Here is a 124,787-nt window from a genome sequence, read left to right on the forward strand (position 1 = left end):
CAAAAAGAGAAATTACTTGGAGGAATCACATTACCTGACTTCAAATAATACTACAGAGATATAGTAACCAAAACAACCTGGTACTGGCATAAAAAAAGACAAATTGATCAGTGGAATAAAATAGAGAATCCAGAAATCAATTAATATATTCATAGTGAACTCATTTTTGACAATGGTGCCAAGAAGATACATTGGGGAAGGGAGAGTCTCTTCAATAAATAGTACTGGGAAACCTTGATATTCAAATGCAGAAACAAAAAACTAGATCCCTATGTCTCACCGCATATCAAAATCAAATCAAAATATATTAAAGACTTAAATCTAGAACCTCAAACTATGAAATGACTAGAAGAAAACATTGGGGAAATTCTCCAGGACACTGGACTAGGAAAAGATTTCTTGAGTATACCCCACAAGAACAAGCAACCCAAGCAAAAAGACAAATAAAATCACACCAAGTTAAATAGCTTCTGCACAGCAAAGGTAACAAACAACAATGTGAAGAGAAAATCCACAGAATGGGAGAAAGTATTTGCAAACTACCTATTTGACAGGGGATTAGTAACCAGAATATGTAAGGAGCTCAAACTTATTTTTTCTATAGAAAAAATTCAATAATCCAGTTTTAGAAATGCGCTAAAGATCTGAATAGATATTTCTCAAAAGAAGACATACAAATGGCAAACAGACATATAAATAGATGTTCAACAACACTAATCTCCAGAGAAGTGTAAATCAAAACTACAATGAGACATTTTTCTACCCCAGTTAAAATGGCTTTTAAAATGATAATTTAAAATGTACAATTTAAAATAAGGATATAATTGGATTGGTTGTAACACAAAGGATAAAGGCATGAGGTGATGGACACCCCATTTACCCTGATGTGATGACTCAATGAATGCTTGAATCAAAATATTTCATGTAACCCATAAATATATATACCTATTAAGTACCCATAAAAATTAAAAATTAATTTTTTAAATGTAGCAAACTAAAAGTATGTATACATTGCCAAAATTTATTTCATCAGCAAAAGAATAATTGTTGTTGATAAAAGCACATTGAAAAAACAGGAATTCATGATGATTCATTAAAGAGAAAAATACAAAGAATATTCTATTTGAAAATGGAATAGAATTTATGACTTTTTAAATCTTGTTATTCCTGCCCATACTTGATTGAGTGTAGAATGCCAAAATTAACTTAATGTTAAATTAGAAGGTAAAGATACATTTTTCACCTAAGTGTAAATGCTAGTTTAATGACCCATGTGTTGTGACTTGAAGTAAGAAAATCACAACTCAAGTCTCACATGGGTACAATTTCAAATATCTGTTAGAGTTGGATAACCATAGTATCTAAGAAAATTCAAGATTCCATCAAGTTTAAGGTTCACATAAAAAAGGTAAAGTTACATTTAAGATTCCATCATTCAGTTTATTTTACTAGAAGAAAAAATATATTTTAATATTTAAGTACAAAACTCAACAAAATTATCAATTTTCATTTAGCATAAATGTGATTTGAAGATAAACAAATAGTGGCTGATAAAATTTAAATCCAGAGATGTGTTCTGCATGAAACACATCATATATATATTTTTTGCCAAAAGACTACATTTTTTGATATTTTGTATACATAGATAAATTTGACTAGGTGATTTACAATCTTCTAACTCCAACTTGATTTTTAATTAAATAATTTATATTGTTTTAAATTAAAATCTACTAAGCTATTGTGATGGTTAATATTAGTGTCAACTTGATTGGATTAAAGGATGCAAAATATTGTTCCTGGGTGTGTCTGTGAGGGTGGTGCCAAAGGAGATTAACATTTGAATCAGTGGACTGGGAGAGGCAGACCCACCCTCCACATGGGTGGTCACCACCTAATCAACTGCCTGTATGGTTAGAATAAGCTGACTTGCTGAGTCTTCCAGCCTTCATCTTTTTCCTGTGCTGGATGTTTCCTGCCCTCAAACATTATACTCCAAGTTCTTCAGCTTTTGGATTCTTGAGTGGTTTGCGAGGGTCTCACCAACCTTTGACCACAGATGGAAGGCTGCACTGTTGGCTTTCCTACTTTTGAAGTGTTGGGATTTGAACTAATTTACCACTTGCTTCCTTGCTCCTCAACTTGCAGATGGCCTATCGTGGGACTTTACATTGTGACCCTGTAAGTCAGTTATCCTTAATAAACTCCCTTTTATATATACATATATGCTATTAATTCTGTTTCTCTAGAGACTAATAGCTGTATACATACTAATACAGTCCTTGACTAATACAGATATTAAAATAACTTTGCATCATTGTATTTATTAATTTTTTAGATTTATCATAGTATTCAGTCTTCTGGATAGTGTTATTTTTTAAGCAAGAAATTCAAATCCATGAAAGTGATATTTAGAAAAGGAGTTTAAAATGCTTTAAGATGTGTAATTTTATAAATTAAACATTTTCACAGAATTTTTTAAATAATTGTTAAAATGTGTTATAATTATTAAAAGAAATTAGTATTTACAGGATAAACTTCAAATCAAGGAAGAAATCCTTAGGTGTCAACAGTACTGTAGAAGTTCCAATCTAGACTGAAAATGAGTACTCTGTGATAGCTGCAACAGATAGATCGAATAGCAACTTTTTCTAAAGTCATAAAATCCTTGGAGATATTGTGCAACTGTGGTTATGGCCTTTAAAAACTTCTGAACGCATACTTTTCAGAAGGATTCCTATTTAATTTGCTATTCTTAATACTTGTTTTTGGTATAAAGACATGCATTCTCCACCAATCCACCTTCTTCCTGCCAATAACCCCTCTCTCACTGTGGTAATGGGTAGTAATTATCCTCTGCTTCTCAGAGCCAATCTTCATCTATCATTCTAGCATGTGTTCTTACAACTTTTAAAAGATGACTAGCTACACTGATAATAGAATACAATTTATTATCACTCATAGTAAACGTTTAACTCTAAAAGGAGGATTGATATTTACCTTACTCAGCCTTACTGGTTCAGAAGCATGAACAGATCCTGCATGAACAGATCCTGCATCAACAGCTCCTTGTGTTACAACATGTTTCTTTCTATGGTTCTCTTTGTCAAGAGAGACACTTGAACAGAGATATGACATTAGTTGTTCAGAGAAACCCTTGGCTTATTCAAGTTGGAAGGTTAATTCCCTTTTAAATCCCACATAAAAGAACGTTTCTAACATTCAGGTCCTAAGAAGATTGGGAGTTGGGTCACTGCTCTATGTGTCTTTCCATCCACATTTTTATTCCTTTTTGAATGTGAAATAATAGTAAATGATATAATCCTAATTTGACTCTATCATCTTTATTTACGTACCATTGAGCATGGGCAACAGGACAAATGAGTCAGACACAATTCAGAATTTTCTGCTTTGAGTACTTGGATGATGGATGTTGCTATTAACTGGACATCTTTTTTTTTTTCAACTTGTAAAATACTCTTAATTTGGTGTGATTTGAGGTGGATTTTACAATCAATTACATTGAGTGAGACACTTACTAAGCACAATGTGGGCCCAAGCTACACATAGACTTTATTACTTGGTTGGTTAAACCTAAACAAATAGATTTATAATGGTTTGTGGACAATTCCCATGCAATAGCTATATTATTAAATCCAAAGCATTATTAAAAGTTAATTATATTTAAAATTATTGAGATTTAACAATGATGTAATCTATGGAGAAGATATTTATCTTCTCCTGTTTGTACTATAATTACCAAACCTAACTGGACATCTTTAGAAGTTGAATTAAAGAAATTAGTTTAAAATATACTGGGTTGAATAGTCAATGCCTTTATCAATATGAACATAGATAATAAAACTAAACTCACTAAATTGTGAATACTAAATTGATAAATTTGTGAATGGATGTCAAAGTATTTGTATTCAATAAATGCATGTTTTCTTTTGTATTAGTCTGTTCTTATATTTCTATGGAGAACTACCTGAGACTGGGTAATTTATAAAGAAAAAAGATTTAACTGACTTAGTTCTGCAGGTTGTACAGGAAGCATGGCTGGGGAAGACTCAGGAAACTTACCATCATGGCAGAAGGCAAAGGGGAAGAAGGCACATCTACATGGCAGGAGCAGGAGGAAGAGAGAGCAAGGGGGAAGGTGCCACACATTTCTAAACAACCAGGTTTAGTGAGAACTCACTCACCATCCAGAGAACAGCAAGGGAGAAATCCACCCCTATGATCCAATCACCTCCCAACAGGCTCCTCCTCCAATGCTGGGGATTACAATACAACATGACATTTTGGCAGGAACACAGACCCAAACCATATCATCCCATTTATTCTTCTTTCTCTACATCACTCTTCTCTTTGTTTTTCCATGTTTTTCCTTCTCATTCTACTTGTCCATTCCCAATGTATCCCATCTCTTTCCTCTCCTTTTGCTTCAATCTTTTCAACTTCCTCACTTTCTTCTAACAAAAAAATAATTGTATCGCTTCTCGGCCTTTTGGATAAGATCAAGTGTAAAAATAATTGTAATTATAGCTCTCAAAAAAGTTAGAGCCTAAAACATATATTTGTTAGCGTATTTTATGACCTGATAAGTTTAAGATCAAGTTTTCTTGACCAAGATGTCAAGTTTGTTAAGGGCAGAATCCCCAAGTCACAGATTTCAGAAAAGCATGATTGTGAATCCTGGTTTTGCAATTAACTAGCTGCATCAAATTGTGCATATTATTAACTTAGTCCAGTCTCAATTTCCTCATCTGCCAATTAGAGTTTCTACCTCACAAAATTATTGTGAATATTAAGTTTTAAAAATAAATATAGCATTCTCATCATAGGACTAGCTTTTAATAAGTATTCAACATGTTGTTTTTAGTATCATTTTCATGATAACTGAAACTATATTAGTGAAGGGGAAAACCCAGTAGGAATGTTGAAGAGGTGAGCACTCCAGTCAACATAAATATTTTAGATCACTCTGATTAACATAAATACTTACATACAATCATATTAACACAAATATTTAAGTGGCATAAAGTCAGACATAACCAGGTCTATGCATGTTTATGTCTTTCCACAAGACCAGACTTTTATTGATGTTTATTTAATCATAAAAGCCATGAGCTACGTGGCATTCTCAAGGAGGCAATTCTCAACACTACCTGTTCACTCAGTAGTCACAGCCCTGGGCACACAAGCACAAGCCAATCCACAAGTCAGTCAATTTTGCAAATCATACATACTAGTAGGATACTAAATTGATACATAAATGTTATATATCAAGATTTCCACATCAATCAGAGTAACATCTAATAACAAGAGAAAAGGGATAGGGAAATAAGTTAATAAACCATTTCAAAGAAAGCAACATGGACAAGGAGTGTCCTAGGCTGACCTAGATGGTCATCAACATCTTGCAAGAAAGACTTCTTGATTTGAGCAGAGCCTTCAGTGGCAGATGCCTGATGCTGACCACAAGTGACAGCTGGATCATCTCTATTGAGACAGCTGTGTTGAACTGGTGAAGTCCTGCTCTTTTCATAGTTTTTGAGTCTTGTGAGAACTGATTGTAAATGGTATATCTGGTTAAACAAATATTGAATATTAACTAAGATTAAGTGATTATAAAAGCATTTTTATTTAGCTGATGCAAATAAAAATTGGAATACATTTTCAGCCTTAGAAGTAATTTTACAATTGCACAGTTTGATTTTGCTACTGAATTTGAAATAGGAAAAACAAAGTGTTTAAAATCTGATGATTTAAAGAGTACATTCAAAATATGCAGACAAGATTCATTATCTACCTACCCCAAAGTGCAATATCTTTTACTATTTGACATGACGTTAGAACCCTAAATTTCCATAAAATAACTTATTGGCCCAATTAAATTGGGTACTCATTTTGACAGAGCTTTGCTTTTGAAGCTATAGTTGATGATAGACTTTATTCTGTGAAAAGTCTACTCAGTTTTGTTTACAAAAAGAAAGCTTGTTCTCTCTTTTGTCTTATTTGCAGACTGAAAAACTATTGGATTAAAAAAGAAAATATTCACATTTCTACTTTTCATCAAGAGGTAAAGGATTCATCTTTTCTTCTAGGGGTTGTCATGATGGAAAGAACAATTATGGAATAAAGAGTTCTATGAAATATTAAATATTATGAAAACCTGATGTTTATATGAGTCAAAGCATCACTTTCAATTCTATGGTGTAGCATTGTATTAAATGTGTACAACTAGCCATATGAGTTATCATATGGAAATCATGTTTCATATAATTTAATAATTTCCACACTTCCATTTTAAATAAGTGAATTCCTTTAGTTATTACCTCGAGTGATAGAATTTTAAAAAATTAAGGATTCCATTTTTTTCCTCTCTTAGTTTATAATCGTGGCTAACATAGAACTTTTAAGAGACTTAAGCTAAATTTAAAAAGGCACAAATATCAATCTTCTGTTAGATAGAAAGCTGTACAATTTTCAGATCACTATCTTACAGTATCAAACATACATAGTCATATTTTAGTATATACCACAAACATTTGGATATTAATTATAGATATTTATGTGAATATGTAATTCTCAGTGTCTTCCATATCCTCTGTGCTGCCAGATAACCCATTTAGGTCTATCAGTGAAAGAAAAACATAAGTTGTAAATATTGGCACAGATTTTTTTTTTTTACAAACAAATTCTTTTTTCACTTGAAATGTAAATGGAATGTTAGGGTGATTTCTTAATATTCAGTAACTTTGGATTTTTATTATGTATATACTCACAATGTGCAATACTGCACAAAACACAGAGCATCCTTTATATTGTGACAAATCTCAGTGTCATTTTATATAAAAACATCTTCTATTTAGTTGTATTCGTGCATCTACAGTATGACAAACCAAAGTTTTGGCAAGAAACAATTACCAAAAAAAAAAAAAAAAGGATGATCATTGTAACATGAAATCACAAATCACATTCTTTTTATTTTGTCTCCAAGTTTTCTCTTCAATCTTTCTTCTGACAGTCTAGGCAGAAATGCTTTTGACAAAAGGCTCTTATTCATAGTAACTCAGCTGACACCAATTTTTTTTTTATAGAACACTGTTTTCAAATACATAAGTAACAGATATTCATCTCCTGATGACTATGTTGCTATGATAAATTCATTGTGTGTCTTAATTTTCCAACCTCAACCACTAGCATAGATAAAGCAAATTAGGTATCAGCATTTACCAATAATGTTATAAGAACACAAATTAACTGTATTGATGAGCATCATAATAAATTTTACTCTAAGGATTTTTACACCTAAATATGAATGTTATTATGGTCCAACAATACTTCTTGTATTTAATGGACATAATTTATCCCTGTAAATCTGGGCAGCAAATCACTGCATAATTAAACAGTTTGGCAATCACTAGAAAGATTTCAGATTCTTTGGCAGCAGATGCCAAGACAAAACATGAGGTATGAGATGTTTGTTGAGAATCAACATTATGAAAAAAAGGAAAGGAAAAAAGATTGCTCAGAGACAGAATGTGAACAGACATGTAGGCCCTCCAAGGCCTCGACCAACCCAGTGGTAAACTCTGGAGTGAGTATTGCCCCTGAGTGTTCCATGCTGGGTAAAATGTACAGGCCATTGTGTAACTGCCTTGCTCAATCACCTGATGCAGACTGCCCTGGTCAGAGTGTGAATTCCAGGGAAGTGTTCTCTGTAGCTAGGACCCTAAAGGAAATAATAGCTGGAAGCTGGCTGCTGGCTGAATTGCCCTCAACTGAGGGCTGACCAGGAAGTCCTGGGTGGCTCATGTCTGGTCTATTCCTAGTTTGCTGAACATTTTTTTAAAAATGTGTGTTGTAGTTTGTCAAATGCTTTTTCTATATACATCAAAATGCCCATTTAATATATTTTTCTCAACCTCTTAATGTAGTGAATTACATTAATTTCTGTATTTTGAAACAACCTGCATTCCAACTTGATTATTTGTGTCATTCTTTATGTATTGCTGGATTTTGTTAATTTTTTTTAAGAAATGTTGTCTCTATATATCCATAAATGATACTGCTTTTACTTCCATTATATTTGTAATATCCTTTTCAGGTTTTGACATAATGATTATGGTGGCATAAAACAATTTCTAGATCTAATTTTTAATATATATCTTTCCCCTTAAACCAAGTAGACTTTAGTTTGAGATACTTGGGGTGCCAGCGGCATGGTCTGAACTTTCTCCTCTTTCTTACCAGAGCCCAACTCCAAGGTTAGGGTAAATAAGGGAGCCAGAGATATTATATAATTTGTTTTCTCTCAATAGTGGTCTTGATATATTTGGTGCATATGATTTCCTTGAATTTTTTAGTTTCAGACCAACAAGCTCCTTAAATGCTCTAACATTCTAAAATGCTGAAGACATTTTAGAGATGGGCAATTCTGTGTCCTCGGATCCATTTCTTACATCTGTGCTCCACGTCAGGCCACAGGAATTGTTCGTTTTTCTGTAACAAGGTTTCAGGAAACAAATGTTCTATTCTTAATCCATGTACGAGGCATACTCTACTATGCAGCCATTCCTCAGTGTTCATGGATTGATTCCAGGACCTTTCTGTCCCACGTACCAAAATTCACAAATGCTCAAGTCCCTTATACAAAATGCTGTAATATTTGCATACAGCCTACACACATCCTCCTGTATACTTTAAAACATCTCTAGGTTATTTATAACACATACTACAGTACAAGCGATATGTAAATAGTTGTTATACTGTATTGCTTAGGAAATAATGACAAGAAATATAGTATGTGTATGATCAGTATGGACACAACGATTCATTTTTTAATGAATATTTTTTATCTGTAGCTGGTCAAATCCATGAACGTGAAACTCACAGATACTGAGGACCAATAGTACATTATTTTTTAATCTCTCTGCTTCAGGTTACAACTTGTGTCTATGTTCACTTATGTTTTCTAAATCTCCTCACACTTTGCACTCTGTTTAATTGGCAGAATTATGTGGAATAAGAGCAGTAATTCTCAACTGAAAGCAACTTTGCCTTCTATGGGAGACTTGGCAATGCCTAGAGGCATATTTGGTATATGACTAGGGGAAGAATGGCTCTATGGTATCTAGTGGGTAATGCCAGGGATGCTGCTCAACATTACAAACTCTAAGAGTTTTTCTCCTAATCTGTACAATGCACAGCCCTCCACAACACTTTCCAGTCAAAATGTCAACAGCGCAAGGGTTAAGAAACTTTGACACAGAGCTTCAAGAGTTCACTAAAACTCCAAATGTAGAGCAAGATTATATTCTTCTCTTGGTACACCAACTTTAGACCTTTATGAGAGCTATTTTGAAACCCTCGATTTGTTCCATAGAAGAGGGACGACTTTCACTCTACCCTATAGAGTAGAGGGAGAGAACAAACTCTTTTCTCTTAGTACCACATTCTTTTTATTTTTTAATTTAATTTAATTTAATTTAATTAATTTATTTATTTATTTATTTTTGAGACGGAGTCTCACTCTGTCGCCCAGGCTGGAGTGCAGTGGCGCAATCTCAGCTCACTGCAAGCTCCGCCTCCCGTGTTCACGCCATTCTCCTGCCTCAGCCTCCAGAGTAGCTGGGACTACAGGCACCCGCCACCACGCCCGGCTAATTTTTTTGTATTTTTAGTAGAGACGGGGTTTCACCGTGTTAGCCAGGATGGTCTCGATCTCCTGACATCGTGATCTGCCTGTCTCGGCTTCCGAAAGTGTTGGGATTACAGGCGTGAGCCACCACACCCGGCCTTAGTACCACATTCTTTTTTTTTTTTTTTTTTTTTTTTTTGAGACAGAGTCTCGCTCTGTCGCCCAGGCTGGAGTGCAGTGGCGCGATCTCAGCACACTGCAAGCTCTGCCTCCTGGGTTCACGCCATTCTCCTGCCTCAGCCTCCCTAGTAGCTGGGACTACAGGCGTCCACCACCATGCCCGGCTAATTTTTTGTATTTTTAGTAGAGATGGGGTTTCACCGTGTTAGCCAGGATGGTTTCGATCTCCTGACCTCGTGATCCGCCCGCCTCAGCCTCCCAAAGTGCTGGGATTACAGGCGTGAGCCACCGCGCCCGGCAGTACCACATTCTTAACAAGACTCCCAAACTCCAACTATTTCCACTCTTTATATTTCATGTGGGTGTTGGATTACTTTGAGGGAAACAATAAAAACGGCACTGTAAACATGCTTATGCATTTGTTTTTTTTTTGTCTGCCATTAAAAGATGTTGTTAAGTTAGTGTGCTCTGCCTTTGGATGAGCTGAGGAGTCCCCAAAGTGTACATTATTTTTATTTTTTCAGCTTTATATCCTAGTGGCAAGTTATGGAGAAGAGAAAAATTCTTAATTAGTGTGTGTTACAATAATAAGTTGCAGTTTACTAAATATTTTCATGTTATTTTTTCATGAAATCGTCACAGAAATATTGTATATTAGTGTCATCACGAATATTATTTTGTTACTTAAACTGAGGAATCATTGATGCCGTTGTTATTAATAATGTTCTCTTCGAAGACTAGAAGTGATTTTTTTTTTTTCAGTGTTAAGTGCTTCTATATAAGAGGGCATGTATGATTTATTTGGAAAATTTAGGCTCCTAGGAGTCTTGCTGTAAAGCAGTAGTATACGATATTTTCTATTTCAGTTGCTTCCCCAAGAGTCTTATAAATTCCATTATCTGATCATTCAGCCATATGGACAAATCAATTTCCTCCCAGAGATGTGGAATTTGAGGGAAAAATAAAAAAGAACAAATATGCCCTCTTCATTCAGTGATCACCTTGAAAGTGGGTGGGAAGAATATCTCACATTCATTACTAAGCAGTTGCCATGGACAGTAAAATCTTTTCTTATGTGAACGACTGACACAAAATAGTATTTGAAAAGTTTCATTTCAAAGTGTTGCCAGAACTGAGGATAAGAATAGAAATAACGAATGCTAAATCTCAATATTGCATTAAAAGTTAGAAATGTAAATGATTAACAGTAAGGTAAAATTTTATACTGATTTTATGTTCATAATATAACAAATGGAAGAAGAGGTTGGGATCTTTAGGTATGATATGGATTTTGATATGGCTAGAATATAGCCTCTTTAGAAAGCAAAAAAAATCTTTTTTTTTAAGTGGCATATAGCACAAGAATTTTAAGAACAGTGATATCATTATTTTATGTTTTGATAAACTTTACTATTTAGAAGAGTTTCAGATTTACACAAGGACTCTTAAGGTAATACACAGTTTCCTCATTCATTTTCCCCTATTGTTAATATCTTATGTTAGTGTGGTAATTTGTTACAACTAATGAGTCAGTATTCATACATTATTAATATTAACTGAAGTTATTTTATCTAATTTTGACATAATACTTTTTTCTGATCCAGAATACCACTCAGAATATACTACAATTTAGATGACACATCTCCTTACACTTCTCTTGGCTGTGGCAGTTTCTAAGAGTTGTCTTTTTTTTTTTATGATTTGACAGTTTCGAAGTATACTGGTCAGGTATTTTGTAGAATGTCCCTCAATTGGGACTGGTCTGGTGTTTTCCCCAGGATTACTCTGGGGTTATGCATTTGGGAGAAGAAAACCACAGGGGTTAGGTGTCATTTTAATTATACCATATCAAGATTATATGCTATCAACATGACAACACTGTTGATAATGTTGACCTTCTATATGTGGCTGTGGTAGTTCTTGTCAGAGCTCCCTATTTTTACACTTGCCATTTTACAAATGACTTCTTTCCATCATTGTGTGTGTGTGTGTGTATGTGTGTTTTAATACTGTCTTCTTTTCTGGTAGTATAAAATGCTCCATATTCATGTTCATATTCATCTTAAATATGCCACAGCCTAGAATCCCTGTATGTCTAAGGAGCCTTAATTTATTTTGTTGAAGAATGACATTGGAAACCATGATCTGAATGCTAGGAGTGTCTGTTACTACTGAAATATATTTCTTCTAGGCCATTGCAACTGACAGAATGAGAAAATATCTGTGTGTGTATTGACAGCTGTGTATATACATATCCTTAAATATTTCTGTGTTATCTATATCTATAGTAAGCTAAGCATACTGATGTTTCCACATTTAATTCATTACCTCATGGATTATTCTGGTCTTCTATTTTTTTGTAACCTACCACTTCAGCATGAAAAATCTGTCTATTTCCTCTGCCATTCATTTATTAATTATTCAATACCAGTATATGTGTACTGTGGTTTCAGAATTGTTAAACTGTGCTTCACAGAAATAATTTTATCCACTCAATTACAGTGCTTGTGTACAATTCCTTTTGCCTTTAGTCATATATTCTATTAATTTTTAAACATACTTAACTTAATAAGCATATTTTTTCTCCACCCACTTCAGTTAGGTATTTTCACATATTTCTAATTCAGTTGGATTCTTTTATCCCATTCTTTATTCCATGCTAGGATTCTGCAATGTTCAAGATCATATTTTAAAATTTGCATGCAATATTTAATCTTTGTCCTGTAAAGTTCTACAAGATTTGACAAATTCATAGACTTAAGTATCTATAAATTCATAGACTTAAGTATCTTATAAATTCCATTATCTGATCATTCAGCCATATGGTCAAATCAATTTCCTCCCAGAGATGTGGAATTAAGATATTACACACAATAAATCCACCATCCTAAAAATATTCTATCTTCTCCACCTATTCAAACCCTTCCTATAAAAGAGAACACTGACAATTATTCATCTGCTAACTGTCTCTGTATTTTCCATTTCTAGAATATCAAATAACTAGAATAATAAAGTAGTTTGCTTTTTCAGATTTACTTCTTTCTGTTAGCAGTATGCATCTATGACCCATTTTTAGTATGATTTGATAACACTCATTTTTACTGCAGAATAGTATTCTGTTGTAGAGATATACCAAAGTTGATCTATTTATCTATTGAAATAAATATTAATTACTTCCAGTCTTTAGTGATTATGAATACAGCTATTATTAGCAGAGTAAACATATGTGCAGACATAAGTTTTTTAATCACTTGGGCAGATACCTAGAAGTGTGATTGCTGAATAGTTTAATGAATCTATGTTTAGTACTTTAGTGCCTAGTTTAGGTGGATTTTACATGAACAGTTCAACAATTTATTAATAGTGAATATGCCTATCTTCATCTATGTGCCAGAAATGCAAACATCCTCTACCTGCACATAGTTTCCTTAGCACATGATACATTCAATAATTTACTATTAGGATCAAAATTGATCATCTTAATACTTATGCCTTCTTTATAGAAAAGACCCGTTGTTTGATATAAAGGAAGATTATTTGTTTCTTGTTCCTCACTGGCCTTTCCTAATTTTAGAAACCAATCCACCATTAATTGTTTGTCTTTGCTTTGTAATATGGTTTGGCTGTGTTCCCACCCAAATCTCATCTTGAATTGTAGTTCCCGTAATCCTCACATGTCGTGGAAGGGACCAGGTGAAGACAAGTGAATCATGGGGGCAGTTTCCTCTGTGCTGTTCTCATGGTAGTGAGTTAGTTCTCATGAGATCTGATGATTTGGGGGGCTTCCCCCTTCCCTGGGCACTCATTCTTCTTGCTGCTGCCATGTGAAGAAGGATGTGTTTGCTTTCCCTTCCACCATGATTGCAAGTTTCCTGAGGCTTCCCTAGCCATGCTGAACTGTGAGTCAATTAAACCTCTTTCCTTTATAAAAAAAGATGTAACCAGTGTTGGGTACATCTTTATTAGCAGTGTGAGAATGGACTAATATAATTTGTTTAGTATTTTTGTACTCCTCTCTGTCTTTCGAACCTACTGGCTCAGTACCCACTTTCCCTTGTCAAATTTCATGCAAAAGACTTCTTCTAAACTATATTAGTTAAAAAAAAAAGTTCTCTTTCTCTCTTATTTTATCTTTCTCTTCCTCTCTCTTTCACACACACTTGAAGCAATGGGGCAGTGTAAATTGGCCTTGTTTCTCTCTTACCTTGTGTTAGCATATCTCGGTAGAGAAACTGAGTTTACACCCCAATACAGAGGTAAGGCAGCAATAATGTGTGAGTCAGAAGTCTGTTTTTACCCAAAAACTGTTTGTGGGGCTAAGGAAAGACTTGACTTATGTCCCATCCATGTGTAATGATGCTGTATGTTTCAGTGCTCCCCTTTTGCTGGGGTGGTGCTGTCAGGTCATGATGAGAGGTAAACATCCACTCACAACTAGACCTGTATGCTACACCCAAGTAAGGTGACTGCTTGCTAAAATGAAAGGTTAAATAGCATTGGTGCCCCGAGGAGAGGGAAAGGGGTAAGTGTTGAAAATAAATATAGGACAAAAAAATTTCCCGAATTTGGCAAAATGCTTAAACCTATAGTTTTAAGAACCTGAGCAAATCACAAACAGGATAAACCAAAATAAATCTGTCAAGTCATATCACATCGAAGAGTACTATAGGAGTACTGTAACATAATATTAAACTGTCCAGAAAACAGAAGTCAATTATTATATCAAAAAACAGGAAAATTACACAACTTGAATTAAAAAAATGACAGAAAATAACAATGAGATGACTCAGATATAGAAATTATTCAAAAATGATATTAACTCCATCCATGTCTCTTCAAAGGACATGATCTCATTCTTTTTTATGGCTGCATAGTATTCTACGGTGAATATGTGCCACATTTTCTTTATCCAGTCAGTCTATCATTGATGGATATTTTGGTTGATTCCATGTCTTTGCTATTGTGAATAGTGCTACAGTGAACATATGTGTGCATATGTCTTTTAACAGAATAATTTATATTACTTTGGGTATATACCCAGTAAAGGAATTGCTGGGTCAAATGGTATTTCTGTTTTTAGGTTTTTGAGGAATCACCACACTGTCTTCCACAATGGCTAAACTAATTCACACTCCTACCAAAAGTGTATAAGTTTACCTTTTTCTTCACAACCTCATCAGCGTTTTTTTTTGTTTTTTTTTGGAGTTTTTAATAATAGCCATTCTGACTGATGTGAGATGAATATTTCATTGTGGTTTTGATTTGGATTTTTCTAATGGCCAGTGATGTTGAGCCATTATCCTTAGCAAACTAACACAGGAATCGAAAACCAAATACCACATGTTCTCACTTGTAAGTGGGAGCCAAATGATGAGAACATATGGACACATAGAGTGGAACACACACTGGGATCTTTTGGAGGGCGGAGGGTAGGAGGAGTGAGAGGATCAAGAAAACCAACAAATAGGTACTAACCTTAATACCTGCATGATAAAATAATCTATAATATAAACCCCCATGACACAAGTTTACATACGTAACAAACTTGTCCTTGTACCCCAGAAATTAAAATAAAAGAAAAAAAATTCTAAGGTACCACTGATAAAGAACGATTACAAATATTAATGAAGCAAAAAAAGTAGAAAAGTCAGCAAAAGAAAAAATACGTAGAGAAAGCCTAATTATAGAACTAAAAATACAATTACCAAAATGAAAACGGCACTAAGTAGCTCAATGATTGGAGATGACAGAAGAAAGAATCGGTGACTTTGAAGACAATTGAATAAAAATTACCCAATCTGACAACACAGAGAAAATAGACAGTTACAAAATGAACAGAATCTTCCTGTACCAATAGGACAAAAAGCAACATCTAGCTTGCAAAGCATTGGTGCCCCAGAGAAGGAAAGGAGTGAGTGCCGAAAATAAACATAGGACAGAACATTTCCTAAATTTGGCAAAAGGCTTAAACCTATAGTTTTAAGAAGCTGAGAAAATCACAAGCAGGATAAACCAAAATAAGTCTCTGTCAAGAGACATCATAACAAACCTCTGAAAATTAGAGACAAATATGTGTGTGTATTTGTGTGTGTGTATAGTCTTAATATGCATATTAAGACTAGAGAGAAGACATGCATTATCTAAAACAGAATGTCAATTTGAATAACAGAAGATTTCTCATATGTAACCATGGATGCTAGAAGCAGCATATTTTTCAAGTGCTGAAAGAAAAGAACCTCAATTTTAAATCTATATCCAGTGAATATATCCTTTAGGAATAAAGATGGAAGAAAGATAGTCTCTGACAAGAAACAATAAGTGAATTTATTGCTAGCAGACTAAATCTTAAAGAATGGCTAAAGTAAATTTTTTTAAAACATAAATAAAAATGACAGGAGAGTAGAGTCTGGAAATTCAGAAAGAAAGGAAAAACAACATAATGGGTAAAGTTAAATATAATGTACTTGCATTCTCTTATCAGGTAAAAATTCATATCATATCACTGAAGAAAATATTATAACATCTGATATGGTGCTCAACATATTTAGAGGAAGGCAAGAAAAGATAAACAGGAATGAGCGAGGGAACAACAGAAAAAAAACAAATGAAATGTCAGATTAAGTCTTAACATTTGAATAATTACCTTAATATAGTCTAAATATACCAATTAAAAAACAGATATTTACAAATTGGATGCAAAAACATGAGTCACGTATATGCTATGAACAAGAAGTTCACTTCAAAATAACATACAAGTAGTTTAAAAGTAAAAATGACTGAAAAAGAAAACCAAACTCTAATTAACACAAAATCAGGGGTGGCTAGATTTTTGATGGAATTAATTTTAGAGAACAGAAAATTACTAGAGATAAAGAGGGATATTATATCTATTGATAAAAGAAGGGATAAGAATCCTGAAAGTGTATGTACCAACACTCAGAATGTTATTATACATGAAAACTATTTGATAATGCTGGAAAGATAAAAAATAGACAAACACAGAATTAGAGTTAACACTTAATTTCAGAAACTGATAGAGCTATTAAAAAGAAAATTAACATGAAAACAGATCTGAATAGCACAATCAACCAACAGCTTATAATTGGCATATATAGAACACCACACATTTCTTTTTCAAGTGTCCAAGGAGAATTCACCAAGATAGATAATACTCCGGGACATGAAATATACTTCAACAAATTTAAAAAATCTAAAATCATACTGTGTTTTCTCTGATTTTATCGTTGTCAAACTAAAAACTTAAATAACAGAGAGATGATGGGGGAAATCTCTAAATACTTAGAAATTAACACATTTCTCAATAATCTATGGGTTCAAGAGAAAGTCTTAGAAATTAGAATAATTTGGAACTGAATCAAAATCAAAACCACATGTAAAAATATTTGGTTTTCTGGAAAAGTCATACGAAGAGTAAAGTTTATAGCCCTAAAAGCTTACATTGAAAGTAAAGAGAAGTTTTAAGTAAATAAAGTTTCAACACCAAGAAATTTAAAAAATAAGAGCAAAATAAACCAAAAGTGTCTATATTCAGAGACATTGGCCAGCAGTTTTCCTCTTTTGTTGTGCCCTTGCCTGATTTAAGTATCAGGGTGATACTGGATTTGCAGACTATATAAGGGAGAGATTCATATTTGAATTTTTGAAACAGTTTCATTAATACTGATACCAGCATTTCTATGTATGTCTGGAAAATTTCAGCTATGAATCTGTCCGCTTCTTTGCTTTTGTGTTGGAAGATTTTTTATTACTAATTTGATTTAATTACTTATTATTCATCTGATCAGGATTTCTATTTCTTCCTGGTTCAATCTTCAGAGGTTATATACTTCCAGGAATTTATCCAGGTCCCCTAGGTTTTCTAGTTTGTGTGCACATATGTATTCACAGCAGTCTCTCATGATCTTTTGTATTTCTGTGGTATCAGTGGTAACATTATCTTTGTCATTTCTGATTAGCTTATTAAAATCTTTTTCTTTTGGTTAATCTTGCTAGCAGTCTGGCAATTTTGTTTATCCTTTCAAAGAATCAACTTTTAATCTCATTGACCCTTTGTGTCGTTTTTTCCCTGGTCTCAAACTCATTTAGTTCTGTTCTGATCTTTTTTTTCTGCTAGATTGGGGTTTGGTTTGTTTTTATTTCTCTCATACCTTGAAGTGTGACATTAATTTCTTCATTTGAAAAATTATCTGTCCTTTTGATGTAGGCATTTATGCTATAAACTTTCCTTGCAGTAAAATTCTTAACATAATCCTAGCATACCAAATCTAACAGCACATCAGAAAGATAATTCCAATGATAAAGTGGGCTTTATTTCAGGGATGCAAGGTTGTTCTAACATATGTAAATCAATAAATATGATTTATTCTATAAACAGAACTAAGTGCAAAACCAAAAGATAATCACAATAGATGCAAAAAGGTTGTTTTTTTTTTTAATAAACTCCAATATCCATTTACGGTAAAAACTCTCAACAAACTAGTCATTAAAGGAACATATTACAAAATAATAAGAGCCATATGTAACAACCCCATAGGCAACATCATACTGAATGGTAAAAAGTTAAAAACATTTCCCTTAAGAACTGGAATAAGATAAAGATGCTCACTCTCACCATGCCTACACAACATAGTACTACAAGCCATAGCCACAGCGACCAGGCAAGAGAGAGAAATAAAAGACACCCAAATTGTAAAAGAAGTCAAATGATCTCTGCTCACTGATTAGATGACTGTGTATCCAGAAAACCTTAAGAACTCCCGCAAAGGCTTCTAGACTTGATACATGACTTTAGTAAAGTCTCAGGATACAAAAATTAATGTACAAAAATAGTTAGCATTTCTATACACCAATAACATACGAGCTGAGAGCAAAATCAATAACTCAATCTCATTTGCAATAGACACACTCAGGCCGGGCAAGGTGGCTCATGCCTGTAATCCCAGCAATTTGGGAGGCTGAGTCGGGTGGATCACGAGTTCAAGAGATCGAGACCATCCTGGTCAACATGGTGAAACCCCATCTCTACTAAAAACACAAAAATTAGCTGGGCGAGGTGGCACGCTCCTGTAGTCCCAGCTACTTGGGAGGCTGAGGCAGAAGAATTATTTGAACCCAGGAGGCAGAGGTTACGGTGAGCCGAGATTGCGCCACTGCACTCCAGCCTGGCAACAGGGTGAGACTGTCTCAAAACAAAACAAAGCAAAACACAAATAAAATAGCTAGGCATACATTTAACCAAGGAGGTGAATGATCTCTACAAAGAAAATTATAAAATACTGAAGAAAGACTGTAGAACATAAAAAAAATGAAAAAAAAACATCCCATGCTAATGGATTGGAAGAATCAATATGATTAAAATAACCATATTGCCCAAAGCATTCTATAGATTCAGTGCAACTCCTCTGCTTTTAAATGTCTGGATTGTACAGGTAGTTTGGGGACTTCATTTATTTTGATTAGTTTAGCTTTATCCTGAAATGGTTATTGGTCCATGTCTATGATAAGGTAAAAGAAAATTAGAATCCTAAGAAAGAAAATAGCAAACCACTGATTCCATTCCGATTATCTTTGTGGCTTGTGTTAGCATTGATTGTTTCTTGCCATGCTATTGTATGTTCCTGGGACTCCGCTGCAACCACGAAATAAATAGTGGACAGAATTAGGATAATCTGATTCTGGAAGCCAGATACTTTGATTGGTGGCTTGTCATACTATTATAAATAAGCAATTTGCCAAACTCTTTTAGTTACAGATTAGAAATATACAATGATCAAAAAGAGAATAGAAATAGGGCTGGTACCTGTGGATAAAATAAAACTAGCAGAGTGTGAATCATTTAACATTATTTCTGAAATTATTTATAATTATACAATTCAGTATGCTAACAATGCAATGCCCATCAAATCACCCATGCCATTTTTCACAGAATCAGAAAAAAAAAAATGCTAACATTCATATGGAACCAAAAAGAGCCTGAATAGCCAAAGTAATTCTAAGAAAAAAGAACAGAGCCAGAGGCATCACATTGTCTGACTTCAGATTATAATAAAAAGCGATAGTAACTAATACAGCATGATATTGGTACAAAAATAGACAGATAGAACAATGGAACAGAACAGAGAACCCAGAAATAAAGCCATATACCTATAACCAACTGACATTTGACAAAGTTGACAAAAATAATGGAAAAGAATACCATATTTAATAAATGATTTTGGGAAAATTGGCTAGCTATATGAAGAAGAATGAAGTTTGTCTGCTATCTCTTACCACAGTAAAAATTAACTGAAGATGGGTTAAACACCTAAACATGAGGCCTGAAACTATAAAACTCCTGGAAGAAAACCTAAGAAAAATTATTTGGACATTGGCTTAGGCAAACAATGTATAATGAAAAACCCAAAAGCAAATGCAATGAAACCAAAACTAGACAAACGGTATGTAATTAAACTTAAAAGCTTCTATGCAGCACAAGAAATTGTTAACAGGGTAAACAGACAACCTACAGATTGGGAGAAAATATTTGCCAATTATGCTTCTGACAAATGACTGATATACAGAATATATTAAAAAACTCAAACAACTCAAGAAATAGCAACCCCATGAAAAACTGAGAAAAGCATATGAACAGACATTTCTCAAAGGAAGAAATACAAATGGCCAACAACATACTTTAAAATACTCAACATCACTAATCACTAGAGAAATGCAAATTAATTCACACTGAGATATCACTTTACACCAGACTGAATGGCTATTATTTAAAAGTCAAAAAACAACAGATGTTGGCATGGAGACAAAGAAAAAAATGCTTATACACCGTTGGTGTAAATATAAATTAGTTCAATCCCTATGCTGAACTCCTATTCAGCCCAGTAGAATCACTACTTACCCAAAGTAAAAGAAAGCATTATATAAAAAAGACATCTGTACTCATATGTTTGTCGCAGCACTATTCACAATAGCAAAGCCATGGAACCAACCTGTGTCCATCAGTGGTTGATTGGATAAAGAAAATGTGGTATACATATACACCATAGAATATTTTGTAGCCATATAAAAGAATGAAATCATGTCCTTTGCAGTAACATGGATGGAGCTGGAAGCTGTTATATAACTAAGTAAATTAACTCACGAGCAGAAAATCAAATCAAATGTCACATATTCTCACTTATGAATGAGAGCTAAACGATGGATGCACATGGACATAAAGATGGAAACAAAACACACTGGGGACTCCAAAAGTGGGGATAGAGGGAAGGGGTGAAGTTTGAAAGATTACATATTAGATACATTGTTCCATATTGGAGTGACAGCTACACTAGTAGTCCAGTCCTCACCATTAAACAATGTATGAATCTAACAAACATGCACATGTACCCCGGAAATCTAAAATAAAATTAAAATAAATAAATAAACCAGTAACAAACAACATGAAGAATATGTTAAATATAGGAGCAGAAGTATATAAAATTGAAAATAAAAATAATATAGAAAATCAACAAAACAAAATGTGACTCTTCAAAAAATTGCAGTAAACTTCATGAAATTCTGCAAGAATAAGAGCCATCTATGACAAACCTATAGACAACATCATACTGAATGGACAAAGTTGGAACAATTCCCCTCGAGAACTGGGATAAGATAAGGATGCTCAATCTCACCATTTTTATTCAATGTAGTACTGGAAGTCCTAGCCAGAGCAACCAGGTAAGAGAAATAAATAAAAGACAGGCAAATATGAAAAGAAGCCACTCTTTTTACTGATGATATGATTATATATCTAGAACATTCTAAAGACTCTGTCAAAAGGTTCCTAGAATTGATAAGTGACTTTAGTAAAGTTTCAGGATACAAAATCAATGCATGAAAATCAGTAGCATTCCTACACATCAACAATGTCCAGGCTGAGAGTGCAATAAGGAACAGAATCCTACTTATAATGCTACAAAGAAAATGCAATACCTAAGAATACAGCTAACCAAAAGGTGAAAAATCTCTATAAGGAGAACTATAAAACACTGCTGAAAGAAATTAGAGACCATACAAATAAATGGAAAAACATTTCGTGGTCACTGTATTAGTCCGTTCTCATGCTACTGATGAAGACATACCTGAGACTGGATAATTTATAAAGGAAAGAGCTTTCATTGACTCACAGTTCTGCAGGGCTGAGGAGGCTTCAGGAAACAGAATCATGGCAGAAGGGGAAGCAAACACATCCTTCTTCACATGGCAGCTGCAAGAAGTGCAGAGCAAAGTGAAAGAAAAGCCCCTTATAAAACCATCAGATCTCCTGAGAACTCACTTGCTATTACAAGAACAGGATAGAGGTAACTGCCCCGATGATTCAATTACCCTCTACTGGGTCCCTCTAATGACATGTGGGGATTATGGAAACTACAGTTCAGGATGAGATTTGGGTGGGGGCACAGCCAAACCATATCAGTCATGGATTAGAAGAATTAATATTGTTGCCAAAATAGCCATACTGCCCAAAGCAATTTATAGATTTAGTGCTATTCCTATCAATCTACCAATGTGATTCTTCACAGAATTAGAAAAAAAAAACTATTCTAAAATTCATATGGAACCAAAAGAGAGCCCAAATAGCCAAAGCAATCCTACATAAAAAGAATAAAGCCAAAAAGGCATCACACTACCCAACTTCAGACTATACTATAAAGCCACAGTAACCAAAACAGTTTGGCACTGATACAAAAACAGACCCATAAACCAATGGAACAGAATAGAAAACTGAGAAACAAAGACACACAACTATAACTATTTGATCTTTGACAAAGCTGACAAAAACAAGCAATGGGGAAAAGGCTTCCTATTCAATGAATAGTGCTAGGATAACTGGCCATATGTAGAAGATTGAAGCTAGGATCAATCAATTGAAGCTAGGATTAATTTTCATATATGATAAAAGAATCCCTACCTTTCACTGTATACAAAAATTATCTCAAAATTGATTAAATATTTCAGTGTAAGAACTCAAACTATAAAAATCCTTGAAGACAACCTAGGAAATGCTATTCTTGACATTGGCCTTGGCAAAGAATTTTTGACTGTCTCCAAAAGCAATTGCAGCAAAAAAAAAAAAAAAAAAAATTGACAAGCAAGACCTAAATAAACTAAAGAGATTCTGCGCAGTAAAAGAAACAATCAACAAGGCAGACAACTTACAGAATGGGAGAAGATATTTGCAAACTATGCATCAGACAAAGGCCTAATCTCTAGAATCTATAGGGAACTTAAACAAATCAACAAGAAAACAAATCCTATTGAAACATGAAAAAAAAGGGCATGAACAGACACTTCTCAAAAGAAGACAAAGAGGTGACCAACAAACATGAAAAAAATTGCTTAGTATCACTAATCATCAGAGAAATGAAAATCAGAAGCATAATGATATAATACCTCACACTAGACAGAATGGCTATTACTAAAAAGTCAAAAAACGACAGGTGCTGGCAATGCTGCAGAGAAAAGGGAATGCTTATCCATTGTTGGTGGGAATGTAAATTAGTTCAGCAACTGTGGAAAGCAGTCTGGTGATTTGTCAAAGAACTTAAAATAGAGCTATCATTTGACCCAGCAATCCCATTACTGTGTATATACCCAAGAGAAAATAAATAATTCTACCAAAAAGACTCAAGCACTTTTCTGTTAATTACTGCACTCTTCACAATAGGAAAGACATTGCATCAACCTAAGTGCCTATCAATGCCAAATTGGATAAAAAAATGTGGCATATATACACCACGGAATAATATGCAGTCATAATAAAGAACAAAATTATGCCCTTTGCAGCAACATGGATGAAGCTAGAGGCCATAATCCTAAGCAAATTGATGGAAAAACAGAAACCCCAAAATCACATGTCCTCACTTATAAGTGGGAGCTAAGCACTGAGCACACATGAACATAAATATGGGAATAATAGATACTGTGCACTACTGGAGGGTGGAGGAGTGGGAAAAGTTAAAAACCTGCCTATTGGGTACTATGCTCACTATCAGCGTGATGGGACCCATACTCCAAACCTCTGCATCATACAATATTCCCATGTAACAAATCTGCCAGATGTATCCTCTGTATCTAAAATAAAAGCTGAAATTTAAAATAAAGCTGGTGATAATAAAAATAAGGGATTACTACAGATCCTGCAGCCATTAGAAAGATAATGCGAGTAACCTTACATTTATATATTTCACAAAATAGAAGAAAAAGCCCAATTTCTCTAAAATCACAAACTGGCAAAACTAAACCAAGATGAAGCAGATCATATTAATATCCTTATAGCTATTAAAAATGGAAATCATAATTTTAAATATCCTCAAAAAAAACTCTCCATGTCCAGACAATTTCATCTGAGAATTCCATCAAACACTTAAAGAATTAACACATTCTCTTACACAATTTTTTCTAAAAAATTATATTTCTAAAAAATTTCTAAAAATTATGATTATAAAAATATAAATATACATTATAATAATATAAACATAAAAATATAAACATAAATTCTAAAACAGCAATTTCTAAAAAATTATATTTCTTATCAGTGTATCAAAAGAATTACACACTATATCTAAATGGAATTTATTTCAGGTATGCAAGACTTGTTCAACATTTGAAAATTCATCAATGTGATCCATCATTATCAACAAGGTAACAAAGAAAAATCATGTAACATATAACTTTCCATAGCATAGATACAGAGACAGCATTTGACAAAATTCAACCTTACATAAAACAAAAGCTGTTAGCAAATTATGAAAAGTTATCTAAGACAGATAATGGGTATCTATAAAAAACTTCCTGCTAATGTTATACATAATAGTGAAAGAAAATGTTTTTCTTCTAAGACCAGGAAAAAGGTAAAGACATCCACTCTTGCCACTCTTATTCAACATAGTATTGGGAGTTCTAGTTACTATAATGAGTAAAGTCAAAGATATAAAAGACAAACAGATGAGAAAGGAAGAAATCAAGCTGTCTTTAAATGGAGATGACATGATGTTGACATAGAAAATTATAAATAATTTACAAAATAAAAACAGAATTTCTACAAGAGTTCAACAAGGTAACAGAATCAACAAATAAAAATCATTCACAATTTTATACATGAAAGTTGAATATAGAAACATGGATTCAAAATGCAGTACCATTTACATTCACACCAAACAAAATAAAATGTCTTGGTATATGTTTAACAAAACATGTATAAGCCTATATGCTGAAAATGTCAAAATAATTATGAAAGGAAGAAAAGGAGCCTTGAATAAAAGAATTGCATTGAAAGATTTTTTTTGCATCTATTGGTATGATCAAGTGGTTTTTGTTTAAATTCTGTTTATGTAGTGAATCACATTTACTGATTTTTGTATGTTTAACCAACCTTGAATCGCAGGAATAAAGCCAATGCGATTATGGTAAATTAGGTTACTTTTTGATGTGCCGCTGGATTCAGTTTGCTATACACTGTATTTTGCTAAAGATTTTTGCATCTATGTTCATCAGAGATATAAAAACTGTCAACAATCTATACACTGAAGGAACGCAACTGAAAATAATAAGAGTCATCTATGACACACCCATAGCCAACATCATATGGAACAGGCAAAAGCTGAAAGCATTCCCCTTGAGAACAAGAACAAGACAAGGATGCCCACTCTCACCACTCCCTACTCAACATTATTATTGTAAACTCTATGTACAACAATCAGACAAGAGAAATAAATAAAAGGCATGCAAATAAGAAAAGAAGATGTCAAATTATCTCTCTTCACTGATATAATTCTACACCTAAAATATCCTAAAGATGACATAAATAAATAGAAAAACATTCTATGGTTATAGATTAGTAGAATCAATATGATTAAATGGTCATATTGCCCAAACAATCTACAAACTCAATGCTATCGCAATCAAACTACCAACATCATTTTTCAGAAAACTAGAAGAAACTATTCTAAAATTTGTATGGAACCAAAACAGAACCTGAATAGCCAAATCAGTTCTAAGCAAAAAGAGGAAAGCCAGCAACATCACATTACCTGACTTCAAACTGCACTACAAGGCTACAAGGTACACAAAACAGCATGATACTGGTACAAAAATACACACATACAGCAATAAAACAGAATAGAGAACTCAGATAAAGGGGCACACCTATAATCATCTGACCTACAAACTTGACTAAAATAGCAGTGGGAAAAGAAATTCCTGTTCAATAAATAGTGCTGGGATAACTGGTTAGCCATATGCAGAAAAATGAAACTACACCCCCACTTTTCACCATATGCAAAAATTAACACAAGATTCATTGAAGCCTTGTAAGACCTAAAACTGTAAAAATTACAGAAGAAAACCTCAGAAATACCATTCTGTACATTAACCTTGGCAAATAATTTAGTCCTCAAAAGCAATTGTGACAAAAACAAAAATTGACAAATGGGACCTAATTAAACTAAAGAGCTGCTGGACAGCAAAAGAAGCTATGAACATAGTAAACAGACAATCTACAGAATGGGAACTAAAACAAATTTACAAGATAAAAAACAAGTCCGAACTAGAAATACCATGTGACCTAGCCATCCCATTACTGGGTATATACCCAAAGGACTATAAATCATGCTGCTATAAAGACACATGCACACGTATGTTTATTGCGGCACTATTCACAATAGCAAAGACTTGGAACCAACCCAAATGTCCAACAATGATAGACTGGATTAAGAAAATGGGGCACATATACACCATGGAATACTATGCAGCCATAAAAAATGATGAGTTCATGTCCTTTGTAGGGACATGGATGAAATTGGAAATCATCATTCTCAGTAAACTATCGCAAGGACAAAAAACCAAACACCGCATGTTCTCACTCATAGGTGGGAATTGAACAATGAGAACACATGGACACAGGAAGGGGAACATCACATTCTGGGGACTGTTATGGGGTGGGGGGAGGGGGGAGGGATAGCGTTGGGAGATATACCTAATGCTAAATGATGAGTTAATGGGTGCAGCACACCAGCATGGCACATGTATACATATGTAACAAACCTGCACATTGTGCACATGTACCCTAAAACTTAAAGTATAATAAAAAAAAAAGTGGGCAAAGGACATGAGCAAACACTTTTCAAAAGAAGACGTACAAGTGGCCAACAAATATATGAAAAAAATGCTCAATATCACTAATCATTAGAGAAATGCAAATCAAAAGCATAATGGGATACCATCTCACACTAGTCAGAATGGCTACTATTAAAAAGTAAAAAAATAATTGATGTTGAGGAGGTCACTGAGAAAAGGAAATGGTTACACTATGTTGGTGGGATTGTAAATTAGTTCAGCCACTGCAGAAAGCAGTTTGGAGATTTCTCAAAGAACTTTAGACAAAACTACTATTTGACCAGCAATCCCATTATTGGGTATATACTCAAAAGAATATAAATTGTTCTACCAAAGAGACACATGCAGTCGTATATTCACTGCAGCACTATTCACAATAGCAAAGACACGGAATCAATCTACATGCCCATCAACGGTGGAATGAATAATGAAAATGTGGTACATACACACCATGGAATACCAATACTACCATAAACAAAGAATAAAATCATGTTCTTTGTAGCAGCATGGGCTCAGCTTCAGGCCATCTTCCTAGGTGAACTAAGGTAGGAATAGAAAAACCAAATACCACATATTCTCCCTTTAAGTGAGAGCTAACCATTGGGTACTCATGGAAATAAAAATGGCAATAATAGACACTGGGGACTAATAGATGGGAAAGAGAAGGATAAGAGTGAGAGTTGAAAAGCTACCTATTGGGTATTATGCTTGCTACCTGGGCGACAAGATCATTCATACTCCAAACTTCAGCATCATGCAGTATATCCATGTAAGAAACCTGTACATGTTCTTCTGAACTTAAAAATTGAAATTTTTAAAATGTAAATAAAAATAAATAAAGGATAGACATACAATGTTAAAGGACTGGAAGATTCAACATAGTACATATGTCAACTTAAAAAAAATTGATTTATAGGATTACTCTAAATCCAATCAAATCCCAGCAAGGATTTTGTAGATAATAGATAAGTTTATCTTAAATTTATTTGAAGAAGTCACAGGACATATTATATCTAAAATAGTACTGAAAAGCAAGAATGAAAAGGGAGAAACTACCCTTTCAGATAATAATGTTTCGTACTATATAATAACTCTAATCAAGGCAGTATGGTGTTAATGAAGATCAATAGAACAGAATGGAGAACCCACATGCAAATAACACAAATTTGCCCAGTTGAGTTTTGACAAAGACGCAGATGCAATTTAATGGGGGAAAGATAGGCTTTTCAACAAATGATATGGAAAGACCTGAACATCACACCTTGTACAAAAAACAAAATGAATCACAGAATTAAATTAAAATATAAAAATATAAAATTTTAGGGAAAAAACACATGGGAAAATCTAGGACTTTAGGATGCAGGAATAGAAAAAATGTTTTAGACTTAGTGTTGAAAGCATCATCTATATAATAAGAACATAATAAATTTTATGCAACTAAAGTAAATACCTTTGCTATGCAAATGACCCAGTAAAGAAAATGAAAAATAGTCTATAGTCTCAGAGAAATTACATGCAAACTACATACCTGAAAAAGACCTTGTAACTAGAGTATACAACAAATTCTCAAAATTCAACAGGAAGAACTAAAAATAATTTACTTAGAAATTAGGAAAATTAAATTCATAGACATTTCATTAAAAAGGATATTCAGGTGGAAAATTAGGGAAATTTTTCAACATCACTAACTAGTAGAGAAATGCAAATTAAAACCACAATATTACTGCATACCTAGCAGAATGGCAAAAATAAAAACAATAGTGGTAACACAAAACACTTGTCAGGAAGAAGATAAACACAGATCACTTCTATATTGTTGGTGAATTTGTAAAATAATATAGTTATTCTAGAAATAATTTAGCAATTTCTTAAAAAATAAACCTACACTTACCATATGAATAAGAATTTTATTTTGGTCATTTATCACAGAGAAATTAAACAATGTTTACACAAAAACGTGAACATGAATGTTCGTAGCAGTTTTGTTTAAAATTGCTTAAAACCAGATATCCCAAATATTCTTTAACAGATAATGGTTAACCAAACTGTGATATCTTCATACCACAGAAATATTCAGCTATAAAAGTAAATAAACTATTGACATGCAATAACTTAAATAGATCATAAGGAAATATGATGAATTCTAAAAGCTAATTCCTAAAGGTTAAATAGGTTGGTGCACCAACCTAATACATATAGGTCCATTTCTATAATATTCTTTAAATAGCAAAATTATAATGATTAATATTTGCTTAGGTCATGAGCAGTGGCTCATGCCTGTAATCCCAGCATTTTGGGAAGCCGAGGCAGGTGGATCACCTGAGGTGAGGAGTTCAAGACCAGCCTGATTAACCTGGCGAAACCCTGTCTCTGCTAAAAATACAAAAATTAGCCAGGCATGGTGGCACACGCCAGTATTCCCAGCTACTCAGGAGGCTGAGGCAGGAGAATCACTTGAACCCGGGAGGGCCAAGATCGCGCCACTGCACTCCAGCCTGAGCAACAGAGCAAGTCTGCGTCTAAAAAAAAAAAAGAAAAAAAAGAAAAAATATATAGCTCTCGGGAATTAAGATGAAGACTAGAGAGGAATGTTAGTGTAAAGCCATAGCTGAAAAGAGTCTTGTGGTCATGTTTCTATATATTGGTTATGGCAATGGTTACACTTAATCTACACATGTGATAAAATTGCATAGAACCACACACACACACACACAATTGCATGTAAAACTAGTAAAATCTGAATAAGCTCTGTAGATGGTTTTGACGCTTTTTCTCTGTTTTTGAAATTTTACTATCATTATGTAAATTTCTACTATTTTGGTGAACTAGGTGAAGGGGTTGCATGGGACCTCTCCGTACTTTTTTTTTTTTTTGCAATTTCTTTTGAGTCTATATAATTATTTCAAAATAAAAAGTTAACAAGAACAATGGAATGTTCTGGCTATCCTTCCTTGAGCAATACTCTTTGAATACTCCTACAATGGTAAGAAACTTTAAATTTCAGAAAGGTTAAGAAAATGACCCTTAATAAATAATTCGAGAATGGTATATTGCCATCAACTACACTAATCTGAATATGCCATCTGCTATAAACATGTATATTTATAGTTGTATTGGTTTTTCTCATCAATTTTTCTTCTTAATCCTCTGTTACAAAGGTTTCTTTATATTGAGGCAGTTCTCCATTTTTCAATATGTATTTTTTGCTTTTATACTTTTTTTGCTAATTCCTTTCCTGAAGTATCTACCCAAAATAAAAATCAACTTCTCAGGCTGACAGATCACTGTGTCTCTTCTCAGAACATATAATAAGAAATGAGCCTGAAAATTTCTTGGTATAATTAAACTGATTATTTATTATAAGACAATTTAAACTGCTCATTTTCATGAGTTCTGACAAAGACACTGTCACACACATCAAAATAATCCATATGCACTTGTATTTAAATTTGATTTTGTATATTTTAGATAATTTAAAAGCTAGTTTTGAATTAGTTTATTGATTATGATCCTTTGAACATGACAGCATGACTATATATGACTATATAGTGAAAGACAGGGTTTTTTTAAAAAATCGTTCGTATTGTCTGATGTTGCAGATGATGTTTGGGCACTTATTATTGTCTCTGAGTTAGAAACAGGCTTTTTAAAAGTCAAAAGACAGACTTATTAGCATTACATCTGAATCTAGTATTAAAATTTTTCTAAGAGAAAAACAAAGTGGTCAATCATATGGATGTTTTGTATAAATAACTAACCATCAAAATGTTTATAAATGTTTGGTTTAATACTTTAGTCTTCAATTTGTATTTGAAACCAAATGCCAGTTTAAGAACTAGCCAATTCCATATGGAAATAAGAAGCAATATCTCTGTTCAAGATAAATTTCATAAAATTATCTGATTCTGAAAAAACTGGAGATTATTTCTTTTGTGACTTTTTTCAAGAAAATGTTATGTGTCTTCTTGGTATTGCTTAATTCTTTCTCTCTCTCTCTCTCTGTGTCTGTGTGTGTTTATTGTATTATTTTTCATAAACAGAGTGGTCAAGGCTAACGGTAGAGTTTCTTTTATCAGTCAAGACTTTTCTTTTTTTCAAAATGAGTCCCTAGAATAGGTTTAAAAAAAGAAACCTAAATAAAGAGAAACTTGTCATTTTTTGATACATATTTCAAGATGTTGACCACAAAGCAAGTGTTGTCCTTTGTGACTTTTGTAGGCAAAAGCCAAATCTATTGTGATATTTCTCATGTATGTCCTGTTATTTTAAAATTAATCATAATAACACTAAGAAATATAGCTGATGTCCCCTTTTAAATACAAATTACAATGCTTTGTTTAAATCATAGTATCTCCACTAATAGTAGTTCAATTAGAAATTTTAGTTGCTTAAGTATTTTCTTCATCCTGGGGGAAAAAGTCATTACTTTATATAATTTGTAAAAAGTAAATACTCTTATATCTTCATTTCAGAGTAACTTCCATCTTGGTTGTAGTGATATGTAGATTTTGTAGATTTGTTTGTAGATTTTGTAGATTTGTATGTAGATTATTTTTATCTATAATTCATGTACACTCATTGTCATGTACATAATTACAATTGGTAGTAAATTGTATGTATGCACAAAGTGTACACTGCTTGAACAAGGGAGTACCGTATATCACCACTTAAATCAGGCTTAAGATCCATCCATCTTGTCAACATACTATGGTTTCTGAGTATTCAAGTTTTTTCCATCCAACAGACAGTCTACATTTAGTATAGATTGGCTATTTGCCCTCTTTGGTTATACATTTAACTGCTCCAGCCTCCAAGATGGCCTCCAATAGTTACCACCTCCTGGTATCTATGCTCTTGTGTATCACTTCTCTACATTGCAGCACGTTGGTTTTGTGACTAATAAATATGGCAGATGTGATGGTAAATAACCCTTGATGGTAGGTCATTAAATTCATCGTCTCTTATATGTTGTTTCCTTCCTCCTAGAATATTGTGTGGAAATCCACCTGCCATGCTATGAGAACACACAAGCAGCCCTTATGGATAAATTGTAGTGGTGAGGAAAGCAGCCTTTCTGAAGACATCCAGCAAGGAACAGAGACCTTCTGCCAACAGCCATCTTGGAATTGGATCCTCCAATTTCTATCAAGCCCCCAGATGATGATAGACCTGGCCAACCAGTTAATGAGTCCTTAGGAAGATTTCAACCCCAACTATTTAATACTTGACTAAACTAAGTTAAACCATCCCCAGATTCCTGACATATGTAAAAACTGGGAGAAATTAAATAAATAAATATTAATGTTGTTTTAAGGCACCAAGTTTTAGGATAATGAATTAATAACAAAAAGGTGACAAATGCAGATTTTGGTATGAGAAGTGTTACCATGAGGAGAGGGAACCAAAACTTGAGTGTCCTTAAAACCAGATATTGGGAACAATCTAGAAACATGTTCAGGAAAGTGTTACTAAAATCTTAAAGACTGTTGAAAAAACTGTAGAATCACGGAGGATTTTGAGGAGGCTATGAGAAAGGGCTTAAAGAGAAGCAAGACAAATCATTTTGGAAGCTGGGAGAAAGATAATACCTCCCTTTAGTGGTTAAAAGTTTATCAGCTCTGCAGCCTGTGCTAATGTGGGGAATGGGAAAATGTGCCTGATGAACTTGGCTATATAGCTATGGAGAATTTCACAAAGGATGTTGAAGGTATCAACTGTCTTCTTGATGCTTATATTAAAATTCCAGAGAAAGAGATAAGTCCATGAAAGTACTTAACAAAAATAAGCTGGGTTTATGGTTTTGAAGATTCTCAGCCTCTCCAGATAGCTAAATTAAGATATTAAGAAATTACTTCCAGGCAAACATTAAATCCACAGCGCTCTCAGAAACTATGGTCTAAAGATTAAACTGAGGGTGTTACTGTAAAATTATTTGTTGAGACCCCAGGGAGATCAATGGCGGTGCCTCAGAAGGCATGAGCTCAGAAAATAGACACCAGAAATATTTTAAACGCATTTCTCAGGCATCTTGTGAATCAAATCATGGAGAGTCTCATAAGATTAATATCATTTTCCCTCAACAGAAACTCAAGGAAGTGACTGTATATCTGAAATATATTTTTGGAAGACTTTTATGTACTGGAATGAATTTCAGTAAAATTCACCAGAGGCTGAGTGCGGTAGCTCACCACTGTAATCCCAGCACTTTGAGAGGCCGAGGTGGGTGGATCACCTGAGGTCAGGAGTCCGAGACCATCAGAGATGGCGAAACCCATCTCTGATAAAAATACAAAATTAGCTGGGCATGGTGGTACATGCCTGTGGTCCCACCTATTCGGGAGGCTGAGGCAGGAGAATTGCTTGAACGCGGGAGGCGGAGGTTGCAGTGAGCCCAGGTCACGCCACTACACTCCAACCTGGGCGATACAGCAAGACTTCATCTCAAATAAATAAATAAATAAATAAATCAAAATAAAATAAAATAAAGTAAACGTCACCAGAAACCTGCAAGTTTTTAAGGGTATTGCATTTGCAGAAACACCAACAGATTGGATTGAGAAAAGACAGAGACAATACAAAATGAGAAGATAACATTGACCTCACAAATTTCTATAAGCAGTAAACATGTGGAGAAATATGATCATCTGCATACATGTACTACCTTTCATGAAAAGGGAATGATGTCACAGGGGTAAAAACTAGGGCTTAAAGGTATAGACCATGAATAAGTATTCCCAGGTCCTGAGTTTTAACCAACAAACTCCAACATGTGGCAGACTGAATTTCAGAACTGCTGTAAACTCCTTTGTGCCTTTTTGAACAGAAATGTATATAGCATTTATTCTAAACCTGCCTTGCTGTCGTATGATGGCTGTGTGTGTAGAAGATAACTTGTCTCTGGTTTCACAGTCTGAGAAAACTATAATCAAGGAGGTATATTAAAGAACTGGACCTGAAGAACCTCATCTTCACGTGTACATGATTTCCATGAAAAAATTCAGGACATTGAGCAGATGTTATAATGGTATGAAATGTCATGATGCAAATCTAGAAGTTAGGGGAGTGCATTTTGCATGTGGGAGGATGTAAATGATTTGTGGCCAGAGAGCTGACTGCGTTTTAAGATGTCCATGCGTTCTTTGATACTTCTCTCTTCAAAAGGTGAAACTTAATTTCCCACAACGTAAGAGTGTATTGGCTCACTTCTAATGAATAGAATGTGGTGGAAATAATGTTGTTACTTCTGAGGTCAGGTTATAAAAGACATTCTAATTCTCTCCTTACTCTATCTCTTGGATCACTCACTCTGGGAAAAACTTTTACCATGTAAACACTCCTATTTATATGATCATTTATTGATTTCAATTATATGAAGTCATTGAAACCCTGATTTAAAAATTGTTGAACTTGTTTAGATTGTCAAAATTATGGAGAAATAATGAATATTAACAAGTAATGGTGTTGATTTTTAAAATTTCTTCTTGGAATCTAGAAAGTATCAACTATTATAAATTTTAATGGATTGAAAAATTGAATGTTAGATATCTCCAGCAAACTTTTGGGAAGTAGCAACTTTGTTCATGGGAATATGAGTTATTACTTAATATTCTGAATAATCAGCCTATTTTCCACAAAGTAATATACTAAATATTTTGGGAGATTCATACACTCACGTATTCCTAAATTTAGAGGTAACTTATTTACTCTTTAATCAGGAGTTTTTTCTTTAAAATATGTTTATATTAACAAAAGAAAACTTTTACACTGTATTGAGTATGTTTGAGACATGATAAATTAGTCTATTTGAATATGATTTGGCCCACCATAATTTTGAAAATTTTAAGATGCTTCAATTTAAATTATTGAAAATATTTTTAACCCAGGAATTCTATATTCAATTTTATGTAAATATCTTAAAACAAATTTAAATAGAAAATGTTATTGTTTACATTATTAGAATACCCATTAATAATAACAATAAAGATACATTATATACTTAATGATATTAAAATAATTAAAATAATCCATTTCTATGAGATTGAAAAGAAATATTTTTGAAGGTGCTTAGCTAGGACGTATGGTACTTTATAAGAGAGGTCACTATTCTTATATCTGATAAAACAGACTTTAAACCAACAGCAAACAAAAAGGACAAAGATGGGCAATTTCATAATGATAAAGGGTTCAATTCAGCAAGAAGATTTAACTATCTGATATATAAATGTACCTAACCTTGGAGCACCAAGATTCATAAAACAGGTTCTTCTAGACCTATAAAAAGACTTAGCCACGAAATAATGGTGAGAGTTCAACACCCCACTGACAGAATTGGACAGGTCATGAAGGCAGAAAACTAACAAAGAAATCCTGTACCTAAACTCTACACTTGACCAACTGGAATTAATAGACATCTAAAAAATATTCTACCCAACAACCACAGAATATACATTTTTTTCATCTTTACATAGAACATATTCTAAGATCAATCACTTGCTCAGTCACAAAGAAAGTCTCAATAAGTTCAAGAAATCAAAATTATACCAAGCACACTCTCAGACTGGTGCAATAAAAACAGAAATCAATACCCAGAAGATTTCTCAAAACCACACAATTGCATGGAAGTTAAACAACTTCCTCCTGACTAACTTTGGGGTAAACAATAAAATTAAGGCATAAATAAAAAACACCTTTGTAATTGATAAAGATAGAGAGATAACATACCAAAATCTTTGGAATGCAGCTAAAGTATTGTTAAGAGGAAAGTTTATAGAGCTAGATGCCTGCATCGAGAAGTTAGAAAGATCTCAAATTAACAATCTATCATCACACCTAGAGGAACTAGAAAGAAATAAACAAATCAAACCCACAGCTAGTGGAAAAAAAATCACCAAAATAGAGCAGAACTAAATTAAATTGAGAACCAAAAATTGATTCAAAACATCAGTGAAACTAAAAGATACATGTACGTGTATATTCAGCCCAGCACTATTCACAATAGTAAAGAACTGGAATCATCCTTGATGCCTATAATTGGTGGACTGGATAAAGAAAATGTGGTACATATATGCACGGTATGCTACCCATCCATAAAAAAGAACAAATCATGTTATTTGGAACAACATGTATGCAGCTAGAAATCATTATCCTAAGTGAACTGATGCAGAAACAAAACTAAATGCCACATGGTCTCACTTATAAGTGGGAGATAAATATTGGGTACACATGATCATAAAAGTGGGAACAATAAACTCTGTGGAAATACAAGAGGAAGGAGAGTTGGAGGCAAGTAAATGTTGAACAAACTACCTATTGGATATTATGCTCACTACCCGGGTGATGGACTCATTTGTACTTCTAACCTCAGCATCATGCAATATACCTTTGTAACAAATCTGCACATGATTCTAAAATAAAAGCTGAAAGAGAAAAGGAATAAATACGTTATTATGTGAGGTCTCACAATAGATAAGTAGAACAATCTATGTTCTCATCAACATTTTCTTGCAGCTTTCATTTTAATTACATTTGATGAGTTTGAAAATTGCTTATATTTCATATTTTAAATATTAAACATTTTAAATAAATTATTAAAAATTAAATAATATTGTTCTTTTATACTGCTTTAACTGAATGGATGAATGATGCTACTGTTACGTAGGTAGAATATGGAAGGTAATATTGTTTGCAAGATAGGTAATAAAACAATAAAAAATAATTAAACGCAAGTTACTATCTTGATTTAGTAAACAAGACAGAGACAAGAGATGTTGCATACTTTGAACAGCTTAAAAGCAGTATTCCATTCTATAAATAATTCATACTGATGAAGAAAAGTAACCTATGAGAGTATGAAGTTAATATCACTACCAAAGACTACACGTTGCATTACCATTCAGTAAGCTTGGTATTTAAAGCTCCTTTTAATGATTTCTTGGAAAATGATTATGCATATGTAAATTATTCATTAATATGAAATCAATTCATCTATAGGATACCTATGTGTACTAGAAATACTAGATATATAATGACTTGGTTTTACTATTATACATGTAAATATATTATTTTTCATTTATATTAATGGTCCTGCCTTTGTTCTGTTTGGAAAAAAATAACGTTTATTATTTAATATTTCTCAGATGTCCCCATCTGTGTTTCTCTGACTGTCATAATGTACTCTTCCAGAGCTAGCCAGTGGTTGTCCAGGTGCTGTTGGAAACTACAAGTGTGGCTAATACTCTTGGGTAGTTAATTTACTGAATAACTTGAGGGGGAACAATTCTATCAAATACTGAAAGCAATAAGATATCAGATGAAAAAAACATTTTCTTAAGATTGATTAAGAAACTGGCACAAACAAGTTTATTTAATTAGACCTCCAGGATTACAGATTCATTCTGCCCAGTTATTACATGTTATTTGGTAAAACTTTGGAGAAATATTATTTTATGCACTAGCTACAGAAATTCCTAAGAGTAAAATTAATTCGACCAAATATTATTTGAGAAATGATCAGGAAATCCAGTTTACGATAAATTTAAATTTTATGTCAAAGTATTTTGAAATGGCATTGCCAGTACCTGATCTCAAGTGATCTGCCTATCTTGGCTTCCCAAAGTGCTAGGATTACAGGTGGTGAGCCATTGCACCCAACCTTCTTTTTGTTTTTTAATTGACAAAACGTATATGTATTTATCGTGCACAACATGATGTTTTCATGTATGTTTACATCGTGGAATGGCTAAATCAAGCTAATGAACATATGCATTACCTCACATACTTTTTTTTGGGATAATATCCAAAATCTACTCTCCTGGCAATTTAAAAGTATGCAATATATTGTTACTAACTATAGTCACCATGATGTACAATTGATCTCAGGAGGAGTCATTTCTTGTACCCTCGCTTAAGCTTCCATTGGCTACATTTTAGTTCTCTCATTCATATTTACAGCATAATCAGTGAAATATTTACTAAGGATGACATTTTTACGAAGTTGAACTTTAAAAAAAATTTCAGGAAACAGTCACATCTTAAATACATGTATTATTGCTGGATTAAAGACAATGGCCTCAGAAAGCACTTACAAATCAGCAAAAGGTGTCCAAAAGAAAAAATTCAAGCCAAAATAGAGACTATAAGATTATAAATAGAAGCCAGGGAAACTTTGTGAAATATGAAGCATTTTTTAAATCACAGAAAAGAAAACACAACAAAATATATAAACATCCTGCAGTCAATCAAAATTGAAGTAGAAATTACATTGTTTAGATATAAAGAATTATCAGAAGGATTTGGGAAAATCTGGACTCCATATATTGGAGAGGATGATATGTAACAAGTTGTAAATAAATTTTAATAATTGCTATCTTTAAAGTCAGGTTGATGCTGAAATTAGTGTTTTTCAGCTATATAAGTGGTATTCTATCCATAAAGTAGTATTACATCTAATAGCACCAATGAACCAGGAAATGACAGGTTAAGCCTACCTCTTTTAATTTCCTCAGAGAGCTCATTCATTTATCTAGTTCTTCTTTATGCCAATTGTTGGCACTGATATGTCATAGTTTTCCTCATTTCCTTTTTATGTCTTCTGTAAAAATGAGTTCCAAACCTTTGTTTTCTTTATTACTTTTAAATGCAAAATGCTCACAACAGTACTTCAACTAGGGTTTTTGTCATTAGCAAAGACTAAGTATTTTCTTCTCAGTTTTCATAAAAACATTCTATAATGAGAAATAGAATTAAATATTTTATATTAAACAGAGGTGTACAGTAAAAACTTATTGTATTTGCTATGAACAAAAATCTGATTCCAATAGAATTCCAAAATTATTCATACATTAAATACTAATTATGATTATAAATTTGATTACATTATTGCTGTTAATAATTAAATGAATAGCTCTTGGTTTCAGTGTGAATTTTTGTTGTTGTTGTTTTGGTTTTGGGTTGTTTACTTGTTTATTTATTTTGAGTCAGAGTCTCACTCTGTCGCCCAGGCTGGAGTGCAGTGGCACAATCTCTGCTCACTGCAACCTCCACTTCCTGGGTTCAAGCAATTCTCATGTCTTGGCCTCCCTAGCAGCTGGGACTACAGGCACATGCTACCACGCTGGGCTTATTTTGTATTATATTTTGTATTTTAGTAAATACATGTTGACCAGGCTGGTTTCAAACTCCTGGCTCCAAGTGATCCACCCACCTTGGCCTCCCGAAGTGCTGAGATTACAGGCATGAGCCACTGCTCCCACCCAGCCCAGTGTGAAATATTTAATGGTAGTGCTTCTGAATTACCCTAAGTTTAAGCTTTATCATATGGACACCATGTGATTCTGCATTAAAAACATAATTCTTAAATAATTAAGTGAAAGCTAAAAATTCTAATTATAATTTTTATGTGCATAGTTAATGTTACCAATTTTTTAATACTTAAGGAAAAAAGTTATCAATATGTTGAAGCTAAAGAATTTGCTTTTAACTTTGGAACTACCTATTCTGCATAGGTCATTTTCATGTATCACTACACTGTGTATGTTTAGAAAAAAGAAACTTAGAGAAACAGTTTATTCTGACATATATAAGAGAATGCAGAATTCACATTTAAAAACAGGAAAACTTTAGCCAATATTGCAAAGTGTTGATTTTTGTCCCTTTGTGTAGTCAAAGCTATATTGCCAATTTCAGATCAGTGAGACACAAAATATTTCTTACTGCCAGAATGTCTATGAGGTTACTATCCCTGGAAAGCTCATTCAGCTTTAAAATATTCAGGTTTAAAATCTCCTACATTTCTACTATGTTAAATACGTTTGGGGAGGCACCATCTCTAAGTCTAAATGATTCTATGTAATAGTGAAATGTTCAAGAAATGCCATGTAAATAAGGCATTTTCAGTTAATTGATGTGTCCTGTGAGGTATTATATTTATGAGATATTTAGAAATACAGACAATGTAAGTACAGGTAAAATTCTGTTAATAAGAGGCAGTATTAAAATATGAAATTAAGAAAATAGTTTGAATTAAATTTAAAAATGGAATAATTTTTGTTAATTGTGGAACACTCAATCTGAGTTAAACATATTTTTATTAATATCATAATTTATATTATAATTTTGTATTAGACCAATAAGATGACATATTTTTAAAATATTTGATTAAAATCCTGGTGATGGTCATAGCAGGATGCATCACATGCTATTTCAACGTTGATATATGCACATAAGTAACTGAATGTTGGATAACTTTTCATGAGCTTTATATTTTTATTTCTAACTTTTTAAAACTTTTGGATCCAAGTGGTACATGTTCAGGTTTGTTACATGAATGTATTGTGTGATGCTGAAGTTTGAGCTTTAGTTGAACCCATCACTCAAAGAGTGGACATAATACCCAATAGGCAGATTTTCAGCTCTTCCCTTCCACCCTCCTTTTCTTCACTTTTGGGAGTCCCCAGTTTTTATTGCTCCCATTTTTATGTCTGTGTCTACCCAATGTTAAACTCTGACTCAAAGGTTGAAAATAGACCCAAGGTTTAAAACAACAAAAAAGAATAGAAATTATGCATTATATATTCTATTCTTGGAAATTAAAGAAAAATTGTATTTGTTGGCAGTATAAAATCATTTTGTATTTCTATCTATAATTACATAAATTAGCTGAAGTCATATGTAGCCACAATATAATAATGAGTAAATGTGTTAATATTTCTAAAAGACATTTGATGTTAGAGAAAATGGAAAATAAAATGCTTCTGTGCTGTTAACAAAATATGAGCTAATTAACACTTTCTTCTCATTTTTTAGCTACTGCTTTAAAAATTGTTTACAAGTTTTCCCATTTGACAGAAAGTACACTGCTTTTTTCAATCATTAAAATCCCTAATTAAACATTACTTTTATTTCTAGTAATCTGTCTTCTTTCATTTTATTATTTCTATGAAATTATTTTATGAGAAATTATATGAGATGTGAGACACTCACATCATTTTCCTTGTTGAAACCTGTCCCTTTTCAGAAATATTTTCTTCTATCTTATGTTTTCCCTCAAGGCAATGCCTAAAGGAATGATAGAGAAAGCATGCCACATGAACTATATACCACATATCAGATCCACTTTCTTTCTTAAATACAAGCAAAATACACAGCAAGCAAGTATGTATCTCTTATGTCAGTAGGGAGCATATTGCTACTCATGATGGAGATTAAGTTCAGTTTGAAGCCCCCTCCCACATTCTCTAAGCCTCTAATAACCATCTCCTCCATTTCCTTTTCTCTTTTTGCTAGAATAATGCAAAATTCTCTTCTTACCTCTGGCTCAAATTTTAATTGTATGGGAATCTTAGACTTCAATCAGTTTCTTGGAACCATGCCTTCATCGCAGCTCTAAACCAACCCAAACATGGATTCAAACTGACTTGATTTTTACAAGATAATCACTCTTATAAGAAGTTTTGATATATAGGAGACCCTGTTTAAGTTTTGAGCAAAGTGCAGGTGCTTATATTGGAGTGATACAAATGAATGGCATTAAATGCTGAGGATCCTCCTTTTTGAGAAGTCCCATTTTCTCTCGTGACACAGTCCCATCATCTCATGTGTTTTACATAGGACTCTCCCAGCAGTCTCCCTGCTATCTTTTTAATTTTTTCTATTTTCATAGGTTTTTGGGAAACAGGTGGTGTTTGTTATATGAATAAGTTCTTTAGTGGTGATTTCTGAGATTTTAGTGCACCCATCACCAGAGCAGTGTACACTGTACCCAGTATGTAGTTTTTTAATCCCTCATCTCCCTTCCAACCTTCCCCTACAAGTCCTCAAAGTCCATTATATTGTTCTTATGCCTTGGCATCCTCCAAGCTTAGCTCCCAATTATAAGTAAGAACATATGATGTTTGGTTTTCCATTCCTGAGTTACTTCACTTAGAATAATGGTCTCCAGTTCCATCCAAGTTGCTGCTAATGCTACTATGTTGTTCCTTTTTATGGCTGAATAGTATTCCATGTTTTTTATATATATATATATATATACACACACACACACACACACACACACACGCACACAATTTCTTTATTCACTCGTTGATTGATGGGCATTTGGGCTGGTTCCATATTTTTGCAATCGCAAATTGTGCTGCTATAAACATACGTGTGCAAGTATCTCTTTTGTATAATGACTTATTTTCCTCTAGGTAGATAACCAGTAGTGGGATTGCTGGGTCAAATGGTAGTTCTCTACTTTTGCTCTTTAAAACCTCCACACGGTTTTCTATAGTGGTTATACTAGTTTACTTTCCCACCAGCAGTATAAAAGTGGGCCCTTTTCACCACATTCCTACCAACATCTATTATTATTATTATTATTATTCTCCCTTTTTCTTTTCCAGTTTTGTTTTATGGACATTCTTGCAGGAGTAAGGTGGTATCAGATTGTGGCCTTGATTAGCATCATTAGTAATCTTGAGCATTTTTTCATATGATTGTTGGCCATTTGCATATCTTCTTTTGAAAATTGTCTATTCATGTTCTTAGCCCACTCTTTGATGGGATTTTTTCTTGCCGATTTGAGTTCTTTGTACATTCTGGATATTAGTCCTTTGTTGGATGTATAGGTTTGAGAAGATGTTTTTCCTATTCAGTGGGTTGTTTGTTTACTCTGCTGATTGTTTCTTTTGCTGTTCAGAAGCTTTATAGTTTAAGTCCCGTCTATTTATCTTTGTCTTGTTGCATGTGCTTTTGGGTTCTTTGTCATGAAGTCTTTGCCTAAGCCAGTGTCTAGAAGGGTTTTTCTGATGAAATCTTCTAAAAATTTTATGGTTTTGGGTCTTAGATTTAAGTCCTTGAACCAACTTTTCTTATAAGGTGAGAGATGAGGATCCAGTTTCATTCTTCTATATGTGGCTAACCAATTATCCCAGCACCATTTGTTGAACAGGGTGTCCTTTTCCCACTTTATGTTTTTGTTTACTTTGTCAAAGATCAGTTGGCTGTATTTGGCTTTATTTCTGGGTTATCTATCCTGCAGCATTTGTCTACATGCCTATTTTTATGCCAATACCATGCTGTTTTGGTGTATATGGTCTTATAGTATAGTTTGAAGTCAGTTTAATGTGATTCTTCTAGATTTGTTGCTTTTGCTTAGCCTTGCTTTGGCTATGTGGGATCTTTTTGGGTTCTGTATGAATTTTGTGATTGTTTTTCTAGTTCTATGAAGAATGGTGGTGTTATTTTGACGGGAGTTGCATTGAATTTGTAGATTGTTTTTGGCAGTATGGTCATTTTCACAATATTGAATCTACACATTCCCCAGTATGGGATGTGTTTCCAATTGTTTCTGTCATCTATGATTTCTTTCAGCAGTGTTTCATAGTTTTCCTTGTGGAGGTCTTTTGCCTCTTTGGTTAGGTATATTCCTAAGTATTTTAATTTTTTGCAGCTATTGTAAAAAATGTTGAGTTCTTGATTTGATTCTTAGCTTGGTTGCTGTGGCTGTATAGCAGAGCTACTGAATTATGATAATTAATGTATTGTGAAACTTTGCTGAATTTATTTATCAGTTCTAGGAGCCTTTTGGAACAGCTTATAGAGTTTTCTAGGTATACAATCATACCATCAGCAAACAGCAGCAGTTTGACTTCCTCTTTACCAATTTGGATACCCTTTATTTCTTTCTCTTGTCTGATTGCTCTGGCTATTATGTTGAATAGAAGTGGTGAGAGTGGGCATCCTTGTCTTGTTCCAGTTCTCATGGAGAATGCTTTCAGCTTTTCCCTGTACAGTATTATGTTGGGCATGGGTTTGTCATAGATGACTTTTATTACATTAAGGTCTTCTATGCCAATTTTGCTGAGGGTTTTAATAATTCTCCCAGCAATCTTCTAACCTTCACTCCTAAATATTCCTTCATTTCAAATGGTTAAATATGTAATGGTATTTTTTCTTCTGTAGAGCCCTTAAGTGGTCTTTCATATCCCAGCAGCTTATTCAGATATTTTGTTAAGCAAAGGGTTTTTTTCCCTTTGAAAAGTTTAGTGCCAGAAAGTAAAATAATACCTTTACCTTTTGCCCCAGGACACGTATAAAGGTAGGGGGAGGGTTTGCTGTATGTGTATTTGTGTGTCATTTCAACTTGGAATCAATGCAGGATTGGTAGCACTTCATTTTGAATTAGTTTGTTTCTGTACAAAGAAAACAAAGGAGATTACTATATTCTTTCCCAATTTACATTCTCTACTCCCTAGAGGCTATTTCTACGTCCTTGCTATTTTTAACAGAAATGCATAAACTATGGGCTGAAAGGAAATGTACCAATTTTTTAAAGATTTATTTTTTGGTAGTAATATAATGAATATTTTTCTTATTTTATACACTGTTTCTCAGTATTTTCTAAATTTTTATAGTAACCATATGTATAATTAGAAAAAAACTTCAAAACTAAGATGAACAGAAGTTACAGAAGGACATTGTCTAATAAACTATCATAAAGTAAACCTTTTAAAATAATTTATCTTTAATTTTTTGGATAAATAGTAGGTGTGTATTTATGGAGAATATGAAATATTTTGGTACAGACATGCAATATGTAATAATAACATCATGGAACATTGGGTATCCATTCCCTCTAGCATTATCTTTTGTGTTACAAACAATCCAACTATACTATTTTAGTTGTTTTAATATGTATAATTAAATTATTATTGAATATAGTCCCTATGTTGTGCTATCAAATAATAGGTCTTATTTATTTTCTTTCTATTTTTTGTACTCATTAACATTCCCTACCTCATTATCACACCACTTCACTTCCTTTCCCTTCCCAGCCTCTGGTGCCCATCCTTCTATTCTCTATTTCCAAGAGTTCAATTGTTTAGCATTTAGATCCCACAAATAAGTGAAAACATGCAATGTTTATCTTTCTGTGATTGGCTTATTTCACTTTGCAAGATGACCTCCAGTTCTATCTATGTTGATGCAAATGAGAAAATATTATTCCTTTTCATGGTTGAATACTAATCTATTGTATACAACTACCATACTTATTTTACTCATTCATCTGCTGATGGACACTAAGGTTGCATTCAAATCTTGGCTATTATGAATAGCAGCGCAACAGAAATGAGAGTGCAGATATCTCTTTGATATACTAATTTACTTGATTTTGGATATATACCTACCACCTCCAGTGAGATTGCTGGATTGATCATGTGTTTTTTTGTTTTTTTTTTTGGATCGATCATGTGTTAACTCTATTTTTAGTTTTTTGAGGAACTTCCAAAACATTCTCCATAGTGGCTTGACTAATTTACATTCCCGCCAACAGTGTACAAGGGTTCCCTTTACTTCACATCTTTGCCAGCATTTCTTAATGCCTCTCTTTTGGATAAAAGCCATTCTAACTGGAGTGAGATGATATCTCATTGTAGTTTTGATTTGCATTTCTCTAATGATCAATGATGTTGAGCACCTTTTCATATACCTATTTGTTATTTGTATGCCTTCCATTGAGAAATGTCTATTTACATTTTTGTCCCTTTTTAATCAAAATGTTAGATTTTTTTTCTATAGAGTTGTTTGTGTTCCTTCTATATTCTAGTAATTAATCCCTTGTGAGATGGGTAGTTTGCAAATATTGTCTTCCATTCTGTGGGTTGCCTCTTTACTTTGCTGCTTCTTTCCTTTGCTGTGCAGAAAGCTTTTAAACTTAATATGATTCCATTTGTTCAATTTTGGTTTTGTTGCCTGTGCTTTTAGAGTATTACTCAAGAAATTTTTGCCCAGGCCAATGTCCTGGGGAGTTTCCTCAAAGTTTTCTGGTTTTAGATTTAAGTTTTTATTCATTTTTATTGAATTTTTGTATATGGCTAGAGATAGTAGTCTAATTTTCTTCTTCTGCATGTGGATATCCAGTTTTCCCAACACGATTTGTTAAAGAGACTCTTTTCCCCACTGTATGTTCCTGGCACCTTTGTTGACAGTGAGGTCACTGTAGGTATGTGGGTTGGTTTCTGGATTCTCTATTCCGTTTCATTTTTCCATGTGTCTGTTTTTATGTCAGTACAATGCTGTATTGCTTACTATAGTAAGCAATATGGTAAGTTGCTCTATAGTATAATTTGAAGTCAGGTAATGGGATTCCTCCAGTTTTGTTCTTTTTTCTTAGGATAGCATTGGCTATTCTGGGTCTCTTGTGGTACCACATATTTTAGGATTGTTATTTCTATTTCTGTGAAGAATGTGACTGGTATTTTGATAGGGTTTTCATTAAATCTGCAGATTGCTTTGGGTAGTTTGGACATTTATAACAATATTGATTCTTCCAATCCATGAAAATAAAATATCTTATTATATTTTGTGTCCTCTTCAATTTTTTTCATCAGCGTTTATAGTTTTCATTGTAGAGATCTTTGGTTAATTCCTAGGTATTTAATTTTATTTGTGACTATTATAAATGGGATTACCTTCTGATTTCTTTTTCATATTGTCCACTGTTGGCATACAAATATGCTACTGATTTTTGTATGTTAATTTGTTTTCTGCAACTTCACTAAATTTTTTATCAGTTGTAATAGATTTTTTGTGAAGTCTTTAGGTTTCTCCAAATATAATATAATACCATCTTCAAACAATGATAATTTGATTCTTCCTTTCCAATTTTCATGCCCTTTATTTCTTTTTCTTTATTATTATACTTTAAGTTCTAGGGTACGTGTGCACAAAGTGCAGGTTTGTTACATATGTATACATATGCCTTGTTGGTGTGCTGCACCCATTAACTCGTCATTTACATTAGGTATATCTCCTAATGCTATCCCTCACCACTCCCCCAACCCCACGACAGGCCCCGGTGTGTGATGTTCCCCACCCTGTGTCCAAGTGTTCTCATTGTTCATTTTCCACTTTATGAGTGAGAACATGCAGTGTTTGGTTTTCTGACCTTGCGATTGTTTGCTCAGAATGATGGTTCCCAGCTTCATCCATGTACCTACAAAGGACATGAACTCATCCTTTCTTATGACCACATAGTATTCCATGGTGTATATGTGCCACATTTTCTTAATCCAGTCTATCATTGATGGACATTTGGGTTGGTTCCAAGTCTTTGCTATTGTGAATAGTGCCGCAATAAACATATGTGTGCATGTGTCTTTATAGCAGCATGATTTACAATCCTTTGGGTATATACCCAGTAATGGTATGGCTGGGTCAAATGGTATTTCTAGTTGTAGATCCTTCAGGAATCGCTACATTGTCTTGCACCATGGTTGAACTAGTTTACAGTCCCACCAACAGTGTAAAAGTGTTCCTATTTCTCCACATCCTCTCCAGCACCTGTTGTTTCCTGACTTTTTAACGATCGCCATTCTAACTGGTGTGAAATGGTATCTGATTGTGGTTTTGATTTGCATTTCTCTGATGGCCAGTGACGATAAGGACTTTTTCATGTGTCTGTTGGCTGCATAAATGTCTTCTTTTGATAAGTGTCTGTTCATATCCTTTGCCTACTTTTTGATGGGGTTGTTTGATTTTTTTCTTGTAAATTTGTTTAAGTTCTTTGTAGATTCTGGATATTAGCCCTTTGTCAGATGGCTAGATTGTGAAAATTTTCTCCCATTCTGCAGGTTGCCTGTCCACTCTGAATTTGATCCTGTCATTATGATGTTAGCTGGTTATTTTGCTCATTATTTGATGCAGTTTCTTCCTAGTCTTGATGGTCTTTACAATTTGGCATGTTTTTTGCAGTGGCTGATACCAGTTTTTCCTTCCCATGTTTAGTGCTTCCTTCAGGAGCTCTGGTAAGGCAGTCCTGGTGGTGACAAAATCTCTCAGCATTTGCTTGTCTGTAAAGGATTTTATTTCTCCTTCACTTATGAAACTTAGTTTGGCTGGATATCTTTCTCTTATCTGATTGCTATTCTATATTGAATAACAGTCGTGACTGTGGGCATCCTTGTCATGGTCCAGATCTGCAGTGAAGGGCTTTCAGTTTTTCCTCATTCAGTACAATATTAGCTGTGAGTCTGTCATATATGATTTTCATTATATTGAGGTAAGTTCCTTTTATACTGCTTTTTTGAGGGTCTTTATGAAAGGATGTTGAACTTTTTCAAGTGCATTCTCGGCATCAATTGAAATGATCATATAGTTTGTGTCCTTTATTAATTTGTTAATATAATGTATCACGTTAATTGATTTGCATATGTTGAATTATGCTTGCATCCTGGGATAAATCAGACTTGGTAATGATGAATGATTGTATAAGGTATTGTTGAATTTGGTTTGCTATTAAATATCATTTTGTTGAAAATATTTGCATTAATGTTCATCAGAGTTATTGGCTTGTAGCTTTATTTTTTTTGATGTGCCTTCATCTGGTTTTGGTATCAGGGTAATCCTGGCCTTCTAGAAGGAGTTTGGAAGTATTCTCTCTTTCTCTATTATTCAGAACAGTTGAGTATGATTGGTATTAGTTCTTCTTTAAATGTTTGGTAGAATTCAGCAGTGATGCCAACAGGTCTCAGGCTATTTTTCCTGGGAAACTTTATTACAGCTTTAATTGTGTTACTTGTTATTGGTCTGTTCAGGTTTTGGATTTAATGGTTCTATCTTGGTAGGTTATATGTGTCTATAAGTTTATCCATTTATTCCAGATTTTTCAATTTATTGGCAGATAGTTGCTCATAGTAGACACTAATAAACCTTTGAATTTTTGTAGTATCAATTGTAAAGTGTCTTTTTTCATCTCTGATTTTATTTCTTTGGGCATTCTCTTTTTTTTTTCTTAGTCTATATAAAGTTTTGTCCATTTTGTTTATCTACTTAAAAAGTCAACTTTTTGTTTCATTGATCTTTTGTATTGTTTTCTTCATTTCAAATTTATTTATTTCTGCTCTGATATTTATCATTTCCTTTCTCCTACTAATTTTAGGTTTTGTGTGTTCTTGCCTTTCTTGTTCTTTAAGATGCATCATTTGGTTATTTAAAGTTTTGCTTCTTTTTCAACATGGACCCTTATAGTGATAAATTCTCTCTCAGTTCTGCTTTGCTGAATCTCACAGGTTTGGGTACATTTTGTTTTCACTATATTTGCTTCAAAATATTTTTCAAGTTTTTCTTAATACCTTCATTGACTCATTTGTCATTCAGGAGCATATTGTTTAATTTCCATATGTTTGTATAGTTGCAAGAATTTATCTTGTTATTTATTTGTAGTTTTATTCCATTGTGATCTGAGAAGATGCTTGATATTATTTCAATTATTTTGAATGTTTAAAGACTTGTTTTATGGCCTAACATATAGTATCCTTCAGAGTGATTCATGTGATAAGGAGAAAATGTTTATTCTGCAGCCATTGGATGAAATGTTGTATAAATCACTATTAGATCTGTTTGTTGTATAGTGATGATTGAGTCCAAAATTTCTTTGTTGATTTTTCTATCTGAGAGATGTATCCAGTGCTAAATGTGAGGTGTTGAACTCTCCAGCTATTAATGTATTGAGGTCTAGCTCTCTCTTTAGCTTTACAAATATTTGCTTTATATACTTATATGCTCAAATGTTGGATGCATATACAGTTCCAATCATTATCTCCTCTTGCTGAAGTGACTCCTTCATCAATATATGATAATCTACTTTGTCTTTTATTCTATTTTTTGCCTGGAAATCTATTTTTTCTGATATAAGTATAGCCACTCTTTCTCTTTATTGGTTCCTGTTGACATGAAACATCTTTTTTCATCTTTTTTTTCAGTCTGGGTGTGTCTTTATAGGTGAAGTGTGTTTCTTGTAAGCAATAGATCATTGAATCTTGTTTTTTCATCTATTCAGTCCATTAATGTCTTTTGATTAGAGAGTTTAGTTCATTGACATTCAATGTTATCATTCATATACCTTCATTATTGAGAGCATATGTGTATGGCATCTTGAAAAATAAACCAAGTTTTCAGTATGTTCTCTTTCAACTGGTGCTGTAATTGAGTCTTCGGTATTCTATTAGGCTATTGCTCCATTCTCTCATGTCAGCATCTTCAAATGATTTAGTAAGACTAGTGAATTCCATAGGCAGGTGCCAACTGTAACACTTACTTTGATATGAAATGAATTCCTTGACAAAAGCAACTTTGGGTGGAATGCTAGAACAAAAGCCATTCCCTAAGTCCACAGATTTTGATACTGGCAGAAGAATTATGGTCATGAAATAAATAACAATAGAGGAACTATCTATTTATTTTAATGAAGCAAAGTAGTTGACATCTCTATGCCTGGAAGGAATTTAGGGTAATCCAAATTGTATCACTAGAGGCCTGGCTAGTTCCTCAAGGGAATTATGCCATACTAGTAGCTCTATATCAGCACAGCATTTGTCTCTGCTCTTGGAAGTTCATCTACTAAGCAGTGGTACTATCCAGATCAGACTTGATGAGGAAAGTCTACTGTTGTTGAGTTCATATAACTCCAACTCTATTTTTGTGACCATGCCATACTTGAATTCATTCATTCATCAAGCACCAGAAAGGCTGGAGAAAGAGGCTTACTGATGTCCACAGAATACACACACACACACCCACACACACACACCCACACCACCTTTTCACATTGTCAGGAACATTCAAGTGAAAACAAAAATCTTAGTATCTTTTGCCCTTTTCTAATAATGTATATTTATGCCTCTTTCAAATTGCCAATCTTCCATCCTGTTCTTTCCAGTTCCTGACCATGAGACCAAGCCATTAGCCATCACATATTAATTTGTGCAAATCCATATGTATAACCATTCTTCAGTATAAAGTAGATAACAAAATACATTCCACTCAGTTCTGTCTATTAGTAACATTTCTCTTCATCACTGTCTTTCAGGGAAGCTCTTGATTGACAACCATCTAATGCTGGTAGGTACAAGTATCTCATTAAAGTAAAAGTTATTAAAACAGCAAAATGGTTTTCTCATCAATCATCTGGTGCTTATGTTCTTTCAATGAGGTTGTAGATGTGATTGAAGGAGAGGAGAGGATGAAGCAAGTGTAAGTATTCTAGGAGTCTCAGCTACCTGTTCATGCAACTCTCCTGTGCCTGAGATCTGTTGGAGCTGAGATTCTCATATTCTCTTTGTACTTAATGTCAAACTGGTTAGGCTATGCATGGTTAACCTTTTGGGTTGCTCAGTTAGATAACATGCACTTTATGATGAGTCACTGAAATCCATTTATTATTTCATGTCATGTGCTAAGATATTCAGTCTCTTTTAGGGTCTTCAAAACAAGACAGAAGTCGTTTTTCACAAAAAGAATCTTCAGAAAGGTTTCATGATTTTGCAGAGTCTCAGTCCCAGAATCACAATGCATAATTTAGAGAAAAAGATTTGGAAGTGAGAGATAATTTAAATAGCACAGATATTCTGTGAGAAAAATAAGGTAGGTTGAGCTAGTATCATAAAGATCCTTGTGAAACTTAAAAAATAATTTAACTTTATTTTCTAGTAAATAATTAGCCTCCAAAATGGGTGAAGTTAGGGAGTAACATAAAGCATTTGCTTTTTAAAAAGATAAATCTGGCAGTATGATTAATAATAGATTTGGGAGCGAGGACAGTACTAGAGCCAGGAAGTCTAGTTAAGTTGTTTTTGCAATAGATCAAGACAGAAATGATAGGGGAATAAAAGGAGCATAGGCACAGGAGGTGAAGGAGGTAGACTAAAACACAGAGAAGTTTGAGTTCACAGCATTTCATGTGTATTTGTATATGGACTGTGAGGGAGAAATTAAAAATTAAGATAATATTCAGATCTAGTTCTTGTTTGGATAGTAATTGTATTGTTTTAGAGACAAACAAAACTCATTTTAAGATATTTCACAGAGATTGAAAGATCTATGTGGTAGACAGAATGATGGCCTCCCCAAAGATATCAAAGTCCTAATCCCTAGGACCTGTGAATATCTTACTTTACTTGGCAAAAGGGACTTTGCAGATGTAATTTGGTTAAGAATCCTGCGATGGGAAGATTATTCTAAATTATTCAAGAGAGCCCAATGTAATCACAAGGGTCTCTATAAGAGGGAGTTAAATATCAGAGTTAGAGAAAACAGATTTGAAGTTGCTACACTGCTCCCTTTGAAGATGAAGGCAGAAGCCATGCACCAAGGAATACTGGCAATTCCAGAAGCTGGAAAAGGTAAGAAAACAGGTTTTCTGCTCAAATTTCCAGAAGGAATGCTGTCATGCTCACACCTTGATTTTAGCTCAGTGAGGCTTCTAACCTTAAAAATTTTAAGATAATAAATTTCTGTAATTTTAAGCCACTAAGTTTGTGAGAATTTGGTAAAATAGTGATAGAAAGTTACTATAATCTGGAAGGATCATCAAGAACTAGAAAACCAATTCTTTTAGTCACAACTATGATTGTTAGAAAATGTGAGAACGCTACAATGCAAGCAGGCATTTACCAAGTTTCAGTTAATGTAAAGGTGGGAGAGATCATTTTATAGGAAGAATTTAGTTAGTAGTAAAGCCTGAATAAATTTGAAGAAAATTTTATGGAGGAAAGGGTGAGTAGGAAGATGGAAAACAATGATACCGGTAAGAGAAAGGATAATGTAATGATGTGTTTCATCTGTGAAATGACCAAAGACAGCAATAACTGTATATCATTGCATTGTTTTCAATAATGTTGTTACTTTCAGGTTTTTATTTTTAAAATTTTGCAACACACTTGCCTAAAATAATTCTAAAAAACATAGTTGGAGATATTGTGTCATCATCTAATAGCTCATTTTATGTTTTTCCTTTTTTTTCTTTTTTTTCAGAAGGAAATTTCAAGAAATGGCAAAGAAAATGACTAGACAAGAGAAAAAAAGGGCCCAAGTGACTTCTTAGCATAACGAAAAGTACAGGGATAGAGAATATTAGCATATTATTTTTATTTTTATTTATTTATTTAATTTATTTTATTTTATTCTATTTTTATTTTATTTTGAGATGGAGCCTTGCTCTGTCACCCAGGCTGGAGTGCAGTGCATGATCTAGGCTCACTGCCGCCTTCACCTCCAGGGCTCAAGTGATTCTGTTGCCTCAGTCTCCCGAGTAGCTGGGATTACAGGTGCATGCCACCACCTGGCTAATTTTTGTATTTTTAGTATAGATGGGGTTTCAGCATATTTTCCTGACTGGTCTCCAACTCCTGGCCTCAAGTTATTCTCTCGCTTCAGCCTCCCAAAGTGGTGGGATTGCAGCCATCGGGCCTGGCCCAGGGATACTTTTTAAAACACACACACTCACAGACAAAACAATGGAACATTATCAGCACCCCATATAACTTCCTCATGTTTATCATTATCCCTAAAAGATAACCAGTATTATGACTTCCATTGCTGGATTTATTGCTTTCTTTTGAGATTTATATAAATGAAATCATCAGTATATATTATTTTGCAATGGGCTTATTTTGCTCATCTTATTTGTGAGATTCTTCTCAATTGTTAAATGTAATAGTAGTTTGTTTTTCCTGGTTTGGGGGCTTTTACAAATATTACTGATATAAACATTTCTATATATCTATTTTCACGTACAAATATAAATACAGCCACGCATTGCATAAGGAAATTTTGATCAATTATGGATAGCATATACAAAAGTGGTCCCAAAAGATTATAATGCCATTTTGACTATACCTTTTCTATATTTAGTATGTTTAGATACACAAATATTATTGTGTTACAATTGCCTACAGTATTCATATGCCTTATAGACTAATTGTGTAGTAAGCTATGCGTCTAGGTTTGTGTAAGTACACCTTATGATGTCCACACAATGACAAAATCGCCTAATGATGCATTTCTCAGAACATATCCCTGTTATTAAGTGACATATACCTGTACACATTTCTCCTGAATATGTACTAGATATAGAATTGTTGTGTAATAGAATATACACATTTTCAGATATAGTATACATTTCCAAAGAGTTTTCCAAAGTTGTATCAGTTTATATTCCCACCAGCATCATATGAGAATGCTAGTTTCTCCACATCTTCAACAACAATTGTCAATACTGTTGTTGTTGTTAGTATTTCTGTTGGATGCATGGTGATATCATTTAATGGCTTTACACTTTCCTGATGAGTTAATCTTTCATGTGTTTATGAAAAAGGCATTGGGAGAATGCACAATGCCTTTGGGTATTATCTTTTGTAAATTACCTTTACAAGGCTTTTGTTACTTTTTAAAATATAGTAGCATTAACTTTTAAAAAATTCATTTTATGACATTTTATATACGCTTGACTAGTCTTGAGAAACTATATTTCATATATATAGCTTATGGACAATTTAACTCTGAATAATTCATCTTGTTTGTGCTCTATGGTTAATGGTTTTATGTCCAGTTTAAGAAATCTTTGCTTTTTCTAAGGTATTTAAGATATTCTCTTAGAAGTTTACTATTATTTTTAAATGTGTGCCTAAAATTTACCTGAAATTAATTTTTGTTTATAAAGTGAATTAAGATCTAAGGCTTATTTTATTTCCTATATGAATAGTTAATTGACCCAACATATTTATTAAAAAGACCATCGTTTCATTGCAGGGTTGCCTTTCCCAAAAGTGACATTACTATATGCATGTGGGTCTATTTCTGGACTCTAATCTGTCTCATTGGTCTATTTGCACAACCTTTAGCCCAAACATACCCTATCTGTATTGCTTTAGCCATATAAAAATTCTTAATTATCACATAATTTAAATCTATTAACGTTGTTCATCTTTATCAAGATAATCTGGGGTTATCTGAGCTCTTGGTCCATTTCATTACCAAATACATTTTAGAAGGAGCCTGTTAATATCCATACACACAAATACATATTCATACACACACATAATTACTGTGGTTTTAAATGTGATCAATTTAAGTATATAGAAAAGTTTGGATAGATTTGACATATTTCCAGCTAATGTTTTAGAAATGTAATTTCCAGTCATCATTCTGCTCTTTTTATGGGACCATTCTACAGCACCATACAGATATGAAGTTGCAAATGTAATGTCAAAGCACATCTTCTCAACATACTGTATAAAATGTAAAATTCAACCTAACCATATAATAGGATTGTTTGATTTAGTTTAGGATTGATTAGATTGGTTCATAGTATAATTACTAGGTTTAAATAAAAGCACAGTTTTAGGGAATGTGAGACTACTGCAATGCAAGCAGGAATTTATCAAGTTTCAGTCAGTTTAAAGGTGTGGGAGAGAATTCATATGAAGAATTTAAGAAGTAGTAAAGTTGAAAAATTAAAAATTTAAAACACTTGCATAGTAATCATATTGTACTCTTCAGATACTTTATGGTTTTGTTTCTTCCTTGTTTCCTCCTTCCCGTTTCTTTGTTCTTCCTTTTATACTGCCTCACTGTAGATTTTCTGAGTAATAGAAAGAATAACAAACTAGAAATCAGATAACCTGAATTGTCCTGGTCACATCTAAAGTCATAAGGTTTGTAGTAAGTCACCTAGCATTCTCTATTCAATTATTGGAGTTAAGAACATGGTCAATGAGGTTAAATTGCCTAGTTCAAACCTAGCTCCGCCACTTACAGCGAGGGAAGTTCTAGCAAATTATTTTTCTTTCCTGCTCATTAATTCCTTCATCTGTAAAATAGAGATAACAATAACATCTAAAATTGCTATGGGGATTAAATGAGTGATACATATACACTCTTTTGAAGAATGCCTGTCTTATGTAAATATTATTGTTTGTTGTTGATTATTATGCCTATCTCCTTTTGTAATGCTGTTTTTAAAGTGAATTATTTTTTGAAAATATGTAAAGGTAATTAGAAAAGCAAAAAAAAATTACACAAAAGTAAAACTCAGCAATCATTTTGTTTTCCAGAATAATTACCTTATTACTGGTCAAGATTATTTGTTTATATTTTCATCTCTATCCAGTACTAGAATAATTTTAAAACACTCAATGTTTTCACTACATACGTATGATACTTTTTACATTATTCCCTCTTTACCTAAGACTATTTTCTGGGCAAAATTTAAATTTGAAGAGCTTTGGTATTGGGTTATAAACCAATCTGCCTGAGAAAGAAAGAGAAATTCATTCAATTCCATATTAAGTTCAGTGGAGGATAAGAAATGATTTCAGCCATCTGATCAAATTTGAAAGTCATAAATTTTGAGTCAAATTAAAAGAAATATTTGAATGACAAGGAATGAAATTTATACCTTAATAGCTTTATATTGAAACTCTAGATATAACACCATACCTTGGGGATCTTGAAGCAAGGTCATAATAAAATTTTAAAGATAGCAATTTCTAGGACAGTCTAACATGAATAAAATAATAAACATTATCTGCATTAATAAGTGCTCTATAAATAACTCCATGACATATTTGTATAATTGGCCAATGTTAAAATGAAATGAGCAAAAAAAAAATGCCGTATAGAATTTGTGAAAATATATAAATATTAATTTCAACTCAATACTAAATAAACCTTTTAAAGGAAATTTCTTGAAGAAGTACCACTAAAAACTGTTAGAACTTGGGTATGGTGATTCATTCACAAGAAATTCACTAGAATTCATTTTATAGATAATAGAAATTTCACCTTTAAAGTCTAGAATTATGCTGTTCAGTATAAATAAAACAGAAGTCAAATACATGTCAGTTTTTTCTCATATAAACATTTAAAAATACTAAAATAGAGATGAAATTAATATTATACACTTTATTCAACCAATAATATCTAATCTATCAGTTTAACATACACTCATTATTAAAAATTACTAATGAAATATTTTACATTCTTTTTTGTTATTGTTTTTGTCCTAAGGTTTTGAAATCCAGTGTGCATTTTATACTTACAATGTGTCTTAATTCAGACTGGCTACATTTTAAGTCCTCAATAGCCACATGTGACTAGTGATTAGCATATTGGATAGTGTGGGTTTTGAAACTTTGGGCCAACAATTGTTTCACCTCTTTCAGCTACTTTAACTCTTCGACCAGATGTGTGTTTAGTGCTGTAAAGACAGATGCCAACTTCTCTTTCAGGACACCCAACAAAATCAGAAATGGTAAGAACTGATAGGAATTTCTAGTCTCTCACTGTGGATTCAAGCCTGCTCATGCCGTAGATCCCACATGTTTATGGGATTAACCTGGTCTTTGCTTCCCTCTTCTTCACAACCTCATTTCCTGTCCTTTCAACTTCAGCTTTACACACAAAAACAACAGCCTTAACGAGTTTGTTTAACCAGATGACACAATTGCATAATGTTAAATCCCTGCAATACATTTCTCACCTAACATATAAGAATGGTTTTGCTTCTTTTGTTGGACTCTAAGTTATACACAATTTGATATTGAGAGTGATGCTGACAGAACTGAATCTTAGCAACACGTTCTCTGAATTCATTTTGCATTTTCTGGAAGTGATCTGTTTAGATTTAAAAGTATTAAATCTTTCTTTCCAGTGATGAAGGTGATTAATGGTAGTCCATGACATGCAGTGGCAGGACGGTTATGTGAATTACCCACTGTAGATAGTGCAAGTGCCTACAGAAGGTAATTTTTTTTTTTTGTAACAAAGCATGTGTTGCTATAGAATATGCTTGCAAATATAGGGTTATAGCATGTCTCATCATGAATGCACCAGAGAGCATGTGGAAAGAATATGCTAAGTTCTCACTTTAAAGTCCACATAAAGGACCTAAAAGCCTCTTTGACTGCTCTAAAAGAAACACTTATTTTCTGTAGCCACAAAGGTGAGATTTCTGAAAACAAAATCTAAAATCTAATCTTGCAGGTGGCTGAATAATAATGCAAATTATATTCCCAAACATGCAGCATATCTTTGGTTGCAACTAAAGCATTTATTAGGGAAGAATGAAATCTTGAACATTGGAACATCAGTCTTACGCACTGATTCAATGGATCTTAGACTTTGAACTCTTTCGTCCCACTGAACTTCTGGTAGCAGAAGCAGCTCTTCCATCCCTTCCATATGGAGGGTACTCTCAGCTTGTCTGAAGAACCCATAATGGTCTCATTAATGGTAGTTACCTTACAGGAAATTGCTACTCCTCCTCCGAATCTATCTTCACCACATTTTCCTGCTTCTAGACCTACTTATAAATCTGTACATAGACTCAATTCCCATCAGGTCATGAAGAGTGACAAAATGGGCCCTTTGGGAAGATGTGCTATATAACAAGAGAGTTGCATAATTTTGCCAATTTATAGTGACAAAAACCAGGGGATATGCGAACAAAGTATAAAGAACATAAGATGAATCAGAATACATTTATTGGATCATGAGCATAGATTCTGGATAGAGTGGCCATGCTGGTAATGGTTCTAGCAGTTTGCTTGTCTGGTTGATGGAATTCTCCACTCAAGATTGACCTGCAACAGTTGAAATTAAAATTTCAGAAGGTATTCAGGAAGTCATCCAAAGAAATAGGGAGATTGGAACGCTGGAGTGGATTTATCATGGAAGACCTAAACATACCCCCTCACTATGTCCCTTGGGAAGGTCTAGAGAGCATTCATTTCACCAAGGCTGTGAGAAATTTATGAAGGCATCCGGAGCAATCTAGAACAGCTCTGCGGTGACTTTTTTTGTAGGCCCAGAATTACAGTGGGATCTGCTATTACACTGAGATTCCCAAATAAAACGGGAATGGTGGAATTCTGGAGTATCAGAGACAAACTGGCAACAATTAATCATCAAGGAAAAGAGAGCTTAGATAACATAAGGCACAATGATGCTAAGAGACTGAACATACAAATGGACTATGGCCAGATCATATACAAAAACAGAACTCTGATCTAAAACCTGTAGCAAGCTGCCCAGGAAACCAGCCCCTTATCTGTAATAGGCAGCCCAAGAAGCAACCTGCTGTAAATCAGACTTTCAGGAAGCCAGCTCATTATCGCTAATGATAATCCAGGAAACTAAACAATACATTCTTGAGCAATGAACCTGAAAATGTTCAAGAATTGATCAATAACTGACAGCTTCCCTAATTTTTGTTCCTGCTTCCAACTTAGGACCAACCAGAGAAAACCAATTATGCACCCGTAACCAATCCCATAGGATACCACACTTCTAGTTAGCCCTATAGCATCCTCATGCCAATAGCCTCCAACCAGGGCATATCTGAAGTCTTCCCTTTCTGCAACTATAAAGCTTTTCCACTCTTCTGCCTGTATTTGCATCTCTGCCAAAATGGAAGTGACAGTTGGTGGCTCTCTTGCTGCAGCAAGTTCTGAGTAAACAGGCTTTGTTTTTCTCGTTTGTTTGGTCTTCTTTTACTTTCACAAAGCAAAGCAGCATTTAGAATAATCTTACTTTCAGAGGTGGTTGGCTTTGGCTAGCTGACAATAGAGTTCCTAGAACTGAAATAGTTGGGCAGCCTATCAGAGTCCAAATTGATCTGTTTAAGCAGGAAAACTCTAGGCCTAGTGAACAGAAATCTGACTGAATCACACAGAATACTCACAGCCCCAGTGCAGTCTCAGACTTGAGTCAGTTCACAGTCCCAGGACTCCTTGAGTGAAAAGGAGACCAAACGACTTTAAAAAAGGACGCTGAAAGAATAACAAATACTTATATTGTGAAACTTCTTTCAGCCTTTACTAAAGGTACAAATGGTCCTTTATTGGTCACTATTTTTAATTAGAATAAACAAAATATGTATTTTTAATTTGGCAAGTAATTACATGTCCAATTATGATAAAGTACATTTTCTTTGTGTGGGGTGTATGCTAGGTTCAAAAATGATTCGAATATTAAGATTCAGGAGAATTTTGATTTTTGAACTCTAACTCTTCCCCAGGTATAAAATGAACATAGATAAATAGTGCTAAAATGTGAGTTAGATTTTTAGGTAACAATGTAAATGTAATACAAATTTGAAGCTTAGGAATAAAAATAAATAGCGTTTGATTATTTTAAAGTAAGTGCTTATTTATGTGGTTTCCAATGTGACTTAAGACATCTGTGTTTTTTCTTGTTTGCTTGTGTGTATATGAGAGTGGGAAAGAAGGGGAGTGAGGAGGAGGAGAGAGAGGGTGGAGGAAAGGCAGAAAGTTCAAGAATGATTTGTTTGAGAGATGAAGTACGTTGCATAGATAAGACTATGGTTTGTTTAAAAGTATATTAATTTCTGTAACTATGTAACAGAGCATCCCAAATTTAGCAGCTTAAAATACCAGTTTATTGTCTCACAGATCTGCGGGTCACAAATCCTGGCACAGCTTAACTGGATCGTTGTGCTGTAATAGCGCGTCAGGCAAGGTACATTCTCATTAAGGTTCACCTGGGAAAAGCTACTCTTCCAAGCTCCCTCATGTTGTCTGTAGAATACATGGTTGCTTGTTTCTTCAAACGTAGCAACTGAGAAAGTCTCTGCCCTCAGGTAGGAGTCCTTTATAAGGATTTTTCCCTCAATTAAGACAGGCTCAACCAGGACAATTCTTCCTCTTTTTTTTTTTCCTTTTTTATCTTAAAATCAACTGATATGAAACCTTAATGAAATTTTCAAACTTTCTTCACCTCTACTCTATCCTATTGGCCAGAAGGAAGTCACAGGTACCAGCTGTACTCAGAAGAGGGGATCACATAGTTTATAACATATTGGGGTCACCTAAGAATGTATCTGACATAATGTGATATACCAGAAACCCAAAGGATAAGTGGATGGAAAGAAAGGCAAAGCAAAGAAGGAAAAGAAGTAAGAAATCAGGGAGGGAAGAAAGGCAAGCAAGCATTTATGAAAGGAATTTCGGTAGTAAATACTCAGCTATAAAATTTCAATTCATTTTGGCTTCTTCCATAAAGACCTCCCTTCATCATTTTCCACCATCCTCCCAGATCTCTATTCTCAGTTTTCCATACTTTTAAGAGTTATAACTTGATAGCACTCTCTTTTACTTATTTGTATTTAACTTTATTGTCCTTTGCAAACTACGCAGTTACTCAAAATTAGGGACTCATGCTAATGCACATTCCTCTTCATCATCCCAAAGATTTGAACAACTTATGCAAAGAAACCCTTTATTCACTGTATCTTAGGAAAACAGGAATAAAATAGAGTGCATACTATGTTCCAAGTACAGAGCCAGGCACTCTCACTTTTTACCTTATCACTAAGTGACCTTATATTAACCTTAATTAACAGAATAGAGCAGTTACTTAAAAAAAATAAATAGCTGATATTGGTATTGCTAAAATTCTAACCCAACCCCTTGAATATTTTATTAAGTCGAAATGAATAGAAGTCAAACATAAACATCATTGAGAATTCAAAAAGAATTGTGTGATATTCACAAAATGCAAGTTATGGCACCTCCTTAACTTGATATTTAGCATGGTGAAAAACGTGTTTGGGCAGAAGGTGGGCAGACAGATGCTTGAAGTGGCTTTTTTCCTTTTACTGAGACTTTGGAGGAGTTACTTTCTCAGTTACTTATCTATCAACTCTCTATCTAACTATCTATCTAACATCTATCCATCTAACTTATATATCAACTATCTATCTAACAACTTATCTATCAGTAGTTACTAATGATAGTAACTATTTCTAGAGGGAATAAGATAATTAAATGAGTTTAAACACAATGGTGTTTAAATGAATGAAAAAAACATTGCTCTTGGATTTGGGGGCTGGAGGGAGAATCAACAAGCTACCGACATAAAGTAAAACAAATTGAAACAAAACAGATTTAGAAAGCAGAAAATAATAGCCTGCTGAAAACAGAGTCTATGCCCAAGATTTCTTTTTGTAGTTATAGTAAATATTTTTAAAAGCTTATTTCTAAATTGTTAGCATACTGAATTGTATAATTATAAATAATTTCAGAAATAATGTTAAATGATTCACACTCTGCTAGTTTTATTTTATCCACATGTACCAGCCCCATTTCTATTCTCTTTTTGATCATTGTATATTTCTAATCTGTAACTAGAAGAGTTTGGCAAATTGCTTATTTATAATAGTATGACAAGCCATCAATCAAAGTATCTGGCTTCCAGAATCAGATTATCCTAATTCCGTTCACTCTTTATTTAGTGGTTGCAGTGGAGTCCCAGGAACATACAATATCATGGCAAGAAACAATCAATGCTAACACAAGCCACAAAGATAATCGGAATGGAATCAGTGGTTTGTTATTTTCTTTCTTAGGATTCTAATTTTCTTTTACCTTATCATACACATGGACCAATAACCATTTCAGGATAAAGCTAGACTAATCAAAATAAATGAAGTCCCCAAACCACCTGTACAATCCAGACATTTAAAAGCAGAGGAGTTGGCAAATATAGTATTTCATAAATGAAAATTTTAGCTCAGCCTCCTATCTTCTCTATTTTTTCTCCAAAGGAGAAAGAGGAAAAACCTTTTTCATTGAAAAATTATAGCTTGAGATTATCAATCAATAGTACCTCTTAGTTGCTTAGCTCAGCCATCAGTGTTAGGTGTATAACAATACTGAGGTTCAAAAGTAATAAAACTGGGCATGTTTCATAGCCAGTATTTTACTTTATATGATATATATATAGTGAATATACTATATTTCTTGGCGGAGGGAAAAACAGGGGATATGGTAGATGTTTAATAAGTTATTTCATCTAAACCTCAAACCCTAAAAATTAAATGCTCTTGCCATTTTACAGAGGAGTAAACTGAAGATGACGTTAAATGACACATAATTTTAAACCTGGAATCAAAAATATCTGAGACATCGTAAATGAATACATTTGTAGCTCTTTATTTTCTTACTATCTCTCTGTTAGTGATATTTACACCAATTTTTTGTAACTTTGGCTTAAAATTACAACCATTCGAGTTGAAATGAAAGAAAAGCCATCTATCTATTGTCACTATCATGTCTGCATTTTCTGCAGTTCAGTACATGTCCAATTTTATTCAAAACCATTCAAAGGCTTCTCTTTTCTTTCTTCTGATACAGTATTGCTTAGATGGTCTCTTCATTAAGCTGAGTAAGAGTGCAGATTTTCAATTCTTTGGAGAGATTCAAAGCTATCTATCCCTATTACCTTTTCATTATTCCTTTAGGGTCTCATTTAGTACTAACTGGTAAATTTTAAAGGCCAAAAATTTTCACTGCAGATATGTTTTCTGATTCTGAGATAGAAATTATATCTGGAAGGATAATATAAGAGAAAAAAGATGGGATCTGAAAAGGTTAGAACAGTTTCAATTTACTAATTCATTCAATTTCAAGATCAAGACTTTGTATTTCATTTTTAGTTTTCTTCCTTGGTAGCGCATACAATTTATATAAAAAATAAAGTTTCTACATACACGATTCTCATTAATGTTTTGGATTTGTTTCTAATATTTTTCCATCAATTTATGTGAATCAAATCTTCTCTTAGGATCCCTTTCACAGTTCTTTTCTTTATATCCAGATCTTCTCTCTGATTTTTTCTTTCTTTGTCCCTATCATCTTCTCTTTTCACTGCGGCTGTTAAGTTAAAAAAAAAATCAGAAAGCTATTGATGTCGCTATCTTTCTCCTGTCACTTTCATCAGAAAAAAACAGAGTTCCAATGTGCCGCATCCAGTTGCTTAGCAACAATATTTTCAACCTCCCTGCCAGCATGAAGAGTGTGAAGCTGGGCCTGCTAATGTGGCTGCAAGACCAAAAAGAGCATAGTTTGAGTGGAAATAGGAAAATTAAACCCTGAAAAATTCAACAATCTCAGGATATAATGAATGCAGAAAAGGATGAGCATTTTACAGTGGGAGCTTCCTTTTTCTGCATGACATATCACTGGCAGAAAACTTTCTTCTCTAAAGCAACCTTCTAGGAGTTATGCAATCAAAAATGCCAATAAGACTGTGTTCTGCATCCAGTTCCTAAACTGATCCATTGCTTTATTTTTCCATACATATATTTACAATTCCATGGAAAAGTAGATATTATGAATGTGAATGTTTTCAGCACAAGATTGAGTAAAAAATTTTTAATAATGCTTTTTCAAAATTTATTACTATTATTTTAATGAACAAAAACTGATGGCTTTTCTATGTAAGTTTGTGAATATATTCCTATTCTTTTTATGACTACTTTAATCTCACATTATTTTTTTTTCTCAGTAATAGAAACACGTATTTAGTCCATGTTTGGTAACTGTATAGCTTTCTTGTTTTTAAATAAAATGTTTTGATTGCTTTATATTTATGTTGTTCATTGGTATGTGTTTGAAAATGGATAAATGACAGAAAGATTGTCAACAGAGTTCATAATCAAAATAATTAAATGCAAAATTATACTTTCAACGAGAAGATTAAAAACTAATAAATATGCTTTATATTTTTTCTATTTGTCATTTAAAAATACATTTTATTGCATATAAATTAAGAATTACATACCCTTATCAGTTCACATGACATATATAATTTTATCAAAAACTAATTATAAGTTAATTTAAAAGTTGTTTCTTGAATTTAATACATTTTAATATAGTGTGGTATTCTATTTTGAGCAGGAATTGCAGAAACTGGTATCTTGTGTTCCAAATTTGCTTTGATGTTTTCATCTGCTTGATAATCTGGAACATGTTTTATAATCTGCCTAAGATTCAGTTTTTGCATATTAAGTGAAAATAATACTTCCTAACTTCAGTTCTAGTACAAAAAAAATACACTGAGATAACCAATATAAAACACTAAGCATATCTGGCATACAAACAATATTCAGTAATTTTAAAGTCATTGTTACTTAGAAATTTTTAGAAATTAGTGACTAGACCAGATAGGTTTTGTTCCAGACATTTTATCACATTTTAATGTAAATTCATTTTTAAACATTGAAGTATACTGACAGCAGCAGCACTCAAGACATTAAGCATTTAGAGATATAGAGTCCACAGAAGTAGAGTATATGTGAATAATTAAAAACTCTAACAGTAGCCATGTATGTAGACTGGGTATGCATTAATATTTATTAGTATTTTTGAATAAAAATGTAAATAGCAGACTGTGGAAAACATGGTCATAAAATTCTTTATTTATATCCTTATTACTATCTGTTTTATCTTATAGAAGGAAAACTGACCATTTAAAAATTAATAATTCATGTCCATAATGGCAAGATATTATTTCTACCAAGTTCATAAATAATAATATAGAAATATTATAAATGAAGATCTCTTGGCCAGCCTTATAAAAACACGTTTGCACCATCTTTACTAACTCATTCTTAATTATGAGCAGAATCACAAGGTATTTGATGAATGCTTGGAATATAAAGCACATAATTTAAAATACACTAAAACATCTACAGAAAATCTAAAAAATAAAGAAACCTTAAGATATTCTTGTAGGTAATGAAACCATCATATCTGTAAATGAGTAAAGAATAGATTAAAAACAAATAATAAATCTATAAACATATTTTCTTTTAAATTAAAATTCTAGTAAAATATATTGTTAATGTTGATGAAATATCTCTAAAAGGAGGGAAGAACAGGGAGAAATATATGAAACCAAAGATAGGAAACATGAAGATATAGTTTAAGAAGTCTAACTTTTGACTTGTATGGTTTCTAGGTAGAAATGAACAGATGTCAAGGTGATGATATTTTCAAACATAGTAAAAGCAATTCCTAAAATGGAAAGATGGGAGTATCAGACTATAATGAACTCAGTAAATACCTAGCCCAATGAATTAAATTATACCTGCATATTGACACATTGTACCTTTTTAGAACATCGATAATAAATACCAAAAGTATCAAAAGATAAAAAATAAAAAGGACAATATAAAAGGAATGATCTTCAGGAACTTCGTATGCAATTATGTAATGAATTCAATAGGCTGAAGGAAATTAATTTTGGTTTTTACTCAACTAAGCTATTAATCAAATGTAAGGAAAAATGAATTACATTTTCAGACATGAAAGGTCTCAGAAATTTTACCCCCTACACACCCACACACTATTAGAAAATTTCTTAAGGATGGCATTAGTTGCAGTTCTCTAGAGAAACATAACCAATAGGTCTCATATACAGACATACACACACACACAGACACACACACACACACATACACACACACAATTTTATTGTAACGAATTGGCTCACGTAACTATGGAGGCTGAAAAGTTCCTCAATCTGCCAGCAAGCTGAAGACCCTGGAAAGCTGGTGGTGTAGTTCCAGTCTGTCTCTGAAGATCTGAGAACTAGGAACACCAGTGGTGTAAGTTCCAGTGCAAAACAGAAGACTGATGTCCCAGCTTAAGAACTCAGGTAAAGAGAGAATTCTCATTTCATCCGCATTTTAGCTCTGTTCAGGGCCTCAGTGGATTGGATAATGCCAATCCACATTGGAGAGGGCCATCTTTTCTACTGAGTCTACTGATTCAAATGTTAATCTATTTCAGAAACACATCTTAGACTATTCAGATATAATGTATAACCAAATATCTGACACTCTGTCTCCCAGTCAAGTTGACACATAAAATTAACCATCACAAAGATGTTCTTTGTAAAATGTAAGGGTAAACCAAGGAAGAAGAAGGTGCAAAATATGGGAAAGGAATCCATAAGAAATATGTATGAATTACAAAAATAATTGCTTCTGCTAGAAACAGTATTTAGTGTACCATGAAACAAGAATCAAGAAGTAAGAGAGGTACAGAGATGTTTATATCATCATTGAAAGTATAGGCTGACTTAAGAAGATGATAAATATGTTAATTCTAATTTTTTAAAATGAGAATTTAAAATTTCAGGAAACACAAAATATCAGAAAAAATATCAGAAAAAAATGCAATCATAGCACACTACATGTTTGTGAAATTAGTGATATTTATAAAGATGTAACAAATACTTGACCGTGTAAAAGTAAAAATAGGAATAACTGCATTTGCAGTTGAGAAGGGAGGCAGCAAATAAAAGGTAAATATTAACCTTACAAAGTAAGTTGACCAGATATACTTTCAAGAAATAATAAAAAACCAAATATTCAATATTTTGTAATTACAGAAAAAACATGAAATAACTTAAAAGTCATAACAATACTATTAAGATGAAAGAAAGAGATGGTTTTTGACCAACCCTCAGATATCAGGGAATTAATTGAAAATGCCTAAAGCTGATCAGACATAGTGATATAAACATAAAGTTTAGGGATGCAAATTAAGTAAAATACTGTACTCTTTAATAATTAAAAACAATTTTTGTAAATTTATAAACTAGGTGCTATGAGAGACAAGGAACCCTTGTTTTCCATTATTGGCCCATCTGTAATATTACCTTTTCATCATACATTATTTAAATATATTTCTATGCATACATTGGTATAAAAATTTGTATACGAAGTTTAGTTTATAATTGTATGCAGTTTTGTTTTTTGTGTTTTTATAGTCAATGATAAAATTATAGCCCCATCTTAAAAAAGATGAGCAAAATGAGTTTCTTCTTAAAGTTGGTAAGTAATTTTTAAAAGTTTTAAAAAGATAAGGTTTAAGATTATTGAAATGTAAAGTCTCAAAATACATACATGAAAAACCTTATAAAATATTAAAAATAAATACTACAGCCCATAGTATACTTAATAGTAGAGATTAAACTCTTTTTTCCTATTATCAGGTACAAATCAAGGATGTCTGTTCTCACTACTTCTAATAAGTGTTTTACCATAAATCTTAGTGCAATAGTGTAATAAAAATATATAAAAGGCATATAATTTTAAAGAGATTTGTGTTAAAATTATATTATGGTGATGGTTGCACAATTGTATAAATATTCTAAAAACTTTTATGCACTTAAATGAGTGAACATTGTGATATTAAATTATATCATAATGACATTGTTTTTAAAAAGCAGAAGAATAGAGAATAGCTGCTTTTATTCACAGATAATAGGATTTTATAAGTAGAAAATCCTGTCGATTCCACCTAACATTACTTGAATTTATACACCAGTTCAGCAAGGTAGAAAGACATAACAGTTTTGAAATAGAAAAATAAAATAAATTTCTACATAGTATCAATTAACAATTGAAAAACACAGTATTTTAATTTATACTAGTTACAATATCACCAAGACAAAATCTAGTACCTAGGAAAAATATCTAATCCAAAGTATGAAAAATTACTTTATGGAAAATGATAAAACATTACTCAAAGATGTTAAAGATTAAGTAAATAGATATCCTAAAATCAGTAGATATTAAAAAATGATATTACTAGGATGTCAATTTTTACCAAACTGAACTATATATTTAGTACAATCACAACCTTAATTCAAGTGGTTTTAAAAAGTAAAAATGGACAGGAATATACTAAAATTTATATGAAAGGCAAAAGACATAGAATAATACAAAATATTTTGAGAAAAAGAAAAGCAAAGTTGAAATATTTACACTACCTTACATTTCAAAGCATTTTTGTCAGAACACAGTGCTATTGACATAATAATATACAAATAATGTAAAGAAACAAAAAACTGGTATTCCAGGAACATACACATTAGATCAATTAATTTTTTTAAGACATAAAGTCAATTAAATGGTAAAGGGATTCCACTTCAGCAAATGATGTTGAAATAGTTAGATAAATATGTGAAAAATAAAACACCTTTTACCTGCCTCACTCTATACACAAAATTAATTATTAATTGACCAGAAATTTCAATGTGATAGAGACTCAACATTTCTAGAAGAAAACATAAGAAAATTACTTTGTAAAATTGAAGTTAAAAAATATTTTGGCAGGACCTAGGAAGCAATAACCATAAAAGAAAAATATATATAAATTGAGCTATAATAAATATAAATAAACCTCAGCTCACCAAATAACAAAATTTACAAAATAAATAAGCAAAACATAGGCTAGAAATAATTATTTGCCATGTACCTCAATGAAAGAAGATATGCATTTGGAATATATAAATAACTCTATTTCGCAAACAATTCAGTTTGTAAGTGTTTAAATATTTGAGTGGTCCCTTTATTAAGACGTGCTTCAAAAATTAGCCATTAAAGAACCCAATTCAAAAGCACATTTAGATACTACTATACATTCAATAGAATACCTAAAACAAACAAAAAACACAAACTAAACAAAATATTGATGAGACTATGGAACAAAAACCAATAAAATATTGATGATGGAAGGATAAAATGGCACAAGTTTTCAGAAAATGAATTCATAGGTTTTAATGAAGTTCAACATTAAGGCCTACGTTTTTACTCAACAATCCTACTCCTACCTATTTACTCGAGAGGAAATAAAACATATACCTACATGAAAACTTATACTCCATGTTCAAAGTAGCCTAAAGCTAGAAAAAGTACTTATCTTCATCAAAGGAAGAATGTATGAGCACATTTCAGTGTGTTCATAAGATAACTTTTATCTAACATAAAAAGAAATACATTCCTAATACTCAAAATAACAAGATTTAATCTCAAAAAGTTTATGTTGAGTAAAATAAAATGAATCAGAAAGGAGAGTATACTGTATGATTCCATTTACACGAATTCTAAGACAGGCAAAACTAATTTACGAGGATTGAAATCAACTAGTTGTTGCTGTTGTGAGGGGGTTGGGGCTTAACTAGGAAGAGGCATAAAGGAACTATCTGGGAGGACTGGCATAATTTCTTTGTTTCCATTGATAGATGTGAAGTGTATACAATTGTGAGAACCAATCAGTTGAACATTTAACCTCCGTGTTTTTCATAGTGTATGCATCAATTAAAATATATATTAAGTGAATATATCTTCAGATTTTTTGAGCAGACATATTTATGGATATATAAAAGATATTTAGGAAAAAATAAATATGTAGTTGTTATACTCTGTATTTTGCTGTTTGTTCTTTATTTTATTTTACATTGATTTATAAACATTCTTCTGAAGATTGTGTAAGCCACAATACAACTTTTAGTGTGAATATTAGTAGTGATTTTAAATATTTACTGAGTTTCATCTGCACACTTACTGTTTTATGAAATAATTCTTTATTCATATACTGTGAAAGTTAAATTTACCTTGATGATTAGGATGCACTATTTCCTTCCTCTATTATAGTGTAATTTTTAAAAGAAACTTCCTGATAGTTTATTAGATATAAATTCAAATACAGTGCAGCATACCCTGTTTTGTGAACATATCTTTTATTTTGTAGACAGTATTTTCATCTTTTTATTGTATAGAAATAAATTTAGTTCTTTTCTTGGTGACTGGAGGCCAAGTTCAGTTGCTTTAAAAGGAAAAGTAGATTTAGGATGGAAGTACTGTATAGCTTCTTGCAGGTTTATTCTTCTTATGATCGATCCGCTGACTGATTAATTCTATACTGTAATACTTAGAACATGAACTTTCTGTGCACAAGGCTATTTCTCTGACTGGTATGTTAGCACATAATAGTATGTACAGAAGAGTTCTAACAGTAAGGACAATAATATTGTGCTGATTTTAACCTCTTCTTGGTATTTTTAAATCTTTGTCCTCACAAAAATTATCTGATAATATGGGCAAAAGTAGGTGCTTCAACTTATGTGAATACACAGTGCCAAAATTATTCATATGGCCAGAAAAAAAAAACCCAGTAATATCCTCATTTGTTTAGAAATATGCAACATTTGATAATTGTAAATACAGGAAAGATTTTCTTCCCAATAAGAGCATATAAAAATAATTTTAAAGTAGTATATTAATTGCTAAATTGTTCACACGTTTATAACTCCTTATGAACGCTTCCCTTAAGAAAAGCATCTAAAAATAGTTAAAAATAATGTTCTTCCTTCATGAAACACTTTCTTTCCTTGACTTCTGCAAATAAAAACTCTCCAAGTTCCTGATGGAATTATATAACTTTGTTTATCTTTAATAAACTCTGTATTGATTATTGAGGCAATTCCACTCAATTTACCACTTTATTAATTTTATTAATTTAAAAAAGCCAATTGTTCAAAATTTTTAGTTTAGAGCATTTTTGGTTAATGTTACCTTTTTGTTTTCAGCATAACTAAACACATTACTTAAGATGTAGCAGATACACATAAACGTATGTTGTATATTAAATGTGTCATTACAAAATTGAAAAATCTGCCATTGGCTTCCAAACTGATCAACTGTTACTCATACATATGATAAACCAAAGCTATGGAAAAATGAGATTACTATTCATTCAATCTAAATATAATATTTTGAAGGGCGCTGTAATGTTTTAGTCTCAAAAGAGTATGGTAGAAGGAGAAAGGAGATAATTTCTCTGAGAAGTCATTCTATAGGAAAAACATAGTATTGGAATTTTTTCAATTAGAAGTCAGAAATTTGGGAACGATGCTTTAAGTAAGATGAATTGGAAAAAAAACACTGAAGAACATAACTAACATATAATGAAACATAGTATTTTGCAGACAAATTCCATAAAAATTGTTAATTCTATTTTATGAATTGCCCAACATTTTTACTTGATTAGGTGTGGTCTCAAAGGAACTGAGCTTCATGGATCAAACAACACACATTTCATTTCATCCTCCTCTTCAGACAAGCAATATATTTTTTTTAGGTAAGTAACGAAGGTCCACTATTTTTCTGTGGTACACAAATTATTTTGTATATATTTAAGAGGAGAGCCATAGCTCTAATTTACATATCTTTCTAAGGTGCGTATCTCTCTCATACTGCTCAAGTCCTATTTGTCTTTTTTTAAGGTCTCTGATAACATAGTACTATATATTTTTGTGCCCCATTACAAATATTTGAGTGCATAAATCCATTTTTGGAGTTTATAGCAGAAAAGTGGAAATAAATTGTGTATACACAAGAATGGAAAAAAGTCAATCTTTAGCCACTGTGTTGACAACTGTAAGGACCAAATATGGAACATAAAAATCTTTCTTTTCTAAGGCTAAATATGATATGAGGAAAAAGTACGTGAGAAATAAGGTATGATTCCTGATTTAAAGTAATTTCTTTAATGTTTGCTGTGTGCAAACAATTAAAATTAGCTCTCAGTTATTTCTCATTGATTTAAAAGCTTATAGTAAAGTTGAGTGGTGCTAGTGTAAGTATAATGACATCAGAGTAACATAATTGTCACTCAATGAAGAATTCTATGACATGGTGTGTGGCAGTTGTTTTATAAAAGTTGTGTCATGGGAAGATGGTCACTCCTACTGACATTTTGGCAGAGGAAGAATTATAAAAAGTTCCTCTAATATTACCTGCCCTGTTTGTTGTTATTGGTAGAATGTTTTATATTTTTCCTTACTTCTGTAAAAGTATCCTCTGAGAAGCATACTTTGTGTTTCAATGGAAATATTAGAAGTACAAATTGAACTTTTGGGAAGACTTTTTTTGAACATGGGTGTCATTTGCTGTCAAGACTGAAGAGCAAATTTTCATAAATATCAATCAACCATGGTTTTAAGGGAGCCATTGCTGATTGTACAAATGTTCAAAGGAAACATACTCTAGAGAAGGCAAGGATAAGTAGCTTTGTCTTTAAAGCATAAAGACTTTGATAAAAAGAAATGCAAATTTGGTCTTTGTCCTCTGTTCCTGACACAGAGCTGAAAACCTTTGAAATTTCCTGGGTGACAGGGGTGTCTTTTTTTTTTTTTTTTACATGAGGCCACTCTTGGTGGGCCTGAGATAGCTTCTGAATGGGGGCTGGTCACCAGAAAGACCAAAACATGATTAAACAGTTGAAACTTTGCCTCCACTCTCTGATCTCCAGGGAGGGAAGAAGGATGGGAGGTTGAGTCAACCATCAATGGCCACTGACTTCATCATTCATGCCCACGTAATGAAACTTCCATACAATTCAGGATTCAGAGAGCTTCCTGGGAGGGAGCTGTGATAACTTTCAATTTATAGCTGGTCAGTTAGAAGTACGGGAGGCACAGGAGTAGAGATCGATGTCGGCAGTGGAGGCAGTCTTATACATTGAGCCCTTGACCTGTGGGGTCTCGACTAACTTTTGGTTAGTGTCAGAAGTGAATTGAATTTTAGGGGAACTAGTTGGTGTCCAGATGGTTGGAGAAATGGTTGGTCTGAGATAAAATAACAAACATTTAGTGTCAAAAGTGTTGTTATTAAAAGCAGTTTCAAATGACTGACTCTGGAGCCAGACACCTTAAGTTCATATCCCAATACCATCACTTTTAAGCTGTGCTACTTTTCAGAATTGTTGTTTGGTGACTCACTTTTGTTATTGACAATAACGTATCTATTTCATAGGTTTATTATGAGCACTAACTTAATGAAAAGTGTTTTCAGTCATGAGTGCCATTAGGTAATTCACAATCAATGTTATATATCATTACTATGACAACAAATTGACAGATATTTCTAAGGACATGTATATAAGGCCTACATATACAAATCCTTTCAATTTCCTCATTATTGAGAGAAAAATCTCCATGTCATTTTTGAAGGGTATGGCAATGTTTATGACATTGTGTAATGACATGCACAAAATCTCCAGTGCATGTCTTGTATCAATTTTTGTTCTGGAATATCTTCTCAAACATATTCACACAGCATACACTTTTGAAGGATAAATATAGTGCTTGCCTTTGGAACAGGTCATACATTTGTTTCCTGACTAGAAGAGGATAATGTCTCCCTGTCAGGCAAAATTTAGTCAGGTTTGCTAGTAGTTCCCTTAAAACAGGGGTCCCCAACCTACAGGCTGTGGACCAGTATTGATTTGTGGCCTGTTAGGAACCAGGTCACACAGCAGGAGGTGAGCAGCAGGCCAGTTAGAACTGCTGCCTGAGCTGTGCCTCCTGTCAGATTAGGGCAGCATTAGATTCTCATAGGAGTGCAAACCCTATTGTGAACTGTGTATGTGAGGGACCTAGTTTGCATGCTCCTTATGAGAATCTAACTAATGCCTGACGATCTGAGGTGGAACAGTTTTATTCTGAAAATATCCCTCTCTCTCAGCTTCCAGTCTGTGGAAAAATTGTCTTCCATGAAACTGGTCCCTGGTGTCAAAAACATTAGTGACCGCTGCCTTAAAAAACTGGGGGTTTCTGCAACAGATGCTGGAGAGGATGTGGAGAAATAGGAATGCTTTTACACTGTTGGTGGGAGTTAAATTATTTCAACAATTGTGGAAGACAATGTGTGGTGATTCCTCAGGGATCTAGAACTGGAAATACCATTTGACCCAGCAGTCCCATTACTGGGTATATAATCAAAGGATTATAAATCATTCTACTACAAAGACACATGCACACATATGTTTATTGTGGCACTGTTCACAATAGCAAAGACTTGGAACCAACCCAAATGCCCATCAATGATAGACTGAATAAAGAAAATGTGGCACATACACACCATGGAATACTGTGCAGCCATAAAAAAGGATGAGTTCATGTCCTTTGCAGGGACATGGATGAAGCTGGAAACCATCATTCTCAGCAAACTAACACAGGAACAGAAAACCAAACACTGCATGTTCTCACTCATAAGTGGGAGTTGAACAACAAGAACACATGGACATGTGGGGGCAGGGGGGAACATTACACACCGGGCCTGTCGGGAGGTGGGGGGCTGGGAAAGGGATAGCATTAGGAGAAATACCTAATGTAGATGATGGGTTGATAAGTGCAGCAAACCACCATGGCACATGTATACATATGTAACAAGCCTGCAAGATCTGCACAAGTACCCCAGAACTTAAAGTATAATTTTAAAAAAACTGTGGGTTTCTGAAGCTTCAGGTTCTTCAGTTGCAACATAAACTCACCATTTGTGCAGCAGATGTGGAACATATGAGAACATGAAGATAATTCTGCTTGCTATGTTGTAAGTAATGAAGCCTTTTGCCTCTGATCCAGGAGTCTGGTGTAGTCTTCTAGCTTCTGTTAAATTGTAGCAGGCTAAGTTACTTGCTTACATACATCAGATTCTTCACAGTTTTTGACCTTTGGTTTGGCAGGAGTATGTGGCTTCAACCCTTAGAAGATGTGACAACCAGTAAATGTCGTAGAATGTATTAATATTCAGCAAATTTCCTTCTTCCCCACCTGCCACTGGAAGAGGGTACTTTCTCACTGAAATGATGCCATCTTTACGTATGTGATTTACTCTTTGTGACTACTGTATGAATAGAGGTTACAGATATGCTTGTGTGGGTCGGTTTGAGCTCTTGCAATCGCATCTCCCACCATGATAAGAGCATGCCCAAGTAGCTATTGATCTCAGAATGCAGAAAGAAATTAAGTTGACTTAAACTAAACTTTAGCCTAGAGTGAAGTCCGGAAACTCAGTCAATATCAACTGAATCTGTTAGGCACAGCTGAACAACATTTGGTAAACAGAACTGCAAGAGAAAAATAAAGTTTGTTGTTGAAGCCATTAAGATATATGGTCATACTGAAAAGTATGCATTAGGCCCTGAGCAATAGATGGTGATGCTAGGAATGATTATCTGATTTTTTCCAAAAAAATTTGTCACCTCACCGCAATTATTTTTACCTGCAAGATCAAAATTCCCTTTATGGGAAAAATGTGTAATTGGAATATAATATTCTTCAGCTTAAGGTAATAATAATAAGGACCTTAGCACTGTTGTAGGCCACTAAAATATGCAAATTACTTCCTAATTTTACTGCATGAATGAGAAAATTAGAGGATTTCGGGGTGACTTTTGTGCCTTTTTTTATACTTCGAATGTAGACTTTCATAAACCTACTCAGAACTCAAATTTAGGCTATCACAATTAATTCCTCTTTCTCTCTTTCCCTCCTTCTCTCTCTCTCTCTATATATATATCTTAAAATACACACATTGCATCTATGTAATTAGCACATTTCCTGAGATAAAGGATGCTTTTACTTGAAAAGAAATTAATATTTTCTACAAAAACAATGTTACCAACATTTTATACGAATGCACATGTGTGTATATAAACAATACATCTTCCATATTCTATATGCAATAAATCTCCTATATTCTTAACCAATAATTATTAGAGATAATGACTAACATTGGCAAAGTTTTTGGCCAGGGGACATAGGAATATCTGAATCTGACTCCTGATGAGAGACCTTCCTTCTTGATTGAGCTGTATTTGAACTCAGTTTGAACCTTTGTGTCTGTGCTCTTACCAAACTTTGTGTGCAGTGTACTGAATGAATGCACTACGAAGTTTCTATCAGTAACAGTGGGACAGCACAGCATTGCCTCAGATGCTCAAAGACCAATACAATAGCCACTAGCAACATGTGGCTATCTAAAATTAAATGAGTATTGATTAAAATAATATGAAACCAGAAATTCCTTCCTCTGTCACACTAGCCACATTTCAAGTTTTCGCTAAGCTACATGTCACCGATGGCTACCATATTGAAAAGCACAGATAAAGAAAATCTATAATTATTGCCTGTAATTATGGCAACCAGGGACAACTGGATCCTGCTGTTAATCAGCTTTCTATATCTCAAGGTCTCCTGGATGCATGCACTTAGAATCATGCCCAGGAAGAAAATAAAAACTTAATATTGGCTGGGTCTTAGGCCTGTGAGAGAATGATTAACTGAATGTGTCCTCCCAAAATTCATGTTGAAATGCTAACCCTCAATGTGATGGTATTAGGAAGTGGGACCCTTGGAAGAAGATTAGGTAATGGGGGTAGTGTTTTCATGAATAGGATTAGTGCCGTTATAAAAATGAGCTCCCTAGCTCTCTTCCTGTCACATGAAGATGCATCAGGAAGTCGGCCCTCTGCAACCCAGAGAAGGGCTCTCAACAGAACCGGACTACACTGGCCTACTAATCCCAGACTTCCAGCCTTCATAACTGTAAGAAATAGATTTCTGTTGTTTATAATGCACCAAGTATATGATAGTCCATGTAGCATTCTGAACTAAGACAGAGGGCATGGTATTCTGTGAGGAAATAGTGAGAAGAGCAACAACTGGGTTTTAATCCCAAATCAGATTGCACAACATTCTACCTCCAAGCTCCTCACAAAAACTCACCTTTCATCAGATTACAAATTAACTGGGCTTTGGTTATGCTTCTCTAAAGGTAGAAAAGTAAAACCCCATTCTGTCATTTTTCATTTCCCTACTGTAGCAACATTGATTTATATTTGCTAGTTCCTAAGTCCTGACTGAGAATAAAAGAAACTAAGAAATCTTGAGCTCATAGAGCAAAAACTATGACTCCTATCATTGCACAGTCCCAGTGTACGAGGATGGAGCAATCCATCTCTCCCTGTTTTTAGGGCCTATTACCTTGGCCTAAAATATTACTAACATTGTTTCTGGATTTATGGCAACTGGAGGTGATGCTGAAAATACTTTTTTCTCCCAAATTAGCTCTGACCTCCAGAGGCAATGATATTCCTGCAACCTGGGGTCACCAAGGAACATGATCCTTAAACTTGAAAAAAGAAATCTTTTACAGGCCATAATCAGGTTCTGACCATCATCTTGCAAGTCCAAGTGTTGTCTATAGATAACCAGCATTAGCAAAAACTTGAAGCTTTTTTTTTTTAAACGGAAAATCTCACGCACCATCCTGGACATAACTGAATCAGAATCTGAATCTAAACAAGATTTTCACATGACTTAAATGCACATTACAATTTGAGAAGCGTTAGCCAAGGAGCCTTCTTTCTAGTGCAGAAAGACTGCCTTTGGTTCGAGACTTTTTCAGCACAAATGCTGATAAACTAAGTTGTGAGGTACTCAACGTTGTGATAATAAAAATATTCTTTATGTGTGCTTTCCCACATGATAACCATTGGTAACATGTAACTTATTGAAACTTGAAATGTGGCTAGTGTGATGGAGGAAGAAATTTCTAGTTTCATATTATTTTTATCAACACACATTTAATTTTAGATAGCCACATGTTGCTAGTGGCTATTGTGTTTCACTTTGAGGATCTAAGGCAATGCTGTGCTGTCCCACTGTTACTGATAGAAGCTTCATAGCGCATTCACTCAGAATATTGCAAAGTTTTATGGTAAGAACATAGACACAAATATTCAAACTAAGTTAAAATATAGTTCAAACATGTACAAGCTTTGCAGCCTTGAGTAAAAAACCTCTTATGCCTCAGTTTCCTCACAACATGACAAATAATACTTGTTTATGATTATTATAAAATTAAATGAATTAATACTATAAAGTCATTAGAGCAGTGTCAGGGAAATAGTACTGTAGTACTAAATATATGTTTGTTAAATTAATAAATATCCCGCTAGGTTTGATAGTGGTGGAACTGTAAAACCTAAAAGAGTGATTTTTTTTTTTTTTTGAGAAGGAGTCTCGCTCTGTTTTCCAGGCTGGAGTGCAGTGGCGCGATGTCGGCTCACTGCAAGCTCCGCCTCCTGGGTTCATGTCATTCTCTTGCCTCAGCCTCCCGAGTACCTGGGACTACAGGCACCGGCCACCACGCCCAGCTAATTTTTTGTATATTTAGTAGGGACGGGGTTTCACTGTGTTAGCCAGGATGGTCTCGATCTCCTGACCTCGTGATCCGCCCACCTTGGCCTCCCAAAGTGCTGGGATTACAGGCGTGAGCTACTGCGCCAGGTCAGGAGTGAGTTTTAACTATTTTTCGGGAGCCAAGCATCACATTTCCCACAGAAAAATCTGTTAAACACAGTTAAGACAAACAATGATAGGGAAGGAAGCAACATTGTGAATAAATGCCTATGAAATTCTTAAGATTTGAGAAGTGTTTGAAAAAGTTTCTCCTGAAGATATTGTCATCTGAATTGAGAATCATTGTCCTAATGGCCTTTTTAAATTCAGATATATTAGTAGTCCTGCTTGAACTATGTCAAATGTGAGACATGGAACCTGTAATTATGGAAGCCTGGGATGCCTAGATCCTGCTGTTAATCAGCTTTCTATATCTCAAGGTCTCCTGGACGCATACACTTAGAATAATGCCCAAGAAAATATTTAAAAAAATTAAATATTGGCTGGGTCTTTGACCTCAAAGTTCAAAGAAAGCTTTACTTTGTCTATACCAGATAATTCCACTATGTGCTGCGATTAGATAGGCTTCAATGGCTTTTTTTTTTTTTTTTAATCACAATTCTTTTCCTGGTTTCTGCTCAATAGAATAGGGTATGCAGATCTGGGAATGCATTTCATCTAAAGTAGGAGGAAGCCCTAGGAACATTTACCTCAATGGAATAAAGGAGGGGTGTATGTGTGTGTGTGTGTGTGTCAGAAGCAAAGAGAGACAGAGAATATGAAAAATGAAAAATGAGAGACATGGCCACACACCTTTCTTTGAAAAGGGGATAATATCCCTGAATGGCCTCATTCTTCCAGCTTCTAAGCAGAAAACAAGCCTGAGGTGAGAATTTTACCTAAGTACACTTGACTTTTAACTGGAAAACTACCCTTTGAAATGTCTTTCATCTTGTCCGCTAAAAACCTTTTCCTCCTTAGGACTACATTAAAGGAAAGTAATAAGTAAGTAAGTCTGAGTTTTAACAAGAAGCTAAAAATCGCATTTTAGACCTTCCCTTTTTCAGTTACGGTAAAAAGCAGAGTCCCAGAACAACTATCTCAGATGGAGACACTCCATATGACCGCAATCGGGCTGGTCAGTGGGACATATGCACTGCGCAGTGAACTACATGCATGAGAAAGACAGGGCAGAACCTAATCAGCAAAAATGTCATGACTTATAGACTTATCTTGGTGTCCGTTTTTTAATTGCAGATTTTTCTAATTTTTTTTTTGCAGGTTTTTACAATTATTATCCTTTTTTGTGTGTGTTCTAGATTTTTATCATGAATTAGTCTTAAATTAAGAATTATGACCAGTCTATTTCCATTCCTTTAGCTAGCTTTCACAACATTTCTACTATGCATATGCAAACTGGGGATTGAATGACAACTGTATCATATTTAGTGCTGATAATATATATTCAGATAATATTTTGTTGCACAGTTCCTTTTTAACATCTTAAAAGGGAATCTAAAGAACAAACACTCAAAATATGCCTGCAGTTTTAGGTGTTAGGCTAATTGTATTACTTTATATTTTGAAATAGAAACTCAGTGGCAACACAATTCTTAAGTGGCTAAATATAGTAGATTGTTTTTTCCCCAATGATTATAAAGTTTAGCTCATTTATTTATTAGTATAGTCATTAATATATGCATTATGTAACTATTCTTTGTATGTGTGTTGTATCTGTGATTTGAAGGATGGCAAAAGTGAAAGAGAAAATAAGACAAATTAGGAATCAGGCATGTGAATCCCTTGTTTTGTTTCTATTGATGGCTTTCTTATTTCAGGCTGCTTTTGACTAAAGCAGTTTTCTGACTTAGTGTTTGTACTCTTTCAACTCACAAAGTAAAATTAACTTTTTACATGGTAACTGCTATATTTAAATAGTTCTAGAAAAATGAAACACCTTTTAGTTGCTTGCTTAATGGTAATACCCTTACTTCCCTGATTATAGGACATAGCTAATCCCAAGTACTTTGTCAGTTTTCCCTTCAACTGAAGATTGACATTATTTTGCAAAGCACTTTAGCAGGGGGACAAATCTTTATATGTTTTTATTGGGAAACATATGATTATTCTCAAAGACTATTTATACTACATAATGTATATTGATCCATTATTTTTCTATCATATCATTGACAAATATAATTATTTAAATATAAAGGAAATATATTGATTAATATACCATTCTTATTTCAAAAATAACATTATTCAAGTTTTACCAAAATGTAAAAGACATCTTATTCTGTGACTGGGTTTTTGACTGAGGACCCTCATATAAGAACTTAATAGTATAGCAACATTTTCTGAAGAGAATTTTTTTAACAAAAGAAAATAAAGTTTATAAATGAAGCTTTTACTTATAGGATTTAATTTTGGTCATTGATCTTACTCCAGATACACCCATTATAAAACTGTAATTAGAAAGGAAAAATACCTACTTTAAGAAAGTATTGGTTTTTAGCTGGTTCTTCTTTTCATAAGTGAACAAAAGAGATTAGAGGCCTTGACTTTGAAGAGTAAAAGTTAAGAAATCTGGATAAGAAAAAGAACTTAAATATATGAAATAATTAAAGAACATCAATATAGTATGACTATAGTTAGTAGAATATGACAGGTAGGGAAAATTTGTTATCCTAGATCTCAGTTCTTCGTCAGTGCTTTTTTTGTGTTTTTCAAAAGTGGGAGAAAATTTGACTTCATATTACTAGGATTTCTTAAACCATTTTCATTTATTTTATTGTCTCAACACTCCCTTCCCTATTCTACGCATCTTTCCAAACCAAATAACAGGCATTCGATACATTCTTATTGAATAAATGAATGAATGAATGAATGAACTGTGATATAACAAAAAAGGAACCACTATAAGTGAGAAGTTTGGCATTCATTAGGTAATTCTGAACACTATGACATTTTTCAGAATGAATCTAATGAGTTCTGTGATGTCAGGTTCAGGAACTAAGTCTAACAGGCTAGATCCCTTGATACTTTTTTCTTAGTGATCCCTAAAGTCTTTAACATATTGTCTAAAATAGCACACTGTCTTTTATATATATTTCAATTATTTTCTAATTTGCGGTTATTATCAATTTTTAACATTTTTGCTATGAATAAACTTGAAATTTTATGTAATCATGTTTATGTCTTTGTTTTGTGTTAGTTTTTATATTTTAAAATTTCTCCTATCTAACTGAAATTTTGTATCCCTTGATCAACATCCTTATTTTTACACATAAAAAAATTTGATCAATCCTAAGTTAGAAAAATAGTAGTCTATATTTATCTACACTTTGTTCTTTATTATTTAATTGTTATATATTTAAGCTATTTAAAATTTATTTAAAATTTAACATGTATTTTTTGTATGATTTGGCAAAGAGTATTTGTTATCACTCAATATAAATTATAGCTTTCTTCTTCAATAAAAGAACCCCAAATTTATTTGTGGATGGTAAAGTTTATAGCTAAAATTCTATGAAAACCTTTCTTTCAGCTAAGGACAGTCATACATACTAATTCATACCTCTGAGATAGAATTAAAAAGATTATGTCAGACTTCTGGGAAGCCTGCTTAAATGGAGTTGACTCAGCTAGAAAGCACCCTCCTACTGCAGAGCTTGAGACAGGTCTGACTCAAATTTATTACCACATAGATCATTCCTTTCTTTTATTAATTGCTTATCTGAATCCTCTTACTCTAACATTGAGAAACCTGGCTTCCACTATTTGTCTTTCATTTATGAATTGTTTAATTTCAGTATGCATATATTTCAGAATTGTTAAGTCTTACACTGTGAGAAATAACTTTATCAACTAAAAGAGTGTTTGTATTTAGTTCCTTTTGCCTTTAGTGTTACAGTCTTTACTCATTTCCAAAATTAGTTAGGTCAGCTCTTTCTCTACCACACCTCCTTTGGTGAGGCTATTTAATCTTAGGTGAAACAATAAGATCAGTCTCATTCCACTTTGGAATTTTCAGATCTCTTAAATGATTTTTATTTAATCTGCATTCATTAAGCTTCACTATTTGTCCTGCAAAGTTACAGAAGTTTTGACAAATCCAAACTGTCATGTATACACCATTACATGTAATTCAGAACAGTTTTTCTGCCCTAAAAATTGATGTCTGATTTACCTGTTCAATTATATTTCTGTTTGTAATTCTACCTCTCATCTGTATATTTCTAACTAAAGTCAGACTTCCAACATACCACTGGAGGACAAGAATCATGTCAAACTCAAGATGAAATAGTATTCTCAACAAGGGTAGGTAGTCTGATAACTAGTCTGGTAGCTGACCCCAAGTATCCATGCTTTCCAGTATTCATCCTCATAGGTGATAGTTATATAAACCATTTTAACCTGCCGCACAGGTGATTAAAATTCTGTTAACTCTTAGTTATGCCTAGAAAAAAATATCTCTACAGTGGATCTGGGCTGCAGTGCAAGTTTATCACCCAGAGACTCAATGATACTAGAAGAGTATGTAGCTGATGAGAAAGCTGATAGAGGTTGAGGCAAGTCTTTATAAGACAACTGTCATAGAGACTCTAGTCTTTTTAAGCAAGTAAAGGTATAATTTTTTAGAAATAGCTGTGACATGAAATATGGCCTTGACAGAGAATGAAGAACATATCAAGAACAACAAATGACCAACATGAATTGTCTCTGATACGCTATTTCATTTACCTGTTTATGAAATGGAATATTTCTAGTGCTCTTTATCATCAAATGCAAATGGAATATGTGAGGAGGCCTGGCAGTTCCACCAGGATAATGAGTACACCCTTTTACATTTACATGCACACATACCATGAAGACTTGTGGGGTATTCCTATGGCTAGCTGATTAAAGAAGAAACATTTTTGAGCTTGCACATTATGCTGTGACAATGTAATTGTCTGCTGTGACATTGTAGCACTGTCTGCACTATAGTGCTGTCCAATTTAATTGGAAAGACAAATAGTCTGCAAAATACATCTAGATTCATCCATGGGCAGGGCTAATGGTTTGACTGGTTGTTTAGTCTACTATTAAGGATAGTTTAACATCTGTAAGAAAAAGAAAAGCCTACAAAATCCCTCATTCAACACAATGTGTGTTTATTTCTTCTTATGCTAGCCCAATGTGAGTCTTCATAAACAGGCATTGCCCCTGGGCAGCTCTGCCCCAAGTAGCACTCCTTCAATCTAGTGGCTTTACTGCCACCCTGACCTTGAATCCCTCACTGAAATCAAAGCATTTCGTGTGTTTGGCAGAGGTTAGTGCAAAATACTTCAGGTCTAGGAGAAAAGTAGGGTGGGGGAGGTAATGAATGGATGTTATCAAATATATTATGGGCTGAGCCAGGATGTAAAGCACAATTCTTTTTCCTTCACATTTATTGAGACAAAGCTCATCATACTGAAGTACAAATGCAGTCTCCCTGATTTTAGGAAGTCGAATAAATGTCTCCCTCACAGTTAGAGATTTGGGAGCAGGAAAAGAATGGGAGATGTCAATATCTAGGGAAGAGATATGAAGATATATCCCTTGTAATTGTGGAGTAACTTCAGAGTATAAGAGTATTTAAATATTATTCAAAGAAACATACTGTTCATATTGCTCTTTATAATCGAATTGACAAGATAGTTTACCCTGTGTGTGTCAGCGAATGTATTGTCTCAAATATCCACCAGTGCTTTCCAAATGGGATCATGAAACAAAAAGAGGCTGTGAATGAATTCAACAGGCAAAACTTGCCAAACTACTGTTCTGCTGCTGTTCCTTTTGACTAGCTGCAACAGCCAATCCTGCTCTCCAATATAGTACCATACTCCAAGAGAACTAGCTAACCAATTGCTTGAGTGCTGGTTACACTTGACAACTTTTCATTATGGAACCATCAAATATTTGTAACTGAAGTAGACACTTAACCTTTATTTACATTTTTATTTGCCTATACATATGCTTACATGATTTTCTGAGAATTTTGTTCATCATTACTGTTTCCCACATGATATTACTTCTGAGCAAGGAAATTATTTTCCAGTTGAATTTGAAGATAATCAATTAAACCTCAACGATTTTCTCTTCTTCCAGCCACAGAATCCACCGAACATATAAAAATTGACTGTAATGCTCTATTAAGGCTCATTACAGCAGAAACTCAGAGAGAACATCTTCAAAGTTTCAGGTGGAAAATATTCTCTGAAACAGTCAACATATATTTTGAGTTCCAGAAAATAAAGGAAAACATTTAAGTGCCTCTTTTTCCTTATAAACTTCACCCATTCTCGATATTTCTGAGAACCATCTCTGTCACTCTGCACTCTGCTTTGGAGCTTTTAGAACCTAAGAGTGGAAAATTATCATGAGACACAAAAAAGATTAAAATTTATGACCCTACCTATACAGCTTCACTTTCTCACAGCACTGGCAAAAGTAAGGAGAAATGATGGTGGATAAAGTGATGCATTTTGGCTCCCAAGGTCAAAGAGAATTGCAGCCATCGAAATCAGGTAAAGCCACGACATGTAGATGGAACGCGAAAATGCTAGGAACATCTTAGAACTTTATTTTCTAACCTTCCTGGTGACTCTAGAAAATTCTACTTTTGTAACATTTTGTAATAAATTAGTTTTTCATTTCTAATTTTGGAGTAGATTATATCTCTAATATGTCAGTATATTGAAAGATATGCTAAATCAGATACCAAATTCACAAGCGTGATGAAAAAGGTAGATCAATTTAACTGGGTTATAATTGAAAACATATTTCAGACAAAAAAAGTTTATAAACAATTAAAAGGCAACTGCTTGCCTTTTACAAAGCATATATTGATCCATAGTCTATTGTCAATAGATTATAAGCATCTTGACATTAGGAATTATCTATTTGATTATGCTGGATAAATATTGATTAATTGAATAAAATTTTAAAAATGGAATTGAATATTATTCATAGAAAAATAATTTATAAAGAATTGTATTCATTAGAAAATAATTCATTAGTAAAAGAGTAACTTCTATATTTTAAAATAGAAATTTAAAGTATTCAACAATGAGAAAAATTACATCATGAACCATTGTTCTAGCTAATTGAATGGCATTCTCTAGTGAATTATGTATTAGTCTATCACATTGACAGTGAAATGAAATGTCATCACAAGATGGACAGTAGATTTGTTTATATTTTTGTATTAATTTAAAAATTATTTTGTTATACTTTTTATACAATTAAAAAATAAAGATAACAATTAAGCCACAAAGGTTAAAAAGAGGGGGAGGGGGCATTCACGGTGCATCTTGATTAAATAGTCTCCAGATGGCAGTTTAGCACTGCCTGAGTCAAAAACAACAGCTACAGACCGGGGTATCGCCCGTGTTTTTAGTCTCTTGGTAAAGTGACCACTTAATATTTACCTTTCTCCTTGTGGAAACTTAGTTAATGAAAACTTATTTTATCCAATTTGCTGTTAATGGCTTTCACAAAATATATCATAAATAGTCCTATAGCATTTAGTTACTCTTGAAAGCAAATATATATAGATTCATTTTTACTCAGATTTATATGTTTTTAAAAATAGCGCACAGGCCGGACGCGGAGGCTCACACCTGTAATCCCAGCACTTTGTAAGACAAGGCGGGTGGATCAAGAGAGCAGGAAGCCTGGCCAACATGGTGAAACCCTGTCTCTACTGAAAATACAAAAATTAGCCAGGCGTGGTGTGGGTGCCTGTAATCCCAGCTACTTGGGAGGCTGAGGCAGGAGAATCACTTGTACTGGGAGAGGGAGGTTGCAGTGAGCCAAGATCGTGCCACTGCACTCCAGCCTGGGCGACGAGCAAGACTCCGTCTCAAAAAAAAAAAAAAAAAGAGTGCACATAACAAAACTTAATATTTTGTTGGACAACATCCCATTTCAATCAAGATGACCAATCAACGTCTAATAGCAGCTGTTTTCACTCTGAAAATGATGCTGCCTTTGGACCCCTATTCAAATAAAATCAACTGTGTCTCTAAAGTAGTTCTTTTCACATGAAATTTCAGTGACACCTAGCCTTTAGTTTTTTGTTAACGATGTATGAGAAACAAATCTTTCTCTAATGAAACATTTCAGAAATTAAAATTATAAGCCTTCATGAATGCTTTATATTGTCTATTATTCACTTAAACCACATTTAAATATTTATTTATTTTTCCATATTCTTTATATATGTATTGCGATAGTCAGCTCAAGTCGCCATAACAAATACCATAGACTGGGTGGCTTAAACCACAGATTTCTTTTTCCACAATTCTGGAGGCTGGGAAAAATAAGCTCAAGGTGCCTGATGATTCTGTTCCTGGTGAGGGCTGTTTCCTGGCTTGCAATCCACCTCTTGTTTCCTGTGTCCTCACAAGGCAGAGAGAAAGAGATCTCCTTTTCTTCCTCTTTTATAAATAAGGCTACCAGTCATATGGAATTAGGGTCCCAATCTCATGAGCTTATTTAACCTTAACTACCTCCTAAAAAAATTGTCTCTGAATGCAGTCACATTGGAGGTTAGGGATTCAACATATAAATTTTAGAGAGACACAGTTCAGTCCATAGCACCTGTTAAAAACTGATTAAATAGCTTCAATGTTACAGTAGAGCCAATTTACTTTCTGGTAATATTTACATAAATGAGAAACTAGTAATTCATTTGCTGTTGCTTATGTGGTCATTTTTCTGTCAATTCCCACTATAAGAACTGAGAAATCATGATTCTTAGTATAATGAAAATATTAAAATGAAAATGAAATAGAATAAGCAATGTATACTATATTAAAAGAAGAACAGGAAGTGGAAAACACACAAACAAAAATGAATAAAAATATAAAGGAAAGAATAATCAATAGATAGAATTAATGGCTTCTTTGATGAATTTTTTTTCAAAACCAACAGAGAATGGTTACAGCAAGTGAATGGAAAAAGATCAAAGAAATTTAAAAAAATAGTGGTGAAGAAATGTTTACAAAACAAGGCTGTAGCCAGGCACAGTGGCTCATGTCTGTAATCCCAACATTGTTGGAGGCCATGGTGGGAGAATTGTTTGAGGCCAAGAGTTCAAGATTAGACTAGGCAACATGGTGAAAATTCTTCTTTCACACACACACACACACACGCACACACACACCAAAAAAAAAAAAAAAAATTAGCTTCCTGGCTGGTTGTAGTGTCCTCTGCTGGTAGCCCTCTCTGCCTAGGAGGCTGGGACAGGGAGTGGGAGGATCCTTTGAACCCAGGAGTTTGAGGCTGCCATGAGCTATGGTTGTGCCATTGCACTCCAGCCTGGACCACAGAGAGAAACTCTGTTTCAAAACAAACAAACAAACAAACAATAAATGGCTGTGAATGGGGATTCACTGTTAGCATCAGGTAAGGTTAGAATAAAAGTTAAAGCAAATCAAGTGTGAATTCAGAAAATGACCGTCAAGTGCATTATAAATATTAGAATGTGGTAAATTAAATTAAATAATCACATCCATTGTATCAAGTAACTTCATCTACTATTCTCATACTGTGTTACAAACTATAAAATAAAGTATAGAAAATAAGCCATGGTTATTATTTTTATTTTATTTCATTTATTTTTATTTTTAGCATTGCTATATTTTCAGGGTAGATTAACTGGTGTTAAAAACAACAACAAAGCCCCTCAAAATCTTAGTGGCTCAAGAATATAAGGGTTTATTTCTCCCTCATTTCTTTCTTTTTTTTAATCATTATTATACTTTAAGTTCTAGGGTACATGCATACAACATGCAGGTTTGTTACATAGGTATACCTGTGTCATGTTGGTTTGCTGCACCCATCAACTCGTCATTTACATTAGGTATTTCTCCTAATGCTATCACTCCCACAGCCCCCCACCTCCCAACAGGCCCCAGTTGTGATGTTCCCTGCCCTGTGTCCAAGTGTTCTCATTGTTCAATTCCCATCTATGAGTGAGAACACATGGTGTTTGGTTTTCTGTCCTTGTGACAGTTTGCTGAGAATGATGGTTTCCAGCTTCATCCATGTCCCTGTAATGGACATGAACTCATCCTTTTTAATGGCTGCATAGTATTCCATGGTGTATATGTGCCACATTTTCTTAATCCAGTCTATCATTGATGGACATTTGGGTTGGTTCCAAGTCTTTGTTACAGGCCACAGTAACCATCTGATCTTTGACAAAGCTGATAAAAACAAGAAATGGGGAAAGGATTCCCCATTTAATAAATGGTGCTGGGAAAACTGGCTAGCCATATGTAGAAAGCTGAAACTGGACCCCTTCCTTACAACTTACACAAAAATTAATTCAAGATGGATTAAAGACTTAAATGTTAGACCAAAACCCATAAAAACCGTAGAAGAAAACCTAGGGAATACCATTCAGGACATAGGCATGGACGAGGAGTTCATGACTAAAACACCAAAAGCAATGGCAACAAAAGTCAAAATAGACAAACGGGATCTAATTAAACTAAAGAGCTTCTGCACGGCAAAAGAAACTACCATCAGAGTGAACAGACAACCTACAGAATGGGAGAAAATTTTTGCAATCTACCCATCTGACAAAGGGCTAGTATCCAGAATCTACAAAGAACTTAAACAAATTTACAAGAAAAAAGCAAACAACCCCATCAAAAAGTGGACGAAGCATATGAACAGACACTACTCAAAAGAACTCATCCTTTGTTATGGCTGCATAGTATTCCATGGTGTATATGTGCCACATTTTCTTTATCCAGTCTATCATTGATGGGCATTTAAGTTGGTTCCAAGTCTTTGCTATCATGAATGGTGCTGCAATAAACATACATGTGCATGTGTCTTTATAGTAGAATGATTTACAATCCTTTGGGTATATACCCAGTAATGGGATGGCTGGGTCAAATGGTATTTCTGGTTCTAGATCCTTGAGGAATAGCCCTACTGTCTTCCACAATGGTTGAACTAATTTACACTCCCACCAACATGTAAAAGTGTTCCTATTTCTCCACATCCTCTCCAGCATCTGTTGTTTCCTGACTTTTTAATGATCACCATTCTAACTGGCACGAGATGGTATCTCATTGTGGTTTTGATTTGCATTTCTCTAATGACCAGTGATGATGAGCTTTTTTTAATATGTTTACTGCCCGTATAAATGTCTTCTTTTGAGAAGTGTCTGTTCATACTGTTCATATTCTTCTCCCACTTTTTGAAGGCGTTGTTTTTTTCTTGTAAATTTGTTTAAGTTCCTTGTAGATTCTGGATGCTAGCCCTTTGTCAGATGGATTGACTGCAAAATTTGCTCCCATTCTGTAAGGTTACCTGTTCACTCTGATGATAGTTTCTTTTGCTATGCAGAATCTCTTTAGTTTAATTAGATTCCATTTGTCAATTTTGGCTTTTGTTGCCATTACTTTTGGTGTTTTAGTCATAAAGTCTTTGTCCATGCCTGTGTCCTGAATGGTATTGCCTAGGTTTTCTTTTAGGGTGTTTATGATTTTAGGTCTTACATTTAAGTCTTTAATCAATCTTCAGTTAATTTTTTTATGAGGTGTAAGGAAGGGGTCCAGTTTCAGTTTTCTATATATGGCTAGCCAGTTTACCCAACACCATTTATTCAATAGGTGATCCTTTCCCCATTTCTTGTTTTTGTCAGGTTTGTCAAAGATCAGATGGTTGTAGATGTGTGGCATTCTTTCTCAGGCCTCCGTTCTGTTCCATTGGTCTATGCATATGTTTATAGTTTGAAGTCAGGTAGCATGATGCCTCCAGCTTTGCTTTTTTTTTTTTTTTTTTTTTTTTTTGCTTAGTATTGTCTTGGCTATACAGGCTCTTTTTTGGTTCCATATGAAATTTAAAGTAGTTTTTTCTAATTCTGTGAAGAAAGTCAATGGTAGCTTGATGGGTATAGCATTAAATCTGTAAATTACTTTGGGCAGTATGGCCATTTTCACGATATTGATTCTTCCTATCCATGAGCATAGAATGTTTTTCCATTTGTTTGTGTCCTGTCTTATTTCCTTGAACAGTGGATTGTAGTTCCCCTTGAAGAGGTCCTTCACATCCTAAATTGTATTCCTAGGTATTTTTTTCTCTTAGTAGCAATTGTGAATGGGAGTTCACTCATGATTTAGCTCTCTGTTTGTCTATTATTGGTGTATAGAAATGCTCGTGATTTTTGCACATCGATTTTGTATCCTGAGACTTTGCTGAAGTTGCTTATCAGCTTAAGGAGATTTTGGGCTGAGACAATGGGGTTTTCTAAATATACAATCATATCATCTGCAGACAAAGACAATTTAACTTCATCTCTTCCTATTTGAATACACTTTATTTATTTCTCTTGCCTGATTGCCCTGGCAAGAATTTCCAATACTATGTTGAGTAGGAGTGGTAAGAAAGGGCATCCTTGTCTTGTGCTGGTTTTCAAAGGGAATGCTTCCAGCTTTTGCCCATTCAGTATGATATTGGCTGTGGATTTGTCATAAATAGCTCTTACTATTTTGAGATATGTTCCATCAATATCTAGTTTATTGAGAGTTTTTAGCATGAAGGGGTGTTGAATTTTATCAAAGACCTTTTCTGCAACTATTGAGATAATCATGTGGTTTTTGTTATTGGTTCTCTTTATGTGATGGATTACATTTATTGATTTGTGTATGTTGAACCAGCCTTGTGTCCCAGGGATGAAGCCAACTTGATCGTGGTGGATAAGCTTTTTGATGTGCTGCTGGATCCAGTTTGCCAGTATTCTACTGAGGATTTTCACATCAATGTTCATCAGGGATATTGGCCTGAAATTTTCTTTTTTGTTGTTGTGTCTTTGCCTGGTTTTGGTATCAGGATCATGCTGGCCTCATAAAATGAGTTATGGAGTAGTCTTTCTTTTTCTATTGTTTGGAATAGTTTCAGAAGGAATGGTGCCAGCTCCTCTTTGTACCTCTGGTAGAATTTGGCTGTGAATCTATCTGGTCCTGGGCTTTTTTTGGCTGGTAGGATATTAATTACTGCCTCAATTTCAGAACGTGTTATTGGTCTATTCAGGGATTCGAATTCTTTTTGGTTTAGTCTTGGGAGGGTGTATGTGTCCAGGAATTTATCCATTTCTTCTAGATTTTCCAGTTCATTTGTGTAGTTGTGTTTATAGTATTCTCTGATGGTAGTTTGTATTTCTGTGGCATCAGTGGTGATATCCCTTTCATCATTTTTTACTGTTTCTGTTTGATTCTTCTCTTTTCTTCTTTATTACTCTGGCTAGTGGTCTATCTATTTTGTTAATCTTTTAAAAACACTAGGTCCTGGATTCATTAATTTTTGAAAGGTTTTTCCTGTCTCTATCTCCTTCATTTCTGCTCTGATCTTGGTTATTTCTTGTCTTCTGCTAGCTTTTGAATTTATTTGCTCTTGCTTCTCTAGTTCTTTCAATTGTGATGTTAGGATGTCAGTTTGAGATCTTTCCTGCTTTCTCCTGTGGGCATTTAGTGCTATAAAGTTCCCTCTAAACACTGCTTTAAATGTGTCCCAGAGATTCTGGTATGTTGTGTCTTTGTTCTCATTGGTTTCAAAGAACTTATTTATTTCTGCCTTCATTTCATTATGTACCCAGCAGTCATTCAGGAGCAGGTTGTTCAGTTTCCATGTAATTGTGCACTTTTGAGTGAGTTTCTTAATCCTGAGTTCTGATTTGATTGCACTGTGGTCTGAGAGACAGATTGTTGTGATTTCTGTTCTTTTACATTTGCTGAGGAGTATTTTACTTCCAATTATGTGGTCAGTTTTAAAATAAGTGCAATGTGGTGCTGAGAAGAATGTATATTCTGTTGATTTGGGGTGGAGAGTTCTGTAGATGTCTATTAGGTCTGCTTGGTCCAGAGTTGAGTTCAAGCCTGAATATCCTTATTAAATTTCTGTCTCACTGATCTGCCTAATATTGACAGTGGGGTGTTAAAGTCTCCCACTATTATTGTGTGGGAGTCTAAGTCTCTTTGTAGGTCTCTAAGAACATGTTTGATGAATTCGGGTGCTCCTGTATTGGTGCATGTTTATTTAGGATAGTTAGCTTTTCTTGTTGCATTGATCCCTTTACCATTATGTAATGCTTCTCATTGTCTTCTCTGATCTTTGTTGGTTTAAAGTCTGTTTTATCAGAGACTAGGATTGCAACCCCTGTTTTTTTTTTTTTTTTTTTGGCTTTCTGTTTGGTTGGTAAATATTCCTCCATCCCTTTATTTTGAGCCTATGTTTGTCTTTCCTCTTGAGATAGGTCTCCTGAATACAGCACACCAATAGGTCTTGACTCTTTATCCAATTTGCCAGTCTGCATCTGTTAATTGGGGATTTTAGCCCCTTTACATTTAAGGTTAATATTGTCATGCTTGAATTTGATCCTGTCATTATGATGCTAGCTGGTTATTTTGCCTGTTAGTTGATACAGTTTCTTCATAGTGTCAATGGTCTTTACAATTTGGTATGATTTGCAGTGGCTGGTACCAGTGTTTCCTTTCCATATTTAGTGCTTCCTTCCAGAGCTCTTGTAAGGCAGTCCTGGTGGTGACAAAATCTCTCAGCATTTGCTTGTCTGTAAAGGATTTTATGTCTCCTTTGCTTATGAAGGTTAGTTTGGCTGGATATGAAATTCTGGGTCAAAAATTCTTTTCTTTAAGAATGTTGAATATTGTCCCCCACTGTCTTCTGGCTTGTAGGGTTTCTGCAGAGACATCTGCTATTAGTCTGATGAGGTTCCCTTTGTGGGTAACCTGACCTTTCTTTCTGGCTGCCCTTAACATTGTTTCCTTCATTTCAACCTTGGTGAATCTAACGATTATGTGTCTTGGGGTTGCTCTTTTCGAAGAGTATCTTTGTGGTGTTCTGTTATTTCCAGAATGCCCTTTGTTATTACGAAGCACTCAATTTTTTCATTAAAGGAATTAATGAAACCCAAGCAAAAATAATATATAAAGAGATTAAAAAAACTGATTAAAACTAAAAATGTATAGCTACTACCAGAGGTAATAAAATAATCATTTAAATCTAAGCATATAATTGAAAGCCATAAAAAGTAAGCCAATATTTTTTAAAAACTTGAAAAGCAAACAAAAACCCTTGTTAAATTTTAAGCTAGAGAATTTTTAAGAATATAGAACAGAAAATAAAGTTCCATGACAAAAATAAAATTGATATATTTTAATAATGAAATAAACTCCAGTAATTCACTATAATTGCATTTTATACTATTTAATATATTTGCATGGTGTAAACATGTATTTGTATTTTTGCTATATTAAAGATTAGCTGGAGCCTGAAATGATTGAATATTGAAACATTCAATCATTTTAGTTTCACTATCTCATCCTTCAGTATTTGGGAAATGTAATTATTCATTAAACTTATGTTTTCATTTATAATAAAAAGCAAATGAACTTACTACTTTCGTTTAATTAGATTCTTAGGATTTCTCAATAGTCTATTTTTCCCTGAAAGCCAGATGACATATTTTGAAATTTGATGTTATTATAATTTGAACTAGGAAATGAGTAGAAAATGATCTTCCACTATCTAGGGAAAAACCTCCTATTATTAGAGGGATAACTCATGTAAAATATGGTGAGGGTTTTTCTCCTTTATCAATTAAGAAAGGATGATTTTTACAAGATCCCATCAACAATAAAGTACTATCATGTAAAGAACGAAAGCAATTGTGCAGAGGATTTCTATTATCCTGTGTATTGGCCAAGGTTCAAGCAAGAACCAGGCACTTTCAACAAAGAAAAATTAGATGAAGATTTAATAAAAGAGCTATGGTACCAAGACATAGACACAGCATAGGGAAACTGCTAGGGATAGTTCCACATCGTTGTATTTATAATGGTGGAACTGTAACAACCTGAGTGTGGAAGGAATGAGAAGTGGGGGTGGTTCCTGAAAATCAATGCAGAATTATATACAAAGGAACACCCTGAGAGAATCAGTGACCTTCAATCAAGGCACACAATTATACTATGGCTGCTCCTCAGGAAGGGAGCCAAAGAAACACATACCCTTACCTCACTTTCCTCCTGCTGCTGGATCTCCTGCCAAGTCCCATAGTTAGCTGAGGTCTGTCCTAAGCCAGAGCCCTTGACGCAATCCAAGCAGGTCAGTCTCTTGAGATACGGAGTTGAGGGGAGACGAGCAGATAACAGATGTGGAAGCAAATAGTAGCTATATGGCAGAATGTGTCTTTCCATCTTTAGAAAATATCTATGAAATAAATATAGGGTTTTTTTAAGTTAACTTTTTATTTGGCTTAGTAAGTAAATTAGTTCAGTTGTAGTTGACAGAGGCTTAAGATCAAACACTTGTAAATTTGTATGTGAAAATGATATTATTTGTATGTGAAAATTGTATTTACTAGTTAAATTCTAGATCTTGAAGTCCAAGAAAGTTCTGTACTAGGTTAGACTTGTATTTATTGAGTGATTCAGTATTCTTTTCTCTTTTAAGGACATAAAGTTTAATTTTCCATGGATCTACAGAATATAATGAATAAATGGAAGCCTCCTGATATTAGTATTTAATGATCTCCTCAATTTAAAATCAGGTTATCATTTTCTGCCACAGCATCTTATGGGTGAAACATTAAAACATTTTTATATTCTTTCTGAGTATTTACTTTAGATATTTTGTTCCTGGAAACTGGATAAAAATAAGAGGTTAACTATGTTATTACACTATAGAGTTACTGTAAAAATGGCCCAAATGTGGGAGTCTGCATCTGCCTAGGAAAAATAAAAATGCTGGGTAGAACATATTTTTGGGCTTCCCTGAATCTGGTGATTTTTGTCACTGGTATGTCCTGTTCAGGGATATGGAAACTGTCTATGGAATTTTCACAAGAGACATTCACTCCTGAGGATCATAAGACTTCATACTATTCCTGTGCCCCACCTGAAAAATTTTATTTCATTGCTTCTGAGACCATCACTTGAAGGGGTGATATGGTTAGGTTCTGGGTCTCCACCCAAATCTCATCTTGAATTGTAATCCCCAGGTGTTGAGAGAGAGGCCTGGTGGGAAGTGATTGAATCCCGGTGGTGGTTTCCCCCATTCTGTTCTCGTGATAGTCAGTGAGTTCCCACAAGACCTGATGGTTTTATAAGGCAGTTTCCCCTGCTCTGTGTTACACTCTTCTCTCTCTCCTGCAGGCATGTGAAAAGATCCAAGTTTGCTTCCCCTTCACCTTCTGCCATGATTGTAAGTTTCCTGAGGCCTCCCCAGACATGTGGAACTGTGAGTCAACTAAACCTCTTTTATTTATAAATTATCCAGTCTCAGGGAAATTCTTTATAGCAGTGTGAGAATGGACTAATATAAGGGGCAAAGAGAATCATTCCTGGACAGCTCTGTAGACTGTTGCAAGAACTATTCCAGTTGAAGACAAATGTGTGACTCTGCCCTGCTGGTGAGCTTTGTTTTCTCTCCTATATTCATCCAATGAATCTGACGTCTAGGTTGACCTTAGCAAAGATATTTAACAATGTATCACCATCCAAGGAAAGTTATAAGGGGGGGAGGGGGAGAAATTCAAATGTTCTGTTTTTTTCCATTATCTAGGTTAGAGTAAGTGTACTTTTTAAATTGATTAGGAATTACATTCATGGTGATCAGAAAATAGGGGTTTAAACATATTACAGGTTGATTTTTCTTCAAAGTTAAAAAAGATGGAGTTAGAAATCTACTATTGTAGCTCTTCTAAGAAATTATCAGCGAGATATAGTCTCTTGCTATCTTCCTGCTCTGCCATATTCAGTGTATAGACTCCCTTTTTAAGTTGTCTCTTGATTCTATGGAGATTCCAAAATTGCATGTACTTTATGCAGGCGAAAGAGAAGGGCAGTGGAAGAGACAAAAGCCCGATGACCCTGCCACTTTCCCTTTGCTTTTGAGGAACATTTCAGAAACTATGTTCAACAAATACTACTGAATTTGTATTGAATTGGCCAAGACAATAATTGAAACCAGAAAGAAAGTTTTTCATTGGGAAATGGTTTCTACTAACAAATTTAGTATGTCCACATTAAAAAAGGTGAGAGATTATATCACCTTCTCTAGATTGCTACTTTTCTTTACTAGTTAAATTTTTGTATATGTTTTGATGCTAATTGAAAAGGAAAGATACAATATCACAATAATTGACTGACTTTCACCTCAATCTCTCTTCTAAACCTTCTCTGTATTTTTAGTAGTAGTATAGCACCAGCACTTCATTAGCATGTCCTTTTGCTCTTGATATTTTACAAAATATATTAATAAGAGTTTTTTTAAATGACATTCTATAGGCTCCACAGAGTATTCCACCAAAAAAGTATCAAATCGGCACACCTAAAACTGTATGTCTGTATGTGGTGCAGTGATTTAAAGAGAGAGGTTTAGTGAGAGTAGAATGTATCAGACATTGCCCAATGAACAGCTCAGACTGGACGTGAATATTGTGGCCTAGGCAGGAATATATAGCATAAGAAGAGGCTGTTTAAACTATAAAGAGTATCTGACACAAAAGTTCTGAGTGGATTAGAGCCTTATTTTTCAAATTTTCATATGTTTTCCTGTGATGTTTCTTACTCAGTGAAGATGTTGAGGCTAGACTAATATCACTCCTAGATGACTTAAGTGTTACATTGATGTCAAAATTATTCATTTCATACCTTCATGATTGCTCATTTTAAGGTTATCTTTACAGATGATTAAATATATTATATTTCAAAATGTTTCCAGTCAAATCTAATATGGATTTTAGCATTTTTACATTTGATTTCACCTAAGTTTTGCTGGAAGTTGATGTGATTTCTAAGGCAAAACAATGTGTTTAGAATAAATAATAAACATTTTCTAACCTACAGTTTATTAAAGTTCAGTAAACAAATTTGTGATTTAAAAATTTTTCCTCATATTACTTTGCAATGGACTGAATGCTCATGTCCCCCCAAATTTATCTGTTGAAATCCTAACCCCCAGTGTGAGGGTATTAGGAGGTGGGATCTTTGGGAGATAATTAGGTTATGAAAGTGGAGCCCTCATGAATGGGTTTAGATTCCTTATAAAAGAGATCTCAAGGAGCTCTCTTGCTCTCGTTCTCTGATGTGAAGATACAAGGAGAAGATTGAACTCTTTAACTTCAAAGGGGGCCCTTAATAGAACACAATCATTCTGGATCCTGATCTCAGACTTTCAGCATGTGTAACTGTTAAAAATAAATTTTCTTATTTATAAGCCACCCAGTCTGTGGTGTTGTTATAGCAGCCCTAAGACGTACATGCTTTTAAAACTTATTTAATTAAAAACATTCTACTAGAGAAATAATATTCTAGTTCTGACTACATTTGATCTTGACATGTATCAACCAATATTTATTTAACATTTCATGTATATCAAGTGTTATGTTAGTTATGGGCAAAAACTGAAAACAAAACAGAGTCCTCCACTCTAGGCACTCTTGGCACAACACAGTTAGTGTTATAATCAAGCTCTGTACACAGTGTAGTTAAAATCCAAGGAAAATATCCTTTAATCCTGCCTTGGAAATTCTGTAAAGGCTCAGTAAGTTCATTAGGTTTGAGATTTTTTTTCTGAGGGATACACATACCAATTGGAATGAATAAGGAAGCATATTCTAGGCAAGAGAAACATTTGTAAAAAAAAGAAAACTTAAAATGATAACCAGAGGAAGGCTTCATGTGCTCTTTTATTTTTTAAGCATAGTGACTCATATATATCTTGTTAAACTAAAACATTACAGAATAATGAAACAAAGTGATTGTTTATTAAGTTGGACATTAACTAGACCTGGACTGGTGGCAATTAGGATACATTACTCTCCTATTTTCTATTTCTAATGAGCACTGTGGCTATGTGACACAGCATATTTTTCCTTTCTTCTCTTGCCTAATTGCCATTTCTCTTATTATGTTCTAATCCAAATTCTGGAGCGAGAAGATTGACTTAGTAATTATTATAATTCTTATAGATTCTAGATTCCTCTATTTTAGTCTCGTTGATAGCCTACTTCACTACAACCCACTTCCCTACAACCTACAGCCCTGTGTAGAAATCAGTTTCAGAAGAAAATCATCAAAGGTGAAAGAAATTTTAACTGACTAGTACAGTAGAGAGGTTTACCTATTTATTTTCACATGCAACCAGATAGTATTTGAATAATGCATATGAGCTTCAGAGATTCACATTGCTTTTTCCATTCTGAGATGACTTACAGGTGTTTAATGGATTATTTTTAATATACTGATGAAATGATTTGTACTATCAAAAAAGAAATGAGAATGGAAAAGAATATACATTAATGTGGGCTTTCTCCTACATTTTACATGCAAATTTACCATCCTATATATTCAGACTATTCTTAACTGACCTTACTAGTGTTATTTAAATGTATGTTAATGTCTGCATATTTAAACCATGTTGAGGACTGTAGCTGAGATGAAGAGAATTCTCGGAATATTCCAAATGCATATCAATTAGAGAAGATTAGACTTTACATCCTTCTAGCTGTGTTGGAGAACACTTACTTTTTTATGTAGAATGTGAATAAAATTACGTAAATAATTATTGTCTTATTTTAATAAAAATACGTTTGCTTATAATGCTGACTGTTATTAGTCAGTGTTATAACTTTTTTTGGTAGCATTTGTTCTCTGTTTACTTATTTTTATTTTATTTACCTGGAGACATTAGTTACAAACTAATTTTGAATGTAAACAAGATATTGTAGACAGTTCACCACTAATATCATATTGAATCCTGAAGGAGTCATTAAAGAAAAAAAAATCTGATTTCTCTGTTAAAATATTGCCAATCAATCTTATTTTTATACAAATGCACATAAATTAGACAAATCTTTCAGGGGAACATATATTAATCAATTAATTTGTTCTTGGTTAGTATTTTTCTCAGACTTCCACCATTTTCTAGACATGGTTTTTAGAAGATGCTATATTGCTACAGCCCCTTGTTTTGTCGCTAGTATTTAATTTACTTACAAATTTACTTACAAGTACACCAATGAATCTGATTGCTTATTAGCATCAAAAGTAATCACATTTTAATGAATCAGCAAGAGGGTTTTTGTGCTAATTCTTTCTTGTTGACCAATTCAATGAAAAAAATATGTGAATGCTTTGAAGTGTACATGTTTCATGAGGTTACTTGTAGTTCAGTTTTAAAGCATGTTAAGAGCACACCAAAAGGGGCATAGAACTACTTAATCTAGAAGTACTTACATGGCTAATTTATGATTAGGTAATACAGTATAGTTTAGACGATTACTTTAATACCAATTTATTTCCGATGTCAAGGGAAGAGTCTAAGATGGTTAGGGGAAGAGAACAGTATTTATATGTATTATTTTCTCAGCTCACATTCAACTTTACTTTGTAATTAGCAGGAAAAGTATGTATCCATTTTGAGCCTTAGATTTCTTCTATAAAATTATATAGCATAATTTATTTCCTAGCTGATTATGAGACCATTCTTTAAGCAAGTAATGAGAAATCCAACCTCTATCTGGTGAGATTTTAAGATTAAAGATATTTTTCATTTGTCACTTTGAATGAAAAGTACACAATAAGAAAAAATAGTGAATTGTTTTTGTGTCTAATTTCACAACTCAAAAATTTACCATTAATACCTTTATCTTTTATTTCAATACAAAATTAAAGTTAGGCAAATTAAGCCACTAAAAAGGCTTAATATTAAAAATGGAGTATTTGTAATAAAAGTAAAAGTTTGCTGTTAGATGGTTTCTCCCCCCAGAAAGTAAATTTGCCTAGCAGAAATTTGTTGTTACAACTACCTTTTTTTGTTACTAAACTGATTTAAAATAGAGGGTGCAAGTAGTGTGCAAAAACATGCTTCAAATGTGAATAAATTTGACTTTATGTTAAAGTACAGAGAAAAATATGTATCCACAGAACATAGAGAAGGAAAGGCTGACAATGAAATCCAGATACCAGAATGAAACATACTCTTAATCAGCATCCTCTAGAAAGCTGCATGAGCCGTGAGCCCAGAAATGCTGCCTGATAGTACTTAAGAAGCAATGAGAGGAAGGAGCCCATGTACTGCAATGTGTCCTTCAGGCTCAATAGTCTTTTGGATTTCGTTTAGTCTTGTGGCTTCCACACAAACCACAGGGTGGCCTTCCCCTAAACTCGCCTAAGGATTTCAAACTAGCTTTCTTGCTATGAATAAAACACAAAATAAAATTTTTAAAAGGTTGAAATGTCTACTGCTGCCAAAGGAACAGCAAATACTCTTTGGCTGTGCTTGTACATAGCAGTAGGAGAGATCACCATTAATGCAGGAGGATGGTACCTGGGGCACTAGTAGCAATGGACTGTGGTTCATCAAGCACTCTGCAGGATAAGGGCACAGGCCAGCAACCAGAGAGAACTGACTCTGTCTCAGCAGCTGTCTGTATCTTGTGGAAATAGTCACTAGTTATTTGCTTACAGATGATATTGAGTTAGTAACATGGAATATACTGATACAGAATGAGGATGTGTCCTTAGGCATATTATTCAAACTTGCCCTGTAGCTTGCCCGCCTACTGTCTAAGAAGAGTGAACAAAGAAGGACAAATGGGGAAAATTATGTCAGAATTACCTTATAACATTTTCAGCCTTTGAAGTTTTGGGGACAATTCAATCTCATATAATCTTCATGCCTAAAATCTAAATACAGCCAGTAAATTGGATAAAGGAGTTTAAAGAGGTCAACCATGCTGTTTTAATTTTTTTCTAAAAAAAAGCATGATTGTTCTGCTAAAAGTTATTAATATATTTTTATGAGATCTAAGCCTCAAACTTTTGGAGGTTGTTTTATTACATTATTTCTGTTACAAAATTAGTTCTGGAACTAATTTTTCCCTGATAGGTTTTTGGTTTTATTTGTTTTTCCCCATTTTGTATAGTAATTGTTAGCATTATATTTGCTATTAGGATTTTTCCAAAAGCCAAAAAAGCTTTCACCAGCCAAATTATCCCCACTCTCAAAGATAATATTTAAAAATACATGTCTCTTCCCTAACTGAAAGGAAGAAGCTATGTAAATAAAGTTTGAATTTAATGAATCTGAATGTCAGATCAAGAATTGAGCTTTTATCAAAGCTACAGAAAACAGTTACTAGATAGGGAGATTTTATTTATTTATTTATTTTTTTTGGTCTGGAAAGGGAAGGATTACATTTGATCACACAAGAAGAACTAATTGAATATTCTTCAGAATGACTCTCAAGTAAAACAGTTGTTCAACAATGATAAAAGTGTAAGAATGTTTCAGATCATCTTCCTTGGCACTTTATTTTGTCATTTTCTCATTAATTTAAGTAGACACATTTGTAACTCACACTAAGTTATGTATGACTAATCATTTTATATATCACTTTAGATATCTAAGACTCTGATTTCTCCTTCATGAACAGCTAGTGAGTATGTCAAAGATGGCTAGATCTTCAAATGGCCATGCATTCACATCTCCAGGACCAATCCTTTACCTAGCACTCAATAGCATCCTTGTTCTTATCTACCTTCAATACAATGCTCTAAAAGTAGGAAAAGTGATGCTTTAGAAATATAAGTAAAAGGCAAGGCACGGTGGCTCACGCCTGCAATCCCAGTACTTTGGGAGTCTGAGGCGGGTGGATCATGAGGTCAGGAGATTGAGACCATCCTAGCCAACATGGTGAAACCTCGTCTCTACTAAAATACAAGAAAAAAAAAATTAGCTGGGCATGGTGGCGCGTGCTTGTAGTCCCAGCTACTCAGAAGGCTGAGACAGGGGAATCACTTGAACCCAGGAGGTGGAGGTTGCAATGAGCTGGGATAGCAACACTGTCAAAAAAAAAAAAAAAAGAAAAAAGAAAAATATAAGTAGGATCATGCTGCTGCCACTACTGCTATGCCCTTTAGCCCAGACTGAAATACCTGAAAAGTCTGCAATGCTCCTAGGATGAAATGACAAATCTTAATATCTTGTGTATAGCTTTGCAGGATCGGGCCACCCTTTTCCTTTCCACCTTGTTCCTCACACATGCAAACTCACCTCCAGTGCCCTGTATGCTGTTCCCTCTGTCTGGAATGCTCTGTCTTCCTTTATCTAATTAATTTCTACACTTTTCTCTGATTTTTGCAACATTATAACTTCCTCATCTCCATGATCAGGTTAATATTTCCCAGGTTATGCTTTTATAAACCACATAGAAGCAACAGCTGCAATTTTCCTTTTTTTTTTCTTTTGCAATTCTTTTGCCCGCCTAATTAAGCAGATTAATTTTTTACTTCTAGTGTTTCTCAGGTTCAAGTAGTCTGCTCATTACTTTTTTAATGAATAGAGCTACATATTTATTTTTCTTCTTTCTTTGATTTCACGAAAAAATGGACTTTACCATCTTCATTTAAAAATAATTTAATTTCCTGAAAACAGCTCTCAGTGTTTCTAAATTAGAATGTAGGTAAACGAAAATTGATGGTTTCTTGATCGTCTTGTTTTTATAAACAATTTTGATTTTAAAATATTCAATGCTTGGTAGGTCAGATTTTGACCCATTTAGAATATTAATATACAAATTAGCCTTCTTGGGCTAAATAGTCTTGGTAAGATTGTCTTCACATATCCTGTAACTCCATATGTAAATATATTATTATTCACAATTAAGACTTGTTTTCTCACTGCGGCTGTTTCATCACAACTTATTCTTGAGCTTGTAGGCTATGTCCTTTAGAATCTAAGTAAAATAATTCAATTTTTAATTCTATTTATGTCTAGTTCTTGTATTTTGTTTCTTTAACCTTTAAGGTTGTCACTTTCATTTTTTTTAAGCATTTTCTTTCTCTTTGTATTTAATGGTTTTCTCACATAGATGAATAGCCTTAATTCGCATTTACAGGTTTTTCAATGTGTATAAACGGCTGTCATAGATTATGTTTCCATTTATGATCTGATATTTTTTTAAATAAGGTTTCTTATTTTCTGCTCACAAAGTCCCTTAATGCTCTTCATTTCTAGATAAAAATTACCTTTTCTTCCCCTATTCCATATTTTTATTTTAAATTACCAAAGAGAAATAATCTGGCTCTTATTTCTTTCATGCCACATCTTCAATAAAGCACTGAACACTCTCCAAAGACAAATATTCATTTTACTTTAAAAAACTCAGGCTTTAGTTGACAAATGCTATTGTGCAAGCGTTGGTATATGGGTTAAATGCCAAAAGAATAATATACACAACTCTTAAATTTAATAGATTTAGAGTCCACTCTGTCTCTTAACCCACTCTGGGTTTTGATACTCTCAGAGTTCATAGAAGAATAAATTCTCCCAATACCACTGTAGCCTTCTTTAGCGCATTTGTTGAGTTATTTTTTTATCCTACTATAAATTATCTTTAAATACTATCTCATTTTGTTTTCCAGAAAATGTACTCTTACTATAATGGAGTTTTTTGAGAAGTGAATTGTAAACACCCCATTTTTTCAAAACTAGAAAGAAATCTCTCTTCTCACATATGAGTGTTATTATATTTTTTGCTTGTTATTTGGATGGCTATGTAGGCAGCAGCCTGGAAGTCTATACTTCCGGAGCTTGTAATGTTTTTTTCAGCTATTATTCCTTTAATGTCCCAGCAGAAGAGAAGAGATAGACTACATCACAACAAAATCTGTGAAAAAATATGGCTCAAAATGTTTGTAAATTGGTAGGAAACAGCCTACTAATCCAAAATGTCCAGCAAAGCCCAAGCAAGTAAAATCAAAGAAAGCTATGGAAAGGTACACCATCATTAAACTGTTAGGGCCAAAGCATCTTAATACAAAATAAACTTATGTTAGTCTTTCCAATCATTTTCTACTGCTTGTCGTTAGTATTAAAGGAGGGAAATTACAAATTGCCTACTCTTAAATTCAAAAAGAGTGTCTGATAAATACTTCGTGACAATTTATGGCACATATTCTCAATTTCCTTCTAGTTTGTGCTGCTTTTTAGAACTCTCGTTAACCACTTAAATTTTACTGAAGCTACAGGTCAGGTAACAACAGCATGTTGGCTGCATCCTCTATACAGAACTTCTTCACTGTTTCTTGCACCAGATAGTATTGCATTTCTCTGTTACTTACCTCAATGTTTATAATTGCATAACAGTATAACATGTAAAACAAAATTTTGCCCAAAGCACATTGACCATTTTCTTATCGCTCTGTGTGCCTTTATCATTTTACCCAAATCTTTGTACCCTTTCCATCTATTCTATTAGCATCTTTTATTTATCTGTTTCCAAAGAGCCTTTGAGGCCATGCGCAGTGGCTCATGTCTGTAATCCCAGCAATTTGGGAGGCCAAGGTGGCGGATTACTTGAGGTCAAGAGTTTGAGACCAGCCTGGCCAACATTGTGAAACCCCATCTCTACTAAAAAATACAAAAATTACCAAGGCATGGTTGCAGGCTCCTGTAATCCCAGCTACTCGGGAGGCTGAGGCAGGAGAATCGCTTGACCTTGGGAGGCGGAGGTTGTAATGAACCGAAATGCCATCACTACACTATAGCCTGGGTGACAGAGTGAGACTCCATCTCAATTAAAAAAAAACAAAAACAACCTACTATTAAGAATAAATAAATCAAAAAAGAAAGAGTTCAAATAACTATATGAAATTAATTGTTCACCTATAGGTTGTTAGTTCACCTAAATCCATAGAGGAACCATGAACCATAAGCCCACTGATGTTAAATGAACTTCCTGAATGCAGACACTAACTCATTCATTATCTGCTTCTCCTCCTCTTTAAGATTGTAAAGATTACAAACAACCCTAAAATCATCTTAATTACTGACTTTTAAAAAAGTGTATTTGGCAATTTTTCTCTCAGTGTTTTCTGATGTCCTTGGTTCTATGTGATTCACCTTTCTCCTTGAGTTTACTCCTGTTGGCTTTTCCATCCAAGTCATTTTGCCCCATTTCCGGTTTATAACTAACATAACTTTCCTATTTTTCTGAATATTAATCACTTTCTTTCTGAAATTTCATCAAACATTCTTTGAACCAGCAAGCCGACTCCATAATGTGAGAGTGGGTAAATTGACTATCTCTAGACAGGAAAAATTCATATTATAGTACAAAAACACAGAGAACATTATGACAAATATTAAGGAGAACAATGAATGATGCAGCATTTTATGGCAGGTGTATGATCTACTAAAGTACTACCTCATGCTTTTTTCTTGACTTGCACTTCATCACAAATCAGAGCTTAATAATTTATCATATTTAAGTAGAAGGTTCAAACTATATTTAGATCTACTGATGCAGTCTGAAAGGTAGCAACATTAGAACTATCCTCCATGAGTAATTTGGGCCCTGTCATTTCTCTACTGGTCTATAAAAAAATGTGCCAAATTATTAGTCATTAACTCTATTTTCTGCAGAGATATGGTGGCTGACTTCAGGAGAAATGCAAATACAAGCTACAGCCACTACATCGGATTTGACAAGAGGAAAATCCACAGCTATATGACTTTGGACGTCTGCCATAAGCAATCTTGTATAAATAACTCTGAACTTAGGATATATGGGCACATTGAAATTCAAATTAGGGCTTGAGAGCTCCAAGGTTCATTTAAACACCCCAGGATGAAACATGGTTAGCAGTGCTCCAGTCCTCTAACATAGATGATTCTGCCTGTCTATATGCACTTTAACCCTAAAGTAGCTGCTTATTCTGCATATTAAGATTGTGTGGAGTTTAAAAAAATATTTAAAGGAAAACAATAATAAATGAGTTATTGATAATGGAAAATATTTTTCCACAAAAAATCATTAGACAAAAATTCTACAACATAGAGGCATAGTAATTAAATACTTAATGACAAAAATAACATTTCGTTGACTCTTATTTGTTACATACACCAGCAATTTACAATGTTTGTTAAAAATGAAAAGAAAAAAGAATACGTCAGCTGTATTAAGAATCATAGATAAGGTGGCCATATAATTTATTGTCCAAACCAGAACACTTTGGAGATCATGAGAATTACTTTAGGATAACTCATAAGCTAGATATGTCCTGAGCAAATCAGAACATGGTCACCATGAATTTTGGAGGATGCGTACCTATTGAGTTCTCTTTTTGAAAGTAACAAATGTTACATTCACTGGGGATTAACCTATATAAGCAATCCCCCTATTCTCACAAATAGATCAGAGTGTTTAAAAAAACAATATGTATCCATGTCATTTGCAGTGATTCAGCCTTATGAAGTTGTTCTAAATACTTCTCATTTTCTGTGGCTTTTAAAGAACATTTGGCAATTATTTCTTTCTTTCTAAAGGTAATTTTTTATTTAGATTTCATCCAAGTAATGAGGACAAAGATCATATTTTCTATAAGTTTAGTTTGGATGCAAATCATTGTATTTTTATGGAATTAAGAATGGTATATTTTGTTAATTAATAAAATATTTTCTGGCTACTTCTCTCAAATATTTCTAATGTTCAACAAACATCAATGATGCAGGATTTTTCTCAGTCCCTTTGCCAGTGGGGACCTCTGCCTTGCTTGGGGCATGCTACCTGCCACAGGAGGTGTCCTGCCCAATTGGCCGGCACAGGCTGAGTCTGACTTGCACACTGCTTCCCATGTTCTTGTCTCATGAACAAGAAAAATGAGAATGCACTGAACCTTGAAGGGTGAGGAGGGCAGAGAAGAATTTTATTGAGTGATCAAACAGCTTTCAGCAGAGAGACGATGCAGGAGTGGTCCCCCTAACTGAAGGCAGGAAAGCACCCCATGTGGCCAGGTACAGGGCCTTTTATGGACTCAGAATGGTGAATGTGTGCTAAGTGGTTTGTGAGTACGCAAAAAAGGTTAAAGTGAAGACACCACTCAAAGGTGGCCAGAACAGTGTAGAAAACCTATTAGGAAAGGGTAGGTATATATAAAATAGGTGAAGGGTGTGATCAGTCAGGAAACCATGTCAAACAGGTAAACAAGTTCTTAATCTGGTCAGAGGATTTAACCTGTAGCTTGGCTTTTGAGCTTTAAACTGTCTGGCTTGGAAGTGGGGTTTCACAGGGACCCGGCCCTATCTGCCTAGGCATTTGGCTGTCTCCTGCCACTATTATCATCACTGTGGTGATTACTAGTGTGGTTAGTAATTCATAGTGTTACATTGGGGTTTTTAATTTAAAATCACACGTTTATTATTTTCCCTCCCTTATAATTACTACAAGTACAGGCTGAAGGTTTATATTTCACTGGAAAAATCAATCTGGCTGCCATACATTTGAATACATAACATTATTCAATTGATACAGTGGTGCAGAGTAGATGTTTAACATTTAGAGTGGCTTCCTATAGCCCTGTTCATACAGTCTTCATAGTTTTTAAAGAATGGAGCCAAAATAAATTTTCGAGCTCATTTATCCAAGTTAATCTTCATCATAATACCCAAAATTCCTGGAGATGCTTGATTATACATTTAGATTCATTGAAATTTGATTTCATGTTACAGGTGAAAAAATGATTGTTTTTGACCCAAGAGTAAAAAAAGAGAACTGGATTATTATTATTATTATTATTATTATTGCACCTCATAAGTATATGGTATCCTTGAGTCTTCAATTCTTCTTCAAACCCAATTCTTTAACAGGGTTTAGTTTGCATAACACATATTGCAGCTCATTATGATTCTGTTGGCCACTTGCAAAGTAGTGGCTATTTGGGGTCTAATTACATAATTATGTGACTACTCATTCAGTTTCAATATTTGTTCCTGGGAAATAATTTATAAGAAAAGATTCTCACTTCTTATTTTAAGAGTCTGGAAAGTTTTACTTGCTTGCCAATGCCTATATTTTAAGTTCACATCTTTATTCTCTTCAAATTTATGTAACTTTTTTGTTATTTGATATGTGATTTTTGCCCACAAGATATCTTTTATGCCTTACCCTATGCCTGAAAATTTTCCTTAAATTATGGCATTATTCTCAATATTGTCTTTCATCCCAGATCAATCTAATTGTGGGAAAAATAATTTACTTCAAAATGATTCTAAGAAACTTCCACGTTGTTGAATAATTTACCATTTCTTATTCTAAATATAAAATGGCTGTTTTTTTAGTCAATTCTTTTATAATTGTTTTGTGATTTATATCAAAATCTGTCTTTAAAAATTTCTGAGAATGAAAAAAGTATTTTCAACTTGCTTTAGACAATACCATGAGGAGTAATAAGTGCAATTTTGATGTTTAAATAAACTTTGGGTTCATCAAAATAATCTGTACCCTGAGGAATGTACTATCACCGTAAAGGTTTTTTTTTCTTAGTTGCTTGATCGTTATAAAAGTTGCTTAATAGCCAAATATTTTAAAAAAATTCCAAATGTATCAAGTTATTACTATTGTTTTTTATTGAACAAATTGTTTTATGAAGTGCCTGTATTATAATTTCCTAGAATTTTTAAATTAAGCTTACTCTTTAAAAAACTGCTCAGTAGTTTAGTAAACCAAGACAAGATACTTTACAACATAAAGTGATACTACAACTTTATGTTGGGAGAGTAGGCTTAAAAGCAGAGGGTGGACAAAACTTCTAAAGTTATTACATTTCAGCTGGAAAAAAGTTAATTGGGCACGGTGTCTCATGCCTGTAATCCCAGCACTTTGGGAGGCCAAGGCAGGCGGGTCACGAGGTCAGGAGTTTGAGACCAGCCTGGCCAGTATGGTGAAACCCTGTCTCTACTAAAAAATTTAAAAATTAGCTGGGCGTGGTGGTGCACGCCTGTAGTCCCAGTTACTCAGGAGGCTGAGGCAGGAGAACCGCTTGAACCCAGGAGGTGGAGGTTGCAGTGAGCCGAGACTGCGCCATTGTACTTCAGCCTAGGTGAAGAAGCGAGACTCCATCCCCCCAAAAAAAAAAAAAATTAATTGGTTAATTGGTGACTTTGGTGACCTAAAAGACTGTAACGAGAGTAGTGTCTAATGCACCTGTTGAATTATATCAAAAATGTTTTATTTCTCAGAAGAGAGGTTTTAGTTCTTCACATCATTTATGCATGTACTGTACTCCCATTGAAAATTAAAGTAGTTATGCTATACTCCAGTGGTGTAAGGTTGTTCATGTACTTGCCAGAAGAGATGATACATAGTCACCTGTTCAGATGTCTTTGTCTATAGAGAGCTCTCTGCCTATGTGTGATATTTCACATCTTGGCTCACACTTATAAATGCAAATCCAACACTAAGGGACATTACAAATTTATGGCACACTGGGGATCTGTTAATCCTGTGGACAAGAATTAAGCTTCTTCATGTATTCATCCTTTTAATGAGAAAAAAGTGATACAATAGAAAATATGAGGGTGTAACTTAAAGCAATTTCTATGTAGTTTAATTCCATTTTTAAATGAAATTCTAATACCCATTTTATTTTAGTTTTATCTCTCCATATTCGACATGATATCTAGAAATAATTTTATTTAATCAATGAAAACAGATAAATTGCTTCATTTACCAGCTGTATGGCAATAGCCAAGGGGTGGATTAAGTGATGTACTAATGATGCTAATGCCAATTATAGAATTACCTTCTTAAAAATATATTAATTAAATTGCAATGTCTCCCTTTGTTCACTTTGACTGACATTTTTGGAAGTTTGGAAATCTTGGTTTGGTAGTTAAGTAGAATCCCATCAGGCAGAGTACAGGGAAGTTGAAATGCAGGAGAATTACTTTGATTCAAATAACTATTTGTTATTAAACTATTCAACAATTATTATTCAATATAACTCCAAATTATTAAACTATATTAATTATTCAAATAACTGCAATTATTAAACTATAACTATAATCATACTATTCATAGTTATATTTTTTCTTTAAAATATCCATCTAGTATGTGGCAAGACAGTATCTGCTTGTATAATTGTATTTACACCATTGCTATGATTTAAATGTTTGTGTCCTCCCAAATTCACACATTGAAATGTTAACTCCTAACTCATTTCATTTCACACATTGAAATGAAATGAAACTGCTCCTAATGGTAGCAGGAGGTGAAATCTTTAGGAGGTGATTGGGTTTTGAGAGCTTAGCGCTCTTGAATGAGATTAGGGTAGTTTTAATACAAGCCCAAGAGAGATCCCTCACCCCTTCCACCATGTGAGGTTAGAGTGATAAGCTGGCAGTTAATGAAGAAGTGGGCCCTCATAAGACACTGAATCTGCCAGTGCATTAATCTTGCATTTCTCAGCCTTTAGAATTACAAGAAATATTATTTTTTCCTACTAGGTGATCCCTTGATGTGGTGCTCTTCCCCTTTCCCTAGGGTTGGGACTTCTGTGAGCCAGACTGCAGTGATTTGTTATTGCTCTTCTGGGTCTAGCTACCCAGTGGAGCTACTAGGCTCCAGGCTTGTGCTGGGGAATGTTTGCAAAGAGTCCTGTGATGCAATCTGTCTTCAGGTCTCCCACCTGTGGATACCAGCACCTGCTTTGGTGGAGGTGGCAGAGTAGTGAAGTAAAGTCTGAGAGAGCCCTTGCTTGTAGTTTTGTTTACTGTGATGGCTTTCTGGAATGCTGGTTATGCTAGCAGTGAAGTTGTCACGTGGAGGCACTCAGGACCTCTGGTTAGCCAGGCAGGGGAATTAGCTGTTGTTTTCTCCTTCCTGGGATCAGGGTTATTCTGTCATAAGTTACTGTAATGGCTTGAGTTGGTTGGCCAACAATGAGGTGGTGGTGGTTTCAAGAGAGCACCAGTTGTGATAGTAGTAGGGGGATCTAAGCTTGTGCTAAGTTGGCCAGTGTATTTTTGTTCCTCAGGCTATGGGCAGGGCCATAAAGCTCCCAAGAATTTCTGTCTTTTGTGTTTCTATCTTTTATGTATCTTTTGTGTACCCACACTGCCAGCGTGGGTAGAGAAATACAAACAGGTAGGGGCAGAGTTAGACTGGTCTTGGCTCAGACTCACCTTGGGCGGGGCTTGCTGCAGCCATTGTGGTGGATGGTGGTGGTTCTCAGGACAATGAGGTTATGTTCTAGAGGGGATTTTCGTTGCCTCTACTGTATTATATAGTTGGCCAGGAAAGTTGGAGATAGCTGGTGGCAAGAGGCCTCAACCAGGTCCCACACAGTTGGCAAGGTCAGTGTCATAAAGGTTCATGTTAACATAAAGGTTAACATAAAGGTTCTCCACGTCCCCACCAGACTCAGGAGCCCAGCAGGCTTCACCCAGTGGATCCCGCACGGGGCTGCAGGCGGACGTGCCTGCCAGTCCCGGTGCCGTGTGCCCGCACTCCTCAGCCCTTGGGTGGTCGATGGGACTGGGCGCCGTGGAGCAGGGGGTGGCGCTCGTCGGGGAGGCTCGGGCCGCACAGGAGCCCATGGAGGGGGTGGGAGGCTCAGGCATGGCGGGCTGCAGGCCCGAGCCCTGCCCCGCGGGAAGGCAGCTAAGGCCGGGTGAGAAATCCAGCGCAGCCACGGTGGGCTAGCACTGCTGCGGGACCCAGTACACTCACCACAGCCGCTGGCCCGGATGCTAAGCCCCTCATTGCCGGGGCGGCAGAGCGGGCCGGCTGCTCCCAGTACGCTGCGTGCCAAAACCACGCCCACCCGGAACTCCAGCTGGCCCGCAAGCGCCGCGCGCAGCCCGGGTTCCCGCTCCCGCTTCTCCCACCACACTTCCCTGCAAGCTGAGAGAAGCGGCTCTGGCCTTGGGCAGCCCAGAAAGGGGCTCCCTCAGTGCAGCGGTGGGCTGAAGGGCTCCTCAAGTGCCGCCAAAGTGGGAGCCCAGGCAGAGGAGGCGCCCAGAGCGAGCGAGGGCTGTGAGGACTGCCAGCACGCTGTCACCTCTCAGAACTATTTACTCAGAATGAGTGAAGGCAAGTGATTAAATGTACCTTTTAATTGAGTGTAATCTGCTTGCTCTACATATTCAAAGTCTTAAAACATACCAAAAAGTCTATTTACCCCATTCCTCTCAATTTATTTTGTAGTAGTGGCTTTATCCTCTTTTACTGGCAGTATGTTTGAATACTGGCCTCCTTTATCAGGTAATTAATTTGTATGTAAGTTTGAGGAAATTAAAATGGCTGTGACTATCTTGCTTCATGAACTTGATCCACTAGAGCAGAAACTAGCATACAGAAACAAAAAGCAGCACAAAGAAAGTAGGTTAAGGGCAAGGGCCGAGGTGCAAGAAATGACTTAGAAAAAAAGAGAGTACACTTCAGCCTGTGTTGATTATGGAGATATTATCTAAATGGGATCATGAAGAAGTCATAAATTCCACCAAGAGATTTAAATGCATGTGTGTGATAAGAGGATTGGGAAAGGAGGTAGGAGATTGTGAGGGTATTTCTTGTCAGTGAAATGCATGGAATTTATGCCCCCAAGACATAAAAAAATCAGTCACTCAACATGTATTTAATAAGTGACTACAATAGATATCTAACTAGTTTTGTCAAGTTTAGACAATCTGTAGGAAGACTTAAAAATATATAAAAATAGATGTGAGTCTAGATTTTATGGATCATGACATCGAGTGCAAGACAAAGTAAATTTTATTTTGTAGGGACTGGGGAGTTTTTGAATTAGTCCGCAGTAGACAGCACTGTATGATCATCTCATGACAGTGCTAAAAGTATGTAAGCAAGAGGCTAGTTATGAGGGCATTGCAGTTGCAAATGCAGGACTATTGTGTGAGGTCGTGAAATGGCCATAGGACTAAAGTAAAAATGAATTTGGGAAAATGCAAAAAAAATTAATAAAACTTTATTGCTGGGCCTGAAGAATACATTTGCTATTCATAGTTCAAGATAGTTATATTATTCTGTTGTATCTACAGTCCTCAAAACATATAGAAGTGTTGCACTGATTATCCTTCCTTTATTATTTTATTCAATAGTGTGTATTCAGTTTATTAAAAGGATACAAATGTATATTTTAGAGAATTTAATAAATATTAAAAAATATATAATAATGACTCTAATACAGAAATATATAATGTATATTTGTAGTAGATTCCCATCTATTTTTAAATTATTTAATTTCAATTTTATTTTCTAAATTATTAATAGGCAAAACATCAAGTTTTTCAGTCCCTCTTTAAAACACTCATTTCCTGACTGTTGTCCTAAAGACATTAGTGTTTTAAAAACTAATTTTCTTGTTAAATAATGACATGCAATTTACTGAAACCTCACCTGTGTTAAGCATTTAAGTTACCTCTGATTGCTAGAAGTTAGAAATCATGAAATTGTACATATTTAATACAGCCATAATTTAAACATTGCTATTATTTTTCAATATATTTGCTAATTTGCTAGATTAAAAATGGTATTGTGGTGCTTTATTTTTATTTCTTTTCCTATTGGATTGACATTTATAGATGTTTATTAGTAATTAATAGAACCTGTTAGAAATTTCTGCATAGTGACATTTCCTCAGTTTCTAATTTAGCTATACAAGTAATTTGTATAAATAATGTGGATCAATTCTCAGTGATATTTCACATTTTTTAAACTTTGTCTCTAAATAATTTGTATCTAAACATCATGCTTCAAGAAAGTCCTTTCATGATTTAATAATTATTCTCATGTTCTTTTCTTTTTTACGGTTTTCTTAACATTTAGTAGGTCATTATTTGCAGTTTATTTTGTTTTGGTAAAACTGCAAATACGTTTTTTGACAAAAGATAACTTCAAACTTATTGTTTTATTGTAGTTTAGGATATTGATTGGTTTTATCTAACCTAGTATTATTATTTAACATTCTTTAAGTAAAATAAAACTCCTTGAAAAGTGTGCTAAAATATGTGTGCAAGTTCTAACTTTAGGTATAAGCACCTTTTATTTTATTGTTTGTAGTAATTTCCTTTTTAACTATCGGTACCTGAGATTTCTCTTTTCTCCATGTTTTCAATATGCTACAGCAGGTCGAACATTTAATTTTGAGCCAAATTGATAAATATGAAATTGTAACTAGTATTATAGCTTACATGACTGTTACTATTTTGAGTACTTTCTCTATTCTTATGGGTCATTCTGATTTTCTAATTTATAAAATCTTTACAAACTTTTAAACTAAATTATTGTGGCCAGGCGTGGTGGCTCATGCCTGTAATCCCGGCACTTTGGGAGACCGAGGCAGGCAGATCACGAGGTCAAGAGATGGAGACCATCCTGGTCCATATGGTGAAACCTTGTCTCGACTGAAAATACAAAAATTAGCTGGGTATGGTGGCACGCGCCTGTAGTCCCAGCTACTCGAGAGGCTGAGGCAGGAGAATCGCTTGAATCTTGGATGTGGAGTTTGCAGTGAGCTGAGATCATGCCACTGCACTCCAGCCTGGCAATAGACTAGGACTCCATCTAAAATAAATAAATAAATGAGAATAATAATAATTAAATTATTGTATCATGCATTTATATTGACAAACATTATAGTTTGTCTACTAGTTCTATGACAGTTATTTGCTTTAAAATATTATTTCCCAGCCTGTGGATGGTATTTTAATATTTTATTATACATTTTGTTAAGCAGAATTTTATTGTATTCAAATATCAGTATTTTCTCTTTTTGATTATGCTGCTTTGTAATTTGTATGGGAAATTCTCCTAGTTTTCAAGACATTAAAGATTTGTCCCTAAATTGTCTTTTAATAGTTTTAAATAGTCTTAGATGTGAAAAAAATGATATTTGTATATAGTGTGAAACAGGAGAATTATAACATTTATGTAGATATTCAGTTGTCAATTTTTGACTGGTGTTCTCTTTTGCTACTAATTTGAATTGTGGAGCATGCTTGTATTCACTGTGTCCCAAATTCTCTTATACTCTACCCTATATTGCTGAGATTGGGGTTCTTCAAAATACAGTTTTGAGTCTCATTTGCTAGGGGTTTGCTTTAGACTCTATCATTAAAATACACTGGAAATAATCAGAAGGCGAGAGAAAGAAAGAAGATGCTTGCTTCTGGCAGTTATAGGCAGTTACTGGAATGGCAGTGAGTGTACAGGGTCTCCAGACTCCATGGAGCACAGGCAAAGGCAGCATGGTATGGGTCTGTTCTCGGCAGAATCTTTTCAGTGATATCAGAACTGACTGAAACAGCACCTCTAACAATGCAGCATCAGGCAGTAGATAATAAAATCCATCCAGAAGAGCATCACTATTCTTAATTTTGGACTCTCTGGCTGACATTTCATTCTCTTTTTTCTTCTTCTACACCTTACAACACCTTGTAACCACTTCTCTGTATTGAGACATTTGTGTTTGAAATACCTGGAGTGCTTTCTATTTTCTTGTCTGGTTCCTGACAATAACTATCTTTGTTTCTAGACTTTTTATTATTATTATTGATCTATTCATCTTTGCCTTTACCTAATTAGTATAGATTTAGAATAATGTTATCTGGCTCGGCAGAGTTAGCTATCTTGTTGTTTTCTTCAAAACTAACATGAATATCCTTACAGCATATTATAATTGTTTGTATTACTTTTAGAATTAATTTGTCAACCTTGATAAAATGCTGTTGAAATATTTAGTAAAATTGTATTAAATTTGATACACATACTTAGGGTAAAATAACATCTTTATAGTAATAGTTTATCCTCCTTTTAAAGCATATATAACTCTTCATATTTAAATTATATTACATGTTCTTCAACAGCATTTGGTGATTTAATCCATATGAATATTCACACATCTTTAAGATTTGTTTCTAGGTACATAATTATTAGTTACTTTTATGGTCAGGCTCTTTAACCATTTATTTTTCTATTGCATTTTTTTACATGGCTATTAATCATATATAAAAATGTTACTAATTTTGAACAGTGATTTAAATATTCAACCACATTGATAAGTGCTTGCCATAGTTCTCAAAGCTGTCTGGAAATTTCTCATACATATAATCATGTTGTACACAAATACAGCACATTTTACATTTCTTTTTAAATTCTCACACCTGTTCTCTCTTTTATTTATTTTTTGCCTTATTAGATTGATGGGACTCTTCATTAGAATTGCACGATACACAGTATTCTATAAGTATTTCTAAAATATTATTAAATAGTATGTTTGTTCTAGATTTTTATCTTTATACACTCCTTATGGGTTTAAAAATGTTTAGTTGTGTTCCTTAAATTCTATGAAAATGAATGTGTTTTTCTTAAGTGAAAAAAAAATTCTCTTCAATACAGAGTAATTTTTTGAATGGCATTTGGGAAAAGCCTAGCTGTGCGATTCTTCTGGTTCGTGTGGCATCAACTGGTATCATTCTTCAGCAGCACTCAGTTAGCGACTGAATAGAGCTGAAGAATTCAAGAAGGCTGTACTTACCTGCATGGCATGCTGGCGTACCTCTGCAATGTTTCTGTTTCTCCACATAGTTGGTCTCAGTATACGCAGAAAACTTATGTGGCATATAGCTTCTAAGAGGGAGTCTTTTATGTATGGAAGAGGAAGCTACAGAACTATTGAGGTCCAATATAAGAAGTTATACAAAATCACTTCCATCACACTTAATTAATGAAAGAAATGTATAGGTAAAGTCAGATTAAAATGATGAGGAGATGCCAGGAGGTGGTGAAGCAAGATGGCCAAATAGAAGCACCAGCAATCATCCTCCCCAAAAGGAACACAAAATCGAAAAAGTATCCACACAACAAAAGCACCATCATAATAACCGAAACTCAAGTGAGCTATTACAGTGCTTTATTTTAACATCATATTAAGAAAAAGGTCACTGAAGAGGGTAGAAAAAAACAGTCTTGAATTGCCTACACCAAAGGTCTGGCAGAAGAGAAGCACCGAAAGTCATCCTTCCCAACAGGAAAACAAAATTGAACAACTATCCGTACAACAAAAGCACCATTATAAGAAGTGAAACTCAGGTGAGCTATCACAGTACTTGATATTAACATCATATTAAGGAAACATGCACTGAAGAAGGTAGTCTTGAATTGCTTACACCACAGGTTACCCATCCCCTAGCAGTGGTCGTGGGTCACGGAGAAAGAACCTGTGCATTTTGGGGAGAGAGAATGTAGTGATTGTGGGACTTCACATTGGAAATCAGTGCTACCTTATCACAGCAGAAAGCAACACTGGGAACAACCCAGCTTGTGTCCTCCAAGGGAGCATCTAGATAAGCTCTAGCCAGAGGTGAATTGTCCATTCCAGCAGTCAGAAACTGAGTTTCAGCAAGCCCTGCCACTCTAGCAGGTTTAAGTGCTCTGGGGTTCTAAATACACTTGCGAGGCACTTTAGATCACCAGGACTGTAATTCCTAGGCAATTCCTGGTGCTGTGCTGAGCTCAGAACCAATGGACTTGGAGCACATGTGACCCGGTGAGACACCAACCAGGGTGGCCAAGGAAGTGTTTGTGTCACCCTTCCCAGAACCCCAGGAAGTTCAGCTTGCAGTTCCAGGAGAGATTCTTTTCTTCTTCTTGAGGAGAGGGGAGGGGAGAGGAGAGTAAAGAGGACTTTGTCTTGCACCCTGGATACCAGGTTAGTCACAATAAAGGAGTGCACCAGGAAGAGTTCTGACACGCCCATTTCAGGCCTTAGATCCCAGATGACATTTCTAGACACAGCCTGGGCCAGATGGGAACCTGTTGATTTGAAAGGAAAGACCAAGTCCTGGCAGAACCTGCTGACTAAAGAGTCCTTGAGTCCTGAAAATTCAGGAGTGGTAGCCAGGCAGTACCCTCTTCAGGCCTTGGGTGAAACTCAGAGACTTGCTGGCTTCAGGTGTAACCCAGCGTATTACCAGCTATAGTGTCTAGAGAGAGAGAGAGAGAGAGACTCCATTTATTTCGTGAAACAGAGGAAGAGTAAAGAGAACTTTGTCTTGCATCTTGCATACCAGCTTGGCCATAGTAGGGTAGAGCACCAGGAGAGCTGCTTGAGTCCCTGATTCCAGGCCATGTTTCCTCTGTGGCACTTCTGGACCTGCCCTGGGACAGAGAAGCTCACTGTGCTGAAGAGAGAGACCCAGGCTGGCAGCATTTACATCAAACAAAACAAAACAAAAAAACTACAGGCCAATTCCCGTGATGAGCATTGGCTCAAAAATTCTCAACAAAATATTAGCAAACTGAATTGAACAATACATTGAAAAATTATTCATCCTGATCAAGTGGAATTTATTCAAGGGATGCAAGAATGGTTCACCATAAATAAATCAATCAATGTGATATATATAAACAGAATAAAGGAAAAAAACATGATCATTTTAACTGATGCTGAAAAAGCATTTGATAAAATGTAACTTTCTTTCATGATAAAAACCGTAAAAAATCTGGGTATAGAAGGAGCACACCTCATCAAAATAAAAGCCGTAAATAACAGATCCACAGCTAGTATCATAATGGGGACTATCCTAGGCAACATAGTGAGACACCATCTCTACAAAATATTAAGAAATTATCCAGGCATAGTGGTACATGTCTGTAGTCCTAGCTATTAAGGCGGCCTAGGTGGGAGGATTGCTTCTTGAGCCAAGGAGATTGAGGGAGCAGTAAGCCATGATCATACCACTGCACTCTAGCCTGGGGAACAGAGCAATATCCTATCTCAAAAACAGGAAAAGAAAAAAAAATTAAAAAGGGAAAAGAAAATAAATTCTAGCCAGAAGTAAGCCAAAATATATTTGATATTTTAAAATACGTCAATCTAGGACACTTTTGCTTGTGATACTCACAGAGTGAAATCAGCAAACTGTGTTCTGTGTTTCCTTTTGTTTTATATATTGTGATATTTCTTTACATTCTTTAGCTAAAAAGGTAATCTTTGTTAAAGGAGACCAAGAAAAACCCACAAAAAACACAAAAAATGTATTAATCATCTACTCCTTTATTCTTCCAATCTTCTCTCTCTATAATTAGCTGAAATTCCAACCTGACTTAATTATGTGGGTTTTCTTCTGATGCTTTTACACACGTATTTATAGATGCACACATATATTCACTTTGTTTGCTCTGATTTTATTTTCATAACATTAAGCTTATATTACTTACATTTGTTTACAACTTTTTGATGTATCGCAAAGTATCATGAAAAAAATTTCAGTTGCAGAAACAGTGAAAACTAATTATTTTATTTAACAATGTAATGTTTTGAACTTATACATTATATATATTTATATATTATGTATATATAATATGTATATATATATGTATATTGGTATGGATTGCACAATAGGGATTACTTGGTCATAGTGTATATTCATTTTTAACTTTTATTATTATGTTAAATGTTTTGATTCTTTTATTAATCCAAAAAATATGTTTGAATTAGCCCATTTGCCTTTTTTTTAAACAACACACAATTTTAAAACCAACACAGAATTCAGCATAATAATAAGTTAGTGCCCACTGTTTTTCATGAAGATCGTTGACATGGCTTGGGTTCAGAAGCAGACTTCTGGGGTTGTTATCAACTAGTATTATTTTTCTTTAATTGTTTTGTTTTGTTCAACAGCCTGATAATGTCTTACATGCTGCGGTTGCTCAATAATTTCCAGTGAGTTACTAAAACTTGATCACTTGCCCTTAGCAAGTAAGTTCCTATTAAAAATAGCAACGGCTTGCTGTGGCCATTGATTGGGTTGTTTTGACTAAATGTATTCTGGTAATAAGTTTATAGGCTCTGGGTGTCTTTTGTCATGCTGAACTGCTCTTCTGATCTGTGAAATCTTTTAGTTTATCTTGCCTGAATCCTTAACATAAAACTAAGAGTGTAATGTTTTTAAAGGATATCATTTTATTTTCTTAAAACTACCGTGTTTTATTGAACTGAAAATGCAATCTTGAAATAATAATTTGAGGAACTTCTTACCACAAATCATCTCTCTTCCACTTTATTATTTTGTCATTGACAATATTTAGGCACTGGCATTTAAAAAAATGCATTGATAGGAGATAATTTTGATGACATCTTAATAAGTACTTCATTGAATTTTTCAACCGGTAGAGCATTAGCACTTTATACCCTATCTATGGCAGAAATATGTCAAGCACAACAGATTACAGGTATCAAACAGCACCTTTTTAAATTTGTTGTTTAGTAGTGGGAGAGATTGTGACCAGCCCACTATCCAGGTGTGATTTACCGCTGAGAACAAAACTCCCAGAGTCACGAATTTATAGGCAAATAGAAGTGGGCTCCCGGAATAGAGATGCTGTATCAGAACAAAAGTGGCTCTGCACAGAATCTACCTCCAGTAGATATCTGACCAAAGGCAAATTATTGTGATAATTTTTTTCACTGTGACTCTGAGAGACCTGCAGACCATTATAATTCTAAGTTACCTCAAATCAGTTATTACGCTTAAAAAGTCATTTTCTAAAATAGACCTAGGGTAATTAAGCCTCTTTGAAAAGCAGGCATGGTTATGATTTATACAGAAACATTATGAACAAAAACTTTTTCAAAAGCTAAAATGTTATATTTCACGAACCTGTTGGAACCCAAAAGCTGCAGGTGCTTCTTTGAAAAATGACATTTTCATCATCTACTTGACAAGCACAGCTGAAATATCAAAGTTATAAACATTCTTGCTTCTGAGTGCCAGCTGCTGTTTCTGTGGAAACAGCCTAAGTTGCAAATGCAAGGTAAAATGTACTTAACTTAAAATTATGAGGTTTTGAATATTTTACTAAATATGTATTTAGATATATCTCATATTCTTGATGCCAGAAAAATTGACATTTTTATTATTTTATACATACATATCCACATTTGTAAAATTATATAATATTAAATGATTAAAGCAGTTGTTTTTATTCTAAACTTAATCTTATATAAGGTAAATATGACAAAATGAATATGCTTATCACAGATGTTATCAACTACTGTTCAAAATATTAAAAATAAGAAAAATAACACATTACATGTTTATATAATCTAGCACCAACAAAAATAAATAGAAATATTATTTGTTTAGTAGTCTTAGAGGAAACTAATTTTAATTTCAATTGATTATCCATATTATTTTTATTAAAAAAAGAATTAGATTTATTGTTGGATTAATAATAATGGATTCTGATAATTTTATCTTCACTTATCTTGCTCCAGCATTACAACACACAGTTTGGTATATGCAAAAAAGTTATGAAATGACTTCCAATGCCAAATTGTTGCTAACAATGGAGTAATCTTCATATTTTTCTGTATACTTAAATTGGTGATATATGATATAGTCAGTGAAAAAACTTCATTATCTTTCAGCATATTTTCCTATACTTGGAATTCATAAAAGAATAGTAATTTTCATAACTATATAAAACAGAAACAGAACTTTATGATATTCTTTTATTGTGTAAGAGCCAATGAGATTTAAAATAAACATGTTCTAGACCCTAAGATCATAGCTCTGAATCATTATTAGAAGACGCGCTGTTCTTTATTACCAATAAAGCATTTTTAGATGTTGTTTCTACTCTTTAAGTTACTTAAGAGATGAGTTTTTAATAGAAGTAACAGTTACTTTACACCATGGAATATATGCAGCCATAAAAAATGATGAGTTCATGTCCTTTGTAGGGACGTGGATGAAGCTGGAAACCATCATTCTCAGCAAACTATCGCAAGGACAAAAAAACCAAACGACATGTTCTCACTCATAGGTGGGAATTGAACAATGAGAACACATGGACACAGGAAGGGGAACATCACACACCTGGGCCTGTTGTGGGGTGGGGGGAGGGGGGAGGGATAGCATTAGGTGATATACCTAATGTTAAATGAGGAGTTAATGGGTGCAGCACTCCAGCATGGCACATGTATACATATGTAACAAACCTGCACGTTGTGCACATGTACCCTAAAACTTAAAGTATAATTAAAAAAAAAAAAGAAAATATCTGAGATTTAAAATTATCATTTGCATAAAAATATATATGAATATGATTAAGCAACTAGTGCCATATTTGATGAAGTTTTCAGCAACTGGAAATAAGGAAGCTTATTGAGGAGTAACAATTTTAGAAAATTATATTACAACATGATCAGAGTATTATCTGTTAAGATTACTAAGATTACTATTTAAATGCAATAAAAGCTTTTTTTTTTTTTTTTGAGATGGAGTTTCGCTCTTTTGCCCAGGCTGGAGTGCAGTGGCGCAATCTCGCACACTGCAACCTCCACCTTCCGGTTTCAAGTGATTCTCCTGCCTCAACCTCCCGAGTAGCAGTGATTACAGGCACCGGCAACCATACAAAAATGCAATAAGTTTTGTATTTTTAGCAGAGACGGGGTTGGGCCAGGCTGGTCTTGAACTCCTGACCTCGTGATCTGCCCGTGTCGGCCTCCTAAAGTGCTGGGATTACAGGCTTGAGCCACCGCACCTGGCCCACAATAAAAGTATATGTATAAAACTGTTGTACATTAGATAGATATTCTATGTTGTTAGAGTGGAAACTAGTGAGATAGTTTGGTGGTCAAATGAATTCCTATTGAATAATAATTTAAATCAATCTAAGTATTCCCCTAAAATGGCTACACCAAATTTTGCCATTATCATCTGAGTTTTTTGCAGCTAATATAATAATTGTGGAACATGGAAATATTATGTGAATTTTAAGCAAAAACTTAGAATGTAAAATTATATGTACATTATTACTATATTCATGTAAATAATATATTTATGCATATAATAACTATTGCAAGCACATAAAAACTCAGCACTGTGTTACATAGCATTATGAGTGGTGACTATTTTAGGATTTAGCAAACTTTCTGTAATGCTGTTAAATTATCTCACTAAATATAATTTAAGTGCGTGTTGCAGAAAAAAAAAGTAGTTTGGGTACTAAAAAGTTCGTGACTGTTCTAGCTTCTTGGCAAATCACACCTTTTTTTCTAAATAAAACAGCATTATTTGTACCACTTAAAAAAATAAATAAATAAAAGAGTTTTCTGGCCGGACGCGGTGGCTCACGCCTGTAATCCCAGCACTTTGGGTGGCCGAGGTGGGCGGATCACGAGGTCAGGAAATCGAGACCATCCTGGCTAACACGGTGAAACCCTGTCTCTACTAAAAATACAAAAAATTAGCCGGGCGTGGTGGCGGGCGCCTGTAGTCCCAGCTACTCGGGAGGCTGAGGCAGGAGAATGGCGTGAACCCGGGAGGCGGAGCTTGCAGTGAGCTGAGATTGCGCCACTGCACTCCAGCCTGGGCGACAGTGCGAGACTCCGTCTCAAAAAAAAAAAAAAAAAAAAAAAAAAAGTTTTCTAAAGCCTGGATAGATTAACTTGGAACTTAAAAAATACACATCTAGGTACAGGCTGAGTTACCACTGAAAGAATCTACATAATCATCAACTCTTAAGCAACTGATTTTATTTTATTTTTTAGAATTTGTCTTCTGTGATTTGACAAGACACTATATGTATTCAATTATGGTTCTTGAAAGGAAATTGATATATGTGCCTTTTTCTTGGTAAGCAACATGAAAGATATATTAATCTTGAATTAAAGCATTTCAAGTTTCTCACAAGTATATTCACTGATTTTTTAAAATATTAGAATAAAATATATAAGAACAATTAAATATAGATGATCCACATCCACACACACATAAACATTTTTACTACACTAGTGAATTTTAGTGACTATGTTAAACATACATTTTAGTAATAATATGTTGAAATAAGAAGTAAATTTTATGAACATCAGAGGTTTAGCAGTTAGTTTTCTTATTCTTCAGATTATCAATTATTCCATATAATTCTGAAAGTGCTTGAAATTAATGTTTCTGTGTTAGTCTTGATTCTTTTCTTTAGTTTATTAGCAAGTGATAGCCAGGTCCCTAGGCTGAGAAAAGTGAATTTCAGTGGCCCGTTGCCTGTCATTTTAAATGCAGCATATACCTTAGCAGAAAAAAATCAGGAAGTCAGTAGATTCTATACCGACTATTATTTTTCAAATTACGTTGGGTTTTACTAAGATTTAATAAGACTTTTACTTATTTTGACTTTTTCCATGTTTTAATTTTTAAGGTCTATTTATTTTCTTTTACTTTTATATATTTTTCCCTCCCTTTAATTTCCAAGCACACTGCTTTGTTTGACCCCACTTCTTAAGAAAAAGAAATACTGTTGCTTATCTGTAGCATAGTTATATTTTATATGACTGATAAAAATAAAATATTTGTAAACCATGAGGTTGGTAGAAAATGTAAATGTCAAACTTTCATTCTCACCAAATTTCGCTGTATACTAAATGTATCATGAGGCTCAGTAAATCACAAACCCTTTTTCTGCTAT

The 124,787-nt window shown here is 34.0% G+C and overlaps 1 long non-coding RNA gene across 2 annotated transcripts, besides 1 other annotated feature; it reads right to left on the bottom strand.

Moving 5' to 3' along the window:
• Positions 1-58,282: 58,282 nt before the first annotated feature.
• LOC105370466 (uncharacterized) lies at positions 58,283-112,124 on the bottom strand. Of its 2 annotated transcripts, none has more exons than XR_943790.3 (3): positions 111,482-112,114; positions 94,525-94,720; positions 58,283-58,398 (listed from the first exon to the last, which is right to left on the bottom strand). It is a non-coding gene; the product is annotated as an uncharacterized LOC105370466 (long non-coding RNA). The 2 variants fall into 2 exon arrangements; XR_943792.3 differs by lacking the exon at positions 58,283-58,398 and adding an exon at positions 74,226-75,324 and having other exon boundaries at positions 111,482-112,124.
• Positions 111,372-111,572: a silencer, noted in NCBI's record as "peak2137 fragment used in MPRA reporter construct". NCBI's record gives its function as "represses an SCP1 promoter by STARR-seq MPRAs in K562 erythroleukemia cells {active_cell/tissue: K562}" and the evidence as "EXISTENCE:reporter gene assay evidence [ECO:0000049][PMID:32103011]".
• Positions 112,125-124,787: the final 12,663 nt, after the last annotated feature.

The sequence above is a fragment of the Homo sapiens genome, chromosome 14 (assembly GCF_000001405.40).
Source record: "Homo sapiens chromosome 14, GRCh38.p14 Primary Assembly".
NCBI classification, from domain to species: domain Eukaryota; kingdom Metazoa; phylum Chordata; class Mammalia; order Primates; family Hominidae; genus Homo; species Homo sapiens.